The sequence below is a fragment of the Bos javanicus genome, chromosome 28, assembly GCF_032452875.1.
Source record: "Bos javanicus breed banteng chromosome 28, ARS-OSU_banteng_1.0, whole genome shotgun sequence".
Classification (NCBI taxonomy): Eukaryota; Metazoa; Chordata; class Mammalia; order Artiodactyla; family Bovidae; genus Bos; species Bos javanicus.
Window position 1 is genome coordinate 2,644,724 of NC_083895.1, and position 144,179 is coordinate 2,788,902.

The 144,179-nt window shown below is 43.9% G+C and overlaps 3 protein-coding genes across 9 annotated transcripts in view; 1 reads left to right on the forward strand and 2 right to left on the reverse strand.

Annotated features, from left to right (window-relative positions):
- Positions 1-33,542: 33,542 nt before the first annotated feature.
- Positions 33,543-65,155, reverse strand: TAF5L (TATA-box binding protein associated factor 5 like). 5 transcript variants are annotated; one of them, XM_061404784.1, is made up of 7 exons: positions 64,990-65,088; positions 63,425-63,584; positions 58,159-58,511; positions 53,022-53,166; positions 49,771-49,875; positions 42,357-43,081; positions 33,543-35,308 (listed from the first exon to the last, which is right to left on the reverse strand). In XM_061404784.1, exons 3-7 carry the CDS (start codon positions 58,201-58,203, stop codon positions 34,511-34,513), a joined length of 1,818 nt encoding a protein of 605 aa, XP_061260768.1. In that variant the 5' UTR covers positions 58,204-58,511; positions 63,425-63,584; positions 64,990-65,088; the 3' UTR covers positions 33,543-34,510. The 5 variants fall into 5 exon arrangements, with proteins under 5 accessions (XP_061260768.1, XP_061260767.1, XP_061260770.1 ...); XM_061404783.1 differs by lacking the exon at positions 64,990-65,088 and having other exon boundaries at positions 63,425-64,603; XM_061404786.1 differs by lacking the exons at positions 58,159-58,511; positions 63,425-63,584 and having other exon boundaries at positions 64,990-65,155.
- A 105-nt stretch (positions 65,156-65,260) lies between these two features.
- On the forward strand, positions 65,261-93,012 carry URB2 (URB2 ribosome biogenesis homolog). 3 transcript variants are annotated; one of them, XM_061404780.1, is made up of 10 exons: positions 65,261-65,596; positions 67,323-67,456; positions 69,462-69,638; positions 71,456-74,777; positions 77,407-77,567; positions 79,585-79,695; positions 80,175-80,417; positions 84,024-84,111; positions 87,089-87,228; positions 90,844-93,012. In XM_061404780.1, the coding sequence occupies exons 2-10, from the start codon at positions 67,331-67,333 to the stop codon at positions 91,039-91,041; spliced, it is 4,566 nt and encodes a 1,521-aa protein (XP_061260764.1). In that variant the 5' UTR covers positions 65,261-65,596; positions 67,323-67,330; the 3' UTR covers positions 91,042-93,012. The 3 variants fall into 3 exon arrangements, with proteins under 3 accessions (XP_061260764.1, XP_061260763.1, XP_061260765.1); XM_061404779.1 differs by having other exon boundaries at positions 65,261-65,529; XM_061404781.1 differs by lacking the exon at positions 65,261-65,596 and adding an exon at positions 65,614-65,928.
- A 44,775-nt stretch (positions 93,013-137,787) lies between these two features.
- LOC133240276 (inteferon-activable protein 208-like) overlaps positions 137,788-144,179 on the reverse strand; it is an 8,588-nt gene continuing 2,196 nt past the window's right edge. The window contains exons 2-3 of the mRNA XM_061404788.1: positions 140,655-140,955; positions 137,788-139,007 (exon numbers count right to left, since the gene is read on the reverse strand). Of these exons, the coding sequence (XP_061260772.1) occupies positions 138,954-139,007; positions 140,655-140,955 (355 nt within the window). The 3' untranslated portion in view covers positions 137,788-138,953. The remainder of the gene's footprint in view (positions 139,008-140,654; positions 140,956-144,179) is intronic.

Here is a 144,179-nt window from a genome sequence, read left to right on the forward strand (position 1 = left end):
AGTGAAAGGTTGTTATGGATTAAATTGTGTCCCTTCATAAAAGGTATGTTTAAATCCTAAACCCCAGGACATCAGAATGGGACCTTACTTGGAAATGGAGTTATTGCAGATGTAAGATGAGGTCATATTGGATTAGGAGTGGTGTATCCTTTTAAGAAGATGGCCCTGCAAAGACAGAGACCCACAAGGAAGATGCCCTGTGATGACAAAGCAGATATGGCAGTTACACCCCGGCACGCCAGGGAATGCCAGAGATGGCCACCAAGCCACTAGAAGCTGCCAAGAGGCAAGGAGGGACTCTTTCACAAGTATCAGAGGGAGCATAGCTCTTAAAAAGCCTGATTTCAGACTTCTAGCCTCCAGAACCACGAGACAGTAAATCTGTTTTAAACTATCCAGTTGTTGTTGTTGTTGTTTTGTATTAAGGTAGCTCTAGGAACGGAGAAGGCAATGGCAACCCACTCCAGTACTCTTGCCTGGAAAGTCCCATGGATGGAGGAGCCTGGTGGGCTTCCATCTATGGGGTCACACAGAATCGCACACGACTGAAGTGACTTAGCAGCAGCAGCATTATGTATATTAAAAACTTAAATGTATGTGTCCTTTAACCCTGAAATATCTCCCCTATGACCTCAAAAGTGAACTTTCTTTTCTAGAGAAGTTTTAGGTTCACAGCAAAATTGAGTGGCAAGTATAAACGTTTCCCATGTACCACCTTTGTCCACATACATTCCCAACCTCCCCTACCACCACATTCCCACCAGATGGGACATTTGTTACAAAGGATGAATCTGCACTGACACATCATTATAATCCAAAGCCCATAGTTTACATTAGAGTTCATTCTTGGTGTTGTACATCCTGTGAGTTTGACAAATGTATAGTGACATGTACCCACTGTTATAGTATCATGGAGAGTATTTTCATTGCCCTAAAAATCCTCTACTCTTTGCCTATTCATCCCTCTCTCTCTGTAGCTTCCAACAACCACTGATCTTTTTACTGTCTTCATAATTTTGCCTTTCCCAGAATACAATACAGCTGAAATCATGTAGTATGTAGCCTTTCAGATTAGCTTCTTTCACTTATGACATGCATTTAAGTTTCATTCATGTCTTTTCAAGGCTTGATAGTTCATTTATATTTATTATTGACTAACACTCTATTGCCTGTTTGTACCACAGTTTATTTATCCACTCACCTAGTGAAAGATATCTTGGTTGCCTCCCAATTTTGCCAATTATAAATAAAGCTGCTGTAGACATCTGTGGGCAGGTTTTTGTATGCATATAGTTTTCTACTTCTTGGAGTAAACATAAAGGAGAACAATTGTTGGATCATAAGAGTATGTTTAGTTTTGTAAGAAACCATCCAACTGCCTGCCAAAGTGTTTGTACATTCTGCGTTCCCACCAACAATGAATGAGAGTTCCTGTTGCTCCACACCCTCGTCAGCATTTGCTGTTGTCAGTGTTTTGGATTTTAGCCTTTCTAATAGGTGTGTCACTTAGAATAATGATGTGTACAAAAACATTTATTACAGTATTGTTTACAATAGCAAGGCTGTACATTTTGGTCCAGCATCAGGACATTAATTAAATGAATTAAATTGAAGTACATTCAGGCAATGGAAGACCATGTAGAGTCAGCTCTGCATGGACCAGTTTGGACCCATACCCTAAGATATACGATGAAAACAGCAAGGTGCAGAACTGCATGTGTAGTATAGTATATCTCTGTAAAAAATAAAATATAAATACACTGACAGCTACTTATACTCACATTCACAGAATATGTTAGGAAGGATACACAAGAAGCAGTGATTCCTTCTGGGGAGAAGTGAATGGTATATAAGGGTAAGTGTCCTTCTGTAACTTGGATTTTTCACCATTATTCAAAAATCAAAGAAAACAATTAAAGATAATCTATGTAGAGATAAAGGAAGAAGAGAATTTTTAAGATACTAAGGAGTACCTAAAAGAAAAATGTGGAGGAGTTCCTGGTGGTCTACTGGTTAGGATTCAGGGCTTTCATTGCTGTGGCCCAGGTTTAATCCCTGGATGGGAAACAGATTCTGAAAGCTGGGCAGCATGGCAAAATAAAAAAAGAACAAAAGAAAAGAAAATGTGGCAAGTTGTTTCCAAATTTTTAAAGAGTAATTAATTCTCGTATCAAATCATAGAAAAAGATAGGTTTCTTAATTCAATTTATGGAATTCATTAGCCATTATGAATAGCAGCTTTATTCATAACTGCTGTTAAAGATATCCACAAAATCAAAACACAGACAAATGGAAAATTTCTTAACAGCAAATCAAATCCAGTACAATGTTAAAAGACTTAAGAAAATATTATTAGTATTAAACTAACACAATAAAAATAGAACTGCCACTTTGTACAACACACACCTGATTTAAAAAATACTATATCAAACCAGCATGTGTTGGCAATTTTTCTCTGGTTCCTCTGCCTTTTCTAAATCCAGCTTGTACATCTGGAAGTTCTCGGTTCCCGTACTACTGAAGCCTAGGTTAAAGGATTTTGAGCATAATCTTGTTAGCATGTGAAGTGAGTGCAACTGTATGGTAATTTGAACATTCTTTGGCATTGTCTTTCTTTGGGATTGGAATGAAAACTGACCTTTTCCAGTGCTGTGGCCACTGCTGAGTTTCCCAAACTTGCTGGCATGAGTGCAGTACTTTAATAACATCATCTTTTAGGATTTGAAATAACTCAGCTGGAATTCCGTCACCTCTACTAGCTTTGTTCGTAGTAATGCTTCCTAAGGCCCGCTTTAGTTCACACTCCAAGGATGTCTGGCTCTAGGTGAGTGATCACACCATTGTGGTTATCTGGGTCATTAGAGCTTTTTTGTACAGTTCTTCTGTGTATTCTTGCCACCTTTTCTTAATATCTTCTGCTTCTGTTAGGTTCTTGCCATTTTTGTCTTTTATCATGTCTATCTTTCCCTTGGTATCTCCAATTTTCTTAAAGAGATCTCTAGTCTTTCCTATTCTATTGTTTTCCTCTAGTTCTTTGCATTATTCACTTAAGAAGGCTTTCTTATCTCCCCTTGCTGTTCTCTGGAACTCTGCATTCAGTTGGGTATATCATTCCCTTTCTCCTTTGCCTTTTGCTTCTCTTTTTTTCTCAGCTATTTGTAAGGCCTCCTCAGACAACCACTTTGTCTTCTTGCATTTGCTTTTCTTGGGGATGGTTTTGGTCACCACCTCTTGTACAGTGTTACAAACCTCTGTCTATAGCTCTTCAGGCACTCTGTCATTCAATGGATCTAGTCTGTTGAATCTATTGAACATTCAAAAAGCAAAGGTCATGGCATCCTGTCCTATCACTTCATGGCAAATAGATGGAGAAAAAGTGGAAATAGTGTCACATTTCATTTTCTTAGGTTCCAAAATCACTGCAGATGGTGACTGCAGCCATGAAATTAAAAGATGCTTGCTGCTTAGAAGAAAACCTATGACCAACCTAGACAGTTCATTAAAAATCAGAGACATCACTTTGCCAACAAAGGTCTGTATAGTCAAAGCTGTGGTTTTTCCAGTAGTGATGGATGTGCGAATTGGACCATAAAGAAGGTAAAGCACTGAAGAATTGATACTTTCAAACTGTGGTGTTCGAGAAGACTCTTGAGAGTCCCCTGGACTGCAAGGAGATCCAACCAGTCAATCCTAAAGGAAATCAGTCCTGAGTATTCATTGGAAGGACTGATGCTGAAGCTGAAGCTCCAATACTTTGGCCACTTGATGCAAAGAGCCAACTCATTGGAAAAGACCCTGATGCTGGGAAGGATTAAGGGCAAAAGGAGAAGGGGACGACAGAGGATTAGATGGTTAGATGACATCACTGACTCAATGGACATGAGTTTGAGTGAACTCAGGGAGAGAGTAAAGGACAGGGAAGCCTGATGTGCTGCAGTTCACAGGGTCTCAAAGAGTTGGATGTGACTTAGTGACTAAGCAACAACAACAGCATGTCAAATCATCAGCTTCAGTTATGCTTAGTAGTGAAATACTAGAGGTATTTCTTATCTAAAACAGAAGGAAGACGAAGATGCTGGTCATTCCTGCTATTGTTACATGTGTGCTGGAGGTCCCAGCCATCGGAAGAGATAGCGATCAATGAGGTGTCATTATCAGCAAGAAAAAGATAAAATATCATTATATGCAAATGATAGTTGTGTCTCCTTCAAAAACTAAGGGAGTCAAGTGAAAAAATAGTAAAAGAATTCTACAAGGTAGTTGAATCCAAAATTGACAAAAACAATAGTGTTCCTTTATGAAGGTAAAGAATACACTGCAAAAAATAGCTTTAAGAATTGCAATAAAAATATAAAACATCTAGGAGTCAAAAGCAACAGGCAAGACAATTGTGAAGATAATAAAATTTTACTGAGAGGAAAACAAGAAGATACAAATGAAATAGGAAATAAAAATTTTCCTGAAGTAAAGACTGAATGATGATATGATTATAATGTAATTAGTCTCTTGATAAGTACCAGATCCTGTGGTGAGTCCACCTTCCAGTGCAGGGAACTGGGGTTCAATCCCTGGTTGGGGAACTAAGACCGCACATGCCACGGGGCAACTAAACCCATGCATTGCAATACTGATCCAGAACAACGAAAAATGAAAGTAAACAAGTGGAAAAAAATTCTGATCACCAACTGTCTTTTTTTAAAAAAAGTCAACCTAAGATCACAAGAGAAAGGAGAACCTAAGGATGAAACTAAGTTTTTAAAAGAGAGACAGTGTTCTAGTGGATCAAACACTGAGTACAAGGCAAGAAACTAAAAGTGAGCTGGACCAAGGTAATTGGCTCAAAAAGGGAAAAGGAGAAGAGGGGAAGAAAGTTTAAAAGGAAAGGAAAAGTGTTCTTTGAAGATTTGGTGGTACAGAGAAAAAAAGAGAGAAGGAAATTTGGTATTATAAGAACTGAAATCAAAGGTCATACAATTTTTTTCTCTTCCTTTCCTAAAGAAAGTCATTCATTAAAGAAATTGAACTTTGTTACACTGACAAGAGAGGGCAGTCCTGAGCTATGAGCTTGTGATATAACCCTAAACCACCATTCATGGAATGGAGAATTTTCATCAACACAAAATTATTTTAAGTAGGAAACAGATAAGGAAAATAAAATCATTTCAACTGATAAAAATTGAAAGTGAAATTGTTAGTTGCTCAGTCATGTCTGATTCTGTGAACCTGTGAACTATATAGCCTGCCAGGCTCTTCTGTCCATGGAATTCTCTAGGCAAGAATACTGGAGTGGGTTGCCATTCCCTTCTCCAGGGGATCTTCTGGACCCAGGGATCAAACCCGGGTCTCTCGCATTGCAGGCAGATTCTTTACTGTCTGAGCCATCAGGGAAGCCCTCCTTCCCCCCTAAATGAGCACAAAGCATAAGAAAATTATAATACAACAAAGAAAAGCAAATGAATTATCTCCAAATAAGCATTTGGGATATGAAGAAAATATTGAATAAGAGATTAATGAACTAAGAACAAAATACACAAAAAGTAGGAAATGAGTTGATTGAACTCAAAGCTCATCTCAAATTAAAGAAAAAATGCCAAAGTGCCCAAGCCCAAGGGAGAATAGTTTAAATTTTAAAAATCTCATGAGAAGTATTAAAAGTCAGAAAAACCTCAAAGGATAAAAATGAGAAAAAGAAGCATAAAGGGCCAGAGAATAAATGGCTGAAATGGAAGGTAGGTAATAAAAGTCCAAAATTTCTATAATTAGAGAAGCAAATCAAAACAATAGACCAGAACTAATATTTCAACCTATGATCCAAGAAAAATTCCAAAATAAAGATAACTTGAATCTACTATATAAAGAACCCACGTGGAAGCTCCCTGATGACCTCACGGTTAGGTTTCTAGGCCTTCACTATTGTGGCTCATGTTCAACCCCTAGGTGGGTAACGGAGATCCTGCAGGCTATGATGCAGCCAAAAAAAGAAACAGATAAAATACTAATCTCCATCATTCTTTATAAGAAAGAACCCACAACTATTTGAGAAAATTGACACAGAATGGTCAATTCTGAGACCTAGTATAGTAAATTAAACCTTAAAGAAAAAGTTCTCAGAGCCTCCAGGCAAAAATGTTAAATAACTTGCAAGGGCAGGACAATTAGACAGCCATCGGACTTCAGACTTCTCCCAAGTAACACACAAGGCAGGCAATCGTGGGACAGCACTGAACAAAATGTGAACTGAAGATTTCAGTCTGTGCTACTTGCCTCCAGCTGTCATAGGCAATTACCAAACTTGATGGCTTAGAACACTGGACATTTTTTCTCTCAGAGTGCTGGAGGCCAGAAATCTGAAATCAAGGTGATGACAGCATTGGCTTCTTCTGGTGGCCCTGAGGGACAATCTGTTCCAGCTTCCTTCCTGGTTTCCAGCAGGTGCCAGCAGCTCTCCATATTCTTGGCTTGTAGCTGCATGACTCCAATCTCTGTCTCTGGCTTCACAAAGCCTTTCCCTCTGTGTCTCTGTGTTTAAAATCTCACTCTCTTTTTTCTAGAAGGACATCAGTCATTGCATTTCAGGTTCATACTAAACCCAGGATACTCTGATCCCAAGACTGCAGATATTTATTTATTTATTTCAAAAGGGCTTCCCAGGTGGCGCTAGTGGTAAAGAACCCACCTGCCAATGCAGGAGACATAAGATCATGCGTTCGATCCCTGGGTTGGGAAGATCCCCTGAAGGAGGGCATGGCAACCCATTCCAGTATTCTTGTGTGGAGAATCCCATGGACAGAGGACCCTGTTGGGCTACAGTCCATAGGGTTGCAAAGAGTCAGACATGACGGAAGTGACTGAGTATGCACACATGCATATTTGCAAAAATCCATTTTCCAAATAAGGTGATGTACAGGTATCAGAGGTTAGTACTTGAACATCTTTTTTTGTGGGACACCATTCAACCCACTATGTTGTCCTTCAAGTCTTAAAACTATAGAAAAATTGTTTTGAGTATGCAAAAGCTTGGGAAATATGGAGTTTATGAGTTCCTTTTGAGGAGTCTATTAGAGGATTAACTTCAACAAAGAGATGTTGGGGAAATCTTTTATAAAGCCAGTATAGCATTTATACTGGTTTCTGCTTAAAATGATAGCAAAAATAATTACAGATTGATGTCACTTATGATTATCAAGGCTAAGATACTTTATTATTTGCTAGGGCTGCCTGAACAAAATACTACAGACTTGGTGGCTTAAACAACAGAAATTTATTTTCTCACAGTCCTGGAGGACAGCAAGTCTGATTTCTTCTGAGGCCTCTTCCTTGCCTTGCAGACAGCCACCTTCTCCTTTAGTCCATACACGGCCTGGCCTTTCTTCCATATGCATGCCTATCTGGGTCCAAATCTCCTCTTTTTGTATGGAAACCAGTCACATTGGATTAGGACCCACCCTAAAGACCTAATTTTAATTTGTCACCTCTTTAAAAACTCTGTCTCCAAACATTCTGAGGTACTGTGGCGTAGGACTCAGCATTTTCAGTTCAGTTCAGTTGCTCAGTCAGGTTCAACTCTTTGCGACCCCATGAACTGCAGCACGCCAGGTCTCCCTGTCCATCACCAACTCCCAGAGTCCACCCAAACCCATGTCCATTGAGTCAGTGATGCCATCCAACAATCTCATCCTCTGTTGTACCCTTCTCCTCCTGCCTTCAATCTTTCCCAGCATCAGGGTCTTTCCAAATGAGTCAGCTCTTCGCATCAGGTGGCCAAAGTATTGGAGTTTCAGCTTCAGCATCAGTCCTTCCAATGAACACCCAGGACTGATCTCCTTTAGGATGGACTGGTTGGATCTCCTGGCAGTCCAAGGGACTCTCAAGAGTCTTCTCCAACACCACAGTTCAAAAGCATCAATTCTTCTGTATTCAGCTTTCTTTATAGTCCAACTCTTACATACATATATGACCACTGGAAAAACCATAGATGGACCTTTGTTGGCAAAGTAATGCCTTTCCTTTTTAATACGCTGTCTAGGTTGGTCATAACTTTCCTTCCAAGGAGTAAGCGTCTTTTAATTTATTGGCTGCAATCACCATCTGCAGTGATTTTGGAGCCCCCAAAAATAAAGTCAGCCACTGTTTCCACTGTTTTCCCATCTATTTGCCATGAAGTGATGGGACCAGATGCCATGATCTTAGTTTTCTGAATGTTGAGCTTTAAGCCAACTTTCTCACTCTCGTCTTTCACTTTCATCAAGAGGCTCTTTAGTTCTTCTTCACTTTCTGCCATAAGGGTGGTGTCATCTGCATATCTGAGGTTATTGATCCTGGCAATCTTGATTCCAGCTTATGCTTCCTCCAGCCCAGCATTTCTCATGATATACTCTGCATATAAGTTAAATAAGCAGGGTGACAATAGACAGCCTTGATGTACTCCTTTTCCTATTTGGAACCAGTCTGTTGTTCCATGTCCAATTCTAACTGTTGCTTCCTGACCTGCATACAGGTTTCTTAAGAGGCAGGTCAGGTGGTCTGGTATTCCTGTCTCTTTCAGAATTTTCTACAGTTTATTGTGATCCACACAGTCAAAGGCTTTGGCATAGTCAATAAAACAGAAATAGATGTTTTTCTGGAACTCTCTTGCTTTTTCCATGATCCAGCAGACGTTGGCAATTTGAACTCTGGTTCCTCTGCCTTTTCTAAAACCAGCTTTGACATCTGGAAGTTCATGGTTCACATATTGCTGAAGCCTGGCTTGGAGAATTTTAAGCATTACTTTATTAGTGTGTGAGTTGAGTGCAATTGTATGGTAGTTTGAGCATTCTTTGGTACTGCCTTTCTTTGGGATTGGAATGAAAACTGACCTTTTCTAGTCCTATGGCCACTGCTGAGTTTTCCAAATTTGCTGGCATATTGAGTGCAGCACTTTCACAGCATCATCTTTCAGGATTTGAAATAGTTCAACTGGAATTCCATCAGCTCCACTAGCTTTGTTTGTTATGATGCTTCCTAAGGCCCACTTGACTTCACATTCCAGGATGTCTGGCTCTAGGTGAGTGATGATACCATCGTGATTATCTGGGTCATGAAGATCATTTTTGTACAGTTCTTCCGTGAATTCTTGCCACCTCTTCTTAATATCTTCTGCTTCTATTAGATCCATACCATTTCTGTCCTTTATTGAGCCCATCTTTACATGAAATGTTCCTTTGCTATCTCTTATTTTCTTGAAGAGATCTCTAGTCTTTCCCATTCTATTGTTTTCCTCTGTTTCTTTGCATTGATCACTGAGGGAGGCTTTCTTATCTCTCCTTGCTATTCTTTGGAACTCTGCATTCAAATGGGTATATCTTTCCTTTTCTCCTTTGCTTTTGGCTTCTCTTCTTTTCACAGCTATTTGTAAGGCCTCTTCAGACAGCCATTTTAATTTTTTGCATTTCTTTTTTTTGGGGATGGTCTTGACCCCTGTCTCCCGTACTATGTCACGAACCTCCATCATAGTACATTAGGCACTCTATCTATCAGATCTAGTCCCTTAAATCTATTTGTCACTTCCACTGTATAATCATAAGGGATTTGATTTAGGTCATACTTGAATGGTCTAGTGGTTTTCCCCACTTTCTTCAATTTAAGTCTGAATTTGGAGTAAAGAGTTCATGATCTGAGCCACAGTCCGCTTTGTCTCGTTTTTACTGACTGTATAGAGCTTCTCCATCTTTGGCTGCAAAGAATATAATCAATCTGATTTCGGTGTTGACCATCTGGTGATGTCCATGTGTAGAGTCTTCTCTTGTGTTGTTGAAAGAGGGTGTTTGCTATGACTCAGCATTTTAGGTGGACACAGTTCAGTCCTTGACAGATACCAAACAATGTATTAGTGGATAGAATCAAACACCGCATTAAGAAAACAATGCATCAAGACTTCTCTGATGGTCTACTGGTTAAAACTCCATCCTCCCACTGCAGGGAGGCACAAGTTTGATCCCTGGTTGGTCACATGCCACAAAATATGACCAAGAAAAAATGCATCATGTCCAAAAACAATTTAATCCTGAAAGGCAAGGTTGGTACAGTATTAGGAAATTCATTAATATAATATAGTTGACCCTCGAATAACATGTGAGTTTGGGGCACTGATCCTGTCAGTTGCAAATCCAATAATTTATAGTTGACCCTTAGTATATATAGTTTCTCTGTGTCTGAGGTTCCTGCATATCCCCAGTTCCCGTTTGAGGATATGGAGGAATCCAATCATGGATTGTGTAGTGCTACACTGGTGGCTCAGACGGTAAAGAATCTGCCTGCAGTGCAGGAGACCTGGGTTCAATCCTGGGTCAGGAAGAGCCCCTTGAGAAGGGATTGGCTACCCATTCAAGTATTCCTGCCTATAGAGTTCCATGGACAGAGGAGCCTGGAGGGCTACAGTCTATGAGGTTGCAAAGAGTTGGACACTACTGAGCGACTAACACTGACTTTCATAGTATTTACTACTGAAAAAAATTTGAGTGTAAGTGGACCCCTGGAGTTCAAACCATGTTGTTAAAGGGTCAACTGTTTATCATATTAACAGATTTAAGGAGAAAAATAATATTATATCCCTAGACTGTGAAAAATCATTGACAGAGTTCAACTCTTATTCCTGATTTAAAAAAGAAATCCTAAAAATATAAATTGATGGATACTTTCCATATATATATATATATATATTTATATATAATATCATATATCTTTGCTCTAAACTGCCATCTCACTTAAAGGGAAAATACTAGAGGCATTTCTATTAGGTCAAGTAAAGGAAAGGATGTCCATTATCTACATGAGTATTTAACATTGTACTAGAGGTATTAGCCAATGCTAATTAGAAAAAGAAATCAGCTAGAAGTAGGAGAATTGGTTAAAAAAAGAAGTAAAAAGAAGTTTACTTTTATTACTAGGGATAATACAATAGTATCCCTAAAAAAACCTCAGAATCAATGATAAAACTGAGTCAACAAAAGGTTTCGTTAAGATAACAAAATACAGTAACAGCATACAAAAAAAAAAGAGCCTTCAGATACACAATTAGACAACTTAATATAGTAAATGTATTTAAGGATGAATATTAAACATAAATATAAATTTAAGTATACTTTGAAACACTTCTAAAAGATACAAAAATGAATTTTAAACAAATGGAAATACATCCAGTGTTCTTGGATAGAACATCTGAGTATCATAAACACATTAGTTCTTTGTAAGTTAATTTAGAAATTTAACACAACCTCAATAAAAATACCAATAGTCTTTCTAGTTTTAATCAATTTGATACTAAAGTTCATGTGGAAAAATAAACACACAAGTAGGAAAACTTGGCCAAAATTTATGGAAAAGTATTGACCTTACCAGTAATCAAATGCTAATTAAATCTATGAGATATCAGTCTGTTAAATAACCAGTTATATTAACCAGTATAATAAACCAAAATATTTAAAAGTACAATACCCCATTTTGTGGAGAATAAAAAAAAACAGCACATTCATAAATCTATTGGTGGAATTCTTAATTGTACAATCTTTTTGGAAGACTATTTGGCAACATGTTAAAAAATTTTTGACAAATACACTTCATTTTAACATTCTACTTCTAGGAATGCAGCCTAAAGAAAGTGTTAGGAATTTGCAGCAACCTGAATAGTCCATAATTCAATGGTCCATAGTTCGTCAAATAAATTTTGGTACCTCCCTAACATGGACTACTTTGAGGCCATTAAAAATCATGCAGAACAATATTTCATGACAAGGGAAACATTTATGACAAATTATTAAATGAAGTAAGGAGATGACATTAATAGCATCTTAGATTTGATCCTGATTCTGCAGATGGAATCAGTTGGTTAAACAGGTGGACATTGCTCAGTTTTCTCTGAGGGTGCAGTTACCTGTAATTCCAATATATAGTTTTGTGATTATTGGTCTTCTCCAAGTAGCCATCAATAAAATAAGAACCTTTTAATTAAAAAGCAATCTCATATGTTCCTACATGTATCTATGTATCTATGCCAAAATTCAAATACCTAATAAAATATTTGACATGAGGATGTTTTAGTTCTATCTTCCCAAACAGTAGTACTTCACCTTACTATCAGGGTTGATTGGGGGATGAAAGGAGTGTGTGAATTGGGGTACTGTCTTGATTTTTAGTCTTTTTGGACTGCCTGAAATCTTCCTTTTGCTTAATCAATGAGGATCATCATTGTTCATTGTTGCTGAGTTGCTAAGTTGTGTCCGACTCTTTGCGACCCCATGGCTCCTCTGTCCTCCAATGTCTCCCAGAGTTTGCTCAAATTCATGTACATTATCAGTGATGCTATCTAACCATCTCATCCTCTGCCACTTCTTTCTCCTCCTGCCCTTAATCTTTCCCAGCATCATGGTCTTTTCCAATGAGTCAGCTCTTTGCATCAGGGGGCCAAAGTACTGGAGCTTCAGCTTCAGCATCAGTCCTTCCAATGAATATTCAGGACTGATTTCCTTTAGGATGGACTGTGATCTCCTTGCTGTCCAAGGGACTCTCAAGGATCATCATGCCTATTTACAAGCCATGCACTGCCTGTGTTCTCCTAATAGACTGCCTTGGCAGCTGTTTCCAAAGTAAATTCCTTGAAATATGGTTCCCAGGGACATCAATGGGCTTCATGAGATTAGGAAAAAAGCTTATAGGGTTTTGACAGCTAAGTAAGTTTTGGAAACAGTTGTAAAGTTTAATTTTCAAAAAGTTACAAAGTCATTTGTATGACTATTTCATATAAATATAAAATCACAATGTGTCAGGGATTGATTAAGTCATTAATGAGGGGCCCAGCAGGGTGGTAAAGCTTCAAGGAGCATTTGAGGAACGAGAGTCCATATGTTAATCAGGAAAGACTTTTTTTAATGTAGAATGAGATTGCTCCATTACTACAAGCATGGATAATTTCCCACAGAGCAGTAAATAATGGTTTTGGATGTTGTCTCTACTCTTAAGACAAATATCATTTTCTGTATTATCAATTTTCTTCACATTAATCTCCTTTAGAATTGTAAAATAGCCTGATCAATACTAAGAAGATTTTTCTAGGAAGCTTGTTAGAAACTTTGAGCTGGACACAGAAACAGCAGCTAGTAATCCCCTTTGCCTCTTTCCAAATTTTGGATTACTTTTCTTTTTTTTCAGTTTTATTTATTTATTTACTTTACAATATTGTATTGGTTTTGCCATACATTGACATGAATCAGCCATGGGTGTACATGTGTTCCCCATCCTGAAGCCCTCCTACCTCCTCCCCATCCCGTCCCTCTGGGTCATCCCAGTGCACCAACCCCAAGCACCCTGTATCATGGGTTGAACCTGAACTGGCGATTCGTTTCACATATGATAATTTACATGTTTCAATGCCATTCTCCTATATCATCCAACCCTCGCCCTCTCCCACAGAGTCCAAAAGACTGTTCTATACATCCGTGTCTCTTTTGCTGTCTCACATACAGGGTTATCGTTACCATCTTTCTAAATTCTATATATATGTGTTAGTATACTGTATTGGTGTTTTTCTTTCTGGCTTACTTCACTCTGTATAATAGGCTCCAGTTTCATTCACCTCATTAGAACTGATTCAAATGCATTCTTTTTAATGGCTGAGTAATATTCCATTGTGTATATGTACCACTACTTTCTTATCCATTTGTCTGCTGATGGACATCTAGGCTGCTTCCATGTCCTAGCCATTATAAATAGTACTGTAATGAACTTTGGGGTACACGTGTCTCTTTCAATTCTGGTTTCCTCAGTGTGTATGCCCAGCAGTGGGATTGCTGGGTCATATGGCAGTTCTATTTCCAGTTTTTTCAGGAATCTCCACACTGTTCTCCATAGTGGCTGTACTAGTTTGCATTCCCACCAGCAGTGTAAGAGGGTTCCCTTTTCTCCACACCCTCTCCAGCATTTATTGCTTATAAACTTTTGGATAGCAGCCATTCTGATTGGCGTGAAATGGTACCTCATTGTGGTTTTGATTTGCATTTCTCTGATAATGAGTGATGTTGAGCATCTTTTCATGTGTTTGTTAGCCATCTGTATGTCTTCTTTGGAGAAATGTATGTTTAGTTCTTTGGCCCACTTTTTGATTGGGTCTTTTATTTTTCTGGAGTTGACCTGCAGGAGTTGCTTGTATATTTGTGAGATTAATTCTTTGTCCATTGCTTCGTTTGCTATTATTTTCTCCCATTCTGAAGGCAGTCTTTTCACCTTGCTTATAGTTTCCTTTGTTGTGCAGAAGCTTTTAACAAAGGAGGCAAGAATATGCAATGGAGAAAAGACAATCTCTTTAACAAGTGGTGCTGGGAAAACTGGTCAACCACTTGTAAAAGAATGAAACTAGAACACTTTCTAACACCATACACAAAAATAAACTCAAAATGGATTAAAGATCTAAACATAAGACCAGAAACTATAAAACTCCTAGAGGAAAACACAGGCAAAACACTCTCCGACATAAAATCACAGCAGGATCCTCTATGAGCCACCTTCCAGAATATTGGAAATAAAACAAAAATAAACAAATGGGAGCTAATTAAAATTAAAAGCTTCTGCACAACAATGGATTACTTTTCTTAGTAAGCACCTTAAGCCAAAGCTAAACAGGTTTCCTTCTTACTGGGTGTTGATATGCATATAACTGGTATGTGAAACAATCAGTATTTGTAACATACTTGAAATTCAATTTTATTTTCGTCTTCCACAGCCCTTATAAAGTTTATTGAGCAGAGGTAAACTTCCCTTGTTCTTAGAAGAAAAGGCAGGCAGGCACAAGGATTTCCTGCTATTCAGAGGTAACAGTACATTCTAACTAAGCACCAAACCTCCTTACCTTCCCCACTGTGGATCAGGGCAGGTCCCTGTGGATCAGGACAAGGCTTTGTTCCATTTTCCCTGTCTTGCAGTCAGCCTCTTATTCTCTCCCAGTCTTCCTGCACCCGCATCCTATCCAGTTTCTTGGTCCTCCTCCAGTGTTGGAAAAGGATGTGATAGGTGGAGAGGCATATGGAATAGGAAAGCCCCTCTTTGAACTGGCACAGTCTTCAGGCTGCCTTCTGCTCTCTGGGCAGGGTAGATGTTTCAGTGACATTTAATGAGTCAGTTGCCTCTTACAGGTGGTACCACGGGATCCCAGGAGAGTCTACTGGGGACCCTTGTTCCGTGATCCAGGCTGATGCAACACTATTGGAAGTACTCACTTGGTCCTCTTTCCTCAGCCCTTAGGAATTGAGGCTTGGGTCCCCTCTGGCCTCACAGAGTATCTGTAGGGCACATGATGACCACATGAGGGCACTCTCTGGCATGACCCACGTCTGGTCCACAGGACGCATTTGTGATCCCATCCTGACAAACGCCGGGAGTGGAGGCTAATCCCAGCACAGTTTTGCTCATCTTGCGCACACATCCCATTTGAGCATTTAGGTTGAATCAAGCACTGGTCTTCTACATCTCCAAATTCAGGGTATGCTTTCCAGGCTCAATAACTGCCATACCACACACTCACAGAATGAAAGCTGGTAGGGGAAAATGTTACCCTTGTATTAAAGAAACATGAGTCAAATGTAAGACTGTATACTATGAGACTCCTAGAGGAAAACAGGCAGAACACTTGTCCACATAAATTGCAATAGTATCTTTTCTGATTCATCTCCTAAAATGAATTCATCTCCTAATGAAAATAAAAACAAAACGGGAGAAAATATTTGCAAATGTTGCAGCTGACAAGGGATTAGTTTCTAAAATAAACCGACAGGCTCATGCAACTTTTTTGTATTAAAAAAAACCCAACCCAATCAAAAAATGGAGAGATCTAAATAGGCATTATTCCAAAGAAGACATATCAATGATCAACAGGCATATGAAAAAATGTTCAACACTGCTAATTATTAGAGAAATGCAAATCAAAACTATAACGAGGTATCACTTCACTCCCTTCAGAATGGCTATAATCAAGAAGTCTAAAAATAATAAATACCGGAGAGGGTGTAAATAAAAAGGAACTCTCCTACACTGTTGGTGGGATTGTAAATTGCAGCCACTCGAGAGAATAGTACAGAAGTTCCTTAAAAAAACTAAAACTAGAGTTACTATATGATCCTGCAATCCCACTCTTGGGCATATATCTAGAGAAAACTATAATTCAAAAGGAAACACAAATCCAAACATTCAGAGCCACACTATTTACAATAGCCAAGACATGGAGGCAAACTAAAGTCCACTGCAGATAAATAGGCAAAAAAGATATGGTGTAAATATACAATGGAATATTACTCAGCCATAAAAGAGAATTAATACCATTTGCAGCAATATGAATAGACCTAGAGGTTATCATACTAAATGAAGTAAGTTAGAGAAAGACAAATATCGTATGATATCACTTATATGTAGAATCCAGAAAAATGATTTTCAAAACAGAAATAGACTCACAGACATAGAAAAGTAATTTATGGTTACCAAAGTAGGGAAAGAAGTGAGGAGAGGAATAAATTAGAAGGCTGGGATTAACACACACATTTATATATATATATATATATATATGTATATATATATATATATATATAATATAATCAACAAGGCCCTAGTTTATAGCACAAGGAACTATACTCAATATTTTATAATAGTCTGTTAATATAAGGGAAAAGAATCTCAAAAAGAACATATATATATATCGGAGAAGGCAATGGCACCCCACTCCAGTACTCTTGCTTAGAAAATCCCATGGATGGAGGAGCCTGGTAGGCTGCAATCCATGGGGTCGCTAAGAGTCGGACACGACTGAGTGACTTCACTTTCACTTTTCACTTTCATGCATTGGAGAAGGAAATGGCAACCCACTCCAGTGTTCTTGCCTGGAGAATCCCAGGGACAGGGGAGCCTGGTGGGCTGCCGTCTATGGGGTCGCACAGAGTCGGACACGACTGAAGCGACTTAGTGTAGCATATATATATATATATACACACACACATATATATTACTGAGTCACTGTGGTGTATCCTGATCCTAACAAGACATTGTAAATCAAATATATTTCAATAAAAAAAGAATACATATGATTTACTTTAGAGTTGGATTCACTTTAGAATCCCTGGGTTGGGAAGATCCCCTGGAGAAGGGAAAGGCTTCCCACTCCAGTATTCTGGCTTGGAGAATTCCATGGACAGTATAGTCCATGGGGTTGCAAAGAGTTGGACACAAGTTGGACACACACTTTCACTTTCAATAATTTATATTATGCTAACATATAGATAAATAATGGTGATATTTACTTTAGAAATTCCTGGTAGATATCCCATTACTTTTTTTGTATGCATAATTATTAGACTCATATGTATTGGCAACATGGGTAAAACACACATGATGTAACTTTTAGGAAGAGTACCCTCTCCAGAAGTTGAGGTGTGAAGAAGGCTGCTGTAGAGACTGAAAATGTAGACTTGACTCCCAGCCATGCCAGGTGATAGCTTAAGATTGCTCACATTCTTTTGAGAGTCAGTTTTCTCATCCATAAAAATGTGTGTAATATCATAGTGAGGTTTGAATTAGGTACTAGAGCCCTTTCAAACTGCAGACAATGCATTATTCTCACGTGCAAAATCTGAATTTAAACAATTCTGTTAGTGGCCTTCTTCAGTTTCCTATTATTCACCAACTTCCTAGATTTATCAGTTGAGAAAACACAATGGAAATTTGTCACCTTTGAGCTTTAAGCATTTCTAGTGTCAACTTTATGGGCTCATGGTTTTTCTGCAAGGCTGACCCACAAAAATGTGTTCTTTCAGTGTGGGATGCCCAGGGCTCCTGGGAGGAGGGATGCAGGTGCCAGGAGGTGAATTCATAGTCACAAGGAGGTCCAAGGTGGTGGTGAAGTACAGTGTTAACAGGTATACAGTGCGACTCTCAGATGAATACAAAAGGAACACCTGTCAGAGATTGTATTAAACCTGAGATTAGTGGGGAACCAGCAAGATGACATGCTTGGTTCAGAAGGGAATTTGAGAAGTAGAGATCTGCAGTCAGTCCAGGGAATATTGAAATGAACTGGCCAATGGGTTAATGTCCTAGAGGACAATAACCTCTGGGCCGACCTTTTCTATCTGATAGAAATCTATATATTGCTGCTTCACAGTATTGGGGCTTCAATGAAATGATAAATAACAAAGTCAAACATGGTACATCCTGCTAGATGACTAATTCTTTGTGTAAACTGAATTGACATGTCACCCACCTTTTTACCTTTTGTGTCAGTTGTGGCCTCTGGAAGCAGACACTGAACGTAAGTGAGTTACTAGCGGTGTGTAAGTTGAATCATGTTCTGGCTGCCAACAAAAAAGATATATTGAAACCCTAACCCCCAACACCTGTGAACGCGACTATTTTGAAAGCGGATATTTGCAAATATAATTAAGATGTAAATTGGAGGTGGTCACTCTGGGGCAGGGTGGCCTTTAGTCCGATATGACTGGTGCCCTCAAGAGAAAAGAAACCACCACACAGGACAGAGCACTGTGTTCAGGCTGGGGGCAGAGATTGGGGTGACCCAAGCTGGGAACACCAAGGGTCGCTGGAACCCGAGCCCTGGAAGATAGGAGAGAGGCAAGGGCCCATTCCTCCGGCAGCCTACTGATGCCTCTGACACCTCGAGTCTGGACTTCCGGCTCCAGAACTGAGGCACTACAGACTGTTGTGGGCAGACACCCAATTTATGGCCACATGTTCACGGAAGGTGGGGAGTGAGGTGGAGCTTAGGAAAGACTGAGGAGAAGCAGCAGAAGCAAAACTTAGCAGGGAAAGCTCACGGGTCATAATGGGGGCCTGACACAAGTGGAAGGAATGGAGGAAGGAAGCAGAACAGGTAGGCGGGCCTTCGCATAGGATGTACATCTGACAAAGGCTCGCTCAGCTCAGTGGGAATGCTGGGGTCGATGCTGTCCCTTCAAGGAGTCCAACTTTGGGCAAACAAGGTCATGCCCAGTCCTTGACTGGGAGTTCCTGGAAGAGCATAATGGCAGATTGAAGGCTGGATGGAGCCCCCAGACACTGTGGCTACAGTGTCACTGCCAGTGAGTTCTGTTTTGGAGAGAGGTTTAAGAACACAGCTCCTGGCAGCCCTGGCTGCCTCCCATGCCACAGGGCTTCACACTACCTGTGGTTTGGGGAGCAGCTGCTCCAGGGCACTTGGGTGTGTTCATCCCCAGAGGGGTTCCTGACCCCTGGAGGGTAGCATGTCACTGCTCGTGGATTTGGGGACACAGCCAGCACACACTGGCTCCTCCTCCACTGGCTGTTCTAGTCCCCCTGCCCTCACCTGTCATTTCTGCTAGTCCTGGAGACTGGCTTGCTGGTGTGACCCCAGCCCTCATTTCTGAGAATACAATCTTCTTCCCAGCTTGGGATTGTTTCACTCAAGCATTTGTGGGCATAACGGGGAAGGGGGAGTCCACAGGCCAACACAGGCTGACCACTTGAGTGACCACTGCCCTGTGGTCAGGCAGCAGCTCTGCTTCTTCCTGATGCTCACAGCCAGGTACTCCTGCCAAGATGGGGGCTTGTCCTCTTACCTCTGGGTCTCTGGACACATGGGTACCAAGCATCCAGATAGCAGCCGTATCCACTTGTTTCTGTACACACTTTGTTTTGTGACAAGGGTGGGCTCACTTTGGGACCCCTGACTCTGCAGAGTGCAGAAGGGTAGGGATGGCAGTGGGCTCTGAAGAAGGATGGTGAGCAGGCCACTCCCATGTCCTTGGTTCTTGGATCCTTGGATCCAAGACACAGCTGCACAGAGGCCTCAGACCCAGAACATGAGACCTGGAAGATGGTGTCTCATTCTGGCAGAATGTTGTTTCCAGCTGGCTCCTCTGTTGTGCTGGGGCAGGGCCTCCCCTCAGTGCCTGGGTCCTGCCTGTGTTGGGACACGTGGGATGCTGAAGTGGGTCTCTAGGGTGAGCGCCAGGTGGGTCAGGCACTTCACAGCCCCCAAGTTTGGGGCTGGCTGTAGTTCTCTGGGAAGGAAGGGCAATCCTGCTTGGAATAGGGTTTATTCCTGTAGGACAAACTGTGAGCCTTTCCAGGGTGATGTAAACTTGCCACGAAGTAGGTGGTTGGTTGTATCAAAAAATAGTGCTACCAGGGAGGTGGTAGGCTGGACGTCCAGACAGTGGTAGCTAGATCAGGCTTGGCCAGTGAGAGTCCACATGATGGGCTGCATGTCAGCTGTCCATCTCTGGCACTGTGGTCATTCCATATTTGTGTCCATCTCTCCATTGCCGGGGTGGCTGATGATGAAGATTGGCTGACATCCACAGGCTGAGTTGGTCATCGGTGTAGCTGATTGGTGCCTCTTCTGCAGTGGATGCTTCCTGCTGAGCATGGCTTGCTCTTCCCATTTCTTCCCACCCTGAGCCCAGGCCCTGATGGCCATCCACGTAGGGGTCCTCCATCTCCAACCTCCTTGTCCTTGATCTTCCATGGCACTGAAATAGCCAGCCAGGTCATTCACCACTGCCCGTGAGCCCGTATATATTCTCATTCTGGGCCCCCTTTCTTTTGCTCAGTGCACATAACCAGGTACACTGTCCTCTAGGAGATTTCCCCTTTCTGCTGTCTCTCAGGGTCACTCCTGAGTGTGGCTACAATGAAGCTGCAATCCATTTTCTGACTTGAATTTTCTCATTGAGCCACCCCCTCATAAATCGAGTCTGGGCACTTTCTTCCCGCTTCAGCTGTTTGTAGGGAAGCCCCCTCAGAGAGCCATCCCTGTCAGCTGAGGGAGGGGTGCCACTGCAGCCATGGTGGGTGGGCGTTTGGCTACTGCTCACATGGCTCACATGTGCCCTCTTGTCTTGCTCGGGCTCAAACTGGATGCACCATCTTGTGACGGGCTGTCTCTGGGCTCCCCGACCCTGTGAACTGATGCATCTGACACCACGTAGCACGTGTTGGACGGTGCTGATGCAGGGCCCTTGAGCCCTCCCAGAGCCTGTAGCATGAAAAGTGGAACGTGTTAGTCACTCAGTCGTCTCCCATTCTTTGTGACCCCATGGACTGTAGACCCTCCAGGCTTCTCTTTCCATGGGATTCTCCAGGCAAGAATACTGGAGCGGGGAGCCATTCTCTTCTCCAGAGGATCTTCCTGACCCAGGGTTTAAACCCAAGTTTCCTGCATTGCAGGTAGATTCTTTACCATTAGAGTCATGTAATCAGGAGCTATTTTTCAAGTAGCAGATAGGACAACCTTGTTCCAGAGCTAGGCTTGCATCGTGCCTCTCCCTTGAGCTGACCATCGGCTCCTCACAGCCTCATCTCCACTAGCTTCACGACTGTTGGATCATGTGGCCCGAGCAGAACTGTTTTGCCTGCAGCCTGGGCCTGGTGAAGAGTTTTTCCTGTTCCATGCCCCATGCACATTTGTGTGATGGGGTGTGTGGACTAGAGGGGTTGTCCTGAGGGTGGAATGTTTCACCAGAATTCAGAGAGGCTTCTCTCTCTGTGGGGAGGAATGCCAGGAGCTGCAATTGGCCTTTCACTTTGCACATGTGTCCCAGCAGGCCCCTGACCTGATAGGTGAGCTCCTGAATCTTTATGGAGATTATCTTTGTGTCTTATCACAGCTCCAGCATGCTGGCCACTGCTTGCTTGTCCAGCTGGACCAGCTTGACATCAGCACTACATGTTGTATATGCCTAGAAGGGTTGGTTGCCTTCTCACAGGTTGGGTCATTTCAGTTCAGTTCAGTTCAATCGCTCAGTCGTGTCCGATTCTTTGTGACCCCATGAATCGCAGCACACCAGGCCTCCCTGTCCATCACCAACTCCCAGAGTTCACTCAGACTCATGTCCATCGAGTCAGTGATGCCATCCAGCCATCTCATCCTCTGTTGTCCCCTTCTCCTCCTGCCCCCAATCCCTCCCAGCATCAGAATCTTTTCCAATGAGTCAATGCTTTGCATGAGATGGCCAAAGTACTGGAGTTTCAGCTTTAGCATCATTCCTTCCAAAGAAATCCCAGGGCTGATCTCCTTCAGAATGGACTGGTTGGATCTCCTTACAGTCCAAGGGACTCTCAAGAGTCTTCTCCAACACCACAGTTCAAAAGCATCAATTCTTCAGTGCTCAGCCTTCTTCACAGTGCAACTCTCACATCCATACATGACCACAGGAAAAACCATAGCCTTGACTAGATGGACCTTTGTTGGCAAAGTAATGTCTCAGCTTTTGAATATGCTGTCTAGGTTGGTCATAACTTTCCTTCCAAGGAGTAAGCGTCTTTTAATTTCATGGCTGCAGTCACCATCTGCAGTGATTTTGGAGTCCCAAAAAATAAAGTCTGATACTGTTTCCACTGTTTCCCCATCTATTTCCCTTGAAGTAATGGGACCAGATGCCATGATCTTCGTTTTCTGAATGTTGAGATTTAAGCCAACTTTTTCACTCTCCACTTTCATTTTCATCAAGAGGCTTTTTAGTTCCTCTTCACTTTCTGCCACAAGGGTGGTGTCATCTGCATATCTGAGGTTATTGATATTTCTCCTGGCAGTCTTGATTCCAGCTTGTGCTTCTTCCAGCCCAGCTTTCCTCATGATGTACTCTGTATATAAGTTACATAAGCAGGGTGACAATATACAGCCTTGACGAACTCCTTTTCCTATTTGGAACCAGTCTGTTGTTCCATGTCCAGTTCTAACTGTTGCTTCCTGACCCGCATATGCACAGGTTGGGTCAGGCACATAAAATGGTAGAAACACATGACCTACATCTCTGTGGTCTTAAAGCAGTAAATGAAATATTAAGAAAAATAGTTTGCCAATTTTCTGCTTTTGTATGGGACCAGATCATCAGGTCAGAGAACGTATAACATGAAAAAAAAATGAGTTAAGTTTTAGACAAAGTGTTGAAATTTGTCACCAAATTCAATTTTGAGCATTGTTTTAAATCAACTGACCTGCAGAAGAAATTTGTTTTTACTTAATAGGCTAGATCTAGGGCATTCACGGAGAAGGCAATGGCACCCCACTCCAGGACTCTTGCCTGGAAAATCCCATGGGTGGAGGAGCCTGGTGGGCTGCAGTCCACGGGGTCGCTAAGAGTTGGACATGACTGAGCCACTTCACTTTCACTTTTTCACTCTCATACATTGGAGAAGGAAATGGCAACCCACTCCAGTGTTCTTTCCTGGAGAATCCCAGGGATAGGGGAGCCTGGTGGGCTGACGTCTATGGGATCACACAGAGTCGGACAGACTGAAGTGACTTAGCAGCAGCAGCAGCAGCAGGGCATTTAAGTTCTTTGGAACTGCTTAAATGCCTGGGTACAAAAAACCCCCACTAAACAAGTTACCAGGAAGGCTTAGGAAATGCTGTTAGTGTTCAACCTACATGCCAACATTTCAGGTATCTGAGTACCTAGTCACACATCTGACCTCTCTGTTAACTGAAAGATCGAGGTACTAGTTAAGCAAATCTGGAAGTGTGAAATAGTTACCCTACATGACACAGTCTTGGTAACCTCTTCTAGAGGTGGGCACCACCCACAAATATTGAAAAGGCTTAGTTGATGTAGGTTTAAGTGTAATACATTTTTTTTTACATTATCTTAAAATTCCTGGACACACTTAACATTCTTCTCTTTGAACTTGCAGGATACCACACCAGTAGACAGTGCCCTGTGCTGCATCACCCCTGCTGACCTTCTGGAAGTATTTTAGGTATTTGTTTTTGATAAGAGGTCAGATCTGCAGCATCACGGCTCACAGGAATTTCGTGGGCTGTTGTGCACACGTCTGAGAAGCAGATGGATTTTACGGTGCTGACATTCCACCCGTCAGCAAACATTTAAGCTCAGTGCTGTCTGAGTGCCTGCTGAGACCATGGCCTCTCTGGTCTGGAAGACGGAAGTGCCAGTCCTGTGCCAGCTCATCTGATTTATCACAGAGTCTCTGGTATCCAGCCTGACGCCTGGCACACAGAGTATAGTCTATAAGTGGTACCTTTTATTATGATCCTGCTCCCTTCTTTTTTATCTACTCCCCTCTCCCCTCCCACCTCCAAATGTCTCAGTTACCACAGCATTGCCCCAAAGAGTTTCTTATTTACCATAGCTTTGCTTTGAACATTGCTTACAACCTAAGGCCCAGTCCTGCTGCTGCACTGTGGGGCTCCACAGAGAAGAACCACCTTTCATCTCCTCAAAGGGTTCACTCTTTGCATTTCACCAAGAAGATGAAAGGATGGGGGGAGTAAGGGAAGCTGTCCAGGACCTTCAAAAAGGAGCGAGCCAATTGCGCAGTGGTAAAGAATTCACCTGCCAATGCAGGAGACACAGGAGACTCAGGTTCAATCCCTGCGTTGAGAAGATCCCCTGGAGGAGGGCACAGCAACACACTCCAGTATTCTTGCCTGGAGAATCCCCATGGACAGAGGAGCCTGGTAGGCTATAGTCCATGGGGTTGCAAAGAATCGAACATGACTAAGCACGCCTGCAACCACTGACTCTTAAGAACTATGTTATCAGAACATAAGACCGTGTGAGAATAAGTCCAAAAGCATCCCAGTATAGCTCAGAGCAGAGCAGAGTCAGGTGAGGCCAGGAAGGGATGCCCTGTGGCTGCCAAGGCACCTCAGGGGTCTCAGAAGGGCACTGCTTCTCATGGAAGCCAGAGGGAAGCAGTGTGGAGAGGTTACAGGGGGCTCAAGTCCAGGCTGAGGGCAGCAGGGTCACTGGGGCTGTCCCAGACAAGATGTCAGCATCAGGGCAACTCTCTAGTTCTCTTATTTTTTCCTTCATATTTTGAAAAAAATAGTCTCAAGTTCAGAGAGGCTAAAAGTCACTTGCTCTGGGAAACATATCGATCATCAAAGCTGAATGATGTGAACAAAACCTAATACAGTTTTAATAATAATCCCAGTGATTAAACCTATGTGGGTCCTGAAGCTCATTCTTTAATCTACAGCCTGCCTCCCTTGCCCTTTCTTTTCCTTGACTCCTGCTGCCAAGCTTCTCTCTGCCAGCGACGTGCCTCTTGCTCACCTCTCTCCACTCTGGGCTTCTCTTGCCAGCATTCAGGAGGCCTAGACAGCACTGACCCATTTGCCTGTGATGGCCCCACTCAGGGGCTGTGAACGTCTTTGGTGGGGTTGCTGCATGGCTTGTGAGGTCTTAGTTCCCCAGCTAGGGATCGAACTCGCAACCAGTGGGCCACCAGGGAAGCCCCTTGTGGGCCATGAACTTAATGCACGTGTTGTGACCAGTATTAAAGTTAATATCTCACAGCACATCACACATGGAAATGGTTTTCTATGTGCTGTATTCTTTTGAGTCTACAATGGAATTTACAAAACACACTTTTGGACATTTCTGGAATCAGGAGAGGATGGGTCTCACAACTGGATGGCAACGTACCTGCCCTTGGCCAGGTAGCAGTTGTGACGTGTGAAGTGGTTTGTTAGTCCAGGTGCCAGGCCCTCAACGCTGCAGTCACTCGTTAGTTCTGCCAGCAAAATATTTAAGGATGATTTAGGAAGGAATAAGAAGCCTGTTTGCTTTCAGAAAGCTTCTATTGACACCAAGATAAAGAAGGTGCCAACATCAAGCCTTGCTAGATGGGTATTGATGGCCTGGGATGAAATCCTAGAGACAAGACTCTGCCGTTTTCTGAGATGTTCCATCTAAGGTGTATTTGAGGTCAAAGAGGGGCAAACTTAGACACTGATGATTGACTCAGAAAGTTGGGACTCATGGTGAGGAAGCTTTAGGAAAACTGATACCAATATATTTCACTTCAAAGACTGTATAAGTCTGAAAGTGCTTCAAATAAACATCAGTTCAATTCAGCTCAGTTGCTCAGTCGTGTCTGACTCTTTGCAACCCCATGGACTGCAGCCCACCAGGCCTCCCTGTCCATCACCAACTCCTAGAGCCTGCTCAAACTCATGTCCTTCGAGTCAGTGATATCATCCAGCCATTTCATCCTTCTCCTCCTGCCTTCAATCTTTCCCACCATCAGGGTCCCACCAATGAGTCAGTTCTTCACATCAGGTGGCCAAAGTATTGGAGTTTCAGTTTCAGCATCAGTCCTTCCAGTGAATATTCAGGACTGATTTCCTATAGGATTGACTGGTTGGATCTCCTTGCAGTCCAAGGGACTCTCAAGTGTCTTCTCCAACACAACAGTTCAAAAGCATCAAATAAACATAAAATAAAACTTACAAACAGTGATAAAGCATAGTTCATCATTTGATGAGAGTTTAAAAATGCCTCGTAATCAATGGAGTCTTAGGTTCAATGAAACCCTGTATCTATGCGTTCTCTGTCACAGTATAAAACGTATTTTTTTCCTGCAGGTTGAAGTCTAAAAGTTTAAAAGCCTTGCTTTGGGAACTTTCATTAAAATCAACAAAAACAAAAAAGCAGGCAAACGAATTCTGTCTGCTTTCACACGTCTGTTTCTGCCCCTTTTAAGACGTCTCCTGCACTAGCTCCACCCTGCACTCTCACCTCAACTTTTTACTCCTTTGGAAATGTTTTAAACATAATGGAAATAAGGCTTAGCTGCGCCACATAACACATAAGCGACAGTTCTCAAGTGCCCGCGGGGGCCACCGCTACCTAAGTCACGCCCGGCACGCTGGTGGCCCCTTCTGACCTGGACTCCAGCCCTCTTACAGTTTGTCTTTGAACACATATTAGAAAATACTATGGTTCGTTCTGTGAGATTTGAACTCTGTGTACATGGATACATTCTGAGGACTCTCTTTCTCTTCACTCAGCACTGTGAGGGGCATCCACTTCCTTGCCTGTAGCTCTGTCGGGTTTTCCTGTTGCAGTTTATCACCATGTGACTACTCAATAATGAACGTTTCCTTTCTCCTCAGGAGCACTGAGTTTGTTTTCAGCTCTGGGGAATGGAGAACACTGTTGTGTGAGTTTCAGGGTCCACTCCTGGGCAGTGTGAGCCTGCAGTCCAGACAGCGGTGGGATGATAGGTGATGGCAGAGTCTGCCTTTCTCCAGCTTCGCTGTGTGATTCCAGACCGTGTCTGAAAGACGTCAGGAATATCCATTCCCAACCTGTGTTAGGAGGGTCCAAAACACCAACACTTAGCACTGTTGAGCTTTTATGGTGTTGTTAGTCTGATGTGTCTATAATAGACTCTCACTGTTTTAAATTGCATTTTCCTGAGTAATACAAGGATTAATAATTTTAAATTTGTTTACCGACCAATTGAGTTTCTTTTCTGAAGTGTTTCTCTTTAAGACTTTTGCTTTTCTTCCCCATTGACTGTAGGCTTTTTTTCTCACTGGTTTACACGATTTCTTCGTAATTTAGAATTCTGCAGACTAATATGTTAGCCAGATAGTCTCAAGAGGTTAAATCCATTAAATTAAAAAAAAATCACATCCTCAGTTACACTCTCACTATTTCAAATGCTGCAACGTGCTACTAGCTACCCTACTGGACAGTAGAGAACAGGATAACATTCCCAGCCTCACAGAACGTTCCACAGGACAGAACCAGAGCACATTCCCAGCCCCACAGCTGGTTCTACTGCAAAGTACAGCCCTAGACTTTTGTCTCTGTCCCTCCCGCGTTACAGGTACCAGCTCCCATTCATACCCTGGCCATTATTTCTTTTTGTGGTTCTTTTGATGAATGGATGTTTTTAAACTTAATCAATCCTTTTCTTCTTTCCTGTCTCAAAGTCATGAGGATATTCTTTTAAATGCTTTGTGTTTCTGCCTTTCACATTTAGGTTTTCACTTACCTCAAATTGATTTTCACATGTAGTGAGGTAGGGGTCTAATTTTAATTTTTCCCCTGTGGATAGCCAGTTGTCTCAGCACTGTGGTCCAGTTCTGTCCTTCTTCCCTTTTGTGTCACCTTCACAGTGTTCATATTTGCTTCCTATTAGCTTTTAACTTTTCGAGCAGTTTCAATGCTCTAATTCATTATTCAATCATAACTTTTAGTGCTCCGCCCCCACCCCTCAAATCTAATGGATATTCTCGAATCCTTATCTCATTTGAATTCTTGGTAGTAAGCTGACCACTCTGATTTTGAAGCATTTTCTCCTCTAGGTTTCTGGAGGAAAAGCCCACGCCTGTTTTTCTTCCTTTGTTGGCTGTAACTCCTTTCTGACCTATAAATGTCAAGAACTTCACGTTTTAAGCCCTGATTGCCTCCTGAGTATTCTTGGCCACCACATCTATTTCCAAACTTTCCAACTACATGTCAAGGATTCTTGCCTGTGTCAAGGCCTGGCTCAGTGATTAGCAGGCCTAATTTAAATTGGAGGTTTGATGTCAGATCTACAAAGTAAGGTCACATGCCCACGGGACATTGATGAGCCTGCTGTCAGTAGCCCTCTCATAACCTTGAGGAAAGCCAGCCTGTGATGAAGGCAGCCAAGAAGAGCAGTGGAATTACAGACAGAGCAGAATCCTTAGTGAGATGCACATGAGATACCTGACCTCTCCACTTTGTTATATGAATGAATAAGATTCCTTATTTTAAAAGCCACTTGGAGTCCTGTTTCTGTTCCAAGTGGCAGAAAGCACTGTAATGAAGACAACCTCTGAACTAGCCTCTCAGGCTCGACCTCTCCTGAGCACAGTCATCTGTCCCTCTCCAAAGGCCAGTCTGACATCTTCACTTGGTTCTCTCATAAGCACCTCAAACCTAAGAGGTGCAAACTATCTTTTCCTTGAAACTCTTCTTCCTCTAGTAGTTTCATCACAGTGGGTGGCAACACTAGCCACCAGAACCACAGGGATCAGCCACATATCCTTTCTTCTTTCCTCCCATCCCATCCAGGACAGAGTCCAGCCAAATCCCACTCTGAAGCACTCAGTGCATGTATCCTCTTCTCTCCATGTCTTCTGTGGCCACTCTGGCCCCAGCCGTCTGCCTCTCTCCCCTGCACAACTGCAGTGAACTTCGTTGGGCCCTCTGTTCTGTGTTCCTTGTGCCTGCCAGTGATCACTTTTTAAATCAGTAATTCTGTCATTGTCTGTACTGTACTAGTTGAGAGAGTGGACTGTGGAGTGGGACAGATGGGCTGGTTATCTACTGCTACACAAGAAACCATCCCAAACTCCAGTGTGGGTTGGGAATCTGTACACTTATGCAATGCCTCTGCCTCCAGGTCAGCCAGGAGCAGTCTTATTTGAAGGTTTGGCCAGGCAGAGTCTGCACCCAAGCTCAACTGTGTGGCTGTTGGCAGAGTTAGGTCCTCACTGGCTCTTGGTTGGAGGCTGCTCTCAGTTCATTGCCCCAGGGGCCACTTGGTAGGGCAGATGGCTTCCATCTCTCAGCGGTGCCCTGCAGTGCCTGGCATTTTGGGTTCAGTGAATGATGCCTAGTTACCCAGACATTGAATTCCAGTTGTATACGTGATGTCTGTATGCCTCCTGTTGCCAGTGATATCAAGAGGGAAACTTTTATATCCTGCAGTGGCTCCCACCACACCAGGGATAAAAGCTGAACTCCTGATGGTGCCCAAAGCTGTGCCAGTTATGTGTGGGCTTGTTACACTGCCTCAGCCCTGCTGGACTCCTTGGTGTAGTGGGTTCCCTCTTGAACTCCACCTGGCTAACTCCCAGCCACTGTCCAGGTCTGAGCTGAACTACTTCTTCAGATCCCTGGGTATACTCTTCCATAGCATCCATAGTATAGTACAGCATGCACTACAGATTGAAATTACGTTTCTGGCTATCATTTGATTAATACCTGCCCCCTTCTCTAAATTCACGCCAGGGACAGTATCCGTTTTATTTCCACCCACTAACACATTTGATCATAACAGACACATTAGGGTAATTTTTTTTGAATTTCAGTCACTCACAGGGGAGTATCCAAAGTATTGAAAAAGCAAGAGAGTTCCAGAAAAACATCTATTTTTGCTTTATTGACTATGCCAAAGCCTTTGACTGTGTGGACCACAATAAACTGGAAAATTCTGAAAGAGATGGGAATACCAGACCACCTGACCTGGCTCTTGAGAAACCAGTATGCAGGTCAGGAAGCAACAGTTACAACTGGACATGGAACAACAGACCGGATCCAAATAGGAAAAGGAGTACGTCAGGGCTGTCTATTGTCACCCTGTTTATATAACTTCTATGCAGAGTACATCATGAGAAATGCTGGGCTGGAAGAAGCACAAGCTGGAATCAAGATTGCCAGAAGTATCAATAACCTCAGATATGCAGATGACACCACCCTTATGGCAGAAAGTGAAGAAGAACTAAAGAGCCTCTTGATGAAAGTGAAAGTGGAGAGTGAAAAAGTTGGCTTAAAGCTCAACATTCAGAAAACGAAGATCATGGCATCTGGTCCCATCACTTCATGGCAAATAGGTGGGGAAACTGGAAACAGTGGCAGACTTTGTATTTTTGGGCTCCAAAATGACTGCAGATGGTGACTGCAGGCATGAAATTAAAAGACGCTTACTCCTTGGAAGTAAAGTTATGACCAACCTAAACAGCATATTAAAGTGAAAGAAAGTGAAGTTGCTCAGTCGTGTCCGACTCTTTGCGACCCCATGGACTGTAGCCTACCAGGCTCCTCTGTCCATGGGATTTTCCAGGCAATAGTACTGGAGTGGATTGCCATTTCCTTCTTCAGGGGATCTTCCCAACCCAGGGCTCGAACCCGGGTCTCCCACATTGTAGACAGACGCTTTACTGTCTGAGCCACCAGGGAAGTTAGACAGCATATTAAAAAGCAGAGACATTACTTTGCCAACAAAGGTCCATCTAGTCAAGGTTATGGTTTTTCCAGTGGTCATGTATGGATGTGAGAGTTGGACTATAAAGAAAGCTGAGTGCTGAAGAATTGATGCTTTTGAACTGTGGTGTTGGAGAAGACTCTTGAGAGTCCCTTGTACTGCCAGGAGATCCAACCAGTCCATCCTAAAGGAGACCAGTCCTGGGTGTTCATTGGAAGGACTGATGCTGAAGCTGAAACTCCAATACTTTGGCCACCTAATGCGAAGAGCTGACTCATTGGAAAAGACCCTGATGCTGGGAGGGATTGGGGGCAGGAGGAGAAGGGGACGACAGAGGATGAGATGGCTGGATGGCATCACCGACTCGATGCACATGGGTTTGGGTGGACTCTGGGAGTTGGTGATGGACAGGGAGGCCTGGTGTGCTGCAGTTCATGGGCTCACAAAGAGTTGGACATGACTGAGCAACTGAACTGACTGATCCAAAGTGTCCTTCAGTGGGTGAAACTGACAAGGAATGTCTGCATTCTTTAAGCTCCACAGTGAAGATTTTCTGTTCCCCACAAAGCAGTTTGAGTCATCTGGCTGCTATGTAGTGACAACAGTTTGGAGTCTTGGTGTAAGTCGGGCAGAGATACAACCAACACTCTTCTAAAACATGCAACTGAAAGACGACTTGAAGTACAGACTTATCTTTTAATTCATATACTTAATACCAATCTGGGCAATAGCAAAATCAGAAGCCTACATATGCAAGTTTTTTTTTTTTTTAAATACAACCAAGACATTTTAAATACAGGCATAAAACAAATGAATAACTAGTAATCATAGATATCCTTAGAAGCTGGATCTTGAACATAATTTTAAATTGTTTTCTGTTTTATGTCTCATTCCTTCATCCTAATTTTTGCTCTTTTGGCCAGTCTATTGCTAAATTACAGAGATTTTTCTAAGAAATTTCAGCTGTTTTTTCCCCCCACCTTACACACTTCGCAAAGATTTATCATTGTGTTTTAAAGTAACTTAATATTCTCAGGTGTCTTTCATGTATATGTTTTTTCTTACTGCCAGTTCTTGATCCTGCTTATTGTTGACCTGACAGAGAAGCATGAGTCTTTTAACTATTGCCAGAAACATTGTTACTACAGACCTCAGGCCACGCTTTACCTGGTTCTGTGGGGAGGAAGGGAAACTGCAAGAAGCATGGACCCTGAGCCAGACTGCCTAGTTCAGATTCTGATCTCATCAGTTATTAGCTGTAACCGATGACCCTTGCCACGTGACTTAACCCTTCAGTGCCTCAGTCTTCATCTGTAAAATGAGGATAAAAATGGCACTTAACTTACAGGGATGTTATGGAGATAAATTAATTTTCATAAAGTAATTGGAGTTTCTGGCAGATAGAAGGCACTATATACATGCCTTTTAAATAATTTATGTTTCCTTTCCAGAGATTTTTAAGTTTTTCTATCTTCAGGGCTATATCCTTTATCTAGAACTTGAAGATTTGAAATATAGACCCTCTCTATAATACATCTGAGACGTGACTATTCCGTGTTGGGTACAGATAGATAAAACAGTTCTTCCAGGTATCTTAGTATTTCATCTACAAACTGGTAATATCTCTAGTCCTATCTGCCTCACAGGATTGCTCTGAAGATAATACAAGAAAGGAACCTAAAGAATTGAGTGTAACCATGTTCTTAGGCAGCTTGTGGACATAAGGACACATACAGACCCTTACAATATTTCTAAGATTCTGGGAAAATAGTGAGGGGCATTCTATAAAGTTAAATTAGTTCACATTAAAATTAATCCAGAAAAGAAAAGGGCCAAAGATGCAGATCATTAAGAGCCTGACATGAAATCACAGTGTGTATGAGATCCGTAGTATGAAGGCAAACTAAGGCATTTATGTGTTTAATCAAAGAAATTCTGCATTAAAAAACAAACATGAAACCTAAAATCAGTGATATTTTCACTTCTGAGAATGATTCAGCTCAATTTAGGAATTCATGGTTTCTAGCAATATACCACACAATCTAAGAGCTCATTTATTATAGATAAGAACACATTTGAATCCCAGGCTTTACCAGTAGACCATGTGGAAGGTGATGCTGTCTGGCTAAGTTGCCAAAGATTTCTTACAATGTCTCAAATACATGAGTTTTTATGAATAAGAAACATTTCCTGTTAATTAGTATTTTAGGCTCAAGTTAAAAAAAAACTTTCTGGGCATAGAATTCTAGTGTCCTTGTCAGAAAATTATGTTTTAAAAGTACATTAAAAAATTTCACACATCATTTACATCTTTAAATAAGTCCTTTACCTGAAATGGTACAATAAATGGTTGGAGTTAGTTAAATGACATCATTTGTAATGCCCCTTAGGGATTTTATCATGGGGTCTTTAAAGAAAACGCAAATAGGATCTCACCAAATAACTACAGATAAAAAAATATATGTCATCTCTGGTCAGCAACTGGCAAGCTTGGATGTGTAAAAAAGTGTTAAATGCTTTCAATAATCCCTGTGAATGCCAAGAAGAAACACAATTTGAGGCCAGCTGAACAGAATACAAGGGGAGACAGGAGGGCAGCTGGGGAGTCCAGTCTGCACAACTGGCTGTCACTCCAAAGACAGGTGACCTGTGCCTTCCAGAACGGCCCACACACCCGCCTGTTAAAAGAGATGCCAACACTGTTTTTTGGAAACTAAACACATTTTAATAGAAAACAAAATACAAAATAACTCTTTTCAGAAAACAGAAATATTTAATCCTTTTCACAGACTGTTTATTAAACTGCTATTGCAAAGCAGGTGGGAGGGATGATCTCAGGAGGAAAAGATGCTGGAAAAGCCACACCTCGGAATCATTTGGAAATTCAACATTTTTTAATTCTTTCACTTTTAGACTTTCCACTTCTAATTACTTTCATTTCTTTACCACAATCCGTCCTTTCGGGGGAGAGAATTGTTAACAGAAGTGCAGCCACAAAAAGAATCTTTCTTTCCCACCATTGCTGCAAGAGCCCAAGACTTTCTCAGTCAAATGTGCCCACCCACTTCTAGAAACATGTCAGCTGGAGTGATCCAACTGTCACCCAGGAATTTTCCCTTTCTCCCAATACACTGTATGACCAAGTTCTCTGAATTCCCTGAACCTCAAAATTCCAAGTATCACAGCCAGTGCCAGGAGTAAAACCTGAAAGATGAGAGCAGAGAAGGCCCCCTCTGCCAGTGCTAGGTTTCCTCTTCTCAGTAATAATTATAATAACAATAATAAAAAATCCTGGTTCTCTGTAATCACAGAAAAGGAAAGACATTTGCCAGGATGACCCTGCCCCCTTTCCTAATTCTCACTCCCACTTTCCTACCTGGATAGAGTCCCTTCCACCCAGTGACCCTGCGGCACTGCTCCCAGGGAGGGTGCCTGGCAAACATCCTCAGGTCAAGTGCAGCCCCAGCGAGGCAAGGGCACCTTGGCGCCAGAGATAGGGAGGGCCACACGAGGACACAGTGGAATCTCCGTGATTCCTATCTCACATTTGCTCCCCATCACCACCCTTCCTGCCCCTATCCTTCCACACTTCGGGGCTAAGTCGAGTGGTGGTTTCAGGACATCTGCAGGGCAAGGGAGGACACGGGGAGTCTTTCACAGTCTGTCAGTGATTCCATCTGTCTGTCCTAAGACTTGCCGTCTGGAGCCCTTCGCACGCCCCAGTTTGTCATATCAAAGATCCAAATCAATGTTCCTGATTTTCTTGTGTGATTCCAGTCACCAGCAGGAGGTTGCAGGCCATGAACTGCACGCTCAGCACATTGCTCATCTGGCCGGTGTAGACGCCCACGAGCTCGCTGGATGAGCCATCGGCAGGTGTGCTACAGTGTGAGCTTCTGATGTCCCAGACACGCACGGAGTTGTCCATGGACGCTGACGCGACCAGGCTGCTGTCTGGGCTGAAGGTGAGGCTGGTGATGTTGTCCGTGTGGCCCCGCAGCTCTTTGTAGAGGGTCCCGGATGCCAAGTCCCACAGCTTCAGCCGCTGGTCCTCGCCTGCTGATGCCAGGTACTTACCGTTGGGGGAAAAAGCCAGGGAGAGCACAGGGCCGCGGTGGCCCGTGAAGAGCCTCACGGAGTTCCCCTGCTGAGTGCTCCACAGCCGCACCGTCTTGTCGGTTGAGCCCGTGGCTAAGTAGTTTGAATTGGGGTGGAACTTGACGCAGTCCACGTCTGCCAGGTGCCCGGCGTAGATTCGCAGCGGGTACGTCCGATCAAATGACCACAGCCGGGCCGTGCGGTCGTGGGACGCGCTGGCGAAGTACAGGCTGTGTGGGCTGATGTCCAGGTCCCACACGGGGTAGGCGTGGCCCTGGTACAGCACGGTGTTGGTGAAGCTGCCCAGGTCCCAGTACCTGATGGACATGTCTTCAGAGCAGGAGAGCAGCCCCGAGCTGTCCGCGAGGAACCTGGTGCTGTACACTGGCCCACAGTGTCCCCGCAGGACCTTCATCTCTGTGCCTAAGTTGTCGTCCTCGTCATCCTGGGGGTAGTGGGGACACACACAAGAGAAGAGAGTTTAGCGGTCTGCCATGGAAAACAAAATGTCCAGAAACAAAGAGACCTGCTTGGGAAATAGCATCTACCCAGTAAATGGCTCTGTCCTTCAGGGCGACCCCAGGATAGCGCCTTGTAATTGCAGAACTAAATGAAAAGTCTCCTACAACTTACAAACTTGCTTTCTTTAAATTCACCTTGCAGCTAACACTATAGCGAGGCTACTACTGCAGAGTAATGACCGTGGACCTTTCTCTTATGCTAAGGACAGACTTCAAAAGTCAATCACTCGAAAAAATTTATTTTTGATTTTATGTTCTTAGATTCTTTTATTCTACAGGCATGTCTTCCCCTGTCAGTCTTGACTGCTTTGTAGGCCACAGTGCTCCCTGTTTCTAGTCAAGAAAAATCACCCCCAGAGCTGGGGTCAATGATGGAGGCAGATGTGGCTTCACTTCAAGATGCATACAGAACCACTGTGGGAATTTAGCCAAAAATAAAACCTGGACATATCACAGAAATAACTGTGGGCCAGGAAAGTGCAGTCATCAGTAACTTACACCCATGCCCTGTAACCAGACATGAACGGTTGGTACCCAAAAAAAAGAACAGTTTTGAAACCGTGACCTTCTGGATGGGCTCAAATATTTCCCCAAAGTAAAAAAGGAGGCAAGGATTCAGAATTCCTCTCAGAGTCAAGTGACTCTTGTGATTCCTGGAAATAAACCCCTATGTGTGGGGATAAGAAAGACAACTCCTGGTAAAAGGGGCAGGGGCTGGGGGGGGGGGGCCCTGACACACGCCCAAGCATATTCTGTGGGTTCAAATCTACTTTCTTTTCATTCTCTCGCAGACAAGCTCCTTACAACTGCAACTATCTCAATCCTGGAATTCATAAAGTCAAATGAGTTTCAGTTATACACTGGAGGAATAGAGTTAAGATGAAGCTTCCTGAACCAAATGGGCCTTGCTGGCTTAGAAATAAATACCTTTGTGAGCCTTTGTACAGAAAAAAGCCATCCTTTTACGAATGCCTCCAACGTATACATTTTTGAGAAATGAGAAAATAAACATTGATGTTCATGGATATTCAAAATGGCTATTCCAGATAATCAACATTGAAAACACATAAGCATTTGGGAGCTTAAGGTTCTACTGAGCATTACCAAGAATATTAGTAATTTTCCTTTCCAAAGAGGTTACAATAATATTTTAAAATTTCAGGAATGACTCACTGCTCTACACCAGAGAGTTTATTGAGGCGTAAGACGTCTTCGTTTGGAGCAGGAAGTCCTGGCAGTGGGTCCTGCCTCTGAGTGCTCAGGGGCAGAGACAGGAGGATGCACTGGGAGGCAGGTGGACTTCTCAGGGGCCCCATGACTGTCCTGAGCCTGTGTAAAGTGCCTGTTGACTCTATAAACCAAGAAATCAGGAAACGAGAATAGTCCTGCAGGCTAGCCCTATCAACTCCCTGCCAGGACCACAGCTTAAAATAGTTTGGACACATTTTCTTCTGTGGCTCAGCCAGCCCCACAATGGCCTCAGTGCAGTTGAGCTGAAACCCTGAAACAAGCAATGGGTCACCCAAGCCTGACCACACAGACCCCTCCCATCCCTCCCACGCTAATAGGACAACACCCCAAATGTTCTACAACTGTCTAACCCCGCCCCCCACCACAGTAAATTCTACCCCAGATGCATCCCAAATATGAATTTTTAATTTGTAAAATACATTCATGTAATAATAAACTGTATTATATACATTATAAGATATGCTTAAAATAGAAATTTTAAAAGAACAAGAAAAAACAGCTCTTTGAATACTACAGTCTGCTGATGCTGCCTTAGACCAAGGAGCCCTGAGTCTGCTTCTGGACTAGTGTGTCCCCAGTGCCCTCGTTACAGCGCAGTGAGTCCTAGGTCAGGGTGCTCTGGGATCTGAACACGCCTTGGGTTGTCTCCAATAAGCTACCAATGGAGCCGAAAGAAATTAAATATGGCTGGGCTTGGGAGTGGGTAACACCTGGAAGCAGGTGAGACACTGCTACTGTGTGAGCAGACAGCAGCCTGATGGAGGAGAGAAAAGGTGGCTGCTGGGCAGTGTAAATGGACATGTGCTATATGTGTAAATACACAACGGTTTCCAAGGCTTAAGACAAAAAGGCAGAATGTAACAGATTTCATTAAAATTTTGAAAATATTGCTTATATGCAGAATGATAATATTTTGGCTACAATGAATTGAAAATACATTATTAAAATTAATACCAACTACTTCTTACCTTTTTAATGTGATGACTAGAAAAACTTAAATTACACATACGGCTCACACTATATTCCTATTGGCTAGCATAGATCTATGACAGTCTGGTACACAAACTACAGAACTGAGTATTATTGACAACACTGACTTTACTTTTCAAACTTAAAGATGACCAGGTTGGGGCAGAATGACCAGACATTAAATGAACTGAACACAGGAGCTGCACTGCTGGGCTGAGGTTGCAGGGAGGCTGGTGTCCTATCCACATAACTGGAAAGGAGGGCAAGTTCTCCTTTTTGGTCCTGTGGTTTTATCATGCTGCATAAATATTAAAAATATGCAACTGACAATCGACAAGCTCTCTCCGTTGTCCGGTATGGCGCAAAGTGGGAGAGAATGGAAACTGTAATCAGAAATATTCCAGCGAACAAAAGCCCAGGACCAGACGGCTTCACAGCTGAATTCTACCAAAAATTCAGAGAAGAGCTAACACCTATCCTACTCAAACTCTTCCAGAAAATCACAGAGGAAGGTAAACTTCCAAACTCATTCAATGAGGCCACCATCACCCTAATACCAAAACCTGACAAAGATGTCACAAAAAAAGAAAACCACAGGCCAATATCACTGATGAACATAGATGCAAAAATCCTTAACAAAATTCTAGCAAACAGAATCCAAACAACACATTAAAAAGATCATACATCATGACCAAGTGGGCTTTATCCCAGGAATATAATATCTGCAAATCAATTAATGTAATACAACACATTAACAAACTGAAAAATAAAAACCATATTATTATCTCAATAGAAGCAGAGAAGTTTTTGACAAAATTCAACATCCATTTATGATAAAAACCCTCCAGAAAGCAGGAATAAAAGGAACATATCTCAACATAATAAAACCTATATATGACAAACCCACAGCAAACATTATCCTCAATGGTGAAAAATTGAGAGCATATCCCCTAAAGTCAGGAACAAGACAAGGGTGCCCACTCTCACCAGTACTATTCAACATAGTTTTGGAAGTTTTGGCCACAGCAATCAGAGCAGAGAAAGAAATAAAAGGAATCCAGACTGGAAAAGAAGAAGTAAAACTCTCACTGTTTGCAGATAACATGATCCTCTACATAGAAAACCCTAAAGACTCCACCAGAAAATTACTAGAGCTAATCAATGAATATAGTAAAGTTGCAGGATATAAAATCAACACACAGAAATCCCCTACATTCCTCTACACTAACAATGAGAAAACAGAAAGAGAAATTAAGGAAACGATTCCATTCACCATTGCAACAAAAAGAATAAAATACTTATGAATATATCTACCTAAAGAAACCAAAGACCTATATATAGAAAACTATAAAACACTGGTGAAAGAAATCAAAGAGGACACAAATAGATGGGAGAAATATACCGTGTTCATGGATCGGAAGAATCAATATAGTGAATATGAGTATACTACCCAAAGCAATCTATAGATTCAATGCAATCCCTATCAAGCTACCAACGGTATTTTTCATAGAACTAGAACAAATAATTTCACAATTTGTATGGAAATACAAAAAACCTTGAATAGCCAAAGCAATCTTGAGAAAGAAGAATGGAACTGGAGGAATCAACCTCCCCGACTTCAGGCTCTACTATAAAGCCACAGTCATCAAGACAGTATGGTACTGGCACAAAGACAGAAATATAGATCAATAAAACAAAATAGAAAGCCCAGAGATAAATCCATGCACCTATGGACACCTTATCTTTGACAAAGGAGGCAAGAATATACAATGGAGAAAAGACAATCTTTTTAACAAATGGTGCTGGGAAAACTGGTCAACGACTTGTAAAAAAATAAAACTAGAACACTTTCTAACACCATACACAAAAATAAACTCAAAATGGATTAAAGATCTAAACATAAGGCCAGAAACTATAAAACTCCTAGAGACATAACAAAGGCAAAACACTCTCCGACATAAAATCACAGCAGGATCCTCTATGCCCCACCTCCCAGAATATTGGAAATAAAAGCAAAAATAAACAAATGGGACCTAATTAAAATTAAAGGCTTTTGCACAACAAAGGAAACTATAAGCAAGGTGAAAAGACTGCCTTCAGAATGGGAGAAAACAGTAGCAAACGAAGCAATGGACAAAGAATTAATCTCACAAATATACAAGCAACTCCTGCAGCTCAATTTCAGAAAAATAAATGACCCAATAAAAAAATGGGCCAAAGAACTAAACAGACATTTCTCTAAAGAAGACATACAGATGGCTAACAAACACATGAAAAGATGCTCAACATCACTCATTATTAGAGAAATGCAAATCAAAACCACAATGAGGTACCATTTCACGCCAGTCAGAATGGCTGCGATCCAAAAGTCTACAAGCAATAAATGCTGGAGAGGGTGTGAAGAAAAGAGAACCCTCTTACACTGTTGGTGGAAATGCAAACTAGTACAGCTACTATGGAGAACAGTGTGGAGATTCCTGAAAAAACTGGAAATAGAACTGCCATATGACCCAGCAATCCCACTGCTGGGCATACACACTGAGGAAACCAGAATTGAAAGAGACACGTGTACCCCAATGTTCATTGCAGCACTGTTTACAATAGCCAGGACATGGAAGCAACCTAGATGTCCATCAGCAGACAAATGGACAAGAAAGCTGTGGTACATATACACAATGGAGTATTACTCAGCCATTAAAAACAATACATTTGAATCAGTTCTAATGAGGTGGATGAAACTGGAGCCTATTATACAGAGTGAAGTAAGCCAGAAAGAAAAACAGCAATACTGTATACTAATGCATATATATGGAATTTAGAAAAAAGGTAACAATAACCCTGTATGCAAGACAGCAAAAGAGACACAGATATATAGAACAGTCTTATGGACTCTGTGGGAGAGGGAGAGGGTGGGATGATTTGGGAGAATGGCATTGAAACATGTATATTATCATATGTGAAACAGATTGCCAGTCCAGGTTCGATGCATGAGACAGGGTGCTCGGGGCTGGTGCACTGGGATGACTCAGAGGGATGGTATGGGGAGGAAGGTGGGAGGGGGGTTGAAGATGGGGAACGCATGTACACCTGTGGCAGATTCATGTTAATGTATGACAAAACCAGTACAATACTGCATAGTAATCAGCCTCCAAAAAAATAAAGTGGAAAAGAAAATATTACTGATAAAATGAAAAAAAAAGTGGGAGAGCAGTCCTGCTCTCCACTCCGCCTGTCTCTACCACAAGGCGGCTGCCAGCAGCAGGGTGACAGAAGCAGCAGTACTGGGCCATCAAACAGATTCCCGAGGCCAATCAAGATTACCTTCCAGTACAAACGGCAGAAGCTGAGGGCAGTGCTGTAAATCCAGCTGAATTGGGGGTAATTTTATGCTTACACAGAAGATTTTGGTTATTGCTCTTTTTTAAAAAATGAGATAAAATTCACATATTATAAAATTCAGTGGTAGCTGGGGGTGATCTTAAAAATTTTTATTTTAATCTAATGTTCTTTCTATCTTTGCAGCTATCTTTCTGCCTTTGCTATCTTCCTTTATATTATTTTTTAATGCCTAGACTAATCCCCAAACCAGTATCATATCATCAAAACTAGTAAGGTCAGCAGAAATAATTTTTCTAAACAGAAAATTCAGAGTAGATGAGGGCAGTATCCCTCACTGCATGTGAAGAGCCTCCAAGAAGCTAAAACTGTCCCCAATGAAAAGAAACTTGATAATTCAAATATGCAATGAAAAGTATTCTGGAAGGCACTACAGATTGTAGAAATCAAAGTTTGTGCATCAGAATTTAGATTCTTTATTCATCATAACAAACTCCTCTAATTTTCCTCTCTCAGCTTCAAGAAGCAAAGACTCAAAGGCCATGCTAACTGGAAAATGACTCAGAAAACAGGAATAGGTAAAAAAGGCTGACTTTATACATCCAATATTCTTGACATCGTATCAGCAACTGGAAATTAACTTGGGTGACTTTTTAAAAAAACCCTTAACCTTTCAACCTAGTGCAAAGAATTTTCTATCCAAAGTAAGCTGAGTCTGAGCTACCTGAATTCCAATGGTGATATGACAAAGGTATTCATCCTGCAAATTCTGAGGCACCACTCTCAGGCAAGGTGAACTCTGTGAAGTTCCATGTCTATTTCCCTTTGCCCTCACTTTTTCTGAACCAGTGCTTCTCAGTGACTTGAAACTCAGGCCACTAGGCCTGCCCTTTCCAATGACCACCCCCAATCAAAGCAAACAAAATCATTACACAGACTGCTGGACGAAAACAGGGCACCCTGGGAGAAGTCAGAGGACTGCACTGCTGTGAAAGGCCAAGGGCACCCAGGGTTGGGGGGAGGGGAAAGACAAACAGCATCCTAGTTTACCCTTGGGAAACAGCAATATACCTTTTGACCCAGTAAACCTACTTCTGATTACTTATATATGTACACATGCACACTCACACACATAGCTAAAGGTCTTTAGGCTCAGCAATGGTATCCACATTTCAGGTAGTAATACATACTGACCATTCCTTAATGATGTTCAGCTCATATTAACATTCCCCTCTTGGCCAAGGTTGGCCATTAGCAGGAATTCACTGGTTACAGGTTACTAGGCATTAGTCTGGCATTAGTTATATTATGAGGAATATAATGAAGTCCATTTGCTCTAAGATCTGTCATGTTTGGTAAGAATACTCGAAGCACATTAGTAAGGCAGGTGCAGGGAAGAAAAATCGATATGCCTACCTCCTCCTCTAGGAAATCACAAGCCAAGTGGATGCGGGACACATCTACTTGATGGGGTTCAGACTTTAACTTCTTGGAACGCAGACTCCACAGTTTTATACAGGAGTTGTCAAAGCCTGCTGCAAGCAGCTTGCTGTCCGGGGAGACCTCTGCAGTGTTCAGCAGCTGCTCTGTGTTGTAGAAGGCATAGAAGTAGATGGTGGTGAGGGAGGGGGGGCCGTCCTTGACGCGCTTGATGCTCTCCTGCAGGAGCTCCAGCGCGGCCTCATTCTGCAGGATGGGCGCTGGCATGTCGGCGGGCTCCAGGCCGCCACCCTCGCCTCGGAAGGAACCACCACTGGTGTAGAGCTGGTAGTCTGTCCTCTTGGCGGGCTGCACGTCCAGATGGATGTGCCAGGCGAGGATCCTGCACAGCGCGGTGTTGTTGTCACTCTGGAGGTAGCGGAGAAGGTAGTTGTAGCTGTCTTCCTGCAGACGAACCACGTATTTGTTGTCCAGGAAGGCTCGCAGCCGGAAGTTAGACAGGATGTCCTGGATGGTCTGAGTGGTCTGGAGCTGCTCGATAACATCCTTCTGGCTGGCATTCTGCAGAAACATTCCATGGAAGCGGCTGTAAAAGCTTTCCACTGTGCTCTTCGGACTGTTCTGGATCAGGGTGAGATGGAGGTAGACAAAGAGAGGGTAGAGGAGAGGCATCACTTCATGGCTGTGCTGGGAGTCAGAATCTGTAAGGAAAAACAAGTGAAGCCTTTATAACCAGCATGGTCTCCTGTGGAGCGCACAGTCCCCTTCTGGCCAGGACCTTACTTTCTGAGGCTATGGATTGAAGCATAAGCCCAACACAAAATTCTGGAAACTTGAAGCCGAAGACTTTGGACCAAGGAAGGAAGATCAGACCCAGAAGGCCAGCAAACCTGGAATTTGATGCCCAGAGGCTAAACAGTGTGCCTCTTCTCACATACATTCAAAGGAGCTTGTATCCAGGCCTTTGGGTTAGTATTTTCCCCAATGTATTAGCGTTGCTTAAATTGGGATCTCAGGCCTTGGAGAGACCTTACGTGGATTCTGGGGAGACCGAGTTCTTCACAGAAACTTTAATTTGATAATTTAAAAAGTAAACACAGGTAAATTCAGAATTATCTGGATAGTCTTTAGCAAGTATTGGCATACAGTTTTAGTGCTCTCATCTCCTGCAATAACATCAAAGTTCTTAGTTTAGTGGGTTCACTTACACATACAGCCCCCTGGTTGGCATGTCCCAATGCTAAGACGACATTGTTCATCCCTAAGTGTCTCACACCTGTCAGTGTACTTATTTTGATTTTGTTGGTTAAAAAGGACAACTTCTCTTTGCAGTGATAATTTATAAGAGGAATATTTTCATGTCATTAAAACTAAATAATTTACCAATGTGAGACTTAAACACCATGAAACCACATGACAAAGAATGTTCAAATAAGTGTCCAGTTTTGTCACAGGCTAATGAGAATAGCACAGAGGTGTGTGTGTGTGACACCTAAGTGAAGGAGGGCAGAGAGCTGTGACAGAGCAAAGGTTCCACGGCCACGTGGACAGAGGCAAGTGGCCAGCAAGGAGGGACGCCTGTGCACCAGCACCTCGGGGCAACAGGGGAACATCAGCCCTCGGTCCATGTGGAGCTGCTGCTGCTAAGTCACTTCAGTTGTGTCAGACTCTGTGTGACCCCACAGACAGCAGCCCACCAGGCTCCCCCATCCCTGGGATTCTCCAGGCAAGAACACTGGAGTGGGTTGCCATTTCCTTCTCTAATGCATGAAAGTGAAAAGTGAAAGTGAAGTCGCTCAGTCGTGTCCGACTCTTAGCGACCCCATGGACTGCAGCCTACCAGACTCCTCCGTCCATGGGATTTTCCAGGCAAGAGTATTGGAGTGGGGTGCCATTGCCTTCTCCGCCATGTGGAGCAGTGAGCTATTTATGGCAAAATCCATCTGTTATATTCACTGGCTAATCTGAACTTTATTTTTTGTGATTTTACTTGTACTTTATTTGTAAATGAGTTTAGGTTCAAACAAAATAAAGGAAGCATAAAAGTTTCATATCTAGTGTAATGTCTGTATGTACCTAAGTAAATTAATATAAAAATGCTTTAAGTTAGCACTTATATAACATTCTGATATTTTCTTTTTTTATTCCATGGAAAGGAATCCAGACCTGTCTCAAGACTCAGGAATACTGAATTAGGGCACTTATCTCTCTAATCAGAAGGGAGATGATTCCAGCATGTTACCTCTGCTTAATGCTCTATTTCATCTTACCACAGGTGAATTAACTGCATAGTATGTGCATTTAAGGATAAACATGCCCCCACTCAAACGCATTCTTAGAAGATGAACTTCAATTACAGCGATCCCACACTGAATTAGGGCTGCTGCCCAGCTGCTGTAGGCTCCTGCCTCTGAGCCAACAGGTGCAGGGTTTTCTGGTGCTGGCCCTGGGTGACTGAGCCTGACTGCCGAGAGGAAGCTGCACTGCTGCTCCACAGGGGGAAAGGAGAGCGTGTCTGCAACAGAGGAGGTCACTAACGGCATCTTAGTGCTACCATCCCTGAGGTGAAGGTGAATAAACAAATGCAGCAATCCAACCAAGGCAGGACTAGTAGTGGCCCAGACCCTTCAGGAACGAAGGTTTGTGTCATCCCACCATGTAAAGAACCAGGACCAGCTGAGGTGCTAACTAAAGGTAAAAGCAATACTGAATAGGGAGTAGAAAAAGGTAGTTAAAGACCAGCTATGACCATGTGACCAGTTTCAGACCTCAGAACTATACCTATCATGAGTACTCCTCCTTATTATGAACATGTTGGTGTGAGTATCTGTACAGAAGCAAATACCTTTGTTTCCTTTCTTTTCTTATCCCCTTACCATAGAATATAAGTTACACTGACTTTGCATCATAGTATTTACTCCTTTTTTTGGCTGTGCCACATGGCATGCAGGGTCTTAGTTCCCTGACCAGGGACTGAACCCATGTCCCCTGCAGTGGAAGCACAGAGTCCTGACCACTGGACCACCAGGAAAGTCCCTGTATCACAGTATTCAAATCACGGAGTTTCAGGAAGAGTAAACATTACCTGTGGACTTTGTTTCTTCTTCTGAGAAAGTGATTGGGGAATTCTTGGTTGTTGTTCAGTTGCTAAGTCTTGTCTGACTCTATGTACCCCCACAGACTGCCAGACTTCCCTGTCCTTCACTATCTCCCACAGTTGGCTGAAATTCATGTCTGTTGAGTCAACAATGCAATCTAATCATCTCATCCTCTGCTGCCCCCTTCTCCTATTGCCTTCAATCCTTCCCAACATCAGGGTCTTTTCCAATTAGTCGGCTATTCGCACCCAGTGGCCAAATATAGCTGTACCGAGTGTTAGGCAGAATTATGACCTTGTTAATCATCTTTATTTGGAGATTAATTATCTTTTAAGAAGTTGGGTATGGGTGCCAAGTTCAGTGGGTAGACTTATGATGGTTAATTTTATGTGTCAATGAAGCTAGGACACAGTGCTTAGATATTGTGTCAAACATTCTAGATGTTTCTGTGAAGGAAATTTTTTAGATGAGATGAACATTTAAATCAGTAGACTAAGCATAGTGGGTTCCCCTCCATATGTGGGTGGGACTTATCCAATCAGCTGAAGGTCTTAGGAACACAAAGAGGAGAAGAGGGAATTCTGCCAGCAGACTGCTTTTGGACATGAACTGTGGCTCTCCTGGGTCCCAGTCTGCAGGCCTACCCTGAAGATTTTGGACTTGTCAGTCTCTGCAATCATATGAGCCAACTCCTTAAGATAAATCTCTTTCTTTATATATACATTCCATTCTGTTGGTTCTGTTTCTCTAGAGAACCCTGACTAATACAGATTTTGGTATTTCTTTGAATACTGTAATTCTTTAGAAGACCTCTGGAAAATTTCAATCTCAAAATACTAACAAAAAGATTCAATTTTATCAATTAGACATTCAATATGTTCTATTGGGGTGAAGGGCTGTTTTCAACTCCTTACAATCTTAAGTTTCAGGCTTATTTTTGAAAATGAGAGGTATTTTAATTTACTAAGCTCAGAATAAAAAAAAAACACAAAACACTAGCCATCCAGAAATAGGGATGCGGTACTTTAAAAATTCCCATCAACATATCTGGAACAAGGTGAGATTAACTTGAAGTTTTAGCTCAATTTTAATCTTGTTCCCTTGTAATCATAATATACACCTTATGTTTTACTGAAAGGACACTAAGTCAAACAAACACCAATTCTCATTCCCTGGCCTTTCTCCACAGGGTTGGGCCTTCAGACACAACCCAACACCTTCCTTTGTTTGTAGGCAGCACCACTGACCTGACCCTTCCCATCCATGCCTGTGAGCTCCTCTTCCTACCTTGCTCTTCAAAAGCTCACCTCACTTTAAGGAACTAACACTGTGTGTGTGGCTTCTATGAGCCAGGCACTTACACCCAAACTGTATCTAAGAGTCCCAGGTATCTGCAGGTTCAGATCAGAGTGACTGACTCCAGTCTATGCTCTTCCTACTGAGTGTCTTAGAGAAAAGGCCCTCAACAGGCGAGCTCACAGAACCTCTCACCCCATAGCTTCTAGAGAAGAAACATGTTGCAGGTGCTACAGCCTTGGTACTCACTTTCTCCATTATTTCCTTTAGGATTTTTCATCTCCTAGCCTTTAATTTGTACTTTCCCATAGCTGATGCTGAGTTATGTACCTTACATGCTATGCAGCAGGATGCCATCATCCTAACCATTTAAAAAGTAAAACCTGACTTATTTCTGCCCAGTATACCACCCCCCACCCCCCACTCCAAGCCCGTCATTCTCAGCTCTCCCTCCTTTACTCCTGGATATCTCACCTTGACGATAGAACTATGGACTCAAAACACCGCTTTCCACTTCCGCAGCCCTGTCTCCCTGCTCAGGGCCTCTGTGCACTTGGGCTGGCCTCCATCGCCCCGTTAACACACACTCTGTCCACTGCTCCCCTATCCACAGTCACACCCAGGCCTGTCTCCATCACGCAGGATGAAGGTCACACATCTAAGCCTGTGGTCAAATCCTGCCTCCATTCTGTCTTTATCTTCAATCTGAAAGCCCATTTTCAACAAAGGGCTTCTTCAAGGTTCCTGAAAACATAATCACCACCTCTGCCACTCTGTCCATGCCTCTGCACAGAGCCCGAATCCTTCTACTTCTCTTCCACAGATGTCTGAAATCCAAGTGCTAATGTAAAGCCTATCCTCCTAAAGAAAGCCGCCTCTAACTGCCACACCCCAATCTCTCTCTCCCTTCACTTCAAATGCAGACTCAATACCCCATGACTGGTTCCATACTGGTTCATGAAAACACTTCCCCTACTGTCACATTTCATGCAAAAACTGTGACTTTTAGCCCTCTTAGGATTAATCACCAATTCAGATTAATGACTATATGTTATACTTCTATCCTGGGGCTCAGGAGATAATTATTCATTTGATTTGGCTGACTACTCTTCAGAGACCTGATGGTAGAGAAAAATGTTCCAGGAAAAAGCATTCTGTAAGGAAAAACCATATATATTCTCCCTTTCAAAATAACCTGTGACCAAGGACTGAAGAATTAAATTATAGACAAACAGGCAACTTTCTCAGTTTTGAAACAAGATGAGAAATTACACAGGAAAAGGCTAATAGAGACTATCTCAGTGACAGATTTGGAGCTTCCCAAGTTGTCTGGCTCCGTCATCAGAGGGCAGGCCCCCCACCAACACACTCTACTGTTCCCCCTAGCCCCAGTGCAATCAGTGCCTCATGTACATACAGTCTGAATGGATGCAAGACAGGGGCTAAATGAGGCCAGGCATTTCTTTCTAAACCAACTTCCTCATCACTAGATTGATGAGAGAACTCATGTAGAAAGGGGAAATCATAGCTGTATTTTAAAAACCAAGTGAAATAATTTTCTAAAAACAGATTTTAAAAAAATTTAAAAATTGCTTAAAGCCTCAAAAACCAATGCCAATAGTTAAAAATATCTCATCTCCAAGTTCTTGCTTACCTCTGATTGAAATTCTTTTTATAAATCCAGTTTTTCTTTTTTTATCTTTAGCCGACACAGAAAGCAACTAATCGCTGTTCTCAGAGATTTAACATTCATATGATATAATGATCTTACTGGAGTTTCTTTCTTTACAGTTTAAACATAATAGATTCTTTTTATTAAACTGTTAATCTTCACAATTTTTTAATTTCTGTAACAATTGAACAGACTATTCTCTATTTATGAATCCCATCACTCAACATCTGTCAAACTGATAAGATAACCCTCTCTAGGGTTTTATTTTGTAACCTTTATCTCCTGAAACATACTGGTCATTTTGCCCAACTACAGAATGCAGGAAATGTGGATTCTTTGCTTTAAAACACTAGCCACTATGAGGGTGAAGTAAAATTAGAACTCTCAGTGTATAATCAGGTATATTATTTTTGGTTTATATACTTGATTGCTTACTAAAATTATTAACTCAAGGATCGTTCAAATAAGGAAAGAAAAATAAAAGAACTTCAAAGTATTTGAACTATAATTTTCTACTAACCAATACGTGGCTAATTACTCTCCATCTGTTGAGGACAGAGAAAGTTTTGTATTTCTTGTACCTCAAGATGTTTTGTGTAAGGAAAGTACTCAACAAAAGACTTTGATTAATAACCAGAATTAACGTAGTCACTTTTATTGTAATCATCTTTCCAACATTAAAATTATAATCAGTTGTCTTAGGACTAGTCAAAATCACTTGGTTTTGTCTTTGAATAGCCTTGTTTATGCTACATATGAGGAACTAAAGGCACCAACAGGCTACATGACTTCATTTTTAAAAGTGACAAAGTCAAACAGTGAATTATGAAACCTCATTATAATTAATTCTACTGGTTCTGTATTTCCACGGTTATTACACCACCCACAAACTGGTCTAAATTACAACTTTTAAATTTTATGTTGCTGATGCATGAGTATTATTACTCTCTTGCACTTTTGGAAATACGGGAAAAAGGCCATTTTGAGATGTACTATCTTACTGGCAGTGATAGCAACGTCCATTTCACATCCGCTGCATGTAAGGAGGCATCCTTACAGGGCTGACTGAGCCTCCACTTATTCAGCACAAGTCACAATCACTGTGCTGAAGGCCATGGACTAGTGAATAGCATGCTCAGAGCCCTTTAACCTCCTGATTTAACTCTCTCAGGAGTTCCAACAAACTATAAGTTTGAATACAAGACTTGTGTTCAACTACCTTTGGATCCCTGGCACCTAAAACATAGCTGGAACATAGCAGGTTCTGAGGGAAATGTGCATCACCCCTTTTTGATAAAAAAGGGTGCTGGTGCTGAGTACTTACCGGTGAGAAAATTCCGCAGCCGTCCGAACTGTACTTCATATTGCTGGGGCTCTGCCTGGCAAGGGGCTGCGGACACTATGTTGGCACAACCAGATTCTGATTGGACTACAGAGGAAGAGACAGACAAGATGCGTACAGAAAGACAATCATTAGCCTAAAATGTGGCAGGATGGGTGGCAGCTGGTGTTGAGGGGCATCAGTAGCATCGGGCATCTTAGTACATTTTCAAAGGACATTGGGGCTTCTGGTTAAGTATGACTGACACATCTACCTGCCCTTCCTGACACCCAGTGACGTGACAGCAGAGGAACAAAAGGTATAAAGCACAGGATACACAAGCTGGATGAGAGGAGAGGTGCAGAGACTCATGAAAGACTCCTCTGGACGCATCTGAGCCTAGGACCTGGTACTGCACCATCATGTGCCCTGGGATGGGTCTACCTTCAACCTGGGTGCTGGACATTCAGGGGGCCCTTTCAATCTGGAAATTTACATCTTGCAATTTTGAGAAATTTTCTTGAATCATTTTGTTGACTCTCTCTTGTGTTTTCTTCTGGGACTCCTACAATTTCTCGATAGGCTTCCAGAACTGATCCTTTAACCTCTCCCAGATTCCATTTTTTATCTTTCTGCTGTACTCTCTGGAAGGCTTTCTCAACTTTCAACTCTTCTACTGATTTTTCAGTTGTACTGTCATGTAAGTACATGTACATACATAAATATGTGGTTTTGAACTGTGGTGTTGGAGAAGACTCTTGAGAGTCCCTTGGACTACAAGGAGATCAAACCAGTCAATCCTAAAGGAAATCACACTGAATATTCACTGGAAGGACTGATGCTGAAACTGAAGCTTCAATACTTTGGCCACCTGATGCGAAAAGCCGACTCGTTAAAAAAGAACCTCGATGCTGGGAATGACTGAAGGCAGGAGAAGGGGACGACAGACATGAGTTTGAGCAAGCTCCAGGAGTTGGTGATGGACAGAGAAGCCTGGCGTGCTGCAGTTCGTGAGGTCACAGAGTCGGACATGACTGAGCAACTGAACAACAAAAACACAAACATTTGAACGTTCTTTTTTCTCTCAAAATAGCATTCTCTTGTTTTAAGACTATCAGTGATGGTATTTCTGAGGTTTCTCTTCTTTCTGCTGTTTGTTTTCTCCAAGATGCTTCTCATCATTTCTTTTCACTTCCATTTTTCACGTGAAATAGATCAGTTTCTTTCAAGGTCTGAACCAACAGTCTCTAGTTTTCTGAAAGTCAGCATCACAGAGCTGATAAGAACTCTGGGCGTGGGTTTATCACCCAAGAGGACGTGGATGGCATCTTCCTGGTGATGTCTTTAGGTCTCTTTTGTTGGGCAGGGCGGATTCACCAGGGACAAGCAATAGTTAATCACTTTCCTGGTCAGTAGGTGCTTGGCTGCCAAAGTTCTCAGTAATGTGAGGAGGAAGAAGGCTGGAATCTCAATACTCAGGATGTAAACATATACTTCATCACCATTCTGTGAGTTCATGCTTTCCAAAAAGAAAAGCAAAGTTCTCCTACCCTTTTTTCTGGGGGTGGGAACCTCAGGACTGGGAAAAGGTGGCTGGGGACTGAGGAGCCATCTTTAGCAACAATCTGGATGAAACACTGACACACATGTAATTAAGCACAGATGTAATTTATGCAACAAGGAAGCAGAGTCATGACATACAACACACGGAGATGGAGAGATGGGTGAGAAGAATCAGTGTCCCCTATGAAACTCAAGAGACTTGATGGAAGGCTGCACATGTAGGAACAGCCTCCTTCTCCTGCTGCCCCTCCATGAGGAAGCCAGTCTTGAGTCCTTAGTCACAAGTGCTCACCACATTCTCCCCTCACTCTTCTGAGCCTTTCAGCTCAGGCTGTCCTCACTTCAGACTGGATCATACCGTAGCCTTCTGAGTAGCTCCCCTGGTTCTCATCTGGCCCTTCCTCGGTTAACATGGACGCCAGAGTCATCTTCCAAAAATCCACATTTGGTACCTTGGATGCTCCCCTTCAACTCTCCCCCTGATAAGCTCCTAATGGTTCTTTGGAAACTCAGCTCATTCTTTCTATGATTTACTGACCCCTGACTATATGCTGGGAACCACTAGACCTTTTGGGAAGCCTTTTTGACCTGTTGATCTACCTGTAAAGAGTATGTTCTTTGTTTTCATGGAGGCTGAGCATCCCCCTCACAGGACTCACCAAGTCACTCTCCCACGAATGCTGATTTACCTGCCTCATTTCCCGACTATAATATGAAGCACCTCAGAAGCCAGGATCAAGTCTCAACTCTCTCTAGAACTTCTCAGCACCTGGCCACTGGCAGGCCTTCAAGATGGTCTGCTGAATGCAGACATAATTATTCAGATTACTCAATTAAATTATTCAGGATAAAATTTTATGGTAATCACATTTCATGCTTCTCACTTTTCCTGGCAATTTTCTAGAATTTCTCCTGATATGCCATTATATCTAAATCAAGACAACTGAGAACACAAATTTTACAGTGGTTGCCCTACTGTCTATCAGCAGCAGCACAGGTTCCAAAGAAGACAAGGCAGCAGGCGCTTACCCAAGACTGTGATGACAAGCTCAGAAGGACTTACTCATGTCTGGTACACTGGCCATCTTACTAGAAACAGTAAGGCATTGAGGAATCTATTCCAAGTCCATCACCTGGCCCCTCCTTTGTCAGGGGAACCCATCTGAGTCTGAAGGTGAGGGAGAGTGAGTGAGTCTGACATGGAAGACAAGGAGGCAGATGCCTGCTGGGCTTCTTATGAGGAGCCAGGGCTGAGCGAGAGAAGGCACTGTAATCTCAAGCTTCACCATTGGCCATTTAAAGACACTTATAACCAATCTAAAAGTACTGCAGGAAAAATTTCTCAAAATTTTTTCGAAAAAATCCAAATCCAATTTCAAAACAATTTCAAACAACAAAAGCAAAAACACATTGTAAGTCTCAGGAATATGTGTATGATGCCAACACTTCCAACCACTTCCCAAAGGACTCATTCTGGAGAACCTAGCCTTCCATGAATGAGGTCCAGGTGAGATGGGAGGGGCCCATGCAAGAGGAAAGAGACGACCCTGGCCCCGTTCAGGGAAGGAGAAAGTTGCACACAACATCAGGAACAGCTCAAAAGCCCTGGGATTCCAAGGGAGGGTGTGTTATGATGGGTTTTCAAAGAGGCACTTGGGCCAGCTGCTGCCTCTGGGAGAAGGGCAAGGTACCTGTGAGGCTGGCGGCCATCTCCTCAGTGCTCTGCGATAGCCGCAGGCCTTGCTTCAGCGGACCGTCCGCATCCCCGTACTGCCGGCGTTTGAGGTAGCAGGACACGGCCATCTGGATCTGCTCCGTGCGGACCCGTTTCATGACCTGTAGGGGAGTCACACGGACAGCTGGATGTCATGCATGGGTAGGGGCCATCGAGCCGACTTGAGGGCCTTCATGACCAACCTCATGGTCTCTCCCACCTTATATACTGTCCCAATGACCACCTGGCCAACTTCAATCATGGAAAATGAGAATACCCTAGATATTAGGTTGGTACAAAAATAATTGTAGCTTTTGTGTTGTTAAATTTGCTGTTTTATACTGGAATACATTTTTAAATAAATGTGGTTATAACCATTCAATATCACAGTAATCCAAGTCTATGTCCCAACCAGTAACGCTGAAGAAGCTGAAGTTGAACGGTTCTATGAAGACCTACAAGACCTTTTAGAACTAACACCCAAAAAAGATGTCCTTTTCATTATAGGGGACTGGAATGCAAAAGTAGGAAGTCAAGAAACACCTGGAGTAACAGGCAAATTTGGCCTTGGAATACGGAATGAAGCAGGACAAAGGCTAATAGAGTTTTGCCAAGAGAATGCATTGGTCATAGCAAACACCCTCTTCCAACAACACAAGAGAAGACTCTACACATGGACATCACCAGATGGTCAACACCAAAATCAGATTGATTATATTCTTTGCAGCCAAAGATGGAGAAACTCTACACAGTCAGCAAAAACAAGACCAGGAGCTGACTGTGGCTCAGACCATGAACTCCTTATTGCCAAATTCAGACTTAAATTGAAGAAAGTAGGGAAAACCACTAGACCATTCAGGTATGACCTAAATCAAATCTCTTATGATTATACAGTGGAAGTGAGAAATAGATTTAAGGGCCTTGATCTGATAGGTAGAGTGCCTGATGAACTATGGAATGAGGTTCGTGACACTGTACAGGAGACAGGGATCAAGACCATTCCCATACAAAAGAAATGCAAAAAAGCAAAATGGCTGTCTGGGGAGGCCTTACAAATAGCTGTGAAAAGAAGAGAAGTGAAAAGCAAAGGAGAAAAGGAAAGATATAAGCATCTGAATGCAGAGTTCCAAAGAATAGCAAGAAGAGATAAGAAAGCCTTCTTCAGCGATCAATGCAAAGAAATAGAGGAGAACAACAGAATGGGAAAGACTAGGGATCTCTTCAAGAAAATCAGAGATACCAAAGGAACATTTCATGTAAAGATGAGCTCGATAAAGGACAGAAATGGTATGGACCTAACAGAAGCAGAAGATATTAAGAAGAGGTGGCAAGAATACACAGAAGAACTGTACAAAAAAGATCTTCATGACCCAGATAATTACAATGGTATGATCACTGACCTAGAGCCAGACATCCTGGAATGTGAAGTCAAGTGGGCCTTAGAAAGCATCACTACGAACAAAGCTAGTGGAGGTGATGGAATTCCAGTTGAACTATTTCAAATCCTGAGAGATGATGCTGTGAAAGTGCTGCACTCAGTATGAGAGCAAATTTGGAAAACTCAGCAGTGGCCACAGGACTGGAAAAGGTCAGTTTTCATTCCAATCCCAAAGAAAGGCAATGCCAAAGAATGCTCAAACTACCGCACAATTGCACGCATCTCACACGCTAGTAAAGTAATGCTCAAAATTCTCCAAGCTAGGCTTCAGCAATATGTGAACCATGAACTTCCTGATGTTCAAGCTGGTTTTAGAAAAGGCAGAGGAACCAGAGATCAAATTGCCAATATCCGCTGGATCATGGAAAAAGCATGAGAGTTCAAGAAAAGCATCTATTTCTGCTTTATTGACTATGCCAAAGCCTTTGACTGTGTGGATCACAATAAACTGTGGAAAATTCTGAAAGAGATGGGAATACCAGACCACCTGATCTGCCTCTTGAGAAATTTGTATGCAGGTCAGGAAGCAACAGTTAGAACTGGGCATGGAACAACAGACTGGTTCCAAATACGAAAAGGAGTTCGTCAAGGCTGTTTATTGTCACCCTGTTTATTTAACTTCTATGCAGAGTACATCATGAGAAACGCTGGACTGGAAGAAACACAAACTGGAATCAAGATTACCGAGAGAAACATAAACAACCTCAGCTATGCAGATGACACCACCCTTATGGAAGAAAGTGAAGAGGAACTCAAAAGCCTCTTGATGAAAGTGAAAGTGGAGAGTGAAAAAGTTGGCTTAAAGCTCAACATTCAGAAAACGAAGATCATGGCATCCGGTCCCACCACTTCATGGGAATTAGATGGGGAAACAGTGGAAACAGTGTCAGACTATTTTTCTGGGCTCCAAAATCACTGCAGATGGTGACTGCAGCCATGAAATTAAGAGACGCTTACTCCTTGGAAGGAAAGTTATGAGCAACCTAGATAGCATATTCAAAAGCAGAGACATTACTTTGCCAACAAAGGTTCATCTAGTCAAGGCTGTTTTTCCTGTGGTCATGTATGGATGTGAGAGTTGGGCTGTGAAGAAGGCTGAGCGCCGAAGAATTGATGCTTTTGAACTGTGGTGCTGGAGAAGACTCTTGAGAGTCCCTTGGACTGCAAGGAGATCCAACCAGTCCATTCTGAAGGAGATCAGCCCTGGGATTTCTTTGGAAGGAATGATGCTAAAGCTGAAACTCCAGTACTTTGGCCACCTCGTGCGAAGAGTTGACTCATTGGAAAAGACTCTGATGCTGGGAGGGATTGGGGGCAGGAGGAGAAGGGGACGACAGAGGATGAGATGGCTGGATGGCATCGCTGACTGGATGGACTTGAGTCTGAGTGAACTCCGGGAGTTGGTGATGGACAGGGAGGCCTTGCGTGCTGCGATTCACGGGGCCGCACAGAGTCGGACACGACTGAGCGACTGATCTGATCTGATATAACCACATTTTTATAAATGTGGTTATATATTATGTTTTAATGACATTTTCTCACATTATTTTTTTTTGCTAATGACTTTATTACTTGCTGTTTATATTTATTTTAGACTGTGGAAATGAGGTGTGACAAAGTTCAAAATGGGTCATAAAGCAGTGGAGAAAACTTGCGCCATCAACAACGCATTTGGCCTAGAAACTGCTAATGATCAATTAGCTAATGTGGTGGTTCAAGAAGTTCTGCAAAGGAGACAAGAGCCTTGAAGATGAGAAGAGTAGTGGCTGGCCATCAGAAGTTGACAACGAGCAGCTGAGAGCAATCATTGAAGCTGATCCTCTTACGACTACACAAGAAGCTGCTGAAGAACTCATTGTCGACCATTCTACAGTTATTCGGCATTTGAAGCAAATTGGAAAGGTGAAAAAACCTGGTAAGTGGGTTCCTCAGGAGCTGACCAAAAAAAAAAAAAAAAACAAAAACATCATTTTGAAGTATTGTCTTCTCTTAATATACACAACAACACACCATTACTCAATCAGATTGTGATGTGGAACAAAAAGTGTATTTTATATAACAACCAGTGATTGTTTTATATAAATATATATATATATTTATTTTATATATGTATTATTTATTTATATATATATTTATACGTTTTATATAACCAGCTCAGTGACTGGACTGAGAAGCAGCTCCAAAGCACTTCGAAAAGCCAAATTTGCACCAAAAAAGGGTCACAGTTACTGTTTAGTGGTCTACTGCCTGCCTGATCCACTACAGCTTTCTGAATCCCAGTGAAACTGCTATATCTGGGAAGTATCCTCAGGAAATCGACGAGATACATTGAAAACTGCAATGCCTGCAGCCAACACTGGTCAACAGAAAGGGCCTAATTCTTCTCCATGACAACTCCTGACTGCAAGTCATAGAACCAATGCTTCAAAACTTCAATGAATTGGACTACGAAGTTTTGCCTCATTCGCCATATTCACCTGACCTCTCGTCAACCAACTACCACTTCTTCAAGCATCTTGACAACTTTTTGCAGGGAAAACGTGTCCACAACCAGCAGAAGGCAGAAAATGCTTTCGAAGAGTTCATCAAATCCCAAAGCATGCATTTTTATGCTACAGAAATAAACTTTTTTCTTGTTGGCAAAAATGTGTTGATTGTAACAGCTCCTATTTTGATTAATAAAGATGTGTCTGAACCTAGTTATAATGATTTAAAATTCACGGTCCAAAACAGCAATTATTTTTGTACCAACCTAATAATAAAGCCCCATAGGGAGAATGGTTACATGTATATGCATGGCTGTTGGCTTGAGTCCCTTTGCTGTTCACCTGAAACTATCACAACATTGTTAATCGGCTATACCCCAATACAAAATGGTTAAAAAAACAGAAGCCCCACAGATTCCCCCCACAAACTCCATTTAGATCAGTGTGTTTACATTTCAGTCATGTTGCTTACCTCTTTCACTCTTCATCTATAACACCAGGTACAGATAAGCATCAGAATAATAAGAGGATATGTATACATATTAGAAAATTTCTCAGGAATTCTTTTGATTTTATTCTTGGCTGTGCTGGGTCTCCGCTGTCTTGTGTGAGCTTTCTCTAGTTGTGACAAACAGGGGCTACTCGCTATTTGAAGAGCACAGGTTCTCACGGCAGTGACCTCTCTTGTTGCAGAGCACCAGCTCTAGGGCACATGGGCTTCAGTGGTTGTGGCTCTTGGGGTTAGATGCCCCATGACACATGGGTACTTCTTGGACTAGGGATTGAACCCACATTCCCTGCACTGGCATGTGGACTCTCAACGGACCACCAGGGAAATCCTGTCATGAATTCTTAGAAGGGAGGAAATGCAGGGGTAATATTCAAACTAATTTGAGGTGGTAATTCAAGCTAGTTTGGAATTTCCCCTTCAAAAGGACTATCTTCCTTCACTGCTAAATTTATGATCAAGAAGGACAGAAACTCCTTGGACTTCCCTAGTGGTCCAGTGGTTAAGACTATGCGCTCCCAATGCAGGGGGCCCAGGTTTAACCCCTGGTCAGGGAACTAGGGGCTTCCCTGGTGGCTCAGATGGTAAAGAATCTGCCTGCAACGCAGGAGACCCGGGTTTGATCCCTGGGCCAGGAAGATCCCCTGGAGAAGGGAATGGCAACCCACTCCAGTATTCTTACCTGGACAATTCCATGGACAGAGGAGCCTGGTGAGCTACAGTTCATGGGGTCACAGAGAGTTGGACATGACTAAGTGACCAACACTTTCACTTCAGGGAACGATTCCACATGCCGTAACTAAGACCTGATCCAGCCAAATACACACGTGCACGCGCACACACACACACACACACACACACACACACACAGAATATCAGGAACCCCTGATGCTGCTATTGGCCTCAAACACTCCTCTGCCTGAAGTGAAGAATACTGTAGTCCAGATGAACACTGACAGCTGGATGAATTTTCTAGGTTCACTCCAGTGATGTAAAAAATATTTTCTTCTTCAGAATCAAAACATGGTGTCCACTCTGGAATGCAAACAACATTATCCGTACACAAGTGATTGTCCCCATCAGGGTAACTTTCTCTAAATCAAGAGCTTCTAATTTTTTTGTCTGTATGTGGAAGATGTGTTTTTGATAATTTATTTGGATATGTTTAAGTTTTCAGTTTCAATTATAGGCATTGGACTTCTCTTTTGTGATTTCCTCCATTTGTTTTAAGATTTAAAATACCTCATATTCCAAAAATCTGTTATTCTTTAAATATTAAAAAATTTATCCATATATAATTTTTATCCATTGAAATTTCTTTCACTGAATAACTAAATAACTGTTTTATCCAGATACTGCACCGAACAAGCTGTTCCAAAATCACTGACAAATAATCCTTGCAAACTGATTCATGTTGACTCTTTCAAAACATAATCTGAAGATTTTTTAAAACATCTGAAGATTGACTTTTCAATTGCATAAAAGTCATACAACAGAACAAACAGTAAAGGCTGGAGATATGCATATACAAAAATACATATATTTATATACAAATATAAAATGTTGCTGCTGCTGCTGCTGCTAAGTTGCTTCAGTCGTGTCCGACTCTGTGCGACCCCATAGATGGCAGCCCACGAGGCTCCCCCATCCCTGGGATTCTCTAGGCAAGAACACTGGAGTGGGTTGCCATTGCCTTCTCCAATGCAAGAAAGTGAAAGTGAAAGTGAAGTCGCTGAGTCCTGCCTGACTCTTAGCGACCCCATGGACTGCAGCCCACCAGGCTCCTCCATTCATGGGATTTTCCAGGCAAGAGTACTGGAGTGGGGTGCCATTGCCTTCTCCGACAGATCATTCTAAGTAGCATCTAAAAACCTAAGGTTTTTCATTAATCATCATGATTAAATACTCTGTGGAAATATAAATCATAGCTTAAAAATATATGAACCAGACTATTCTCGGTTTTGGTCATACATGATATAATTTTAAAACTTGCAGAATAACTAAAAGCTGTGCTCTTTCCCATGGAAATAATATGCCACAAGAATAAGGCTCACAGCTGGGGGCTTAGGAAGCAATGTACAATCTGGGAGGGGATAGGGTGGAGCAGAAATCATACAGTCTGGCAGCCAGATGACACTAGAAATTGATCTTCTCTAACATCAGCTGAGACCTCCATAAAGTCCCAGAAGTCTTTTCTTGTCAATTACTTTCTTTTCCCATAGCTTCCTACCCCCAGCCACTCCAAATCTGCAGTAATCTCCTTACTCAGCCAGCCAACACCAGCGAGCTGTTTACTTAGACTTAAGATTCCTCAACTCTTGTCAAATCTAAGTCATTTTCCCCTTATTATCTTTACATGGTTTCCAGGATGCTGAATACGCCACCTCCCATGCAAGCGTGTCTTCTGGCTCCCCTCTTCCATCCTTCAAACAAAACCAACCAAACAAGCAAAAACTAGTGGTCATCTTCTCTTGGCTCCCCCAACCTGACCTCTAAACGGTCTTCATCTCCTTCTATTCCAGACAGGATTCTGTCTTGTAGCCACTGTGCTACATCCTCACTGCTGCTTTTTGACAGCACAAATCACTTCTCACCTGGACTATTCCAATACCCTCCCACCTCTAGGCCTACCTCAAACACCCTTTTGAAGGTGGTCAGAGAAAAAGACAAATCTGATTATGCTACTCCATGCTACAAACCATCCTCCACAACCAATGCAGCTGCCCTCTCCTGCCATCACTGTTTCTTAGTTGCCCCAGAACAGGGCTTTTATCTTGGAAATTCACATTAAAAATAAAGTGAGCTTTGTCTAGCTCCTGCTTGAATTCCCAACGGTTTACTTTGGGCACATGATTTCTCTGTATTTTTATGAACCAAGAAAGCCACAAATATTTAATTCCTACTTCAACACTTGTTTTAGGGCTCAGAAAACTTATTTTTATACAAGTTTGTTAACGTGGAAGGGTATGGCACAATCTATAGAATGGCTACCTATATCTGCTGCTGCTGCTGCTAAGTCACTTCAGCCGTGTCCGACTCTGTGCGACCCCAGAGACGGCAGTCCACCAGGCTCCCCCGTCCCTGGGATTCTCCAGGGAAGAGTACTGGAGTGGGGTGCCATTGCCTTCTCCAACCTATATCTACCATGTCTGATTTTATAAAGAAAACTTTTCACATGGACTCCATTTACAACGTCTGCACACAGAAGAAACAGGATATTGTGCTCTCAGAATAAGGGGGATACAGTTTCCTATGTTTATCATTCTCTCTGAAACAGGATTCAAATGAGGTTCTGGAGATGCTTTAGTGACATTAAACCCTCGTGTGTGTCTCAGTGGAAAGATCACTTTTTTATTCTATAGTACTGCCCATGGGCTTCCCAGTGGGCTTCCCAGTCTGCCAGTGCAGGAGATGTGGGTTCAATTCCTGGGTCGGGAAGATCCCTTGGAGAAGTAAATGACAACCACTTCAGTATTCCTGCCTGGGAAATCCCATGGACAGAGGAGCCTGGCGGGCTATAGTCCATGGGATCACAAAAGACTGGGACACGACTTAACAACTACAACAACAGTACTGCCCATAGGACTTCCTGCAATGATGGAAATGCTGTACCTCTGCACTGTTCAGCGCGGTAACCACCAGCCACAAAGGGCTATTTAGCAATTAAAATGTGACTAATGCAACTGAAGAATTGAAGTTTTCATTTTAATTAAAGCAACCACACGTGGCCAATGCTTACTGTATTGAACACAGTTCCAGAGCATGGTATTATTTTGTGAAAATAAAGCAGCAGTATCATGACTTAAAAATGTCAATTCACAAAGTTTTGCAAAATACTTCTGATTACTGAACTGCCAAATCTCCAAAAGTTTAGTATTTTGCTTGTAAAAATGGTACTACCTTTTTCTTATTATCAAACCCTATAAGGTTACTAAGATACAGATACATTTAAATACATCTTACCAGAAAGATATCTTATCTGATTGCTAAACAAAGATTTATGAATAGGAATTTTCTATAATATTTTCTAAAGCTTGCCAATACACAAAGTTCTTTAAACCATCTTCAAGTTAAAAAAAAAAATGAGAAAGGAAAAAGGAATTTGTTTCAGTAAACAAACAGAGCAGCAGTTACTGTCTGTAAAACATTCAAATAAAAGCAAGCTCAAACCTAAGACAACTTTACCCTTGCAATAAGAAAATTAATAAAGAAAAATATTTGGTTAACTTAAAAAAAAAAGGTTCCATTCCTGGATCAGGAAGATCCCCTGGAGGAGAGCATGGCAATCCACTCCAGTGTTCTTGCCTGGAGAACCCTATGGACAGAAGAGCCTGGCGGGCTCTAGTCTAGAGAGTCAGAAACCACTGACCAGCAGAGAGGCAGACACCACTGAAGCGACTTAGCATGCACGCAAGCATCCATTTATATCTTCAACATCTATGCCTCTGTGGTCACTTTAGCCACCCTGAATCATCAATTCCATTTTCTAGAACACATCACCTTCGTATCTATCAAATCACCTATGACAGAGCACTTCTTGAACCCGCACATCACTGGAAATGTCAACAAAGCCATCAATACCCATTCAGGTAGGTATACCTGTTTTACTTATCACTTATTAATACTATACTGATTGTATAAATAATCCCAAACTAGCATTGACTGAGATTGTTTCAGTCCAGTACATTTCCCAAACGGCACCTTAGTTGTTGGAAAGCGTAATTACAGTGTTTGTAATAGGAGACACTTAAGCGTGTGGTGACACTTTCTTTTAAGTGGGATACTTTCAGGGATATTTTGTCAACAAAGGTCCGTCTAGTCAAAGCTATGGTTTTTCCAGTAGTCATGTATGGATGTGAGAGTTGGACTATAAAGAAAGCTGAGCACCGAAGAATTGATGCTTTTGAACTGTGGTATTGGAGAAGACTCTTAAGAGTCCCTTGGACTGCAAGGAGATCCAACCAGTCCATCCTAAAGGAGATCAGTCGTGGGTGTTCATTGGAAGGACTGATGCTGAAGCTGAAACTCCAATACTCTGGCCACCTGATGCGAAGAGCTGACTCACTGGAAAAGACCCCGATGCTGAGAAAGATTCAGGGCAGGAGGAGAAGGGGACGACAGAGGATGAGATGGTTGGATGGCACCACCGACTCAATGGACATAGGTTTGGGTGGACTCCAGGAGTTGGTGATGGACAGGGAGGCCTGGTGTGCTGCGGTTCATGGGGTTGCAAAGAGTCGGACACGACTGAGCGACTGAACTGAACTTCATGGGGGAGGTGGGGGGGAGATCCTGTCTTGTAGTTAGGCATATAAAATATATCCCTGAAGATCTTTTCAAGAGAAAAAGTTGCCTGGAATGGTCTCCAGGTTTCTTCATGCCTTCTCAAAGTGCTCTCCAAGCTTCCAGATTTGGATTAAAATACCTGCCTCCAGTAAGCAGTCCTTTTCCTTTCAGAGTCAAAGGCAGACACAAAGCTACCAGGACAAGTGGCTGAGCCTTCCCTACTTTCAATTCCACATTACTACAGGTATAATCTTTCCAAAAAGCTAATCTGATGCCATCTGTGCTGAGCTTAAAAACTTTCTCCTTCCTCCACCAGTGGGGAAGATAAAAAAAAAATCCCATCTCCATCTAGTCATCTCAAGGTTACTCTGATCTGTCTGTTTACAAAACAGGTGGGTACCACCCCGCTGTCTAGCCTTAGGGGCTTTGGTCAAATTCTCCTTCTTTAATTGGAGGAACCCCTCCCCTTTCCCTCTCCCCAAACTGGCACTCCTATCTGGTTTACCTAAGTCTCACTCAGGCTTCACAGCCCAGCTTGGCCATCTCTTCCTCAAGCCTGATTCTCTCTGTCCACCAAACCCTGGAACAAACTTCTATCCTGGGAATCACCACACTATTAGTTTCCTACACCACCATTATACTAATACCTAGCACTTACTGACCATAGGGGAGAGAACATTCCTCAGATGAGAAAGTTGAGGCTCACAGAAGTCAGACAGGTGCCGTGGGGTCCACAGTGCCCAGGTTGAGGGGGGGTGCTTGGGTCACCTGGCTGCTGGGTCTGAGCTCTTCCCCTTTATGTCTTGCTGCTCCAAGGGTTCTCTTGGGGAACAGAACAGTGAGAACTTACCACATGCTTGTTGAAGGCATGATCAGAATAGTTACTACCTGAGAAGCTACCTGTCAGAGAGGCTAGAAGGGCTTCTAGCACTGTCCTGGGTAATGCTGTTTAACAGCATCTTTGGGGCCTCCTTCCAGCTGAATCATCAAACAAAAACCCTTTCTCCAAACATGTCCTTCATAGGTATTATGAAGGATGTCTGTTTGCAAAAGTAAAACCAAAAAATTGGTTGACTGCATAGTTAAGGGAGGACTTTACCTAATTTTCCAGTGACAGAACCAAGTATTAACACATTTAGAGGCAGAAGCATCAAAATCATTCCCAAACACACTGATTTACTGTTGACGACCAAAACAAACAAAAAAAATGCTCAAGGTAAGCCCACTTTTTGGTTTCCCAGCTTAATACGGATTCTTAAGGCAGGAAATATTTATAATTCATAAAAATCAAAAGTTAGCATACCTCACATTTAATGCAAAAAACCCACGCCCACAAGGAACCTACCAAGTACTCTACCAAAAAAGTAATTGTAATAGCCGATAACTAGTATTAACAGAACACATCCTATTTGTCAGGCATTTTCATATACGTTATTCCTTTTTTGGGTATCCTTTAAAAAGTCCACTTTTAAGTTATCAGTCAATACCCCAAAAGAAGAAACGAATGCTCATAGAGATTACAGGTAGGTACATGGTTTCCACAGAAGGCCGATGTAGACACCAAGCCCATCCACTACGAGAAGCTTCCCTGAGTGTAAGGACACGGCCCGAACTCCTCTTCAGACTTCCACCCTCAAGCAGGGCTGGGACCCAGACCGAGATCGGCCACTGCAGTCCCCTTCCCCCTACCCGGCAACGCTGGGTCACCTAGGAGCACACAGTCCCCGCACGCCCCTCCCGGCGCGGCCCGGGTCCCGCAGGCCGGCTTTCAGCTCCGAGACCTCCACCTGCAAGGTGAGAGGTCAGAGCTCAGAGCTCAGCCGGCCGACGCTGGGGGCCGACCCGGGGCGCCCCCGCCGCAGTCTGAAGGGCCGCACTTCCGCCGAGCCCGGGATGCCGGCTTGCTCACCTTCGGCTCCCCGCCCACGCCTCGCCCAGGCGCTCCGCGGCCTCCGGGCTCCGCGGCTCACAGCCCGCAGCCGGCTGTCAGGGGTGCGGCCGCCTCGAGGGCGCCCTTGCAGGTGGGGACCGCCGCGCTCGTCAGCGTCCTCCCCGCCACCATGTGCCAAGTTTCAGCCCGACTTTGGCCTAGAGACACTCCTCTAGCTTAAACGCCCGAGAGAGCGGGCCCGCGCTCCGGGCGGGGCCGCCGCCCGCAGCCACGCCGGCCCGCCCCGCCCCCACCGCCTAGGCCGCGCCGCCACCCGCGCCCGCCGCCCGCACTCACTGAACATCCCAGGCGGCTCTCGCTTCCCCCGCCGCCGCTGCCGCCGGGGTCGCCCCGCGTCCGCCTCCGTCGCCTTCGCGGCAGGCTCGCTATCCGCGGCCGGCTCAGCCGGACCCCCGAGCCCCGAGCCCCGCCGCCCCCGCGGCGGCTCTGGGCGGCCGCCCCATGACTGACTAACGCGGAGCCGCCGCGGGCTGGGCCGGGCCGTTTGGGCCTCGACGCGCAGCTGTCTCCGCCAATGGGCGCGGCGCCTCGGCGCTCGGCTGGCTATGCCTGGCGCGCGCGCCACCCCGCCCCCGCGCTCCTTCCGCCCCTCCCAGCGCCGCGCCGTCCAGCTCCGCGCGGCCGGCTTTGGGCGGTAGAAACGAGGCCCTCACGTGGTAGCTCCGGAGTGGGTCCCGTTGTCGCTGTCAGTCCCCGTGAGGTTCCCATCCGGGACTGACCGCCGGGAGAGTTCCCGACTCGGGGACTGCCCTCCGACCAGTCCGCTGCCCCTCACGGCGGGGCCTGCGTGAGTTCCTCACCTGGGGTGGCCTACAGGTGAGTCCCCTCCCGGCCGACCTTCCGCCCCAATCGCGGCTCCTGCCAGGTGACCACGTCCCTCCAGGTGAGCTCCCCACCAAGGCAGGGCCCTCCCCGCTGGTCGCTCCTTCGGCGGCCTCTCGCCTGGCTCCCGGCTGTTAGCTTCCTTGAGTTCCTCAGGGTTCCGGCGTGTGAACGCGCCAAGACGGACGCGGCTTTGCTGTCCTCGTGGATTTGTGGTCCTCAACCCGACTTTCCACGCGCGTTCGCAGAGATCGTTGCGGTCACCGGGAGCCCAAGGTTGGCTGGTCTAGAAGAGTTGTCTGGGGCGTCTTTGTAGCCAGTTCTTCAGACGCTTTTTAAGTACTTGGTAGCTGTCGTGACGGTCGTGATGGCTGTCTAACATTGAATTGAACAGTTAAGTTAGTAACTGTTGGATGTATATTGGATGTTTTGACACACGGGCAGACTGACATCTTTTGACTGTTCTGGTCTCTGTAACAGAGGAAGGGTACTTTCATTCCTATTCCCTTGTAAAGATGCCTATAGAGAATTAGTTCTGAAGGTAGGTCTGGAGAATTTCGGACCCCTTAGATTAAAAAAATCCAGTGATCCAGCTCTCAGTAGATCAAACTCTTTTCATTTGAGAGTATTTAAAATAGAATCGTGAGTCTGCGATTTTTCCTCCATATTTCATTGGTCCTATTTTGTTGTTATTTGCAGTGCTGTGGTCAGTCCTTCAGTCGTGTCAGACTCTTTGTGACCCTGTGGACTGTGGTCCACCAGGTTCCTCTGTCCACGGGGTTCTCCAGGCAAGAATACTGAAGTGTGTTGCCATGCCCTTCTCCAGGGGATCTTCTGGACCCCGGGATGTACTTGGCATCTCTGTGTGTCCTACGTTGCAGGCATATTCTTTACCCACTGAGCCACCTGGGATCTCTTTATTTCGGTATTAAGTATCATGAAAAACTTTCTCCTTTGAGTACCTGACTTGTTTACTTTTATATAATGAAAATGATTTAATCTGATATGTTTTCCATTTTTACTATGACTTTTAGGAAACTCAAAGCTACATTTACCTCAGTTTTATAGGATTATAAGTGGTTGGTATGTTTGTATTGCTGCTTTAGTCATAATTTTTTTGCATTGTATTTTTCTAGCGTTAGTTGTATACGTGTATTCTGTAGAGTCTTTAGAAGCAGTGTATTTTCATAAATTAATGAAGTTATTGTTGCAACTGAAATAAGTCTTTCTATTGACACTGGGTTTATACTTTATTTCTTTTGAACTTGGAGAAATATTACCATTTCCAAATACTGCTTATCTTTTTAAACTGTTTAAAGTTTAAAACTCCTATGTATTAGGAGTGGATCCTAATACATACTCTACAGTATGTATGTATTAGGACATTTTTGCTGTAACAACCCTTTCAATCTAAAGCCATGTGTGAAAATAAAAGTAATTTGAGTGTTCGCAAGTAATATGAACACTTTGGGTTTTGTTTCAGTGAATTCCTGCACACTGACTTCTGAGGATGTCATATTGGATCACAGCAGGAGTACTTGTACATGTGTGTGTAATCCATCTTCTGTCTGCTTTCATGTGAAAAGCATGAAAGTTTTCTTCTAGAAAACTCATGGACTCAAGCATCTTATATATTGACTTCTGCCCAATGGTGTTTTAATTCATTGAAGAATTTTTTTAAAAGGTGTATAAGTTATGTAGACAATAAGGTACATAATGTTCATTTTTGGTGCCTATTAAGTTTGACCTTTATATAATGTATTATTTTCCATTGCTTTAAATTGTAGGTGCCGAAATGGCAGCTGTTTATTCTGGCATTTCTGTGAAACTTAAAAGCAAGACAACGTCCTGGGAAGATAAACTAAAACTAGCTCACTTTGCTTGGATTTCCCACCAGTGTCTTCTTCCAAATAAAGAACAAGTAAGTTTAATGCACAAGTTACATTTTTATGACCTAAACTAATGATCACTTATTAAATTGCATATTGATGTTTAGTTAAAATTTTAAAAGATTAGAGAAAAGGCTGAAGAAGGAAGCATGGTTAGAAAGTTAAAAGTAGTTTCAGTGAGAAAAAGTTAATAGATATTTCACTAACAAACTTTTTCTGTTACAAAACCTCAGCATGTCTTTTATGTTTGAAAATATCTCTTATATTCCAAATTATGTGGGTGTGTGCTAAGTTACTTCAACTCTGTTCAACTCTTTGTGACCCTATGGACCGTAGCCTGCCAGGCTCCTCTGTCCATGGGATTCTCCAGGCAAGAATACTGGAGTGGGTTGCCATGCCCTCCTCCAGGGGATCTTCCCAACCCAGGGACTGAACCCACGTCTCTATATCACCTGCATTGGCAGGCAGGTTCTTTACCACTGGTGCCACTTGGGAAGCCCTAAGTATGTGCATCAGTGAACAAATTTGGACTTGGGTTACAGGAATTAGGTTCTGAGTCTGTTGGCAGTTTCATTTTTTGTAAATCCTAAGTGATGCTCCATAAGCAATTCTTATTGATGCTTTTTAAACATCTTTGGAACTTGATAAATCAAAGGTTGGGAAGTAGAGAAGCTTTAGCATTTGCAATAACCCAAGGGGAAATAGATTATAAAGTGATAGATTAGAAACAGATTAGGAAGCAAGAAAGACATCGTTCTTTGTTAACATTTCTCAAACTTATCTGACTAAGAAAAACTGTTAATATAGTGGAGACACCAGGATGATGAACTCATTAAATTGGATTAACATACAGTCATTTGGTGCCTCATCAGTAAAGAAATCACCTGCCAATGCAGGAGACACAGGTTCGATCTCTGGGTTGGGAAGATCCCCTGAAGAAGGAAATGGCAACCCACTCCAGTATTCTTGCCTGGGAAATCCCATGGACAGAGGAGTCTGGTGGGCTACAGTACATGGGGTTGCAAAAGATATCAGACACAACTTAGTGACTAAACAACAACAATAAAGCAGTTCAAAATGTGTCAAAGATGGATTACCACTGTTGAAATGATGAGATCCACTTTGTACAGCACCAGCAGAACTAGTAGTGTCTAAATCTGCCTGAGGGTCACCTGACAGCTGTGGCAGGCAATTTGATCAAGGTTTCCCCTGTCCTTCTCGGGAGAGTTTTTTTCTTTTAGCATTTGCACTATTCATGCTGTTATGGACATTTCTGGTGTCTTGAGCTGAGGCCTCACCACCTTTCCTTGTGTTTATGAGTAAGGAATCATGTCACAATAATGAAAACTATCCATGTTCAGCCCTCCTCCTAATACAGCATTTGTGAGTCATTCATAGAAGACTCTGTCTTCTGAATGCAATAAGTAGGTTTAGAGATGAAGCTGCAGGTAACTCAGGAAGCCAGGACACAAACTCTGGTCTCCTGACTCTGCATCTTTGCTTTTGTGTGTCATTCTTTTTGTGGCCATCCTGAGCAATTGTTGTGCTTTTACCTTTTAAAATTTAGAAGTGATTAGTTAGAAGAAACTGTTTCACTTGAAACTTTTTATTGGCCCCAGGTAAAGGCAAAATTAGTTTTTTTCTTTTTTATTTAATTTATTTATTTGGCTGTGCTGGGTCTTAGTTGGGGCACACAAGATCTTTGTTGCAGTATTCAGGATCTTTTAGTTGTGGCATGTGGGATCCTATTCCCTGACAAGGGATTGAACCCATGCCCCCTGCATCGGGAGCCTGGAGTCTTAGCCACTGGACCACCAGGGCAATCCCCAAAGTTAGTTTTGTTTTTTTTTTTAATTGATTGTTTAATAAACATATTTTAAGGTACCAAAACATAATATTACCAAAGATAAATTTTAAAGAAAGTTTTTCCCCCTGGCAGTTATATTTGGTTATTCATGGGATGTCCCTATAAATGTCCAGTGTTTTTCTTGATAAAGAAATTCATTTATTTTTAGGTATATTTTTTTCCAAATTTAGGTACTGCTTGATTGGGCAAGGCAGTCGTTGGTTGCATTTTATAAGAAAAAACTTGAACTGAAGGAAGACATTGTTGAAAGGCTTTGGATCTATGTAGATAACATTCTACATAGCAGAAAACTGCAGAACCTCCTCAAGAATGGAAAGACAGTTAACCTTCAGATTTCCCTCATCAAGGTAATTAACAGTTTCCTGTGTTATCCTGTATGTGTTACATGTATCTCTGTTGATTTCCTGTTAATACCAGAGGCTTAATTGTCTTATGGTTAATTATATCAAGATGCAGAAAATATCAAGGTAGGAGGGGAGATGGCTTCCCAGGTGGTGCTAGTGATAAAGAATCCACCTGCCAATGTAGGAGATGCATGAGACGCAGGTTTGATCCTTGTGTCTAGAAGATCTCGTGGAGTAGGAAATGGCAACACGCTCCAGTATTCTTGCTGGAAAATTTCATGGATGGAGGAGCCTGGAGTCTTTGGGGTTGCAAAGAGTCGGAAACGACTGAGCACACACACAGCACAACAGCAGGGGAGAAGAAAAAATAGTACATTTAGAGTTATAATAATGATTGATATTTATTGAATGCATATCAAATTCTCTATACCAGGTGTCCCTAACCCCTGGGAGTTAGGAACTGGGCTGCACAGCAGGAGGTGAGCGGTGGGCAGGCTTCATCTGCCATGGCTTTCATTACTGACTGAACTAAGCACTTTATATTAATTAATATTGAATAAAAGATTAGAAATTTTTCATAAGCTGGTTAATTACCTTTTTAATTACGAAAGGTATCCAGCAAATGATGCTACTTTATAACTTTTTTCCCCCACCTTTTTGCTGGACTAGAGGGAAATCAAAGGTCAGAATCTAGATGAGAATTTCCTCAAAGGTTTTTGACTCAGTGGGCAGGAGAAAAGCAGTAGAGGCTGGGAACAGAGGAATTAAATGGTTGATGCCTTATGGTTTATAGGCTTTAGTGGTTCTTGAAATTATGCTCTGAATTATATCACTTTATAAAATAATAGGTCAGTGGTCACCAAACTGGATTATTCTGAATGGTCCTTAGGGGATGTGAGAAGAAACTATTTCATCTTTATATGATTTTTAAAAGGTCACCTTAATTTTTATGTATGTTTTATAATTGTATAAAATACTCATACTATGGTGCATGTGTGTAATTTATAACCTTATCAGGTATAAAAGTGGAAAAAGTTGTATAATCAGAAATATTTGGAGATTACTGTAGTAAAGTGCTGGCATTTAAGTACAAAGTATTTTTGGTTCAGCTTTTCCGGAGCCAGCAGTTATATGGATGGAGATAAACACATGTGTGTCATTGGGCTACTCATAACTTAGCACCTGGGATAAATTTGATATTCAGATGTTGTGAGGCTGGAAGCAAGTTGCATATCCCATAAGTGAATTTTGGAATCTGCCTGGCCCTCGTGATTTCTGTTTTTTGTGAATTTCAGAATTTTGAAAGCTATAGACTGGGTTTGCTATTACCATAAGTAGTAACTGGCAACGTTTGTTTTCTTCTTTTAAGAATGCCTTTTGCTTTGGCTTTTTCAGGTACAAACAGTATTACTGATTATAGAAATGTGTTTTGGACCACAGGATCATAACCAAAGGCTACTGTCCCATCTACCTGTAGCATCTAAGTTGAATTATAGGTTTAGGTTCTAAGAAAACATGAAATCTTTGGACTTTAAGCCTTATAAAACTCTGCTATTTAGAAAGGGTCAGCAGATATATAAAGGCATGGAGCCCTTTTCTTAATTTATATTGGTAGGAGATGGATGTGTGTAGGAATTAAGACAGGTCCTCTGCCTTACTTTGATGTGCTAAGGAAAAGTCAGGTTCATTTAGATGTGCTAATCTGGGCATTTCTTTCTCATTAAGATCAGGGCAAGGAGTGAGTTTGCTCATTGTGTTGTTTTTTGAGTGTCTGCGGGTTTAGGGTCAGTGACAAGTTTCCTTTCTTTCTCAATACTCAGATCATCAATGAGAGGATAGCCGAGTTCTCTCTTTTGGGATCCCAGAGGAACATCTGTGTTGTGCTGAGCTGCTGCCAGGGTATCCTCTCGACACCTGCACTTGCTGTCATCTACACGGCCAGGCAGGAGCTGATAGTTGACCTGCTGAGCCAGCTCTGCTGGTTGGCCTGTCGGCAGCCAGGAGCCATAATACCCCAGTTGTTTGAAGTCATTCACCTGAGCCTCAGCCACTACCTCTCACTTCAGCAGCAGCAGGTCAACCCGAGACGCGCCTTTGGGGAGGTGACTGGGCACCTGCTCCAGCCCTGCCTGGTCTTGAGACACTATCTCTTGGGGGGCACATGGACTCAGGCTGGCCAGGGCCAGCTGCGGCCAGCACTAGGCCGGGACATTAGGAATCAGATTGAGGCTGTGCTTCAAGGTGGAGCTTTTCAGCCTGAGCTGCTCCCTTCATACAAAGAGGAGCTCTTGGATCAGCAGCAAGGCGACTCAAAGATAGGGGCCATGAAGAATCTTCTAGCTCCCCTGGGCACTATGATTGCCAGGCTGGTGGATGCCGGCTACTGTGACCCATCCCTTCAGGCTTCAGTGGTGGCCAACTCTGTGGCCTTGCTGTACAAACTCTTTGTTGAGTCTTACCTCAAGGAGGGGAACCAACTGCTTTGCTTCAAGGTGCTCCCTCAACTTTTTGGCTGCTTAAGAATTTCACACCTGGAGGAGCAGAGGCAAGCCCTGTCCATGTCCGATTGGACCACAGAACTCCTGGTTGTGGAACAGCTTCTAAACTCAGTGGCCAGTAACACTATCTACAACATCGCTGCTGACCGAATCCGGCATGGTGAGGCTCAGTTCCACTTTTACCGTCATCTGGCTGAGTTGCTGCTAAAACACCCACAGGCCCTTGTGCCAGCCTGGTTCCGCTGCCTCAAGGTTTTGCTCTCCCTGAATCATTTGATCCTGGAGCCAGACCTGGATGACCTGTTGGCTTCAGCATGGATCGATGCAGAAGTCACAGAGTTGCGGACCCAGAAAGCCCAGGAGGCACTGATCCACACGCTCTTCCAGACATACGCCAAGCTCCGGCAGGTACCCCGGCTGTTCGAGGAGGTGCTGGGGGTGCTCTGTCGCCCCGCAGCCGAGGCGCTGAGGCTGCCAGTGCTGACTGCTGGCCCTGCTGCGGTGCTCCAAGAGTGCCTCCCGGAGCTGCCCCTGAGCCAGGTCCTGGACACGTGGGCCCTCGTGCAGGAGCGGTTCCAGTCTCTGGTCTTGTCTGGCTTGAGGGGTGACGAGGACATGGCCCTGAAGTCCCTGTCGCTGAGCTCGCTGCTGTGCTGTGTCATGGTCAACGCGCGGAGCCTGGATGCTGGCTCACCCCTGCCCGTGGTCAGGCGCATGCGGCAGGCCATGGACGGGATGCTGCAGGGCCTCGTGAAGCCTCTGCTGGACCTTCTTCGCAAGCCCTGGCCCTCAACGCCTGAGCTCTGGCAGCAGAAGGTTGGCGACTCTGCGCTTCTGCTTGCCCACACCTGGGCCCAGGTGGACACCGTGCTGCGCTTGAGCTGCAGCCCATACCGCTCTGAGCCCGGGACCTTGGCGGGCGCCACCCCAGAGCCCTCAGGCCCCCTTCCGCTACTCCCTGGCGTCGAGGCCAAGCATTGGGAGGAGATAGAGGAGTTCACGGTTCAGTCCGACTCCCTCAGTCGGTACTGCTTGGAGCAGCTCCACCTGCAGAGAATGAAGAACACCTTACTGCAAGCCAGTTTCCAGTCTGAAGAAGCCCTCTGTGCTCTGAGGCGTGATGCCGCCTACATCCTGGGCTCTGGGAGAGCGAGTGTGACCCGGGGGATGTCGGCTTCCTGGGATGGCCAGGTCGGGACAGTGAGTGTGCTCACCTACCCCATTGCCCACTGGCACTTGGTCATGTCCAATATCATGATTTTAATATCATATCTTGGTCCAGATGACCTACAGTACCTGGCCAGCATCCTGCTGAGAACTTTACCAGTGAGCAAAGCCCAGGAAGGCTTAGTGGAGGAGGAACCAGATATCACACTTGGAAAGATCTCCCAGGCCGTCCTCCACAGCCCTCTCTTCCCCGAAATGCAGTCCCTCCACTCTGCGTTCTTCCTGGGCTTGACCGCACGCTGCGGCAGCATCCTGTGTGCCGCTGCGCAGAGGGAGACAGCTCTTCTCCGCCAGCAGCTGCCCTGGCTCTTTGAAGAGGATTACATGGTCATGGCTCACTGGGAAAGCAGATTTGCCAAAGTTGGAGCTGAAGGTGTAGAACCAAGAGAAGAAATTGCCCAAAACATACTCTCGTTGGTCAGGGGTGACTCCCCCATTCAGTTGGAGGGGGAGCAGTTGGAGAGCATCCTGCAGCTTTTGGGAGTTCTTTCTGCTCTACAGCTGGACAGCCTCCTGGCACCCTATCATGTGCATTGTTTTCTTCTGTTACTGTCTGTGGCCGTCACCACACCAGGCAGCTCTTGCTCCTCCTCCCTCACCCTCAGGGTTTTGAGGACGTGCTACCAGCTTCTCGGTTGCCTGCAGAGAGGCAAGAGTGCCCAGGCTGTGCTTAGGGTCATGTATGTTAGCGATATCTTTGAGGTCACACTGACCTCCTTGTTCAGAGCCAGTAGGAGGTTTCTTGTGAGTGTGAATGACCCCTCTTGGCTGGAATTCCTCCAGGTGGTGGGAACGTTCTTAGAACAGCTCCTGCAGATGCTTATCCAGAGAAAGCTCAGTCTGGGGCTCAATTTTGGGAAAATCCTTGCCTTCCTCTCAGGGCACCAACTGCACAATGAAGTGACTTCAGGCCAACGGTCAGAAGATCAGGTTCCTCTGGGCCAGCAGCTCATGCTGGTGTCCTTATCTAAGGTGTGCCAAGTGCTGGGGCCTTTAGTCAAGGAGCAGAAGCAGCAGGACGAGGCCCCAGAAGTGCTGCCCAAGCTGTTGAAGGAGGTGGTGCTGCAGGCGGGGGCCCTGCTCCAGCACTGCATGGCCCCTGGGGCCCAGGGCCGCCTCCCTCCCGCTGTCATCTCGTCCTTGGGCTCACTCTTGGAGGCCGATGTGGCCCTGCGCTCCAGGCAAAATTGGACAGATGTTTCGAAAGGGACAGACAAAGCGCTGTCCGCCTACACCACCCTCTACCAGACCATCTATGCTCAGATCCTGTTGGAATTGCCAGCCCTAGTGGGAGATCCCCCATCTTTCCAGGCAGCCGTGCAGTTTTTAACTCTGTTCTTTTTGGTCCCAGAACTACATCCTCAGAAGGATTCTGTGTGTACCTCCGTGTTTCATTCTGTGAGAAAAGTCCTTGCAGGTGAGATGTTTTCTCTTGAGCTACTTGTGTACTGTAGAGCTTTTGGTGAAAGGTCACTGGGTGGCAGCCAGGTGACTTTCTGCCCACCCCCTTTTTTGAAACAGGCATGCATTTCAGAGGGTACTACACCAGGAGCTGGTAGAAGCCCTCCCTGGTGTTCATTTCTAGTGTCTCCCTTTGTGCATGTGAGCAGTTACTCACAATTGTTTCCCTGCTTTTTACACAAATAGCAGGCTTCTAGATGTATTGTTTCATGCTTTAGTTCTTCACTTATTTTGGAGGTCGTTCTAGTTTATAGTTTTGAATCACTCTTCTCTGATTGAGTCTTTCTGTCTTGGCCCCAGAAGTCAACGTAGACAGCTTCATCCCTATTTGTAGGCTCTCCAGTATCAGATCTTCAGCACCACCAGTGGACTTAAGAAAGATTAAACCTGCCAACCTTTTAAAATTGCAGGTGACTTAATTTATAGGGAACCTCATGAAATTCCGTGAGGGCGGATGTTGTCCCCCAGGTCTCTGTGGTCCTGGCCATTGTGGGGCCCTGAGTCCTGATTGGACAGCGGCTCAGCCCATGATGTCATTGCAGTGTTTTAGCTGGATGTCAGCCTTGCAGGCCAGCTAGTCAGGACCAAAAACCTGGCCAGTGTCTTCATGCAGAATTCACTCCCTGCTGTTCCCAGGTCAGAGGTCAGCAGACCAGAGTCCATCCCTAATGTGATCTCATCAGGGCAGCACTGTCCCAGTTGCTGTAGACCTGTTGGCTTCTCGTTTGCTTGTTCCTGAGGTGGGGGCTGGTTAGGATTGTCTGAGGAGGGGCGGGGGCCGCCAGCCTAGCCCAGCCCTCAGTGCACACCGACCTCTCTGTGCCCTGATGGGAGGCTGCGGTGGCGAGCGGGGGCCGTGGTATGCTCACACCCACAGATGTCCTTGGGCTTTGTAGGAAGAGAGGCCTCCTGGGCCATGGCCAGGGCAGAGCAGGGCCAGGGTCTGCTCTGGGTATGGGCTGACTGGGGGGCCTTGGTCACGTGTTCTGTTTCACTCTGTCAGCCTCTCTCAGGGAATGGTGTCACCTTGTTAATGGGTAAAATTCAGTCTTCTGTTAACTCATTTAACACGTTCTGTTAGAGCATTTAAAACCAATGTCCTAAGAAATGGCCGCTGGTGGTCTAAAGCTCTGGCCCCCTTCCCCTTTGTTAAATAGAATGGAGTGTCTTCCTTTATCCCTGAGACCCCTGTGATTGGAGGCAGCCTCTGAGTCCTAATTATGTGTCCCTGGACTTGTGGTACTTTGTACCCCAGACAGAGCTGGGTCAGGGGGTGAGGCCTCATACCCCACTGCACTCCCAGATCACCGGCCTAAGTATTGCCAGTGTTGCCATGGGGGCAGGCCTCACGCACCTGAGCTGCTAGATTCGCCTCTAGAAGGGACCAGGGTGGTGAGAGGTCTGGAGGAAAGGCCAAGGAGGGTGGCCCGGGCCTTTGGGCTAGGAGAGACAGGGTTAAGGTGACCACCTTGGTCCTTGGGGGTGAGTCAAGTAGGTCTCAGCTCAGAAAAATGAGAATTTATAAGAAATGCTGTCTGACAGGAGAATTGACTACCTCGATTCAGTTATAAAAAACCATCACTTTTAAAAATGCTTCCTATATGGGTGTAACTGTGTCCTCCTCTGGAGATGAATGAGGTGTTGGCTTTGACCTAATTTAGTAAACAGACATTCACACAAGTTACCAGAGTCACAGGGTGATGAAAGGCTTTGAAGCAACCAGCACAGTGGACTCTGGCAGGCAAGGCCTCCTGCGGGAGATGGGTGAGGGGAGGGCAGTGAGGTCACGGTGCTGACGTTCAGCCGTCCAGTGTTTGACCAACTCTAGGAGTTGGTGCTGTCCCACCCATTTCACAGATCGAGAGAGTTGAGGCTCAGGGAGGTCGTGCCTCCAGAATCCTGCAGCTGTGGGACACTTGGACCTGGATGAGCCTTGGGCCTGTCCACTCGCCCCCAGTGCTGCCTGTAGGAAACACAGATTGGGGCACAGGAGGGACTTGCTCAGGGTGGGCTCATCTGCTGGCTGGAACAGTTATGCTGGGGTTGGATCATAAAGGGCCTTGAGCCCACTGACTGTGGCTCTCTGATGAACCTGTGGACCCTGGGTGTAGTTCGTAAGACTGTCCTGCATTAAGTAGGGGTACTGGGGTGACTGCAGCAGGTGGGCTCCATGAGCCTGGGCTTCTTTCCATCCCTTCAACATCCCCATCTATGTAAAAGACCACCCCACCCCTGAGCCCCTACTGAGTTCATAAAAGAATATAAGAAAAGTAGAAAAGAGTATGAAGCAATTGTCAGTCACCTGTCTCCCACAGTCCAGAGATAAGCCCTGCTAAACATCACCATCATCATCCTCTTGGACTCTCTACACGGGTGCACAGGTGCTGTGGTCAGGGCACAAGGGCCGGGTATGAGAGGGTGGTGTCAGGCTGTGAGTGTGCCCTGCTTTTTCACTTGCACCATAACTGTCCCCATGTCTCCGAAATGCTGGCCTTTACTGACTGCACACCATTTCATCTTATTGAAATGGTTTATTTAACCTGCCCCTTGTCTGCCATATCTTAGCAGTCTTGTTTCCCTCACAGATCCTGCAATTCCGGTTCAGATAGTTGAGGAGATTGAGCCTCACTTGGGAGCCTTGTTCACCCAAATGTTAGAGGCTGGGACGACAGAGGACTTCCGCATGTGGCTGCAGTGTATCCTCCAGGGACTGGACGTCAGTAACCTGTGGAGAGCAGATCTGCAGGTGGGTTGCTCCTTTGGCTTCAATGGGAAAAGTTAGAAATGGCTGTGTCAGTGCTGAAATGACACAAATGTGCAATATCAATCCGATAGCGACTGTAGGCACTGCGGGAGTTTGGGACGAAGCTGTGGACTCAGGGGAGCCCAGGTCCTCAATGCACAGAGGCTGTATTTTCCAAAGGGGAACTCTTTCAAATTACAACTGTGTTCTTATCATATGGAATACTATTGGACTTCCCACGTGGTGCTAGTGGTAAAGAACCTGCTTGCCAGTGCAGGAGATGATGTAAGAGATGTGAGTTCCATCCCTGGGTCGGGAAAATCCCCTGGAGAAGGAAATGGCAACCCACTCCAATATTCTTGCTTGGAGAATCCCATGGACAGAGGAGCCTGGCAAGCTACAGTTCATAGGGTCGCATAGAGTCAGACACAACTAAAGAGACTTAGCATGCATAGCATGCACACACGCATAATATTGACACACAAAAAGTTAAGTTCTACTCTCCATTGTTTGATATCACTCACATCATACTTTTGAAAATGTTACTTGGTTTGGTTACATAGCCCAGCTCCCATTTGAGAATCTCTCAGGGTAGCAAGCTGCCCTTGGGCCCTCTGCCCCCAGCCTACTCGGTCATTGCTAACGAAGCCCTGACTTCACACTAGGTCAATGTGTCCAGGGAGCCTCTGTGCAGAGCCAAAGTGCTCGAGTTTGGCCCCCTGACCTGAGCACCAGACTGGCTGGAGGCTGTCGCTTGCACAGGAGGAGGAAACCTAGGGGCTCACTGGGTCCCAGGCTCTCTCTGCTTCAGAGGGCTTTCTTGACTCCTGGTTAGAATTGGCACCCAGAGGTGGGTTTTGACGTGAGTGGGAGGAGAGCTGGTTGGGGGCAGATTGGTGACAGAGGGAGCTTGCTTCTCCATGTGAGCCCTGCCCCCCTGCCCCCTGTCTGCAGCTCCGAAGGCCTAGCTTTGAGAAGGCCTCTGGGCTTTCCTTCAGCCAACCAGCTAATACAACTCATGAATTTCCATTTACACCTGTCAGGGACTGCCCTGGCAGTTCAGTGGTTAAGACCCTGTGCTTCCACTGTGGGGAGCTCGGATTTGATCCCTGGTCAAGAAACAGATCTTGCATGCAGTATTTATTTATTAAAGAGAAAGAAAGATACCCATCAGCTAGTCAGAGGAACGTCGTGGAAGAGGTGAAGACTGAGCTGAGTTCAGAGATAAAGAAGATTTGAATGGAACTGGGGATGTTGCTGTGGAGACGGGGGAAGGTGGAATGGATGTGAGTGGAGAGATGGATGGCAGGGGCTGGGGCAGTGAGCAGACCCTTGATGGGGAGACACAACCTCCAGGGAGGTGGAGAGGGGAGTGGATCTCAGCAGAGAGAGAGAGGGGTGTCTGGTCAGAGGGAGCAAGGGCAAAGCGCAGAAGCTAGGATTTCGTGGTGGGGGAGACTACAATATTAGGAGAGGAGGAAGGGGCCACCATAAGGCTCGAGTTCACGGTGTGAGATGCCCACATGGGTCATAGTCACTTTCTGTCCCTTCTCATGGTTTAAAACCATCACCTGTCATCATGGCACTTGGTCTAATTGTTACACTTTGTCCGTGTTTTCTTCTGGCCCTGCTTTTTATCCCTGAGCACAGATGGATCTCTTGGGTAAGGTACAGTGGCCTCCTCTTTTGACACCACCTTGATGAACTGGGCCTCTGATTAAAATGTCTGCAACCTCTTCTGTTTCACTGTCCTGGCATGTTTCTGTGTTTGGTTTAGTGAGGCGCTACAGAGAAGGCTCTTCCTTTGCCACAGTTCTGCCCACCTAGTTCATGTATTCCCTCAGGTGGTGTAAAGGGCGTCACCCTCAGGACTTGACCAGAGCCAAGTCTCATTCCCACCCCAGCATGGGACTCTAATGGGCTCTGCTTTGTCACTGCACCGTGACTGGCCTGCTTCCCGAGATGGGCCTCCTTCCGGAGCCAGCTCCTTCCACTGCTAATATTTTCCCTTGTCCCCTAGGCTGTGTTGTCGGCTGCAACGTTGGTTAAGTTACTCCTGAACTGTCCATGCAGTGAAGAGAAGGCCAGTTTATTCTGGCGCACATGCCCGCAGATGGTCACGGCTCTGATGGTGAGTACCTCTGGGTTGTGCATACCCCTGTCCCTGCCTTTCAGTCGCTTCTGCTTCTGTCATGCTCTGGTTTTCTTATGCAGAGCGTGTTTCTGGGCCTGTGTCCTGAAGTCAGCTGTGAGCACTGTGCTCACAGCTTGTGCTTACGTCATTATCAGCTCCGAGTCTAACTTGTGCTACATGAGCATAGCCCTGGATTAGCACATTCTCTGGGCATAGGGTCTAAGCCTTCTCTCTGATCTTCTGTTTTGTTGCTTTGTTGTTTCACTGGGAACCTGCATTAGTGGGCAAAGCCCATTTGTACTTAGGTATGGGTAGGGGGAGCCTCAGGAGGAAGAGGGTAGGGGTGTGGATGGAGATTAGGGTGGGACCTGGTCAGTGCTGGAGTCTGGACTTTCTTACCTCTGTCACTTGGGGTTTGGGGCTATTTCCCTGGAGATTTGCCTTCATTTTTCTGTCCCTTGTTCCTTGCCCTGTAGCTGCAGACCCGAGAGGCTTGTCAGGAGCAGCCCTCAGCCCTGGCTCTGGTGGGGCCTGTCTTGGACGTCCTGGCTGCGCTGCTGCGGCAGGGGGAAGGGACCATCAGCAACCCACACCACGTCAGCCTGGCCTTCAGCATCCTGCTGACCGCGCCCTTGGACCACCTGAAGCCCCTTGAGTATGGGCATATCTTCTCGAGGGCACACAACGTGCTCTTTTCAATCCTGCAGTGTCACCCGAAGGTGAGGAGGGCAGGGTGCGTGTGGACAGGGAAGTGCAACCTTCAGAAGAACAGCAGCAGGACGAGCATAAGGATTTGCAAGGCAAACTTTTTGCTTCCAGTGGTTTCTAGGGCCCAAGTGGTTTCTCATGCACAGGAGTGTGTGACCTTCACATCAGGCTGTGTTGAATCTGACACTTGAAACATGTCTGTGTAGTAGGTGTTTCTGGAAGCCCATTAGAAATTATTCTGTTTTTGCAGTTGTTGTTTAGTCACTAAGATGTGTCTGACTCTTTGTGACCCCTTGGACTGTGGCCCACCAGGCTTCTCTGTCCATGGGATTTCCCAGACAAGAATACTGGAGTAGATTGCCATTTCCTTCTCCAGGGGATCTTCCCAACCCAGGGATTGAACCTGCATCTCCTGCATTGCAGGCAGATTCATTACTGCTGAGACACAGGGATCATATATTTAAATGTCACTCATTGGCTTAGGTTTATAATTCATATAAATTATGAATTATAATTTATAATCATCTTGGGTTTATAATTCAGTTGGATATAGTGAGTGAGGCATCCTGAGTTCTGGTTTTGTAGTATGCCACTTTTTAAATAAAATGAGACTAGGAACAAATGCTTCATAGAAAAGATTTCAGTTCAGCTAACATTTACTGAACATGTTCTGTGTGTCTTGTTTCACCCCTACAGCACTTCTGTAGTCAGTGACAATCCCATTTCATTGGCAGAGAAACTGATGCTCAGGGCTGCTCAATGATTTGATCACTGTCACCCCGCTGAGTCTGAATTTTATCTAGAAGACTGGATTTCTTTGACCAATGTTCATTTTGCTGTGCCACTGCTCAACATGATACATGGGAACTTCTGAATAGGACAGATGCACATATACATAGGCACATTCAAATATTTTTAAATGTTTTAATGCTCTAAGTTTGGAGACCTGCCAATAGTGTAGTTTTTGAAAAATTTATTTTCTGGTAAACTAAGCACTCCATCCAGTGTCCTCCCCACTTAACAATCACCTTTGGCCCTGCCCATCTTGTCAGCATCTTTGTTTGTTAGATCCCTGCTGATTCTTAGATTATTGTGTGACTGTAGAATATACATACAATAAAGTGGAAGTGAAGTTGCTCAGTCGTGTCCGACTCTTTGCAGCCCCATGGAATGTAGCCTACCAGGTTCCTCCGTCCATGGGATTTTCCAGGCGAGAATACTGGAGTGGGTTGCCATTTCCCTCTCCAGGAGATCTTCCCAACCCAGGGATTGAACCTGAGTCTCCCGCATTATAGGCAGACGCTTTACCATGTGAGCCACCAGGGAAGAGGTCAATACCAATCAATTATAAACTGGAACTGCAGATCTTGCAAAAGCTGTGGGGTTTCATGCAGTTTTTGAAAGTAACATTGGAAAGCTGTGTGCATCTCCTGCAAAACCAATGATGAAAAACCATTGAGCAGAATTAGACCATTTAATAGTAGAAGAGAGCTGGCAAGGATAACAACATGGCATTGCAATAAAGAAGGACGTGACGTGTGACAGCCTGTGGGCACACTGCAGGGAGCAGGGCCCATGCGTTGAGTCATGTATGTATGCAGTAGGTGATACAAAAGGGTTGATACAAACCTCAGGCTAGAATCTGCTCGGGTGAATCTGAAGGGAACAGCACAAAGTGAGCCCAGCCAGGGTACCCAGCAGTACAGCAGCTGGTGCCATTCTGAGCTTTTGATGTTTTACCTTATCTAACCCTCATGACAACCTGTTGTTATCCTCAGTTTGCAAATGAGGAAATAGGCGCGGAAAGACTCAGCGCTGTCTAGGACTGCATGTTAAGCGGGGTGTGAGCTCAGATGGTCTGACCTTGGATTTGTGTGCTTTTCATCACTGTGATGTCAGGATGAAGCGAGGGCCTCAGGAAACATGGTGACACACTGAAAGACTTGGCAGGATGACCTCTTTCTGAACATGTTGCGGAAGTTGATGTTTTGACATAAAGAATGGCATATTATGCTCTCCAGACCTTGCTTGAATAAACTTGCACCAAAGAAGAGAGTCAGCACTCGATTCACTCTTTGTTCACCCTGAGCCTTAGAGCAGTGCTGCCGAATAGAACTTCTCCTGGTGGGGAGTGTTTGTACCTGCATCTCCCACGGGAACTGTTGGCCATGTCTTGACCATGTGAAATTTGGGCTAGAGATTGTATGACTAGGAACTGAATTTTAACTTAATTTAAATTTCAGTAGCCACGTGTGGCTTCTGGCTGCTTTAATTGACAGTGCCTTGTTTTGACTATGATCTCAGGATCAGTTCAATTCAGTTTGGTTTTCTCAATCGTGTCCGACCCTTTGTGACCCCATGGACTGCAGCACGCCAGGCTTTCCTGTCCATCACCAACTCCCAGAGCTTGTTCAAACTCACGTCCATTGAGTCAGTGATGCCATCCAACCATCGCATCCTCTGTCGTCCCCTTCTCCTGCCTTCAATCTTTCCCAGCATCAGGGTCTTTACCATTAAGTCAATTCTTCGCATCTGGTGGCCAAAGAATTGGAGTTTCAGCTTCAGATCAGTCCTTCCAATGAATATTCAGGACTGATTTCCTTTAGGATGGACTGGTTTGATCTTGCAGTCCAAGGGACTCTCAAGATTGTTTTCTAAACACCACAGTTCAAAAGTATCAGTTCTTCAGCACTCAGCTCTCTTTATAATCCAACTCTCATACGTGACTACTGGAAAAACCATAACTTTGACTAGATGGACCTTTGTTGGCAAAGTAATGTCTGCTTTTTAATATGCTGTCTAGGTTGATCATAGCTTTTCTTCCAAGGAGCAAGTGTCTTTTAATTTCATGGCTGCAGTCACCATCTGCAGTGATTTTGGAGCCCCCCAAAATAAAGTCTGTCACTGTTTCCATTGTTTCTCCATCTATTTGCCGTGAAGTAATGAGACTGGATGCCATGATCTCTGTTTTCTGAATGTTGAGCTTTAAGCCAACTTTTTCACTCTCTTTCACTTTCGTCAAGAGGCTTTTTAGTTCCTCTTCACTTTCTGCCGTAAGAGTGGTGTCATCTGCATATCTGAGGTTATTGATATTTCTCCTGGCAACCTTGAGATCTCAGGACGGTTGAGCATAAAAGAATCCTGTTTATAACTTAGATATCATTTTTCAAGATAAAGTCTCAGCCAGACCTTTTCATTGCTAAATAATGAGAAATTTTGTTTCTCATTTTAAATGGGTTTGCTTTATGTAACCTTTTTCTCTAGTGCCCATTGTACTTGAATACATTGGCTACTGTACTTTTTGTTATTTGTTTCTACCCATATCCAGAATGCACCAGAAATAACTTAGATTCAGCAAATTCTAAACCAGGATGGCTTCATTAGATTCCTAAAGTTATGCAGTGTGGGAGCCCTACTCCAACCATGAAAACAGGATGTAAAGCAGTTAAGTAAGTAGAGTGAGCATTTCCCTAGAAAGTCCTGGCTAGAAGGAGTTGCTGCAACTGTTTTGAGTATCCTGATGGATAAAGTTAAGAAGGAAATAAATACAACTTCCTTTCAAGTAGAACTTAAACAGTTGCCTACATATTTTTATATTCTTTTGTCTCTTATTGCAGGTAATGCTGAAAACCATCCCTTCTTTCCTGAACTGTTTTCATAGATTGGTGCGTTCAATTATACATGAAGGACGGCAGAAAGATAAAGGTAATTCAGAGAAACGGTATTATGCACAATTTCAAATGTGTTTATTTTACAGGAGTCTCTGGCCACACGTTACCAAAGGTAAAAAACCACCCAACTTAAACAACCCAGTGAAGTTTAAATAAGATACATGTTCAGATCATTAAAGAAATACTCAGAACAGTTTTTTTAAATGTTAGATTAAAAAAAAAAGTCATTGCTGCTGCTGCTAAGTCGCTTCAGTTGTGTCCAACTCTGTGTGAACCCAGAGACGGCAGCCCACCAGGCTCCCCTGTCCCTGGGATTCTCCAGGCAAGAACACAGTTTTTACTATATCCACAGCAGTGAATGCATTTGACATCCCTTAATTGAAATAGTTCTTTTCTGAAGGAAAAGAAGTGTGTGGATTCAAGAACTATTTCTGGAGCTCGTAGGTCAGTGGGGAGATTAAAGGGGAGCAGGCAGTGGCCGAGCCAGCTCATCACTCATGTTTTAAAAGGGTGGAGTCTCTGCAGCTCACCATTCCCACTGTATCTCTGCAAGTTCGTGTTTGTTTAACAGTGAAGCAAACTGCCATATGGCAATCGCATAAATTATGTGTACAGCTGGTTTTCCAGCCTTGAAGTTGGTTGATTCTTGCTAAACTTCTAATTTGTAGGAGATTCTCATTATTTAGAAATTTGCATATAAAGTGAGGCGCTCTATACTGTGCTGTTTCAAATTTGTGTGGCATGAACATACCATGTGATGTGCCTGGCACAAGGGTGGGTGTGCTGGGTGCTCGGGACTACAAAGGAGGGCCTGAGAGCTCAGCTTGGAGGGCATCAGGGGGGAAACCCCAAGGCAATAGTTCTGAACTAGAAATATATAGGTGGTAATCACCCAAGTATATGGTGGTAATCCCCACTTGTGAATCAGGTTAATGGGTTTAGACTTGGAGATTTAAGCTACTTAACCAATTACCTTTTGCAGAAAGAGAATAGGTAGAGTTATTACTGTAATAACCAAATTATTTTGCCTAATTTTGGGGTCAGCTAGTAGCACAATTAGGTATTTTGCATTTTCATGTGACTTTGTGAGTCTTTCTGGCAACAGGATTTGGAAACAGGTTCCTGCCCCTGTGCTTTGTGAGTCTGTCTGGCAACAGGATTTGGAAACAGGTTCCTGCCCCTGGGCGTGACCCCAGCTCTTTGCTTAGGCCACTGAGATCAGTTCTGAACTCAAGAGCAAGAGCCTGGTTCTGGCTGTGCCATCCACTGTGGCAGAAGACCTGGTCCTGGCCTGGCAGTCAGGGTGGATTGGGTGTGTGCAGCATGTGGTCATCAGCATGCCTCAAGTTTGATCTTGGGCTCTGGGTTCTGCCTCGTCGTTGCTGGTGTGGCCCAGTCACCTCCCGTCAGGCCAGACTGGGCTCTCTGATGTGTTCATGGCTTAATTGCAGAGCATCTTAGCTGGTTATTTTTTTTTTGTGGGTGGTTATACTCTTTATGGAGGAGGCAATGGCACCCCACTCCAGTACTCTTGCCTGGAAAATCCCATGGATGGAGGAGCCTAGTAGGCTATGGTCCATGGGGTCGCTAAGAGTCGGACAGGACTGAGCAACTTCCCTTTCACTTTTCACTTTCATGCATTGGAGAAGGCAATGGCAACCCACTCCAGTGTTCTTGCCTGGAGAATCCCAAGGACGGGGGAGCCTGGTGGGCTTCCGTCTATGGGGTCACACAGGGTCGGACACGACTCAAGTGACTTAAAAAAAAAATACTCTTTAATGACCACATGTTAAATTTGGACTGAAATAACAGGTGCCAGGAATTCCTGAGTGAACCGCATGTGTCTTCAGAGTTTCAAGAGAGAAGATGTGGTATAGATTAGAAGCTAAAGAGGCTCACTCATAAGTATTACTTATTGAAATGTTCAGTGGAGTGATGTTAACAGTTTATGTACTTTCATAAAAGAGCATTCACCTAGAAAAATTGCTTATGTGTAAGATATTTGTATGTATATTCAATGTTTAAAAAAGGTTATTGTGCATTCCAAAAATTAAGCTCATTGTTGCATAATATATGTGTGAGAAACTGCATCCATTTGAAATATATACTTCAGTGAGTTTTAATGGATAAATTCATGCAGGAAAGCACCACGACAATTAAAACAGCATTTGTTTCATCCACAGAAGAGCCCTCTTGGGGTCCAGCCCCAGCCCCTGGCAGCAGCCAATGTGCTTTTTGTCATTATAGGCTTATTTGCATTTTCTAGAATTTAATAAAAACAGTGTATTACTATGCTGAGGGAAAACCAGGGAGGTTGCTCTGCTGTGCCAGGGTACCCGGCCCACCCTGCTGTGACAGACTTGGGATGGCATATGTACCCTGGGTTGTGGTACATTTCAGACTGTTAGAATTCTGAGGAGGAGTTTGTTAAGGCCTGGGTGATCCTGGCACTCTAGGGGAAGAGCTAGGAGTCTGAAATAAATCTGGGAAACTGGGTAGATCTAGTAATGTTAGTTGAGTCATATATACATATATATATATATATATCCGACTACGAAAGAAAAATCCTAGACGACTTCTGAAACTTAATGAGGCAAAGACCCATCTTATCTTTAGAACCATTTGATATCAAAAACCTTTTTTTTAAGATGGTTTTTCTTTTTTTCCACATTAAAATTTTTCTTTTAGATATTCATGTCCTTTTTACATACAATAGCAATCCAAGATTCATCCTAAAATCTTGGTTATTCTAGTTCATCTCTTAAAAAAACAATCACGGACTCTTGAGTATTGTAAGTGTTCTTCTCTTTGTAATATAGATAAATATTTGAATGCATTGTCTCCCCCTAATTCTGTCTTCAAATTGAGCCAATTAAAGCGTCTAGGGAAAAACAAAACAAAACAAAAACAAAAGGTTTGAATAATTGGGGCTATGTTGAAAGTGTAAAATTAGGAGAGTTAAAATGCATGGTTTCTGAATTAATCAGTTTGGAAACACTTTGCTTCCACAGGAAGTGCAGAGGACCTGCCGGCGGTACTGGAGTGTGCCCGCCTCGTGGAAAGGATGTACAGCCACATGGCAGCACGGGCCGAGGAGTTCCGGGTGTTTTCCCCCTTCATGGTGGCCCAGTATGTGGTGGAGGCACAGAAGGTAGGCCGAGCCGCCTGCCTTCCCAGGTGCTTCTGTTCGCAGCCCTCGATCACAGGCCTTCTGGCAGTGTGACCCATGGGGCCTGGTGGTCCTCCCTGGTGGCACCTGCTCTGAGAGTGCAGCAGCCCTGCAGGGTCACTGAGAGAGCCATACAAAGATGCAGAGGCTGGCAGCGAGGCCTGTGGGCTCCTGCGGCCACCGTTAGGCCTTTTCTTGCTCCAGCACAAACCCTAGGCCTATTTTGCTTGGTCTCTTGGGTCATAAGGGAGATGAAATATTACCCAAGTCCTAGAGCAGGAGACAGAAAGAGGTCCTAGGGTCCCTCAGCAGCAGGGGGCTCAAGGGTTCTTTGTGCATGTGACTCAGCTGCTCTCACTCAAGTAGGTGACCTGGGAAAGATCCCGGTAGACTTGTTCAGTTGGATTAAAGGCTGTAATCCCAGTTCATCTGACTTTAGGCTTCAGGATAATTCATTCATTCTTCAACAGTGATCTCACTTTGGTGTGTCAATGTGCTATTTTTGTAATTCCACAAGACCCCCTGTGACCTGTGTAGTAAGTTCATTATAAGACTTCATGTCTTATTTGTTTAAATGGAAAGTCAGAGGCTTAGAGTACACTATGTTCAGTTATATATCTCTCTACTTGCGTAGTATATCTTGCTCTCGATAGAATATCCTGTTGTGACTCTTAAGAATGGTGGTGAGTCGCTGGTAAAGTGTTACATCAGAGGAGTCAGTGTTTCCTCCAAGGAGGGTCATCTAAATGGGATTCCTCAGAAAGCCTGGCGTGGCCTTGGCTTCCGTCCTGACCCTGTTTCAGGGCGTTTCCACAGCCCCGATTCTGCTCCCTCAGTCAGTGGAGATGCCCATCATGTGGGCGGGAGGCAGGTGTATGGGAGCCAGAGCCGCACAAGAGCCCCTTCAAGTCATCCTTTGAATGAGATGTGGGCTTGGAGTTTGGTTTCCTTGCAATTGTTTAGCATTTTTATAGACTCTTGGTATTTCCCAAGCAGTCATTACTGTGTGAGCTTTTGTTGGAACACGAGCTGAAGAACTGAATGAGACACCACAGTATCTCTTACCTAAGGACAAGAGGGGAGTCTAATTTGAAGTGTGAAGTCACTGTTTATCATCCTGAGATTTACTGTATGAAAAGTCTTTCACATCCCAGCCTCATTATACATGTCTAATTTATGCTTATCAGTTATTTTTTAATTTTTAATCTTGAAGACCAAAGGCTTTGGGAATTATCTCAGGGAGTTGTGTCCCAGAATCCATTGGCAGGACAGTCTGTGTTTTACCTTTTATTTGTTTTTAAAATTGGTAATGAAGAAAGTATTTTGTGTGCATTAGCAGCTTCTACTGAGAGAACCGTAAATCTTTGGTGACCAGGAAGACATGTTGTTTTAATTACAAGCTGGATGGCGGGGTGACTTGCCTTCCCCTCACGTTTGTTAGCTTGCCTTCCCCTCACGTTTTGGAGGCAGGTGCCATGGGTGAAGGTGTGTCAGTGATTGGGGCTGATGACAGCCTCGGTCAGGGGGAGGCAGCCGCTGCTGAAGACCTTGTTTCTTCCATGCAGTGTTGTGTTACCCTGGGTATGTGTCAGGGAAATTATGGTCACTTTTATCTTCTCTTTTACCCGTAGATCAGATTTACAGTTTTCCCTCTTTATTGATAGCTTTGGGTAAATAGTTTGCACTACTCACCTGGCCTGCTGCTGCTGCTAAGTCACTTCAGTTGTGTCCAACTTCTGTGCAACCCCATCGACGGCAGCCCACCAGGCTCCCCCGTCCCTGGGATTCTCCAGGCAAGAACACTGGAGTGGGTTGCCATTTCCTTCTCCAATGCATGAAAGGAAAATTGAAAGTGAAGTCGCTCAGTCATGTCCGACTTCTAGCGATCCCATGGACCGCAGCCTACCAGGCTCCTCCGTCCATGGGATTTTCCAGGTGAGAGTACTAGAGTGGGTTGCCATTGCCTTCTCCTACTCACCTGGCCTAGGGGCCTTTTAAAAGTTACCTAGAAGTGTTTTCATTCATTGGCCAATGTTGTAGAAACTGGCTTCCCCCCCTTGTTTTCTAAATAAGTTGTCTAAGGTAAAGGTGTGCAGGGCTTGTAGTGTTCTGATCCTACTGCCTTCCTGTTCCCCCACCCCACCCCACCCCGTGCTCTGGGCTTTGCCTTCACCAGGAGACGCCAGGTAAAAGGATTGTGACATCTGAACTCCAGCACTTAGTTCAGATATCTGTTCTGCCACTGGGGAAATTACTGTGCCTCTTCTTGCCATTGGAAGGGGGATTATTTGTTTCGTGAGTGATGATTCAGTGAATGAGTGAGCAGGTCCTCACCCCAGCTAGTGAGGTTAAAGACTTCTGTTTTTAGTTTGTCTGTTTCATTTTTTCTTTCCTTCCCTAATACCTTAGTATGGAATCACAGACCAGTCACTCCTGCCGTCCTTGAATGTTCTTATCATCTATAAAATAGTAAAATTTAATTAAGGTAATCATCTGTCAAATGCTTTTTGAGCTATCATATGAAAATAACCATAACTGTGAAGAATAGCATCATTAGCAGTAGAAACAAATCGCCTCTTTAGGACTATGCCTCCCAGAGGTTACCTTGGTGAATCACGCTTCTTCTAGTTAATAAACTGTATCCTCGCTAGAAGCTGCATGTCTGCAGAGAGGCATGAGCTGCTAGGTCATCAGGACACTAATAAAGAACCGGCCGCCCCCCAGGCTTGTCGGCTCGAACCTTCCTGCAGCTTCTGGTTGCTGCTGCTGTGGTGTGCAGACGCTGTGCAGCCCAGGTCCAGCTGAAGCCTCTGAGGCTCTTGCAGGGTGAGCAGTGCCTGCTGTCTTGGCCTTTGTGTCTAGATACCAGTCTGAATCTCTGATCTGAAAGTTTGTGCCAGTAGCAGATGTGGTCACACCAGGGCTGGACTGCCCACTTCTCCTGCTGCAGCCCAGATTTTGGTTAACCCAGATTCTTTGGAAGGATTGCCTCTTTGAATATAGGGACCGATTAAATTATTCTGGGCATTTAGGGATTTAGGGCCCATTGTGTTATTGTTGAAAGAACTAAAAACCTATTAAATGGTAATTAGAAATCAGAAATCACATCTGACGTTGGGCCCTGTGACAAGATCTATCAGGGATCTGCTTGGAGAATGCTGCCCACCTGCCCTGCTCTGGGGGAAAGTGGTCACTTTGCTGCCCTCATCCCACAGGTAGGATAGCTTCCAGTAAGATTGGCCACATGGAAGAATGGGACCCATAAGGTGACTTTTACTATAAGATTTTAAAATCTAAAGCTCCCAGTTTTTAAATACCCCTGGTAAGCACAGAAGCATCATTTACTGAAAAGCAAAGCTACCTCTGTGATTTCATGATGTTTTGCTACAGGTTTTTGTTGGCTTGAATTGACCTCTATTTCCTCCAAATATAAACTTTTGAGATATGAATATTCAATTAAGTTAAGGTGCAAAATGACATTTTAAAAGGAACATCTTTTCTCAAATTGGCAGCCAAAGTTGGACTCCCTCATCAGGTATTCTAGGGCCTGGCATCTGCCTGTTTGCTCTCACAAACAAGTGTATTCCCTCATCCCAGGTCACTTTGTATCCAGCGGTGAAAGTCCTCCTGCAAGAGGGTATCTACCTCATCCTGGACCTATGCATTGAGTCCGACATCCAGTTCCTGCGGGCCTCACTGCAACTGGGGGTGAGAGACGTCTTCAAGGAGCTGCACAGCGACTATGTGAAGCACCATAAGGCCAAGCGCGAGGGAGAGAAAAGATACGCTGTCTAAGCTGCGCCAGGACATGCCACCGTGGCCCTGGGCCTGGGCGAGCTGGAGGATGTCGGGCTTCAGATGCTTAAATTCACAGCATTGAAATGTGTGCAAAATCCTTTGGGGTTTATAAAATATGTATTGCCTTTTACACTGATTTTTTCACACCAAATATTTTCTAACGTATTTTTTTAATGCAGTAAACATTACAATGCTGCTGCTGCTGCTAAGTCGCTTTAGTCATGTCCGACTCTGCGTGACCCCATAGACGGCAGCCAACCCCCGTCCCCGGGATTCTCCAGGCAAGAACACTGGAGTGGGTTGCCATTTCCTTCTCCAATGCATGAAAGTGAAAAGTGAAAGTGAAGTCGCTCAGTCATGTCAGACTCTTAGCGACCCAATGGACTGCAGCCTACCAGGCTCCTCTGCCCATGGGGTTTTCCAGGAAAGAGTACTGGAGTGGGGTGCCATTGCCTTCTCCGAAAACATTATAATAGCATCCTGAAAATAGATCCTGGTGGGTTGAATAAAAATTGCCAGATCTCCCTTGTGGCTGTTCTAAATGTGGTTCTTTGTCTTAGTCCAGTGGTTTAAGGTCCCCTCTTCCCACTAGGAACTGTATGCTCAGTTGCTCAGTTATGTCAGACTCTTTGCAACCCTATGGACTGTAACCTGCCAGGCTCCTCTGTCCATGGATTTTTCCAGGCGAGGATACTGAAGTGGGTTGTCATTTCCTACTCCAGGGGCTCTTCCCAGCCCAGAGATCGAACCCACGTCTCCTGTGTCTCTTTCATTGGTAGGCAGATTCTTAACCACTGTGCTACCTGCGAAGTCCCTAGGAATTATGTAGAACTTGTTTTTTTCACTTCAGGTACATGGTTATATAATGAAGTCCAATTTAAATCTCTTTGCCTTTTACATTCTTCAAGAAACATGGGGCATGTTCTTGAAACACAGCTTTTCTGCCCTCCTTCCAAGGAGGTGCCCTCCTCCTGCACCCTTGGATGGAGCTGGGCAAATAGGAGCGTTGAGACGTGGTTGGCGTCAGCCGGGTGGCTGCTCCAGGCAGGGATAGTGGCCCCTACTGTGCAAGTGGATGCTTGGTGAGAAGATTCTAGGCCTGGGGTTCAATGTTCTTCCTGCTTCCGCACACAGAAGTTTATTTTGGAATTTTATTTTCTTATTTTTTAAATTTTAATTTAATATTAAATACTCTTTTTTCTCATATTGCCTAAGCAATATGTAGCAACCTCAGAAAATAAAAATAAAGGAAAAAATGTAGAAATATCCTCTGTCTTAGGTTCCCGGACAGCCACAATCATCATTCCACCTACACACATATATATATGTAGATACGTGTTTTGGAGAAGGAAATGGCAACCCACTCCAATGTTCTTGTCTAGAGAATCCCAGGGACGGGGGAACTTGGTGGGCTGCCGTCTATGGGGTCACACAGAGTCGGACACAACTGAAGTGACTTAGCGGCAGCAGCACCAGCAGATATGCGTTTAAGTAAATGTGTAGTTGCCGAATTAGATCATAAATGTATTTTTTTGTTGTACTTACCAGGCTTTTTTTCCTGGGTAATATTTTAGTAACATCTTGAGGACTATACAGATACCAGACACGCTTTGTAGAGGCTACATAGTAATCTGCTGAGCAGATGCAGCTGTTTTATTTAATAAATCCCTGATGATAGATGTCAGATTCTTTCCAAATTTTCTTTTGCAGATGATGCTTGCAGCCAATTCTTTACTTCTGTCTTTAATTATTTCTATAAGATAAATTCCCATAAGTTGTATTGTCAGAAAATCCTGTTGGTTTTTAAGGATTTATGTAAATATTGGCAAATTGTCCTCCAGAAAGTGTACAAATTTATTTTCCCTCCAGTGAATCAACTTTATTGATTTTCTTTCTTTTGATGCCTCTTTGATGGTGAAATGTTTTGTTTTGAATTTCTCTAATTACTAAGAGATTTTTCATTTTTTATGTCTTACCATTTTATTTCTTCAGTTCAGTTCAGTGCAGTCACTCAGTCATGTCTGACTCTTTGCGACCCCATGAATCGCAGCATGCCAGACCTCCCTGTCCATCACCAACTCCCGGAGTTCACTCAGACTCACGTCCATCGAGTCAGTGATGCCATCCAGCCATCTCATCCTCTATCATCCCCTTCTCCTGCCCCCAATCCCTCCCAGCATCAGAGTCTTTTCCAATGAGTCAACTCTTTGCATGAGGTGGCCAAAGTACTGGAGTTACAGCTTTAGCATCATTCCTTCCGAAGAAACCCCAGGGCTGATCTCGTTTAGAATGGACTGGTTGGATCTCCTTGAAGTCCAAGGGACTCTCAAGAGTCTTCTCCAACACCACAGTTCAAAAGCATCAATTCTTCGGTGATCAGCCTTCTTCACAGTCCAACTCTCACATCCATACATGACCACAGGAAAAACCATAGCCTTGACTAGACGAACCTTTGTTGGCAAAGTAATGTCTCTGCTTTTGAATATGTTGTCTAGGTTGGTCATAACTTTCCTTCCAAGGAGTAAGCGTCTCTTAATTTCATGGCTGCAGTCATCATCTGCAGCGATTTTGGAGCCCAGAAAAATAAAGTCTGACACTGTTTCCACTGTTTCCCCATCTATTTCCCATGAAGTGATGGGACTGGATGCTATGATCTTCGTTTTCTGAATGTTGAGGTTTAAGCCAACTTTTTCACTCTCTTTCACCTTCATCAAGAGGCTTTTGAGTTCCTCTTCACTTTCTGCCATAAGGGTGGTGTCATCTTCATATCTGAGGTTATTGATATTTCTCCCGACAATCTTGATTCCAGCTTGTGTTTCTTCCAGCCCAGCGTTTCTCATGATGTACTCTGCATAGAAGTTAAATAAGCCTTGACGAACTCCTTTTCCTATTTGGAACCAATCTGTTGTTCCATGTCCAGTTCTAACTGTTGCCTCATGACCTGCATACAAATTTCTCAAGAGGCAGATCAGGTGGTCTGGTATTCCCATCTCTTTCAGAATTTTCCACAGTTTATTGTGATCCACACAGTCAAAGGCTTTGGCATAGTCAATAAAGCAGAAATAGATGCTTTTCTGGAACTCTCTTGCTTTTTCCATGATCCATCGGATGTTGGCAATTTGAACTCTGGTTCCTCTGCCTTTTCTAAAACCAGCTTGAACATCTGGAAGTTCATGGTTCACATATTGCTGAAGCCTGGCTTGGAGATTTTTGAGCATTACTTTACTAGTGTGTGAGATGAGTGCAATTGTGCGGTAGTTTGAGCATTCTTTGGCATTGCCTTTCTTCGGGATTGGAATGAAAACTGACCTTTTCCAGTCCTGTGGCCACTGCTGAGTTTTCCAAATTTGCTGGCATATTGAGTGCAGCACTTTCACAGCATCATCTTTCAGGATTTGAAATAGCTCAACTGGAATTCCATCACCTCCACTAGCTTTGTTCGTAGTGATGCTTTGTAAGGCCCACTTGACTTCACATTCCAGGATGTCTGGCTCTAGGTGAGTGATCACACCATCGTGATTATCTTAAATTATGCAATTATGTTTCTTATGTAATATTGGCCTATTTCTCAATTGGGATATTTGCTTTTTTTCTTACACATTATCTTTGTGGAATTTATGTTGGAATTCTCTTGATATCCCTTTTTTAGTCAGCCAAAATATAAACTTGAATTATTTGAAGGATCATCACTAAGCAAAAGGCTTTTTATTTTAGTGCTAATTTTTCAAGCACCTGTAGCAGACAGTATAAAATGGATTTTTTGGCTGCCTAACGGAAATACCCCATGTTCAGGCCTCAGATTTGATTGTATTTCTTGTGTTGGGTAACTGAGCCTGTGTAGTGCTTTACTGGAGGTGGGTCCAGGGCTCTCCCATTTTTTACTTCATGCTCCGTGTTGGCGGAATTCTGTCCATGTGTCTGGTTCTCTGCATCATCCTCTGAGGGGTTGATGATGTTACTTCTCTTCACACCTGGAAATGGTGTGCTAGAGCTGGTGGGGGAACTTTCAAGGACACAGATTATAAACAGAGCTGGAATTAAAACCATATTTTTGGCTTAGCCTCCTGGTCAAATACCCCAGCAGGAGAGTCACTGGTCTCCAAGACCCTCACAGATTTGCGCCTATTTTTTCCTCTGCCAGAAGTTCAGGAATCCCTCCTGCTTTGGGACTGTCTGAGGGCTCAGGCCTGGAGCAGTTCCATGGGCGTCCTGGTGGTGGAACTGCAGGGCCACGCTCCAGGCTCAGAGGTGCCTGCAGTCTGGGAGAGGGGATGAGGGGGCTGTGGATCCAGGTATCCCTGGAGCGAATGACCCCACTCCCACCTGCCCCATCATTTCCTCAGTCATCTCTGCTTGGACTCTAAATCTTCCTTGGAGGAGGAAAAATTTTCCACTCTGTTGTGGTTATAACAGGGAAGAGGAACCCACATTCTTAGTGATAATTATGGGAGCTCAGCTGTGCTCATTTTTACTTTATTAGACTAGACTTCTGGGCTTCACTGGTGGCTCAGTGGTAAAGAATCTGGCTGCCAATGCAGGAGACTCAGGTTTGATCTCTGGGTCAGTAAGCTCTCCTGAAGTAGGAAATAGCAACCCACTCCAGTATTCTTGCCTGGGAAATCCCATGGACAGAGGAACCTGGTGGGCTACAGTCCATGGGGTTGCCAAAGAGTCGGACATGACTCAGCGACTAAACAGCAACAGACTAGACCTCATGGGGAGAGAGGTGGCCCCAACAAGCGGGCATCAGTCCATCTGTGCCAAGTGGTGCTGCTCTTTGTGGAGCTGGATGACTGAGCCCGCCACTAGGTAAGCAGGGTCATTTCAGGGGGCATGAGTGCAGGCACGGGGTGAGGCAAGGCTCCCCTGGGCAAGTGACATCTGAGTTGAGACTTGCCTGAATGACTAGGAGCCAATAGGGGCCTTCAGGAGGCTGCACAGATGTCACTTGTCTCACTGGTTTGGCCAAAGACAGGCACCTGAAGGGTGAGTCAGAGGTGTTGGGAGTTGGGTAGAGAGGATTAGTGTGGGGGCTCTGCCTGGGATGTGATTTTGTGGGGCTGCTCTGGCTGTCCTGGGGAGCAAAGCCCTGGCTGTACCATACCCCATGGACCAAAGCAGCTGGGCCTTCATGACCTGTGTTCTTCCTCCACAGCTCCCCAGCATCAGGTCAAGAAAGGCTCATTCTTTCCTGGGAGGGATTTGGGTTAAAAGTTTCACTTGCCTGGTTCCTCGTGTTATCTTCAAAATAATTCAGCTGCAACCCTGCCTCTTCTGTCTAATCAGCTTTATGCTTTGAGTTTTATGTCTACTGCAGAGGCCAGGGCTAGATCACTTTTGACTCTCTGTTCCCTCTTGTGTGTTCCTAACTCTCATGTTTCTCTTTCTCATTTCACTTTCCTTTCTGAGGGTCTCACGCCTGTCTCTGTCTCTCCTCCTCACCCTGTGTGGAAAGTTCTCTCTCTGACGGGTGTCACTTGTGTCATCCTGGGCCCTGGGCTGGAGCACCCTGGTTGACTTGTTGTGGACTCTGCCCTCCCTCCACTCCAGCTCCCTCCAAGCCCCTCCCACTTGCCGGCGATGTGGCTCTCTCCCGTCCCTCCGGTTTCCTGCCACCGTTCTTTGTAGCTGAGGATCCTCCCCAGCCCCTGGCCCCACTTCTGGGGTCGCCATGTCTGTTCCCATTGGCCACCAGGCGCCAGCAGTTTGCCCTCCCTCAGAAGCCTCCACACGCCAAGGGCTTGTCCTCAGTGTCGCCTCCCCTCCACACGCCCTGTCTCGGCCTGCCTGTCATCCTTCCACCCGTGTGCCCACCATACTCTCACAAACATCCTCTCCTTTGTTGTTCTCTGGTTGTCCTGTGCCGACTCCCACTCCAGGGGGCAGCAAACCGTGGCAGGAGGAAGTAACAAGCACAGTGGTTCTCCACAAAATCCTATTCTCAATCCTCATTTGGGCCCACCTGTTGGGAGGAAAATGTGTTCCTTAGAGGGAGATGTGCGTCTGAGGCAGCACAGCTTTGCAGTGGTCTGAATTAATGGTTCCTGGACTGTGGTAATGATTCTGTATGAGGTTGAGGCTGATTGTAGGACATAAATGTCATGGGTGAGAGAAAGGTTTGAAAAACGTTCATCCTGAATGCAGCTGAGTTGAGTAGGACAGGGTTCTTGTTACAAAGGAGTGCCAAGGCTGCGACTCATCAGAATGGGCGCCAGGCATGCTGCAGGCGGCTGGACCAGGCTCCACAGGCTTTGGGATGAGAAACGTATTCAGGAAAACAGAACCATGAAGTTCCCAGCAGAGCATGCCTGGTGGATGCCACAGTGGTGATGAACTCCACAGCAAGCATGAGGGCAGCCATGGCAGTCAGTGTGTAGCACGGGGCCACGTTGAACTGGCCACCGAGGCCACTTTCAGGACTGAGGTGACCACCCTTGTGTGTTCAGATGTGGGTGCCCACAGCATGCAGTGTCCTGGGTCTCTGGCTGGTATCTTCTCTGACTGGTATCTTCTCTATCTTCTGTATTCTGAGCTTTTGTCACAGGTTAAATTAGTCAAACGGGCTTCTCCAGACTCAGTGGTAAAGAGTTCCTGCAGTGCAGGAAACATGGATTTGATCCCTGAATCAGAAATGTCCCCTGGGGGAGGAAATGACAACCTGCTCCAGTATTCCTGCCTGAAAAATCCCATGGACAGAGGAGCCTGGCGGGCTACAGTCCAAAGGGTTGCCGCAAGTCGGACATGACTGAATGACTGAGCACACACACACACACAAATGAGTCAAACAAGCCTTTTCCCAATCTTCTCACCACATCCTCTGTCTCTCTGCTCAGCATTTTCCTTTCTGTTTACCGATGGACCCAAAATATCCTTAATTTAATAAACTTGATTACTGATCCTATAAAAGAAAGTGACATCGCTCAGTTGTGTCCAACTCTTTGCGACCCCATGGACTGTAGCCCACCAGACTCCTCCGTCCATGGGATTTTCCAGGCAAGAGTACTGCAGTGGGTTGCCATTTCCTTCTCCAGGGGATCTTCTCAACCCAGGGATTGAACCTGGGTCTCCTGCATTGTAGGCAGACGCTTTACCGTCTGAGCCACCAGGGAAGTCCAATAATCACCCAAATCACCCCAGCCTCTTCTGACCACTAACCAGATATAAGGAGTAGTCTCCGCTTGTGGTTCCTATTTACCTTGACATCCTTCCTGCTGAAGCTGCTCTTGAGACGATCCTAGGGCTCCTGGGTTGGCCCCTCTTCCTCATCTGCAGGTACCTTTGGCTTTTCTGCCTCCTTCAGCTCCAGGGCCCCAGGTGCTCACTCTCCCTCAGACCCCATGTCCCCAGGGGCCACTCCCAGTCTCAGCTGCTTCCTTTCCATCCCTCCTCTATCAGCAATTTGCTCTGAGCAAAGTCCCTCTCAAAATTTCCAGTTTTTACTCCTTGAGTTGCCTTTTCCTTGGAGTTGATGACCATAGAGGGCAGGGCGGCTGTTCTGTCGGCTGCCTGGACTGTTACCTAACCCTGCTGGGCCCCGAGCACCCACCACCAGCGTCCACACTACACACCAGCCCCTGTCATCCCCCTGTCTCATACTCCCTCTGGTCATCTGTCCCACACATTGTGTCTAAATGGTTCAGACCTTAAAAACTTCACCTTAAAAACCTTTAAGAACCCTTTTTCTTCTAAAAATAACTGTCTAATCCTGGCACCAGAGGTTCTCTGTGATCTGACTACAGTCCATTGACAGCCTTTCTAGGTGTCAAGGACGGACCTTCAGCAAGGTGTGTGCTGTCCTCCAACACACCCTACTTATTAAACCTGCAGCTCATTCCCTCCACCCCAGTGTCCTCCCTAATTCATTGCCTCTCCCGGTCCCTGTAGCTGAAAACAGGTTTCTGTAGGTTAGATCTCTAGCTCAGTAGCAGCCTGATGCTGCCTTTTACCATGTCCCTGTGTACTCCCTCACCTCGCTTCCTGGCTGTGGTTCCTTGAAGGCAGTTCCCAATCTGTGCATCTCTCAAGCCCAGCCTGACCGTGGTAGAGGAGGATCAGGGAAACAGTCCTCTGAGTCCTGGTAAGTTGCAAACTCTATGTCAGGTGCTCTTTCTCCAAGCCGCCTCTACTGGGTGGGCAGAAAGGGAGGGTCAGATGTAAGTCAGAGCTCCAGGATGCTCAGGCCACAAATGACAGACCTGGGAATTGAACCCAGCACCATCTTATTCTAAAGGCTTTCATACCACATGGCTGAAAGGTGTTTTCAAACTGTTCCTCCCTTCCTTTAACAGTGAACGATTTTCCAATGCAAAATCATCTGTAATTTTAACAGATGAAAATAGGGTTACCACAATGAAATGCCTGGGTACATGGCACAGCTTGCTCTGCCCTCTCTTCCTTTCCCAGTTCCCTGCTTCTTCTGGCTCAGCCTCCCTCCTCCTTCCCAGGCTCTGCCCTTCCTTTCTAGTTCTTTCCTCCCCACCGCTTCCTCCTCTCACCTTCGTCTACCCCATAGTTTCCTGGCTCTGCCTCCTTCTCCCCCTACTACCCTTATTGGATCACCAGGGTCTCCTTTTCTTTCAGAGCTTTACTTGAAAGTCTCTTCTCTGGGAAGCCTTCTCTAGGAACCCAAACTAGAGCTCCAGACTCCCCACTTTGAATGTCCTGTTCCCTTTGCTGCATTATCCCTTTTCCCTCAGTATTTATTACTCCCAATTTATACGTATTTTATGGGCTAATTCTGTCTGGTGTCCCCTCTCCCAGTAGAAGTTGAACTCCACTTGAACAGGGACTGTGCTGTTTGCTGCTGTTTCAGCACCAGGGACAGCGCCAGCACATAGTAGGTGCTTGGTTCATGTTTGTTAATGAAAGCCTCTTGGATATTCTGGGTTTTTAGCAGAGCAGTTTAAAAGCCTGCTCTCCCACTTCCTGCTTCCACAAATGTCAATGAAAGTGTCTTTGTAGAATAAATATTTGAGAGAATGAGCGAGTGGGCTGATGCTGTGTGGTTTGAACCTCTGAGGTTGCTATTTACCACAGGGAAGCTTTACTGCAGCCTCCTTCCACTTAAAGCCCACCCACAGCTTACATTTTAGTCACATCTGGAAATGTGATGCCAGCATTGTATTTTTTAGCTTCTTAATTGTTGCAATTTCCAGATCCATCATCTGTAATCTGGCATATATCAGGAGGGTGCTTTCAGCTGCAGAGGCTGAGGTTTTCTGAACCTGTGTGCCAGGTGCCTAGTTTTTGCTGTTATTTAGATTTGAGACCAGGCAGAAGACAGCTGTGCTGAATTTGAATTCCCGTGAGGCTCCTGGCCACACGTCCTGCTGCTGGCTCATCGCCTCGCAGGGCTGGAAATGCAGGGGCTGGTGGCTCACTTTGCAATGGGGATGTGAAAAGCTGAGCACGTATCCAGAGGAGCTGAAGTGGGTTAAAAGCAGCCGGCCTGTCTGTCTGTAGTGACTTTGCACAAAGTAGGGGCACCAGGCAGATCTGAGTGCTTACTTGCCCCTTGGAGGTTCTCTGGGTAGCTTTTGGATGTTGCTGCTAGTTGTCAGTTGACAGGCTCTCAAAATGATTAGCCTGCATGTCTATTAGCTGTGTGTCTGGCAATTGCTGATAATTTCCTCCAGCTCCTTCCAAGCACATCCTCATAGAGACAGGCACCTGGCCGTGGGGCTGCTTCTTCCCTCCTTAGGATGAGGGAGAACCTTCAGGTCTTTCAATGTCTCTGGTAAACTCTAGGTGACCAAACCTCAATATCTTAAAATGTCAGCCATCTAATAACAAAACCCACCCACATCCCAGGTGGTAGGGCATGGATACAGGGTGTTGGGGGAGGGGTGCAGTGGTTTAGGTGTCTGGTCATGTGGGATGGCTGGAGGAGCTGTGGTCTGGGCGAGTAGCCCTTCCTGTTGGTGGGCTTCTGGACCGTGAAAAGTTTTGTAATGAAATTTTCATCTTATTGAACAGTGTTGATGCTTCTTGCTGATACAAAGGGCATTTTTGGGAAAAGACCATGTGAGCTGAGATTGGTCAAGGGCTGAGCAGTCGGACAGGAACACACTTTCCCATCTCAGATTCATTTCAAACGTCCCTCCAGCTCTTCGGGAGCCTCACTACCATCTGCTTTCTGCTTCTTGTGCTGTTTTGAGGCTTCTCTGTGCTTTGATGAGCTCCCCTCCCCATGATTAACTCTTGAGCTTTCCCAGTGTCAGAAGTCCTGGAGTGTCTTCATGAATAAGAGAAGCAAAGTATGTGTCTACTTAGAAACTGAAACTACTACCTACCCCCCTAAGATGGAAGGTCTTAACCTGGCCCGCAGGGGAACCATAAACCCACGGAGACACCATGCCTCAGTTTGCTTGCATGTGCATTTTTCTGGGGAAGGGGGCTTCTGTTGATTCTCTCTTAGCCTGGGCTCACTAGAAAGCAGAGTGTGAGACAGAGGACATGTGTGATCTTACTTTATTTCTGGACTATGATCCAGGGAGCAGGAGCTAGGGCAGGACCATGAAGCAGAGAGAGAGATTAGAAAGGAAATTGTGTCTGCTCATGTCCCTTGGGCTGCACCTGCTTTGTTAGGCTTCAGGTGGGAGATGGGGAGGAGGCCTCTGTCCAGAGAAGCTCAGGGGTAGGATGCTCAGTGAGGCCAGCTTGTATCAGCAGGAGGTCACAGTCCACACAGAGCTGGACCAGGAGACAGGTAGTGTCCAGGGTCCAGAGGCTCTGAAAGAGATTCTCCAACTATCTGTCTACCTTCAGGGCTACTGTGTACAGATGTACAGTTGGTGTACTGTGCCAAATTTCCTGATCTGAGTTCTGTTTGCTGAGCCTGTGTCCAGGGACCTGTGCCCACCCACAACTAAAAGCCTTTTTCTCTCAGCTCTGAGGGGATCCTCCTCACCTGCTTTTCCAGAGTGACCAGTGGGGTCACCCAGACTGCCTTTGCCTTCTGCTCCAGCTCAGACACCTCCTTCTGAGTGGACTCTGCACTGAGTGCTCATGGGTGTGCACCAACCACTCCAAGTTTGGTTCTAGAACCTGCTTCTCAGAGTCAGCTGGTATTGCCTTGGGTTTCCTGTGACTGTTTAGATGTGAGAATTTGGCTCTGAGTTCTTTCCCTTCATCCACCATACCCTCCCAGTGTGCCCATGGTAGGGTTGTCAATACATCTAGCTTATGGAATCTGACAGCTTCTGTGTTTTTATTTTTAAATTATGAAACTATATATTTGTGCTTTCATTCAGCAAACACTTGTTAACTTTGTGTAGCAAGAACCATTTCTTAGTGGTGAGATTCTGGGGAAGTGACCTAATTTCCCAAGTTTCATTTTCTCCTCTGTGACATGGAGATAATTATTATTTACCCCAGAGGGGTCCTGCATCTTAAGCAGGACAATGGGTATTAAAGGACTACACCTGCTATCAGCCGTGGAAGTTCAACAGGTATGGGTATTCTCCCCTGCCAATCCCCTGTCTCCTCCTCAGAGAGTAATATGATGCCATGGCCACTGCCAGGGTACTCACAGCCAGCCCTGCCTTTACCCTGTTTCCGTGTGACAAGCTCTCTGGGGATGGCACCTCCCACCCTGCCCTGCTGTGGTGAAAAGCATGTTCTGGAAGTATGCTCCAAGGCTTTGCTTACTGCCTGAGGCTTTGGTGCGTCATTTTCCTCCCAGAACACAGCTCACAGAGTGGTTGGAGGATTGAGTTAGGTAGTATGTGAGAGCATTCACAAGACTGATTGGCACCAGCAAGTGTTCAGTAAGCAGTAACTGTTCTCAATATCGTCACTATTCTACTACCAATGAGAGAGAAATGAGCTGAAATCCGATTTAGCTTTAGGACCAGTAGTATTTGAATTAACTTGTGTCTGTTCTAGGATGGAGAAGATCATCATAGTTCTTGGAGACAATAGACCAAGCAAGTGCAAAGCCCCGTTGATGTCAGGGGACAAGGCACCTCTGGTGCTGTGAGCAGGTCTGCCCTTGGGTGCTGTCAACATCAGGGTCCTGAATTAAGGTTTGAGTTTTCTAAGTTCATATCCTACTGCTGCTGGATCCTCAGAATAAATACCTAGGAAAATGCCTTTTCCAAATGTTGATTCTTTGTTGTGAATGCTGAGGAGACAATGCATTTTTCTGGTTCAGAACACAGAGTCCAAGTTAGACATACTTAATTTCAACCATCCTTGTCATTTATTAAACTGAGTGAATTTATGCAAATCACCTAACTTCTCTGTTCCTTGGTTCTCCTGTCAGGAAAAGTGGGACAATAATAGCACCTACCTTGTCTAGTTGTTTCAGGGAGTAAATGTGACGATGGACTTTTAGTACATTTTAGCATAGTCCTCGGAAGAGAATAAGTGCTATTATCATTATTTCAAAAAACTTGCCCTCAAATCTTTCTTGTAAAATATTTCAGAATTATAGAAAGATCAAAGTATAGTACAATAAGCACTCATATGCTCTGCACCCGGATTGAAAAATGTAAATATTTAGACATATTTGCTTTATCTCTCTGTAAATGTGTCAGATTTATCTGTATCTACATATATAAAACTTTTGCTAATATAGTGTAAAAGGAAGTTGCCAACATCATGATGTTTCACTCCTAAAAACTTTATCCTGCTCCTAATAATGTGATTCTTCTGCATAGCCACAATCCCCTTATCACACATAAGAAAAGTTAAAATAATTCTATAAAATCATTTAATGTCAGTCTATATTAAAATTATTCCTGTTGTCCCAAGAATGATGTGAAATATCCTCCCAAGGACTACTTGCTGAGTACAGGAGGGAGGAAGGAATCTTTGGTAAAGAGATCTGGTAAAAAAGTCTTTGGTGAAAGAGAGATCTGGCCATGTTAACATACCACCACTAAGTAGTGACCTGCTGACATATTATCTCCTGAGAAATATTGCTGCCAGAATCCAGTCAAGTCTCCAGACCTGTACTATTTAATATGGTAGCCACAAGCCAGTCATATGTGCTTGAGGTGTGCTCTAAGTATAAAAAAACATGTGTAATGTATACCCATGGCTGATTCATTCAATGTATGGCAAAAACCACTACAATATTGTAAAGTAATTAGCCTCCAATTAAAATAAATAAATTTAAAAATGTTTCATATTTTGAAAATTTAGTATGAAGAAATAATGTAAAATATTTCATTATTAATCTAAAAACACTAAGTGTTAAAATGATTTTTAGTTATGAAAAGAGTTTAGTTATGGGACTTCAGTATGTTATTAACAGTAACTTCACCTGTTTTAAAACATGTTTTAGTGGGGAAACAGGCAAATTTAGAATCATGTGTGATACACATCATACTTCTATTGGTCAGCACTGTTCTAGATCTAACTTTCAGAAAGTTGAGGATTAGAGGAACAACTTAAGTGACACTGCAAGAAAACAGTCTGACAAAACAAGAATTTGGGACATTCTAGAAAGCTCATCAAAAAGTGAATGTCCTGAAAAAAGAAAAAGAGGATATTCTAGATTAAGAAATTATTGAGATAAAATAAGCAATCCTTGAATCTGGATTAGGTCCCACGACAAAAGCAACCAAACAGCTCTGTGCTCCTATAACCAAACAGAAAGTCACAAGAAACATTCTTAGAAAACGTTATGATTAAAGATAAACAGGTACATATACACAATGGAATATTACTCAGCCATTAAAAAGAATACATTTGAATCAGTTCTAATGAGGTGGATGAAATGAGCCTATGAGTGAAGTAAGCCAGAAAGAAAAACACCAATACAGTATACTAACACATATATATGGAATTTAGAAAGATGGTAATGATAAACCTGTATATGACACAGCAAAAGAGACACAATATGTACAGAGCAGTCTTCTGGACTCTATGGGAGAAGGCGAGAGTGGGAAGATCTGAGAGAATAGCACTGAAACATGTATATTATCATATATGAAACAGATCGCCAGTCCAGGTTCGATACATGATACAGGGTGCTCAGGGCTGGTGCACTGGGATGACCCAGAGGGATGGGGTGGGGGTTCAGGATGGGGAACACATGTACACCCGTGGCTGATTCATATCAGTTCAGTTCAGTTCAGTTCAGTCACTCAGTCGTGTCCAACGCTTTGTGACCCCATGAATCGCAGCACACCAGGCCTCCCTGTCCATCACCAACTCTCAGAGTTCGCTCAGACTCACATCTATCGAGTCGGTGATGCCATCCAGCCATCTCATCCTCTGTCGTCCCCTTCTCCTCCTGCCCCCAATCCCTCCCAGCATCAGAGTTTTTTCCAATGAGTCATCTCTTTGCATGAGGTGGCCAAAGTACTGGAGTTTCAGCTTTAGCATCATTCCTTCCAAAGAACACCCAGGGCTGATCTCCTTCAGAATGGACTGGTTGGATCTCCTTGCAGTCCAAGGGACTTGCAAGAGTCTTCTCCAACACCACAGTTCAAAAGCATCAATTCTTCAGCGCTCAGCTTTCTTCACAGTCCAACTCTCACATCCATACATGACCACTGGAAAAACCACAGCCTTGACTAGACGGACCTTTGTTGGCAAAGTAATGTCTCTGTTTTTCAATATGCTCTCTAGCATGGTCATAACATGCCTTCCAAGGAGTAAGCATCTTTTAATTTCATGGCTGGAATCACCATCTGCAGTGATTTTGGAGCCCCCCAAAATAAAGTCTGACACTGTTTCCACTGTTTCCCCATCTATTTCCCATGAAGTGATGGGACCAGATGCCATGATCTTTGTTTTCTGAATGTTGAGCTTTAAGCCAACTTTTTCACTCTCCACTTTCATCAAGAGGCTTTTTAGTTCCTCTTCACTTTCTGCCATAAGGGTGGTGTCATCTCCATAGCTGAGGTTATTGATGTTTCTCCCGGCAATCTTGATTCCAGCTTGTGCTTCTTCCAGCCCAGCGTTCCTCATGATGTACTCTGCATATAAGTTAAATAAGCAGGGTGATAATATACAGCCTTGACATACTCCTTTTCCTATTTGGAACCAGTCTGTTGTTCCATGTCCAGTTCTAACTGTTGCCTCATGACCTGCATATAGGTTTCTCAGGACGCAGGTCAGGTGGTCTGGTATTCCCATCTCTTTCAGAATTTTCCACAGTTTATTGTGATCCACACAGTCAAAGGCTTTGGCATAGCCAATAAAGCAGAAATAGATGTTTTTCTGGAACTGTCTTGCTTTTTCCATGATTCAGCAGATGTTGGCAATTTGATCTCTGGTTCCTCTGCCTTTTCTAAAACCAGCTTGAACATCTGGAAGTTCACGGTTCACATATTGCTGAAGCCTAGCTTGGAGAATTTTGAGCATTACTTTACTAGCGTGTGAGATGAATGCAATTGTGCGGTAGTTCGAGCGTTCTTTGGCATTGCCTTTCTTTGGGATTAGAATGAAAATCCTTTTCCAGTCCTGTGGCCACTGCTGAGTTTTCCAAATTTGCTGTCATATTGAGTGCAGCACTTTCACAGCATCATCTTTCAGGATTTGAAATAGCTCCACTGGAATTCCATCACCTCCACTAGCTGTGTTCATAGTGATGCTTTCTAAGGCCCACTTGACTTCACATTCCAGGATGTCTGGCTCTAGGTGAGTGATCATACCATCGTGATTATCTTGGTCATGAAGATCTTTTCTGTACAGTTCTGTGTATTCCTGCCACCTCTTCTTAATATCTTCTGCTCCTGTTAGGTCCATACCATTTCTGTCGTTTATCGAGCCCATCTTTGCATGAAGTGTTCCCTTGGTATTTCTAATATTCTTGAAGAGATTTCTAGTCTTTCCAATTCTGTTGTTCTCCTCTATTTCTTTGCATTGATTGCTGAGGAAGGCTTTCTTATCTCTTCTTGCTATTCTTTGGAACTCTGCATTCAGATGCTTGTATCTTTGTTTTCTCCTTTGCTTTTTGCTTCTCTTCTTTTCACAGCTATTTGTAAGGCCTCCCCAGACAGCCATTTTGCTTTTTTGCATTTCTTTTCTATGGGGATTATTTTGATCCCTGTCTCCTGTACAATGTCATGAACCTCAGTCCATAGTTCATGAGGCACTCTATCTATCAGATCTAGTCCCTTAAATCTATTTCTCACTTCCAGTGTATAATCATAAGGGATTTGATTTAGGTCATACCTGAATGGTCTAGTGGTTTTCCCTGCTTTCTTCAATTTAAGTCTGAATTTGGCAATAAGGGATTCATGATCTGAGCCATAGTCATCTCCCGGTCTTGTTTTTGCTGACTGTATAGAGCTTCTCCATCTTTGGCTGCAAAGAATATAATCAATCTGATTTTGGTGTTGACCATCTGGTGATGTCCATGTGTAGAGTCTTCTCTTGTGTTGTTGGAAGAGGGTGTTTGCTATGACCAATGCATTCTCTTGGCAAAACTCTATTAGCCTTTGCCCTGCTTCATTCTGTGTTCCAAGGCCAAATTTGCCTGTTACTCCAGGTGTTTCTTGACTTCCTACTTTTGCATTCCAGTCCCCTATAATGAAAAGGACATCCTTTTTGGGTGTTAGTTCTAAAAGGTCTTGCAGGTCTTCACAGAACTGTTCAGCTTCTTCAGCATTGGTGGTTGGGGCATAGACTTGGATTACCATGATATTGAATGGTTTGCCTTGGAAATGAACAGAGATCATTCTGTCGTTTTTGAGATTGCATCCAAGTACTGCATTTCAGAATCTTTTGTTGACTATGATGGCTACTCCATTTCTTCTAAGGGGTTCCTGCCCACAGTAGTAGATATAATGGTCATCTGAGTTAAATTCACCCATTCCAGTCCATCTTAGTTCGTTGATTCCTATAATGTCGATGTTCACTCTTGCCGTCTCCTGTTTGACCACTTCCAATTTGCCTTGATTCATGGGCTTGACATTCCAGGTTCCTATGCAATATTGCTCTTTACAGCATCGGACCTTGTTTCTATCACCAGTCACATCCACAACTGGGTGTTGTTTTTGCTTTGGCTCCACCCCTTCATTCTTTCTGGAGTTATTTCTCCATTGATCTCCAGTAGCATATTGGGCACCTACTGACCTGGGGAGTTCCTTTTTCAGTATTGTATCATTTTGCCTTTTCATACTGCTAATGGGGTTCTCAAGGCAAGAATACTGAAGTGGTTTGCCATTCCCTTCTCCAGTGGACCACATTCTGTCAGACCTCTCCACCATGACCCGCCCGTCTTGGGTGGCCCCACAGGCATGGCTTAGTTTCATTGAGTTAGACAAGGCTGTGGTCCTAGTGTGATTAGATTGACTAGTTTTCTGTAATTATGGTTTCAGTGTGTCTGCCCTCTGATGCCCTCTTGGAACACTTACCATCTTACTTGGGTTTCCCTTACCTTGGACATGGGGTATCTCTTCACAGCTGCTCCTTACCTTGGACGAGGGGTATCTCCTCACTGTCGCCCCTCATGACCTTGAATGTGGAGTAGCTCCTCTAGGCCCTCCTGCACCCATGCAGCCACCACTCCGTGGATATGATACATTCATATCAATGTATGGCAAAAACCACTACAATATTGTAAAGTAATTAGCCTCCAACTAAAATAAATAAATTAAAAAAAAATAAAGTTAAACAAGAACTGGGTAGTGATGGGCATGCTCTGTATTTGGTGAGGACAACATAGGGAGTTTAAGAGGGGCTTGTTATTCGTTGTGGCTCTTTTGAAGATTTCCACTGGAAACTGGGATGCTGACATTTTAATATATTAATGTTTGGTCACCTAGAGTTGACCAGACAAGATCCATCCCATCCCTGGGCCGGAGAGGCACAGGGAAAGGATGTTTATGTTGAGGGATCCCCTTGCATGAAGTTGGAGTTTGGTGGGTTTTCCTTTTGGACACTGAAGTTGCTTTTGAAAGTATCAGAAATTGGGGTTTAATAACAGAACCAGTAAAAGAAAATGCAAAATTTATGAAAAGCCTTGACCTTCATAGCCATTACTATCTTAGTGGTCTTTGCCCTTAGGTCATATACTTAAACTGATAGTCTTCACTCCAGGCAACGCAAAATATTTTAATATGTAGATAGAAAGACATTTGGGTTCCTAAAGTGGACACAATCTACTGGAATCAGAACATCCTCTGAGGGCTGGATGCTGGGGGTTTTGCACGTGTTTCCTTTTTATTTGATACTTCTTTGAATCCAGTAACTTTTTGGGAGCTTTGAAATTGTTTCTGTTCTATTTCATTTTAGAAATAGCTAAACACCAACTGATGGAGATGAATTTTACACTAGCTCTGGGCTTTTCTCCATCCAAATTACACATTTGTTGAGAATGCTATGTGTATAATTTTCACTGAAAATGAAAAGATCACTTAAGCAAATTGATAGGCAGAGCACTATATACCTTTGATTATATTTACAGTGTATTTCTGATTTGGATATTTTTGTAAAGTTTTGTTATTTTATTTCCATTGTAGCTGTTGGCAAGAGATTTGTCATTTTTTCCTCTCCTGAGATGTGAATCTCAAATCAGCCATGTTAAATCAGAAATATTGGAATAGTCTTAATTTTTTAGTGCTGGGGAAAAGGTATTTGGGGATTTTCTGTGTTTATTTGCCCTGAGAGTTTCTGTGATTCTTGGTGACCAGAGTTTCACCTGTGTCCCACATGGATGGCTGTATGGACAGGTGTGCCCATTCTGTTGCATTTTCTAGTTGGTAGGCAGTCATCCTGGTATAAACACACATGTTTAAGCCATGAGGTCACATGCTTGGTGTTAGGCTAATTCTGTTGCCATGAGTCATGCCAGTGATAGAAATGCTGAGGTGGTACAAGCAGGTCACTCGTATGGGCAGGGCTTGCGGTGGGTCGGACCGCTAACCCAGGGTTCCCCTGTGATCTGATGACATACATTCATGCTAGCTTGGGAACCTTCACTGTGTCAGTGAGCCAAGTGTCAGCTGGTTTCTGAGTTAACTCACAATGTTATGATCCCCAAACTTGGAAGAGGTTTACAGGGGACAGATCTGTTGATGGTGATTCTTACTGAATGTGTGAACCCCTACCCAGTTTCAGAGTCCTTGGGAAGCTTGTTCTCATCCTTTGTGGGTGATTTTTGTGTAAAGGGATCTGCAAGGTCCTTCACATGGGTCTTTACATCATTCCTCTGAGCTTCAAATGCTGACAGTCCCAACTTGCTCCTGGACTCCCACCTGGCTGTCTAGCCCAGGCTTCTGCACTCTCCCCCAACCCCAGCATTAAAATGTGGTCTGTGCCTTTCTCCCCTTCCCTATCCCTGCTGTCACATGCTTGTCTGATGGAGTCCACGGGCCATCAAAGCCTTATTCATTTACACAGGTGTGCCAACCACAGCTCTCTGCCTTGATCATCATTCAGAGTCCTGTTGAAATGAAAGACAATCAAGGAGAGATATAATTGGCAAACTGCAACAACTTATTTACAAACATCAACATTTTAATTTTACTGGTGCCAGATTACCTTCCCCTGCAAAATAGCCCACAAATGGCCCCACCACACCAGTAAAGGACCGATGCTGTCCTTCTGTATCTATCTTCCCTTTGCAGAGGAAGAGATTCACCAGGGATGTGGCCACACAGCATAAAGACTGTGCTTCCCAGCCTACTTGGTATGGCCATGTGGCTACTGACTCACGAACTGAAGTTGTATGTGCATCTGCCTGGTCATTCTCCAGGAGAAAGTAGACTGGGTTCTTTTCCTGTTACCTGGAGTGCAGCCAGGTAGACAAGAGATATACCTGGGGGTAAGCAGGTGACCAGGCAGAAGAGCTGGGTGATGCCCGTGAGCATCTGTCTGTTCTTGCAGAGCTGGAAGGTGGGGGTCACAGTTCACCTCATGTTCTCATGCCCACCTTTCCCTGGCAGCGAGACACAGCCATGCTCAGTCTTCCAGGATGTGCACCTCTCCTATGAGGCCCCTGCAGCTGGTGGAGATGCAGGCGTGGGGAACAGGGGGCTTGGGATGCAGTGAGTCTCTTACCATTTGGATTAGTGTGGACAAGTCTTTGAAAAGTGAAAGTGTTAGTCTCTCAGGCGTGTCTGACTCTTTGCGATGTCGTGGACTGTGGCCGGCCAGGCTCCTCTGTCCATGGAATCCTCCAGGCAAGCATACTGGAGTGGTTAGCCATTCCCTTCTCCAGGGGATCTTCCCAACTGAGGGATCGAACCCAGGTCTGCATTGCAGGAAGATTCTGTACCGTCTGAGCCACTAGGGAAACCCGTACAGTTCTTTACTACATGGATGAATGAATCATCTGTCCATTCCTTCATCTGCCCATCCATGAACCCACCCACCCATATATCCCTTCATCCATCCATCCATCCAAACCAAAAAAAGTCTCTGCTCTCATGGAGCTTATTTTCTTACTATTAAGGTAGCCAGGGGAAAAAAAATTCTTAATCATTGACACCCCCTATTTACCAGATCCCATTCTGTTACTTAATTTTTTACAGCAACATATAAAAATTCGTCTTTTATTTTCTTGGCTGCCATCATGTTATGTCATAACTCCCTAGTACATAACCCATATCTTGATTATATTTTGTTGTTTTTGTTTAGTTGCTAAGTCATGTCCAACTCCTTTTTTGACCCCATGGACCATAACTTGCCAGGCTCCTGTGTCCAGGCTCCTGTGGGATTTCCCAGGCAAGAATACTGGAGTGGGTTGCCATTTCCTTCATCTTCCTGACCCAGGGATCAAACCCATATCTCCTGCATTGGCAGGCAATTCTTTACCACTGTATATCTTATTAATGTCATTTTCAGAGAGTCAATTTGTTTCCAAGTTTTTGAGGCATTTACTTCTGTATCTAAATGACATTCATTCACTCATTCAAAACAGTTTATTCTTTCATCAAATGCTTCTTAAACCGCAATTGTGTGCACTGTTCTAGGTGCTGGGGGTATAAGAGAGAATCAGACAGACAAGTCTTCTCAGTGGTGCAACTGGGAGCAACATACCGTTCGGCTGTGATCACAAGGGCAAATGTGAGTGAGGTCAAAAGAAAAGGAAAGTGTTTAACCAAGTTATTTTCATTCTAGTTAAAACTAGAACTAAAAAACTAAAAATGGATGAATTCACCTAAAGTCTGCATCCTAACTTAAACATCAATATATAACTGTATGTCACAGCAGTAAAGATGTTTTTAAGTTCCATATTTTTATTCAATGAATTTTTTCTGGTTTCTGTAATTGGTGTCATAAAGACATCAGCCCATTTTCACTAATCATTATCCCATTTTTTCTCATTAAATATACACGCCATTCATTTTTTGCAGAGTTGGATCTTAGCCACCAGTAAATTCAGTCTGTATTATGAACACCATTTCACGAGCAAAAACTATCACAGATGATTCTAAAATGAATTTAATAGTTTTCTTTTACATTGAAATCCAGGAATTCTTTTTGATGAGCCAAATTGTAAATTCTTCACTTCATGCTAATAGGCCTACTAGTTTTTCATTTCATTCCTGACTTAAATAGAAACATCAGAATATTTTGTTTCCAGTTTTAAGCTATATGCTGAATACTACCTAGCTGACATTCCAAGTCATATTTTATTTGACATTTTCATATATTTTGATGTACTTTCTACTAATATGTCTTCCTCACCAATTCCACCGCATTCCAAGTTCCTTTTGTTCTCATTGCTTTCTTTCAATTCTTAATAAAAGCTTCATTTATAAGGCACTTTGTTTCCATTATAAAGAAGAGAGGAAAATCAAACAATTCTTTATTGCATGATCAAAGCTATACTTTAAAGGGAGCTGCCTCATTTGCTTCCATCTATAATTCAACTGCTCACACTGGCCATTGTTTATTAGATTATTAAAATGCTATTTTTTCTTTTCTTGTTTATTGTTTTTGGCTGCACCGGGTCTTTGTTGCTCTACATGGGCTTTCTCTAGCTGTCATGCACGGACTGTGGAGCTCAGGCTCAGCAGTTGTGGCGTACAGGCTTAGTTGCCCCACAGTATGTGAGATCTTCCTGGACCAGGGATTGAGCCCATGTACACTGCGTTGGCAGGCAGATTCTCAACCACTGGACCATGAGGGAAGTCCTAAAATACTTTTCTATTTAGAATTAAACAGTAAGAATCACTACTTTATTTTCAAAACAATTGAGAGAACACAAAGTAGCATTGGCATGTGAATTTGTATTTCATATATTGTTCTTAAAAGAACAATTCATAGAATTTCATAGAATTCAAAAAAATTCATATTAATTCAAAATTCAGAGAATTTTGCTTGCTTGCTTAGTCACTTCAGTTGTATCTGACTCTTTGCGACTCCATGAACTATAGCCGGCCAGGCTCCTCTGTCCATGGGATTTCCTGGGCAAGAATAGTGGAGTGGGTTGCCATTTCCTTCTTCGTGGGTTCTTCCTGACCCAGGGATTAAACCCCGGTCTCCTGCATTGCAGGTAGATTCTTTTACCATTGAGCTACTGGAGAAGCCCCACTTAGGTAGGGGTGAAGGCAAAAAAGGAAAGTGATTTACTCTGAGATATTCGAGGCTTGAAGCTACACATGCAATAGCACCTCCTTTCTTAAAATACCTTCATTCTTTGAGAACTTTTCTATATTCTCAATGGGAAATGATGGATGAGGGATCAGAAGACATTCTGACAAACATTCAAGAAGTGGACTCCCGGGGCCTTTTACTGAAGTAGCAGGCAGTGACTGCTGTCTTAAATTTGGTCTCCTGTGAATGACTTTACATTGCTTATTGATATTTAAAAACAATATTTATAAAACTGTTGTTGTTTAATTGCTAAGTTGTTTCTGACTCTTTTGCGACCCCACTGACTGTAACCCGCCAGTCTCCTCTGTCCATGGGATTTCCCAGGCAAGAATACTGGAGTGGGTTTCCATTTCCTTCTCCAGGCAATCTTCCTGAGACTCCTACACTGCAGGCAGATTCTTTACCGCTGAGCCACCAGAGAATAACAGTGATCAAAACCAAATTATTCCACGTAGACAGGGCGACCATCCACCCGGGTCCACCTTCCTTAGCACCTTAATTTTAACAGAAATCACAACAAGGGCTCCCTGTATAACTCCCAGTCAAATACATACAGAGGATCCCTTGAAAGAAGTGCAGGCTGAACACACACACACACACACACACACACACACACACACACCCTGGCTCAGATCAGTTCCTCAGAGAGCTGTGAATTGGATTGCAATGGTTTGGCCTCACACAGAACTTCTCAAACTCACACATTCTTTTGTTTTATCCTAACTGTGGTGAAAGTGTGTGAATTGCAAGTGTAAGACGTATAAAGCTTATCATTGTATTCATTGCAAAGGTTTGGTCAGGACATTATCCATGACATCATACACTATTATTCTCTTTGTGAAGACTCGTGGGTAAAATTCACAATATCACAAAAGTTGGGCTGTCCTAAATTTGTTTTTATCTTAAGGATATTGTGACTCATAATCAATATTCATTTTTGCTTTGTCTGCTGGGAATCTTCAGTATTTCTGGCTCATTCCTGACTTCCAATCAGGATGATATGGAATGCAATTCTAGGGTATAATCAGGCTGCAATTTCTTAATTATGTTTTTCCTTTACCTTGACTTTTCAGCTATTTAATCTAACAGTTAAGAGCTTAAGGCCTTGGACCTGACTTGAATTCTAGCTTTACTGCATACTAACTGTATCACATTGTGCAAATTAATGTCTCTTTAAATCCCATTTTTTTAATCCCCAAAAATGGAGATAATAATACTGCCTACCAAAGGGCTATTGTAGATAAAATGCAATGGTGTAGGTAAAAGCTCTAGCATGTGCCTGCTGGCATGGTAAATGCTTAATAAGTAATTTTTGAAAATTATGTGTTTTTGTATGCCTCTAAGAAACCTTAAAAAACCAAGTCATTATATCAGCAAACAAACCAATGAATAGCTTTATGAGCTTTTTTTCGTACTTGCTTAGACTGGCAAAATATTTTTCTACCTAAAGAGCTATAGTGATGAGCAAAGGAAAGAGCATGGGCTTTGAAATTGGATAGGGTTGGCCTCAGCACTCAATCTGCAAGTTACCAGCTGTGTGAACTTGAACTGTAAATCTTTCTGGTTCCCGTGGACCACCTTCAAGTCTTGAGTTTCCAATCACTGCCTTGCTAGGACTGTCTTTCTTGGTTCTGGCTTTAGAAAGCAAACAAATGAACCAATGAATGAATAAACAAACAAATGTATATAGCCCAAGCTTGTGTGCAGCTGCTTTATTCAAAACGGTGTGCCCCTCTCTGTCCCACTGTGTAGACGTCGGGTCCCCTCTGCACCGTCCCCTGTGCTTACCACCGAACAGTAGTAGTGTTATTGTTTATATTCTGATGCTTCCCACTCACCATAGCGGACACCTCTTATTTTTTTTAATCTCTTCTGTCCCTCAAATCCACACTGTAATGATGTTGGCGTCCTGTAGCTGCCTCCAGTGTGTGATCATGTCTCCCTTGTTACAGTCACTGGACAAGAAAAAGACAGTTAATATAGGCCAATTACTGTTCTTTACTTAGGCCATAGTTGAGGAATTGATGGGTAAATACTTGTCCTCAAATATCTCTTCCAAGGATGTGGGATTAGACTAGAGGGAGTGTATCTAGACCAGTATGCAAATGTGGTTACTCTCCTTGCTGTGTTTCTTATCAGGTGTGTCCTCCTGAGACATGTGGGAACTGCATTTGGCTCACAGGGGCTGAGAGGGGCTGGCTCCCTCCTGTGCGTCCTGTCAGAGACTGGGGCAGGGCAGTTGGAGGAGAGTCCAGACTGCACTTCCGACGGCAGTGGAGCTCTGTGCCTCTGAGGGGCACGGCCCACCTAGTCTCTCTGAATCAGAAGTTTCTGGGTAATACTGGGCAGCCAGGGCTGAGAGCTCATCTAGGGCCCCTTTTTCTGCTGGGGGAAGTGCTTGTGGGAGGCAGCCCTATGTTGGCTCATGGTGGATGGTGAGATCAGAGCTGGAGGAAGAGGCAGTGGGAACCACCTCACCCAACTGGCACATACCCCAGCTCATCCTCACCTTTGCTGATCACACTGGGGAGATGCTGTCCCAAATAACCAGCTGCAGCTGCTGGGTGTGGCCCCACAGGCTGTGAGGCTGGGATTGATCTGCAGCCGGGCTCTCCTGCTGGGTCAGGGCCACCTTGCCACCCATGGTCTCCCTTCATTCCCAGCCTAACCTGTCCCTTGAGCAGTGAAGTTGGGAGAGGTGTTCAGATTCAAAGAACATCTGGTCCTATGGAGTCAGAGCACTTGGTATTTTCCCATTAAACCAAAGGCAGGCCTTTATTTCAAGATCTGGTCTGTGTCATCTGAAAGGCAGGTGATGGGAAATTGTCTCATATGTTTGTGGTTGGAATTTTGGCCATTTCAGATGACAAAGGTATACAGAATTTGGCCCCTGAGAATGAATTCTGGACTCTTCTGGTAACTTCTAGAGAATGGCCTGTCCCCTGGCACCTCTCCAGCAGCATCCCTCAGGTTTCACAGGTACACTGGGGTCATCCAGGTGTTCAGCTGCCCAGTACTTCACTTTGTGCCCACAATTTTCCTCTGCCCAGACTGCATTCATCTTTGCTGGGATAACACCAATGCATTCTTCAAAACTCAGGTCAGGAGTCACACTTCCTGGAAACCTTGAAGGTTCTGTCTCCCCATCTGGGTAAAATTCACCATGCTATGTGTGCCCAGGTCAACATTGGTCAGACCACATCACTGTTGACGTGGGCAAGTGCAGTGCCCTGCCAGCCCCAACTCCCTTGTGTGTAAAATGGGACTAAAGACATCCTGTGATCATGTGGCAGGGTTATGCCAGCTCACCTGTGCCAAGCATTTAACGCATGATCTGATGCTTAGTAAATTTTCAGCAAATGACTGCCGCTATCCCCTACTGACACATTGGGTTAGAAATCTCCAGGGAGTAGTTCAGATCCTGGCACTGAGGGACTACTCAATAAGGGTCTGAAAATGAATGTTTGAGGCTTGAGAAGGTAACAGCCTAGTGGGGTGGGATGGGGAGGGAAGTGGGTGGGGCGTTCAGGTGGGAGGGGACGTGGGTGAACCTATGGCTGATTCATGTTGATGTTTGGTAGAAAGCAATGCAATACTGTAAAGCAACTACCCTTCAATTAAAAATAAATAAATTTTAAAAGAAGAAAGAAAAACTAGTGGCTCAGATGGTAAAGAATCTGCCTGCAATACAGGCAGAGCTGGGTTCAATCCCTAGGTTGGGAAGATCCCTTGGAGAAGGAAATGGCTCCCTACTCCAGTATTCTTGCCTGGAGAATTCCATGGACAGAGGAGCCTGGTGGACTACAGTCTATGGGGTTGCAAAGAGTTGGACAAGACTGAGCAACTAAGAACCATGTCAGTCGGTAAAATTAATGGTGATTACAACCATTTTTTGAACTAATGGTCATTTGTGCCTAATTACTAGACAGTACTCTACAAACTTAACAAGCACTTCCATTATATTTTCTATGTTCTGGACATGTTTTAGGTATAGTAACTCATTTGAGATTCACAGTAACCCTATAAAGGGTGCTCAGTCATTCAGTCGTGTCTGACTCTTTGCAGTCCCATGGACTGGAGCCCACCATGCTCCTCTACCCATGGAATTCTCCAGGCAAGAATACTGGCATGGGTAGCCATTTCCTTCTCCAGTGGATCTTCCCAACCCAGGAATCGAACCCAGTTCTCCTGCATTGCAGGCAGATTCTTTACCACTAGAGTCACCTGGGGCCTTATTAATTTTAATATCATAATTTGCATTTATAGATGAGGAGGCTGGGGCAGGGCAGGGTTAGTAAACTCATCCTAAGGTCAGGCAGGACAGCCAGAACTTTGGCCGTGTGGCCCAACATGGCGCTGCAGCAACCTTGCCAGACTCCACCATGATAAGCCATGCATGGAACCCATCCAAGTGAAAGAGGGCCCCTGTGGCTCAGACCTTTTCAGACCACAGACGGGTGGTCTTTGGTCTTGGATGGATTGAGCATCCTCCAGAGAAGGCACAGCTTTGCGTTTTTATTCCAACTATGTACACAGTCCCAGATGGAGCCCCTCAAAGCAGGCAGCTTGGAAAGACGGCAGGGGCAGGGAGATGCTGGGATGGAGGGGCTGGGCATGGAGAATGGAGCTGAAGAAGGAGCAGCTTCTTGAAGGGGTCCCCTTCCTACAATAAGGAGCGAGAAGGCCCCTCCAGGATCTGCTTTGGCCTCAGCCACCAGCCCTGCCGAGGGAGCCCTTCTCTCCTACTAGGAATCAAAGCCTGCCATCCCTGTGTGCCTGTGTAGCATCCTGAGAAACGGAGGGTGTCAGGGTGGCTTTACAAACAACTACTTCATTGTAGTTGTGCGCTTTTTATTGATGTATAATATACATACAAGGGGGTGACCAGATTACATGCTGTATTCATCACATCTTTTTATTTTCTGTATTTCTGATGTTTTGACGTCTTGAGACCTTCATGACTCTGGAGGGGCTGCCCCTCCGAAAGTTGGCTGACTCCTAAAGACAATAAACTCCTTTCATATACAAACCAACCAATCCAGAGCCCACATCCCAACCACCTCCCCTATGAGACTCTCACTCGGGGCCACTGTCCTCCTGCCGTGATCACCCAGGGCCAGGTACCAGACCACTGGGGAAGACCCTCCTCCCTGGAGCCCTGAAATTATTCCAATCAGCCAGTCCTGAGCCTGCTGACCCTGCCTCACCGGTTCATTTCCATGGAAGCCATAGTCCAGGCTCATGCCCGTGATTCTGCCTCCCTCTTGACACCCTGGTGCCTTCCCTTTACCTGCCCTCATCCCTGTGGCACAGGGCACCCCTTCCTCATGGGAACCGTGACTAATAAACTATCTTTACAATAGTCATTGTCTCCTGATCTGTTGGACTGGCCACATCTGAACAAGAATGAAACCTACATTTTGAAATTTGTATGTATGGCCGATGGATGTCACCAGCACCCAGGTCAAGAATCAACATCAGCAGCCCTTGCTGATCACCTTGCTCTTTTGTGATTCAACAAATACTCAGTGCTTTCCTCTCACTCAGACAATCACATACTCACCAACTATTCACCAGTTATGTACTGTATGCTAGAGAGTGTACTGTGAGTCACTGAAGTGCAGAGGCAGCAAAACAGTTTTCAGCTTCACCAAGTGTGTCTGTTAGTGGATAAGACAGTCCTTAATCAAGTAATCACACCCATGAACATGCAGTAGCAAATGATGACAAGTGCCAGCAGCTAACCTGCTCTGTGCAGGTCACAATCATGAGTGACCTGCTTAAGAAGACCTGTTAGGTGGGTGTCTGGGCATCAACATTCTGCACATGAGGACACAAAAAGGAGGCCTTGCCCCAAAGTTGTGCGGCCAGAGAGGCAGAACCAGACTCATCCTCGCTGCGCCCTCCCCATGCTGCCAAGATCTCACCAAGTCACTGACTCTGAGATATAACAGGCTCCTCAGGCTGGAGTAGCCATGCCAAAGTCTCATTACACTGTTTTCCCCTCCTCTTATGCCTGATGTTTGGGAGCTGATATACAGTAAGTCCCTACATATGAACAAGTTCTGTTCTGAGAGTGCATTCATAAGTCCAATTTGTAAGTCCAACAAATTTAGCCTAGGCACCCAGCTAAACAATTGGTTATATAGTACTGTACTGTAATAGGTTTGCAATACTTTTCACACAAATAATACATAAAACATAAACACAAAGTAAAAAACCCAATATTTCAAACCTTACAGTACATTACCTTGAAAAACACAGTAGGACAATAGAACAGCTGGCATACAGGTGCTGGCATTGAGTGAACAGGCAGGAAGAGTTACTTGCTGGAGGAGGGAGAGGAGGTGGGATATAGAAGAGCCAAAGGCTTGTCAGCAATAGGAGAAGGAGGGCAAGCTGCAACTTCACTCATGCCTGATGTTGACGGAATGTTATGTTCATACTTTTGAAAGTTTGCAAGATGAAGGTTTGTATTTAGGGGACTTACTATGCAGGGTTAAATGCCCAAGAGAAGCACTGAGGAGCTGGTGAGCAAGGTCCTGTCTGTGGGAGCACTTTGTGAGAAACCATGGCCCCAAACATGTGACTCTGACCCTCACCCAGAATGATGCTGTGACCATGTGACAGCCTCAGGTGACAGCTCACAGCCACCTGCCAAATGGGTGGCAGGTACCATGCAGGGGTGTACACCTGACAGGTGAAAGACTCACTCTGAGCTAGGCACTAGACTAGCTAGTGCACGAGGACATTCAGTTCAGTTCAGTCGCTCAGTCGTGTCCGACTTTTGCGACCCCATTAATCCCAGCACGCCAGGCGTCCCTGTCCATCACCAACTCCCAGAGTTCACTCAAACTTATGTCCATCAAGTAGGTGATGCCATCAAGCCATCTCATCCTCTGTCATCCCCTTCTCCTCCTGCCCCCAAACCCTCCCAGCATCAGAATCTTTTCCAGTGAGTCAACTCTTTGCATGAGGTGGCTAAAGTACTGGAGTTTCAGCTTTAGCATCAGTCCTTCCAATGAACACCCAGGGCTGATCTCCTATAGAATGGACTGGTTGGATCTCCTTGAAGTCCAAGGTCCCTCAAGAGTCTTCTCCAACACCACAGTTCAAAAGCGTCAATTCTTTGGCGCTCAGCTTTCTTCACAGTCCAACTCTCACATCCATACATGACCACAGGAAAAACCATAGCCTTGACTAGATGGACCTTTGTTGGCAAAGTAATGTCTCTGCTTTTGAATATGCTATCTAGGTTGGTCATAACTTTCCTTCCAAGGAGTAAGCGTCTTTTAATTTCATGGCTGCAGTCACCATCTGCAGTGATTTTGGAGCCCAAAAATTAAAGTCTGACACTGTTTCCACTGTTTCCCCATCTATTTCCCATGAAGTGATGGGACCGGATGCCATGATCTTTGTTTTCTGAATGTTGAGCTTTAAGCCAACTTTTTCACTCTCCTCTTTCACTTTCATCAAGAGGCTTTTGAGTTCCTCTTCTCTTCTGCCATAAGGGTGAGGTTATTGATATTTCTCCCAGCAATCTTGATTCCAGCTTGTGCTTCTTCCAGCCCAGCATTTCTCATGATGTAGTCTGTATAGAAGTTAAATAAGCAGGGTGACAATATACAGCCTTGACATACACTTTTTCCTATTTGGAACCAGTCTGTTGTTCCATGTCCAGTTCTAACTGTTGCTTCCTGACCTGCATATAGGTTTCCCAAGATGGGCGGGTCATAGTGGAGAGGTCTGACAGAATGTGGTCCACTGGAGAAGGGAATGGCAAACCACTCAGTATTCTTGCCTTGAGAACCCCATGAACAGTATAAAAAGGCAAAATGATAGGATACTGAAAGATGAACTCCCCAGGTCAGTAGGTGCTCAATATGCTACTGGAGATCAGTGGATAAATAACTCCAGAAAAAATGAAGGGATGGAGCCAAAGCAAAAACAATACCCAGTTGTGGATGTGACTGGTAATAGAAGCAAGGTCCGATGCTGTAAAGAGCAATATTGCATAGGAACCTGGAATGTCAGGTCCATGAACCAAGGCAAACCGGAAGCGCTCAAACAGGAGATGGAAAAAGTGAACGTTGACATTCTAGGAATCAGCGAACTAAAATGGACTGGAATGGGTGAATTTAACTCAGATGACCATTATATCTACTACTGTGGGCAGGAATCCCTTAGAAGAAATGGAGTAGCCATCATGGTCAACAAAAGAGTCTGAAATGCAGTACTTGGATGCAATCTCAAAAACGACAGAATGATCTCTGTTCATTTCCAAGGCAAACCATTCAATATCACAGTAATCCAAGTCTATGCCCCAACCAGTAACGCTGAAGAAGCTGAAGTTGAACAGTTCTATGAAGACCTACAAGACCTTTTAGAACGAACACCGAAAAAGGATGTCCTTTTCATTATGGGGGACTGGAATGCAAAAGTAGGAAGTCAAGAAACACCTGTGGTAACAGGCAAATTTGGCCTTTGAGTACAGAATGAAGCAGGGCAAAGGCTAATAGAGTTTTGCCAAGAGAACGCACTGGTCATAGCAAACACCCTCTTCCAACAACACAAGAGAAGACTCTAACATGGACATCACCAGAGGGTCAACACCAAAATCAGATTGATTATATTCTTTGCAGCCAAAGATGGGGAAGCTCTATACAGTCAACAAAACAAAACTGGGAGCTGACTGTGGCTCAGATCATGAACTCCTTATTGCCAAATTCAGACTTAAATTGAAGAAAGTAGGGAAAACCACTAGACCATTCAGGTATGACCTCAATGAAATCCTTATGATTATACAGTGGAAGTGAGAAATAGATTTAAGGGACTAGATCTGATAGACAGAGTGCCTGATGAACTATGGATGGAGGTTCGTGACATTGCACAGGAGACAGGGATCAAGACCATCCCCATGGAAAATAAATGCAAAAAAGCAAAATGGCTGTCTGGGGAGGCCTTACAAATAGCTGTAAAAAGAAGAAAAAGCAAAGGAGAAAAGGAAAGATATAAGCATCTGAATGCAGAGTTTCAAAGAATAGCAAGGAGAGATAAGAAAGCCTTCCTCAGCGATCAATGCAAAGAAATAGAAGAAAACAGAATGGGAAAGACTAGAGATCTGTTCAAGAAAATTAGAGATACCAAGGGAACATTTCATGCAAAGATGGGCTCAATAAAGGACAGAAATGGTATGGACCTAACAGGAGCAGAAGATGTTAAGAAGAGGTGGCAAGAATACACAGAAGAACTGTACAAAAAAGATCTTCACGACCAAGATAATCATGATGGTGTGATCACTCACCTAGAGCCAGACATCCTGGAATGTGAAGTCAAGTGGGCCTTAGAAAGCATCACTATGAACACAGCTAGTGGAGGTGATGGAATTCTAGTTGAGCTATTTCAAATCCTGAAAGATGATGCTGTGAAAGTGCTGCACTCAATATGCCAGCAAATTTGGAAAACTCAGCAGTGGCCACAGGACTGGAAAAGGTCACTTTTCATTCCAATCCCAAAGAAAGGCAATGCCAAAGAATGCTCAAACTACTGCACAATTGCACTCATCTCACACACTAGTAAAGTAATGATCAAAATTCTCCAAGCCAGGCTTCAGCAATACGTGAACCGTGAACTTCCTAATGTCCAAGCTGGTTTTAGAAAAGGCAGAGGAACCAGAGATCAAATTGCCAACATCTGCTGAATCATGGAAAAAACAAGAGAGTTTCAGAAAAACATCTATTTCTGCTTTATTGACTATGAGGACATTAGGAGGGGGTTAAATTTGACCTTGGCCTTGAGGGAGGGGTTGGATTCAGGTGTACTTCCCTGGTCACCCGCAGAGTTTGGTCCATGCAGTGGAGCTGGGTGCCACTGACACACAAAATCCCTACTGCCCGGGGGACACAGTCCTGAGTCAGCAGCCCTGGCTGCCCACCAGCATCCAAGGAGCTCTGCCACCGCAGAGAACTTCCAAGCAGGGACCACGCAATGTCCTCAGATGGAAGGGACATTGTTTTCTAACTCAGTCTGGGATGAACATCTGACATCCTTTGGGAGTCAGGCCTAAACAAGCCTCTGACTGTCCTCAGATGGGCTGCAGGTACACAGAAGGAGCTGCACTGAGGGCCAGGCATCTCACTAAGAGCAGGGTTACCTTGGGCAAAGCCTTCAAACTTCACTTCCTAACTGGGGGTTTGGACAAACTGGCATTTCACATCTTAAGAATCATTGAATCATTGGCTGACAAAGTGTCTCGAACAGGACAGATGAAGACCACAGTTAGAGAATCCCAAAAAATAGCCCTGGCAAAACTTGGCCAGCCCAGTGAGGCTGATCCAGGATTATAGGCTGCTGTCCTTCCTGCCAGGTGGAGCTACTTCCTGGGCTGCAAGTGGAAATGCACTTCAGGATGGAGGCAGCTGGTGCCTTGAAGGAAGGTAGGGCTTTAACAGGATTGAATTCTGATTTGGTCACTTATTAGCTGTGCAACCTTGCATAAGTTACTTAGCCTCACCAAGCTGGCCTCTGCATTGATCCAGTGGGAACACAATGTAAGTCTTGCTCGGTTGAGTTAGAATAGACTTCAGACATGTCTGGACCTTGCCCAGCATGGAACAGGCAGCTCTGGGGCTCTGCTTTTACTCATCCACATGCCCACATTCTTTCACAGCCCTGTGCTGTGAAAGGGTCAAACAGCTAAGCCAAGTACTCTGGCAGCAGTAGGCTGACCCTCAGAAGTAGCACAGGGATACAAGGATGCTTTGTTCTTTTTTGTATTTTCTTGCTTTTTTCTCCCCTCCTCTGTGCAAGCAACTTAAACAGGTACAACTGTGGAATCAAAGACATTCTCCAAATTTTGGGGTTGGTCAAAATGTTCATTTGGGTTTTTCCGTAAGATGTTAGGGAAAACCTGAACGAACCTTTGGTTCACCCAATATTACTGAGCACAAACCTGCTGCTGCTGCTAAGTCGCTTCAGTCGTGTCCGACTCTGTGTGACCCCATAGACGGCGGCCCACCAGGCTCCCCGTCCCTGGGATTCTCCAGGCAAGAACACTGGAGTGGGTTGCCATTTCCTTCTCCAATGCATGAAAGTGAAAAGTGAAAGTGAATTCGCTCAGTCGTGTCCGACTCTTAGCGACCCCATGGACTGCAGCCCACCAGGCTCCTCGTCCATGGGATTTTCCAGGCAAGAGTACTGGAGTGGGGTGCCATTGCCTTCTCCGAGCCCAGACATAAGTGACCTCAAATACACCCGCCTTTGGCTGACCTCACTATGTGAACACACACTGCTCAGAGGCTCATCCCTCAGAGAACCTTGCTACATAGTTTCCCCAGGAGCATAAATGCCCAGGAAATAGTTCCACACCAATGAGAGACAGCTGGGCCCCGTTTGTGACTTGTAGGAGAGAAGTGTGCTTGGAAGAGATTTAACTCTCTCTTTAGTTTTTCTACGCTGTTTCTTTGTTCCCTGTCTTGATCCAACAGTGCCTCAGAATTTCTGAAAGAAAAAAGTCTCCACTATATAGAAATGACTTGAAGTCATGTAATAAATTAAATCTTTTACATAAGTCTTAGTAATTTCTATTAAATATGTCAAAAAATAACAGGAAAAGATGCCATAAAAATGACTACTTCTGCCCACACACATACTCATCCTATACGTATAGAAAGCACTGTTCCCAGTCTTGATAAATCCACAAATCAAATTATGTTCGCTTTGCTTGGGACAAGGAGATACATTTCAGGTTCCGCTCTATTTCTGTGACTGAAATATCTGCCCTTTCTAGGTTAGAAAGCTATATTTTATCTGCTTTTAGGGGCAAGAATCAGGATTCAGGGAAGATACATTCTTTGGTTCCAGACTTAGGATAGATTTTGCCAGCTGCCAGCACATATTGTCCTTTATTGTAAATGCTGGAGTCATGTTGTCCCCCAGCTTTGAATGCGGGTGGAAGGATATATATGTTAATCTATGATCATATGATACTAATTCTGATAATGAAGATCTGCTAAGCTAAGGGTACTCCAGAGACCATTTATCTTGCTTACCAGATGGTATCAAATATGCCAGTCTTTGAGAGGGCATTGGGATGGTTTAACCAGGAATTATATCTTTGTATATTAGCCTTAAATTTTTAAAATCAAAAGTAGAAAAATCTACTGCAGGTATAATCTTTTTTTCCGTCCTCATTTAGACGTCTTGTAACCAGCTTCTCAGTTATGTGATTAGCATTTACCCTGGCTCATTTCACAATCCATTTCATTTCTCCCTTTTCCCTTGTTTCTCTAAAAAAGTTTTTATTAAATATCTAGTTAAATATTTGTTAGCTATTAAGTAGAATTTTCACTGCTACTTATGACGCAGAAAGTTGCAAGATCACATTGCTCCTACCTGATGAGAAAGATCTAAACAATCTGCAAAATTTTATCTTTTTAAAGGCCTACGTAGAGCTGAGGCTGTTGAGCTCCTAATGAAGGTAAACAAAGGGAGCAGCTGTGCAATGGTTTCCTAGTACCTCAAACAGATCAAATGCAAGAGTGTCAGTCACACAAAAGCACTTTGAGGAGATGAAAGTACTCAAGGTTAAGGGCCCTGCAATGGGGAGATCGATCCTAGATTATGCAGGTGAGTCCAGTGTCATCACACAAGTCCTTGTAAGTGGAGAGGTTTTCCTGGCCACAGAGAAATGGTAGCACAAGAAAGACTCTGCCCTCTGTTTCTGGCTTTGAAAACGGAGGAAGGGGATCACAAGCCAAGGAACATGGGTGACCCACTTTTATTAAATAGCAAATCATATATAAGATAAAAGTCAGTCGATGAGAACAGTAAACAAAAGAAAGCTGGAATGGTTATTACTGTCAGACAAAACCAATTCTTAAGCCCAGAATCTCACCAGGGTTAAGGCAAGTCTTTTTATGACAAAGGAAACCGTGCCCTACGAAGATGTAATAGCTCTAAATGTGCATGCATCTAAACACACAGCTCCAAAATGCATAAACAGAAAGTGACAGAGCTGAAAGGAGAGTCGTATTCACAATTTCAGCTGGACATATCGGCATTCCTCTCTCTACCTGATAGAACCAGTCAACCACATAGCAGTAGGATGCAGAAATTTGAATAATGCATTTGTGGGATCTGGTATTTGCACCTCTGGGTCCTCCTCTCTGCATCTCACAGTGCTGATCTGTGGCCCATGTCATAGTGGCAGAAGTGGTGGTCTGCCACATGCAAGGTGAGGTTTGAAAAGACTGACTCCTGTCCTGGGGCTCACACCCTATCTCAGTCTACTCACCCCGTGGGGGAAGCCAGTGTGTGATCAGCCCTAAAGAGAGGACAGCGTGGCCGGGAACTGAGGCCTTGAGGCTGTCTGCCAATAGCCTCATAACAGAGCTTGGCACTGAATGCTCCAGCTCCAACCAAGTTTTCAGCAACTCTGGCCAACAGATTGGCCACAACCCTACAAGAGACTCTGAGTCAGAACTACTTACCTAAGCCACTCCCAGATTCCTGACTCTCAGAAACTATTATTTCAGGGTAATTTGTCATACAGCAATAGGTAATACAACTGCCAAGATTTGATATAATTGTGATTATAGCCTCAGTCCAGTTCAGCCTTGACGTACTCCTTTTCCTATTTGAAACCAGTCTATTGTTCCATGTCCAGTTCTAACTGTTGCTTCCTGACCTGCATACAGATTTCTCAAGAGGCAGATCAGGTGGTCTGGTATTCCCATCTCTTTCAGAATTTTCCACAATTTATTGTGATCCACACAGTCAAAGGCTTTGGCATAGTCAATAAAGCAGAAATAGATGTTTTTCTGGAACTCTCTTGCTTTTCTGATGATCTAGCAGATGTTGGCAATTTGATCTCTGGTTCCTCTGCCTTTTCTAAAACCAGCTTGAACATTAGGAGGTTCACGGTTCACATATTGCTGAAGCCTGGCTTGGAGAATTTTGAGCATTACTTTACTAGTGTGTGAGATGAGTGCAATTGTGCGGTAGTTTGAGCATTCCTTGGCATTGCCTTTCTTTGGGATTGGAATGAAAACGGACCTTTTCCAGTCCTGTGGCCACTGCTGAGTTTTCCAAATTTGCTGACATGTTGAGTGTATCACTTTCACAGCATCGTATTTTAAGATTTGAAATAGCTCCACTGGAATTCCATCACCTCCATTAGCTTTGTTCATAGTGATACTTCCTAAGGCTCACTTGACTTCACATTCTAGGAAGACTGGCTCTAGGTGAATGATCACACCATCATGATTATCTGGGTTGTGAAGATCTTTTTTGTATAGTTTTTCTGTATATACTTGCCACCTCTTAATATTTTCTGCTTCTGTTAGGTCCATACCATTTCTGTCCTTTATTGAGCCCATCTTTGCATGAAACGTTCCCTTGGAATCTCTAATTTTCTTGAACAGATCTCTAGTCTCTCCTGTTATATTGTTTTCCTCTATTTTGTTGCATTGATCACTGAGGAAGGCTTTCTTATCTCTCCTTGCTATTCTTTGGAACTCTGCATTCAGATGCTTATATCTTTCCTTTTCTCCTTTGCTTTTCGCTTCTCTTCTTTTCACAGCTGTTTTTAGGACCTCCTCAGACAGCCATTTTGCTTTTTTGCATTTATTTTCCATGGGGATGGTCTTGATCTCTGTCTCCTGTACAATGTCACGAACCTCCATCCATGGTTCATCAGGCACTCTATCAGGTCTAGTCCCTTAAATCTATTTATCACTTCCACTGTATAATCATAAGGGATTTGATTTAGGTCATACCTGAATGGTCTAGTGGTTTTCCCCACTTTCTTCAATTTAAGTCTGAATTTGGCAGTAAGGAGTTCATGATCTGAGCCACAGTCAGCTCCTGGTCTTGTTTTTGCTGACTGTATAGAGCTTCTCCATCTTTGGCTGCAGAGAATATAATCAATCTGATTTTGGTGTTGACCATCTGGTGATGTCCATGTGTAGAGTCTTCTCTTGTGTTGTTGGAAGAGGGTGTTTGCTATGACCAGTGCATTCTCTTGGCAAAAGTCTATTAGCCTTTGCCCTGCTGCATTCTGTACTCAAAGGCCAAATTTGCCTGTTACTCCAGGTGTTTCTTGACTTCTTACCTTTGCCTTCCAGTCTCCTATAATGAAAAGGATATCTTTTTTGGGTGTTCGTTCTAAAAGGTCTTGTAGGTCTTCATAGAACTGTTCAACTTCAGCTTCTTCAGCGTTACTGGTTGGGGCATAGACTTGGATTACTGTGATATTGAATGGTTTGCCTTGGAAATGAACAGAGATCATTCTGTCGTTTTTGAGATTGCATCCAAGTACTGCATTTCAGATTCTTTTGTTGACCATGATGTCTACTCCGTTTTTTCTAAGGGATTTCTGCCCACAGTAGTAGATGTAACAGTCATCTGAGTTAAATTCACCCATTCCAGTCCATCTTAGTTCACTGATTCCTAGAATGTCGATGTTCACCCTTGCCATCTCCTGTTTGACCACTTCCAATTTGCCCTGATTCATGGACCTAACATTCCAGGTTCCTAAGCAATATTGCTCTTTACAGCATCAGACCTTGCTTCTATCACCAGTCACATCCACAGCTGGGTATTGTTTTTGGTTTGGCTCCATCCCTTCATTCCCTGTAAAATTATTCTCCTTTACTTGAGGATCCTGTTCTTCAGCTCTTCCTTTTAGATTTTTTCTGGTTCTACCTGTTTTCAGCCCTCAGAATATCCCTTGAGGTATTCTGCTTTAGGCAGCTGAAATGTTAAACAACTGCTACTGATTGTTTTTGATGAATGCCCTGGGAATAGGACTGCTTGTTCTGAGTCAGGTCAAATAAAGACAGGGGCTGAGAAAGGAGCTTTTCAGTCAGCTGTCAAACTGTTTAAAGAGTGATAATGCTCTGGAGACAAGTTTTTAGAAGCGTTCCAAACCCATTCTCCCCACTCTAGTGGCTGTTTGGCTGACGACTTTCATAGTCACTGTATTGTTAGGCTATTGGTTTTTGAGGCTAATATGGAGCTAGGGAAATGGGAGTGGAATTAAAACAAGTGAAAATACTGCAAGGCTCATTGTTCTTACCAATATTCAGCTGTTTTTCTTGAATACATTTTTTTTTTTTTTGAATTGTTGCAAGACTTTGGTTAACTTTGAGAATTCTGAAACCTTGACTTTGGTAACTTTCTTTCTAGTGTTATAGTTGTTGTTATGGAGGAGCTGGGATTTGGGGATCCTTACTCTGCTGTTGCATAAGTGCTTCCTTTCTTCTTACTTCACATCATTTTAAAAAGCATGCAGATTCATTTTGATATTTGGCAAAACTAATACAATATTGTAAAGTTTAAAAAATTAAAAAAAAAAAAAAAGCATGTGGAAATGAGGGCCATTCCCTGGAGAAAGGATACGTGGAACTGGCAGTTGTTTTCTAGTGTAGAGGGGCTAAAGAAGTTTTACAGCCCAGTTCTCTAGGTAGGAAATAAGTTAGGGATTTGAGACTAAAAGTTGCATAGGTCTGAACTGTTTTCTAAAGAGTTCTTCTAAACCCTTGGGAATTCATTGATGTAGCAGGTGGCACACTGAGTTTGGAAGCCCTAAGGTTACTAATTACAACTAGCAGGTTGGCTACCTTTACCCTTTACCAAAGATTTCTTCATTCTTGGAACATTGCATCTTCCAAATTTTTTTCACATGTGTGAGTGTGAATCTTGGCTCATTTCCCCAACAAGTTCACTTCTCTGTCCACCCTTCCTCCACTGTCCTTTCTTATTGTTACCTCTGCCGTCCCTTTCTGTTTCTTAGTTCCTCAATTTGAGTTCTAATAGAACTTTATAAAGACCACCATATGGATCCCAGTGTCATAATTTAGAAAAAGAATATGGGTATAGTAGGAACACGGAGGAACACCACGCAGGTAAACCCCTACGATGAAGAACAGAATACATACTGTCACCTAAAGTAAATGTGATAGAGACAGAGTAAAGGGACAAAGTAGGAGATTAAATAGTTAATCTCACTAGGGAATTGTTTGTAAAAAAAATATGGAAATATGGGAGACCCCTTTAAGTTAATAATTACACAAGAAAGCAAGTTTGATTAACCACAAAACCAAGCAGGCTTGCTTAGCAAGAAAACCATGCAACAGATGCACAAGATATGCCCCCAAACACTAAAACAGCAGTGGCACGAGACTCACATTGTGCCCAGTGAGCTCAGTAAGTTAGGGCGCACTCTGCACACATAAAAAGCAGTAATTTGTAGACCTAGCCTAAACATGTAGGGACAAGGAAACTTCCCTGCCCAACTTTGAGGAGCAGCCGATGTAGGAGCATGATGTCAAGAATGACAAAGAATTCTTGTCCAGCTTTCCTTTGATTATAAAAAAATCTTTTCCTCCACCTTTCCTTTGATTATGAAACTGTAGCTCACAAAGTTCTCGGAACATGGTACCTTCTTGCCCACCCACCTGTAAGCCTCACAAACATCGTATTCTAATAAATCACTTCTTATCTATCACTTTGCTTCTGGCTGAATTCTTTCTATGCTGAGACATAAAGGACTGGGAGCTCTTCAGAGCCTCCCTGAAATGCCACCGATCTGTTTTAAATTTATTATTTTTATGTGATAAACATATAATATTGGTAACTGCAACATTTTATGATAAATGCCAACTGTAGGGTGGTAGTATATATAGAGCTTAGAAAAAGAAGGGTTCAGAAACAAAGAGTTTGTATTTATGTAGCATTGCCTGATGGGGAGAAAAAAGACGGAATTTAAAAGAAAGATAAAAATTATAGTTTTTCCAACAGTAAACTCTAGTTCAGCCCTGAGACCATTCTCCATGGTCTTCCCTAAACTGGATACGCTACGTCGCTTCAGTTGTGTCCAACTCTATGCGACCCCAGAGACAGCAGCCCACCAGGCTTCCCCATCCCTGGGATTCTCCAGGCAAGAACACTGGAGTGGGTTGCCATTTCCTTCTCCAATGCATGAAAGTGAAAAGTGAAAGTGAAGTCGCTCAGTCATGTCCAACCCTTAGCAACCCCATGGACTGCAGCCTACCAGGCTCCTCCATCCATGGGATTTTCCAGGCAAGAGTACTGGAGTGGGTTGCCATTGCTAAACTGGATAAAATAACCCATAAATCTCCCTTTGCTCTGACTCTGCTTAATTTTCCAATTACTACTTCAGATAACTTCAGATAGTCAGATGCACAGGACAGTGGCTCTGAGTGTTTCTGTCTGCAAACACACACACATCTCCTCCTTCCGCATTATGTGCTTCCCGGGCTGTACATCGGTGGTCTTCTCCTTTATAATTCCATCTCCCATGGCCTTAGCTGCTGAGATTTATCCCCTTAGAGACTGGTCTGAGATCTGCAGAATTCCTAGAATCCTTTACCTGGACCAATCTCTCTCTTTGCTCTTCATTACAACATTGGAGAAATACAAGATCACAAGCATAAAAGAAAAAGGCCCCATGAGAAGGCAGTACGTCTTTTTTGGGACCAGTGTGGTTAAAAATGACAGTCAGTAACCTTGTTTACAAGTAACTAGGCCCATTTAAAAGCACTGTGGATAGGGATAATTCCAAAACAAGCATCCAGCCCAAGGATCTGAGTGGTACACATGCATGCCTGTGAAGGAAGGCCTCTCATTTACCTACAACGCTTCAGGTCTTATTTAAAAACACACCATTTTCCTCACCCTGTCAAATGGAAGCCACATTGATTTATATTAGTGAGGATTCTTAGGACCTCTGGGTTTATGGCTGGTGTCTCTCCAGACCGCTGCTCCCTGCCTGAGCCAGGATGTGATATGCTTTCAAGCAAAAGGAGCATCTCCACAGAAACAGCGGTTAACATCCCCTGGCACAGTGTGCCCTCACCCTGTGATTTCTCCTACAAATTTGCATTCGTGCTGTCAGTTGGGGAATTGCATAGAATGACAATTGATGCCACCAGTGAGAGAAGCTTTGATGGTAATGAGGGATGGGGAAGAAGCAGACTTATTAATTAATGACTCCAGAAGAAGGAATGGGCTCTCTCTGCTCACATAAGCTGCTTGAACTCAAGTGGGGTTAATTGTTTCCTGTGTGAGTCCATGGTAGCTTTCATCTCAGGAGATGGCAGAGAATGAGCCTTAATTAACCAATCTGACCTAATCTCATGTTCTGTTCCATGTATAACATCACTGGTTTTCTCTCAGTTCTTCTGGAGTAGATGCATGTGTATGTGTGTACACACACACACACACACACACACACACACACACACACATACCACCCTGCAGTTAGTCATCCTTTCAGCAAGAGGTGTGGGATGAAGTGTTCCTTTGTCATTCTAAAACATCTGAATGAGCCTGTTTGTGGATGTGGTGTGTAACTGTCCTAGATTAGATTAGCTTCTTTGCTGAGAGACAGACTCTGAGCTAGAGACTGAGTAAGGGGGTTAAGGGGTGCAGGAGGGCTCTGGGCTGCAGCACCTGTAAGGGAATGAGAATGTTCAGGGGAAGTTGACTGTGATATAATTCTAATAAAAGCCTCAGTTCATCTCCCAGGGATTCTGCCACGGGGTCAGCTCTTTGTAAATGAGACCAGGGGACTGGAACTTTGGTTTCCACACAATGAGTCCCCAGGAAGGAGTGTAGCTTGGTACCCTGGAGTTCCGTCCATGTGGTGGGGATTCTCAAAGAACACCTTGGGTGGGGCTCTCAGCAGCCTTGGTCCAGGACCTGGGACCTGGAGGGGCGATAGGGCTTCATCACAGGGCTGTTGCCCCTTTCAATGAATGCGCCAGGAGGAAATATGGGCCGTTACCTCACTCCCTGACCACCTGCCGGCTTTCTATTCAGAGCAGAGTTTAGAAGGTGGTTCTGGAAACATAGGAAGCAAATAGTCACTCTTTCATTGAGGTAAGGAATGAAGGACCAGCCCTCAGCTCGCCTGTGAAGCAGGACTCAGACACCAATGGGCTCTGCATACGTTGTGAAATGTGTACCCCAAATTCAGGGGCAAATGGGTGACGTGAGGTGTCTGAGTGTTGTGAATCAGTTGGCCCAGCACTAGTTTGTAACAGAGCTGGGATGCCAGCTCTTCTTCTTCTTCTTTAAAATTAATTAATTGATTAACTATGTTTGGCTATGCTGGTTCTTTGTTGCGGTGCACAGGCTTTCTGTCGCTGCACACGGGCTTTCTTTGGTTGCAGTGTGTGGTCTTCTCATTGTGGCGGCTTCTCTTGCTGCGAAACGCGGGCTCTAGATGCACAGGCTTCAGTATTTGCGACTCAGGGGCTCTAGAGCGTGGATTCAGCAGTTGTGGCCCATGGGCCCCATTGTCCCATGACATGTGGAATCTTCCTGGACCTGGGATTTAACCCGTGTCCCCTGCACTGGCAGGCAGATTCTTAACCACTGGGCCTTTAGGGACGTCCCCACCAGGTCTCCTTAAACCCCAGGATAGTTAGTGCTGCTTCAGTTTCACATGCTGCCTCCAAAATACAATCTTTTTTTAAAAAGTAAGCGAGGTCACATTTGCAAATGTTGGCTTTTCTGTGATGTGGCTTACTCTCTCTCTCTCTCTTTTTTAGCTATATTGAGATATAATTGACATATAACTTTGTGTAAGTTTAAAGTGTCCAATATGTTGATTTGATATATGTATATATCTTGAAATCATTCCAAAATGTTAATTAACATCTCCATCAACTCACGTAATTACTTTGTGTGTGTGTTAAAAACATTTATGATCTACTCTTTAGTAACTTTCCAGTTATAATACAGTTATTGTTCAGTTGCTAAGTTGTGTCTGATTCTTTGCGACCCCATGAACTGTAGCACACCAGGCTTCCCTGTCCTTCGCTATCTCCTGGAATTTGCTCAGATTCATGTTCATTGACTTGGTGATGCTATCTAACTATCTCATTTTCTGCTGCCTTCTTTTCCTTTGGCCTTCAATCTTTCCCAGCAACAGGGTCTTTTCCAGAGAGTCAGCTCTTCACATCAGATGGCCAAACCATTGGAGCTTCAGCTTCAGCATCAGTCCTTTCTTTAGGATTGACTGGTTTGATCTTCTAGCAGTCCAAGGGACTCTCAAGAGTCTTCTTCAGCACCACAATTTGAAAGCATCCATTCTTCAGCACTCAGCCTTCTTTATGGTCCAACTCTCACATCCATACATGACTACTGAAAACCATAGCTTTGACTATATGGACCTTTGTTGGCAAAGTGATGTCTCTGATTTTAATATGCTGCCTAGATTTGTCATAATTTTCCTTCCAGCAATAATACAGTATTATTACCTATAGTCACCATGCTGTACATCACATGTCCAGAGCTTATTCATTTAACTGATAATTGTACTTTGGAACATCTCCCTGTTTCCACCAGCTCCCAGCCCCTGGCAACCACTCATCTACTCTATGTTTCTGTGAATTTGGCTTTCTTAGAGTCCACACATAAGTGAGATCATACCATACAGTATTTGTCTTTCTCGTCTGACTTATTTCACTTAAAATAATGCACTCAGGTCTATTCATGTTGTTACAAATGGCATGGTTGTTTTCTTTTTTATGGCTGAATAATATTCCATTGTGTGTGTATAGTATAAATATAGGTTTATTTATAAATAAAATATATGTAGATCACATTTTATTTAACTACTTATGTTGTTTCCATATCTCAACTGTAACACTTCAGTGAACATGGAGGTGCAGATAACTCTTCAAGGTAGTGTTTCATTTTCTTCTGATAAATACCAAAACATGGTATTGCTGGATCATATGTGTGTGTTGTGTGTTAGTTGCTCAGTTGTGTCTGATTCTTTGCAACCTTGTGGACTATGGCCTTCTAGGTTCCTCTGTCCATGGAATTCTCCAGCCAAGAATACTACAGTGGATTGCCATTTCCTCCTCCAGGGGATCTTCCTGACCCAGAGACTGAACCCAGATCTTCTGCATTGCAGGCAGATATTTCACCATTTGAGCCACCAGGGAAGGAATGGATCATATGGTAACTCTATTTTTAATTTTTGAGTAACCTCCACACTCTTTTCCATAGAGGTTGCATGAGTTTACATTCCTACCAATCATGCACAAGTGTTAACCCTTTTCTCCACATTCTCATCAGCATTTGTTATCTCTCATCTTTTTTATAACAGTTGTATGACTTTAAACCGATCTTGAACTAACAGGTAGGGACTGACCCCTGAAGAGTTTCTAGGCCCATGTGTGCCTTGAAAACCTGAGTTACAGCAAAGTAGTTGAAGTGTATTCCCTATTTTTTGCTCTACCAAGACCATTAGCTCAGCAGTAAAGAATCTGCCTACAGTGAAGGAGACAAGGGGAACACTGGTTTGATCCCTGGGTAGGGAAAATCCCCTGAAGGAGGGCATGGCAACCCACTCCAGTATTCTTGCCTGGAGAACCCCGTGGGCAGAGGGGTCTTGGGGCTACAGTCCATGGGGTCACAAAAAGTTGCAGACACGACTGAAGTGACTGAGCATGCACACAGACACCAAGACCAGAATGAAGGATTCCTTTATGGTCTTGCTGGTTCCATGTGACACAGATTCCTACCAACCTCGTGGGTGTGGGCCATCACCCTCTATGGATCCCTAAAGCTTGGGAGGAAAGCAGAAGGCACAGGGCAGGCAGAAGGGTTCTGGTCTCAGGGTGGAGTTTGGGATGGCACATGGTGACTCATTAGGCCGCTACAGAGACTGTACCAAGCCCATGGGTTTAGTCTCTTCCTCATTCTTCTTCCTAATCTTTTTCTGCCTACTCCCCTCCATGCTGTGGGAAGTGGGGGTTTCCTCTGAAGGTCAGCACCCAGAGTGCATAGTAACTACCTGATAGATGTTTGTGGATGACTGAATGTTGGTCCCAGAGGCTCTCAGGTGGGCCCTGGGAGAGACGACAGGATCTTATCAATCCTCCCTGCTTACATTCACTCTGTGGCCCACCTGTATTTGCTCCTCAGACTGAGGTGATATTTGCATAACTTTTCCTCCTTTTACCATGCAAGCAGCTTACATGCCAACAGTCACAACTTATGACCGACCTCTTCAAGTGTCCTAACCATGATGTGGCCACAGCTGAGGGGCCTGGGAAAGAGGAATGTTTTGAGCACCAAGGAACCCTATCTTTACACAGTAGGATGATTTAGCCATAGATAGGCTGCTTGTCTTCCAATTCTAGGACTTGATGAGGGCAAGGACAGCCTGCTCTTCAGGCGAGTTTATCTCCAGGCTGCAGTTCTTTGCCCAGATTGGGCTGTTTCTCCCAGCTTTTTCTTGTTGCTGTGAATGCACTGGAATGGTGTATGCAGCGGCCCTGGCATCTGCTTCTTTCTTTAAGAAACAAGTTATCAGCAAATGCAGAAATAGGGGCAGGGAGAGTGGGGGAGCTGGGTTCTTTCCAGTCAATTGAGAAACTAGAGGAAGTGAACGTGACAAAACTTTGAACAGACTATTTCTTTCCCAGGTGTTCTCATGAAGGAGGAAAGATAGACATGCATAGACACACACACACATACACACATACTTTATATTTTACATAAAGGTATTGTTGTGCTAAACAAACACATATAAGCTCTTGGGAAAGGAATTAAACCGGAAACTTCGAGACCAGGTCTGACAGGTGGCAACCTCAGCCACCAGACATCTGACTCCATCTCTCCTATTGACTTGTAGTGCTGACTTAAGCAAGTCAATTAACCTTTCTGTGACCCACTCCCTAACCTTCTAAGTGGAAAAGAACAGCAGTGGCCCAGCTCCAAGGGGTGCCAGGAGCTTATCACCTTCCAAGAGCTTATCATCATCAGTGTGCTGTGTAAGAGCAGGTGCTATACTTGTATTAAAGGCTGGGTGAATACTCCTGAGTGTGTCTGTGCTGCCACTTTCCCCAGCCTCCCTGCATCTTGCTGAGCTGTTGGGGAGGCTTCTGGAAAGTGTAAAATGGAAATGTCCCGGGCTTCAAGTTGTCTCTGTAAATAGCACACTTCAACAGTGTGTATTTACCAATGAAATGTTAACAGGAATGACATTTGGGTGTGAAACCAAATGGAACTCTCAAGGTGGCAGGGGTAGTGGTGGGAGAAGAAGTAACATTTCAGCAGCACCAAGTACTGTGAACACTTCTTACCCAGTGTGGTTGGATTGGTGCTGTGGGCTGTGAAAGTTGAAGTGGGGAAGCATACAGAGTGATTTCTTCAGACTTTAAACATTTTACTTTAAAACATGATTCTGTTCATTTTGCAGGATGATCTATTGATACAAGGCTGAAACTCTTCCTTTGAGGACAGAAGCTGACTGGTGTTCCATATGTTATTCTTGCATAAACCACTTCTGTGATCTATCTGCTAAGATTTCCAGTTTGAGATCCTCTTAAGTGGAGCAAGGACTTAAAGGTATGTGGACCAATGACGCAAAGCATCTTTATAGATTTTAACTGTTTTCCCACGCTTTCACAGATGTCTCACGTTTATGAAGTCTGATAGTAATTTATTTAACAACTTGCCTTTAGGAGACTTTCCAAAGCATTCAAGTTGTCTTTCATAGAAACAATAGTGTTCTTTCTTTTTGCACTCATATTTCATGGATTTAAGTAATATTGAGTTAAATTACATAATTACATTGGTAAGTACAGCCAGCACACAGGTTTGATAACAGACACACCTGATTTGTAATGCCTCTGACTCTGCTGGTGGTAGCAAAAGTACAGTATCAATCCATGTTATCCATGGGGATTGGTTCCAGGACTCCCATGGGTACCAAAAGCCATAGATGTTCAAGTCCCTTATACAATATAAAATAGTGGAGTATAGACAGCTCTCCACATCCAAGTGTCTGCATCTGTGGATACAGAAGGCTGATTCCATGGGAAGGACAGGCAAGAGTATGCCGGCCATGAACCTGCAGCAGGCCTAGGTCAGGAAGATGGAGAAATTAAATTGGCAAGTTGGTTGAGTAGTGTTGGGGATTTTCTCCCTGGGACTTGGAAGCAATGAACCTGAAAGAAGGACACTCGGACAGTCTCTTGCAAGGACTGACAAGTTTATTTCTGTAGTCAAGCCTTTTTATAGAAGTAGGAACAAAGAGCTTAGAGTATACAGCCAGCAGAGCGCGTACAGGGTTAACACCTAATCAGTAAAAATATTTCAAGGACAGCGCGTTCTAAGTGACCCATGTGCTTATCCCATAACCCGTTTTCTCAAGCAACATCCTTAATATTTATTATTAAATCTCGGCGCCAGGCATAACCAAAGGCAGGAGATGTTTTTCTGCCTGAGCACACCAAGCTGGGGTATTTCTGGCCCTTCACCATTTCCTCAAGGACTTCCTCCAACCAGCTATTTTGTACTGGGCTTCCCAACATATCCTCCTTTTGTTTTTAATTTAAGCATGGCAGCTGCTAGTTGGACTCCATTGTGGGAGGCATGGAGTCTTGAGTAGAGACATCTATATCCTATAAGCAATGACAGAAGAAGCAGGGTGATTAATACATATATAAAAATGTTGCTTCCTGAAAACCAAGCTCTAGGGTCTAGAGACGATAGGGTTTTGGTTAAAGTATCATAAAATTGAGTGCTGTACAATTCCTTAGGTACCTTAATTTGAAAATTAGCAACTTGTTGTTTCAACAAAGTGATGTCTAAACTCGAGTTGTCTGTGAGATCCTGCAAATGCGCTTTAACTTTATCCCAAGGATATTCAGTGCTATTATAGGGCATGTTAGTCAGACAAAAAGAAGTAAAATTCCAGTGACGACGTATACGTGTTTGGAAAGTCAGTTGCTGCACTTGATCTCCTAAGTGGATAACCACAGTTTGTAACTCATTAATTCATGTTTGTAATTGCTGATCTATTTGAGCTTGTCGAGTCCAAAGATCATGAGAGTCTTTGTGCCAAGCAGTGATAAAATCATGACTTTGTATAGAATTATGTAAAGCCATACCAGAAAAGTTCCTACAGTCACAATAGAGATAAGGCTTAAGATGCCTGCAATAATCTACCCAATGATGCGCTTAGATCACCTAAGTCCAGTTTTCAACAATACAGAAAGAAATACAGAATCAGTCCAAGGCTCAGTTAAGTTTACAGGAAGCCATAACTCAGATCTTTGTTTAACTAGCACAATGCTAGCATTGTGATATGAAATGATGTGATTAAGGCAGGTATACAATGCACATGCCGTACAATTGACAATCTTAGTCGATAAATCAATATCAAAATGCCCTACAATAAACAAATATGGAAGGTGAACACATGATTGAATATAGCCAGTACTATTGTATAGGAAGGTATAATTAGAAGGACGAAACATACCCACAGTCTCGTAAACACTAGCAAAGTGCTCTAAGGCTGCTGGAATTTTCCAAATTTGCCATTGCTTTAGCCCCACAAAGGGGATGACAATCCTGGGTCATGGGGGTGATAAGCCCCCATTATACCAATTCAGCAATATGTCTTTATCAGTCCAGAAACTTGTCTTAGATTTATGAAAGCCTCCAATGCTTGATCTATTAAACCAGGAGCAGTTATGATGTTCTTCCTGCTCTTCAGAACAGTTTACAAACAACCCGTGAGGTCCCCAGTCAACAAATTTAAATGTATGATTAGAATGATTTTGCTGAATTATAGAAACTTTCCCAAATTGGCCTCGACAATCAGACCAATGTAACGGTTGTATCTCCTGTTTTCTTCTCCAAGATACAGTATGACATGAAGGTTCCTCTGGTTGAAAAAGCGAGTCCAAGTAGTTGGCTATCTGGCCTGGATAATGTCACTCGGAGCCATTAAGTAAGAAAGATGCCATAGCAAACATTCCCAGATGCAAAGCAGTCCCATTGTTGGCAGAGTATGCCCACCACTGTGGGAAGATAGTCACGCAAAGGGGATGAGATCCGAAACAGATAGGCAAGGTTTTGAATCCCATGGAAATGTTGATTGGCTTTCCCTCACCTTTTTCATGAATTGGTCTCTTTGTGGACCAGGGACTTGGAAAATGCATGCTGTCATTAGTAAAGATCATAGGGGCTTTATCTACCCAATCCATTATGGAGAGAAATGGTGGGTTGGGTATGTATGCCCAATAAACATATTCTGCACTTACCCCAGAGGAACAGGAAAGAACAGCTAACATTGCCAGAAACAGCTTATCTGGAGTCATAGGAGTTCCAGTACTCTTCAGTGTCTGCTCAGCCTGACGAGTCATGTTTTTCACTTTAGTCCATGTCAGGTAAGGATTCAGACGATGGCGTTTCCTCATTGGCTCCTCCAAGGTCATTGACGAGACCCTTTTCGTCAACTTCGTCACTTCCCGAGGGAGTCCGGTCTTGGGGCCCCTCTCGGTAACGGACATGGCGAAGGGGAACCCAGATTTCCTCTCCATCTGCAATGACAAGACCATAACCCTTGCCTAGGAGTCATAAGATTCCTGGAAGCCACTGATTAAATTGCTTATACCATATTGGTGTATTGATTTCTAATTTGCTGTTTTTGTCTTCTGCAAAATGTCTATTTGCACGAGTATTAGAATTATTTTTTGTTAAGTTTAAAAAATTCAGGGAATAAAGAGTTAAAGGTAATAGTAATTGAGGGTTCATGGGATAAGAAGTGTATCTCCTCTTCCATATTCCCCCTTTCTGTTTTAAGAAATGAGTTTTTAGGGTGCGATGGGCTCTTTCAATAATGGCTTGACCCTGAGGATATAGGGTATTCCTGTAATGTGTGTTATGTTCCATTCTGATAAAAATGAACGAAACGAATGCGAGGTGAATGCAGGTCCATTGTCTGTTTTCAAGAAAGAAGGAATCCCCATAACGGGGAAGGTGAGTAAGAGTGTGGAAATGGCGTGTTTACTGGATTCTGAAGAGACAGGTACTGCCTAGATAAAGCCTGAAAATGTATCAACTGAGACAAAAAGCAAGGAAAACTTTCCTAAGGAGCAGTGAGTGAAACAGGATTGCCAAAGGGAGTTAGGCTGTTTCCCCCCGGGGATTAACTCCTGAACTCGTAGTTCGTAAGCGCAGAGGGACGCAGACATCACAGGTTTCATTAATATGCCACGCTTCAGTGAGAAGAATATGGTATTTAGAGTGCAATCTGTTAGCATTGGTATGAAGATTAGCATGTTCGTCACTGGCAGACGTAAAAATGGGAGGTATGAGCCTGTCAAGGGCATCATTTCCTGCAACCAGAGGGCCAGGTAAACCTGAATGAGCACGTATATGTGCAATAAAGGAAGGTTCCGTATGTGAGCGAATTAAAGCCTGAGTCTGTGAAAAGGGAGTATATAATTCTTCATCTAGGTTGTATAAAAAGGCGGTAACAAAATCAGGAAAAAGGGAAGCAAGGTATTTGGAATCAGTATATACGTTGAAGGATAATGGTTGAAGCGACAAAAGAGCATATAAAGCATACAACTCAACTCTTTGTACTGAAGAATAGGTAGTGGGTAATTTCTCTTTGATATCAGGGCCGACAATCCCTGCTATGCCTTTCTTGTTGCCATCAATGAAATAGGTGGGTGCATTGGAAATAGGCTGGGATGCAATGATATTAGTTACAATGAATTTAGTACATTGTAGAAAGTCCCATAATTTTCCTTTTGGCAAATGAAATGAGATAACATTTTGAAAATCACTTAATGCCATTTGCATGGTCAAGTTATACTGTAAGGCAATTTGTAATTCCTTTTTTTGTCAAGGGAACGTGTATTGCATATGGATCAAATCCAGTCAAAGTTTGTATACAGCTTCTTCCTGACACAATTAAGTGCCCTATTTTCTCAATATATGATACAATTTTTTTAGACTGTTTAGTGTGTAAATATACCCATTCTATTGGGCTATGCTGAGCTATAATTGCAGTGGGCGAATGTTCAGTGGGGAATATATATAAAGAAACTGGTTGATCATAATCTAGCCGAGTTGAAAAAGATTGTTGAATGCGTTTCTCCACTAAGGCCAGTTCTTCTTTGGCCTCTTTTGTTAGCTGCCTAGGGCTATTAGGGTCAGGGGATCCCTTTAAAATTTTAAATAGATTTTGTAAGGCATAGGTGGGGATGCCAACAGATGGCCGCAGCCAATTAATATTTCCTAGCAATTTTTGAAAATCATTCAGCGTGCATAGAGACTGCACAGAAATTTGAGTTTTTGAAGTTTGATTTTAGATTCTTCCATAACATGTCCTAAATAATTAAAGGGTGCTTTCCACTGAATTTTATCTGGCGCAACAAGCAGGCCATGATTTTGAAGAGTAGTAGTAACTTCATTATATAACTGTTGCAAATAGTGTTCAGGTTCCATAGAAAGAAGTATATCATCCATGTAACGAATTATAAATGCAGTAGGATACTTATCTCTAATGGGTTGTAATAAAACAGATATGAGATATTGGCAAATGGTAGGAGAGTTCATCATTTCCTGAGGTAGCACCTTCCATTGAAATCTTAACAGGAGCCATGAACAGGATTTATAGACGGAACTGAAAAGGCAAAACGTTTTCTATCTTTAGGGTGCAAAGGTATAGTAAAAAAGCAGTCTTTTAAGTCAATAATAACTATAGACCATCCTTTTGGTACCATAGAAGGGGAGGGCAATCTGGGTTGTAAGGGCCCCATAGGTAACATGGTATTATTAACATTTCTTAAATCTATCAACATTCGCTATTTTCCTGATTTCTTTTTTATTACAAAAACAGGGGAATTCCATGGGGAAAATGAAGGTTCTATATGAGCTTTTTGTAATTGTTCATTTACTAATTGTGTGCTGCTAAGTCGCTTCAGTAGTGTCCGACTCTGTGTGACCCCACAGACGGCAGCCCACCAGGCTCCCCCATCCCTGGGATTCTCCAGGCAAGAACACTGGAGTGGGTTGCCATTTCCATCTCCAACTAATTGTGTAAGAGTTGCCAATTTTTCTTTAGTTAGGGGCCATTGAGGTGTCCATATTGGCGTATCAGATTCCCAATTGAAAGGCAGCAGTGTTAACTCAATGGCCCCCATTAAGAAGGTTCATTTAAAGAAATTGTGGCTTTCGTTTGTTCAAGAAAATCCCATCCCCATAAACTGATAGGGATATTAGTAATATATGGTTTAAGATAAGCTACAATTTGATCAGGGCCATACACTTGTAAATAGGATGCACTGACAAAAGTTTGTGTGGCATCAGTTTTACTCACTCCTAATAGTCTAGAAGGAGCCATACTCTTACCCCAATCAAGGGGCCATTCTGCAGCTCTAATGATTGAAATGTTAGCTCCGGTATCTAATATGCCTGTGAAAATTTTTTCCCGTATGCGTAAAGTAAGTATGGGTTTCTGATGTTCCTTAATAAGGTGGATAGTGCAGCAGTAAGGTTGGTACTGCCAAAGCCTCCCTGCCAAACTTTATCAGATGCCTTCATTGGTTTGACATATGGCAAAAGTAATAATTGTGCAAAATGTTCTCCTATTTGTAAGTATATATTTCCCATTTTCACAACATTTACCATAACATTTATTTCCCCTTCATAATCTTCATCCACAACACCGGTCAATACCACTAAACCTCTCATTGTGCAGCTACTACGTCCCAAAATCAGTCCCATTGTCCCGGGTGGAATCGGGCCATAATATCCAGTGGGAATTTTGTGGG

Bases quoted from the DNA above. Each gene is read 5' to 3' on its own strand.
- TAF5L (XM_061404784.1), bottom strand. From the start codon at position 58,203: ATGAACTGTAGCTCACCAGGCTCCTCTGTCCATGGAATTGTCCAG. The intron at 53,167-58,158 runs GTAAGAATACTG...ACTCCCCTACAG, and splicing joins CTGTCCATGGAATTGTCCAG to GTCATGAAACGGGTCCGCAC. The intron at 43,082-49,770 runs GTAAGTACTCAG...TTTTCCTTACAG, and splicing joins GCTGCGGAATTTTCTCACCG to ATTCTGACTCCCAGCACAGC.
- URB2 (XM_061404780.1), top strand. From the start codon at position 67,331: ATGGCAGCTGTTTATTCTGGCATTTCTGTGAAACTTAAAAGCAAGACA. The intron at 69,639-71,455 runs GTAATTAACAGT...CTCAATACTCAG, and splicing joins TTCAGATTTCCCTCATCAAG to ATCATCAATGAGAGGATAGC. The intron at 87,229-90,843 runs GTAGGCCGAGCC...CCCTCATCCCAG, and splicing joins ATGTGGTGGAGGCACAGAAG to GTCACTTTGTATCCAGCGGT.